Source organism: Atractosteus spatula, chromosome 17 (genome assembly GCF_055471065.1).
Source record: "Atractosteus spatula isolate fAtrSpa1 chromosome 17, fAtrSpa1.hap1, whole genome shotgun sequence".
NCBI classification, from domain to species: Eukaryota; Metazoa; Chordata; class Actinopteri; order Semionotiformes; family Lepisosteidae; genus Atractosteus; species Atractosteus spatula.
This window is the reverse complement of record NC_142722.1, coordinates 3,548,189-3,652,829: the sequence shown is the minus strand read 5'-3', so window position 1 is coordinate 3,652,829 and position 104,641 is coordinate 3,548,189. Positions and strand designations below refer to the sequence as shown.

The 104,641-nt window shown below is 53.0% G+C and overlaps 6 protein-coding genes across 9 annotated transcripts; 4 read left to right on the top strand and 2 right to left on the bottom strand.

The window, feature by feature from the left end:
* Positions 1 to 231: 231 nt before the first annotated feature.
* Positions 232 to 29,708, bottom strand: cabp1a (calcium binding protein 1a). The gene is made up of 6 exons (XM_088935746.1): positions 28,981 to 29,708; positions 4,341 to 4,371; positions 2,874 to 3,017; positions 2,391 to 2,500; positions 1,985 to 2,132; positions 232 to 916 (listed from the first exon to the last, which is right to left on the bottom strand). The coding sequence occupies exons 1-6, from the start codon at positions 29,638 to 29,640 to the stop codon at positions 891 to 893; spliced, it is 1,119 nt and encodes a 372-aa protein (XP_088791872.1). The 5' UTR covers positions 29,641 to 29,708; the 3' UTR covers positions 232 to 890.
* Positions 29,709 to 39,151: 9,443 nt separating this feature from the next.
* On the top strand, positions 39,152 to 41,086 carry pop5 (POP5 homolog, ribonuclease P/MRP subunit). The gene is made up of 5 exons (XM_088936186.1): positions 39,152 to 39,212; positions 39,651 to 39,793; positions 39,886 to 40,035; positions 40,115 to 40,198; positions 40,362 to 41,086. The coding sequence occupies exons 1-5, from the start codon at positions 39,193 to 39,195 to the stop codon at positions 40,448 to 40,450; spliced, it is 486 nt and encodes a 161-aa protein (XP_088792312.1). The 5' UTR covers positions 39,152 to 39,192; the 3' UTR covers positions 40,451 to 41,086.
* Positions 41,087 to 41,106: 20 nt separating this feature from the next.
* Positions 41,107 to 51,085, bottom strand: rnf10 (ring finger protein 10). Its single transcript, XM_088936185.1, has 17 exons — positions 50,554 to 51,085; positions 48,733 to 48,923; positions 47,574 to 47,776; positions 47,285 to 47,375; positions 46,820 to 47,004; positions 45,932 to 46,068; positions 45,526 to 45,686; positions 45,148 to 45,282; positions 44,802 to 45,051; positions 44,575 to 44,708; positions 44,040 to 44,157; positions 43,855 to 43,956; positions 43,504 to 43,641; positions 43,256 to 43,353; positions 43,074 to 43,131; positions 42,732 to 42,896; positions 41,107 to 42,650 (listed from the first exon to the last, which is right to left on the bottom strand). Exons 1-17 carry the CDS (start codon positions 50,696 to 50,698, stop codon positions 42,577 to 42,579), a joined length of 2,385 nt encoding a protein of 794 aa, XP_088792311.1. The 5' UTR covers positions 50,699 to 51,085; the 3' UTR covers positions 41,107 to 42,576.
* A 2,043-nt stretch (positions 51,086 to 53,128) lies between these two features.
* On the top strand, positions 53,129 to 82,487 carry LOC148818832 (uncharacterized). Of its 3 annotated transcripts, none has more exons than XM_088935556.1 (14): positions 53,129 to 53,546; positions 57,259 to 57,316; positions 59,786 to 61,230; positions 61,315 to 61,396; positions 61,902 to 62,806; positions 63,911 to 65,279; positions 65,427 to 65,534; positions 77,820 to 77,938; positions 78,360 to 78,528; positions 78,615 to 78,780; positions 79,393 to 79,529; positions 79,604 to 79,737; positions 79,849 to 79,930; positions 80,414 to 82,487. In XM_088935556.1, exons 3-13 carry the CDS (start codon positions 59,816 to 59,818, stop codon positions 79,925 to 79,927), a joined length of 4,683 nt encoding a protein of 1,560 aa, XP_088791682.1. In that variant the 5' UTR covers positions 53,129 to 53,546; positions 57,259 to 57,316; positions 59,786 to 59,815; the 3' UTR covers positions 79,928 to 79,930; positions 80,414 to 82,487. The 3 variants fall into 3 exon arrangements, with proteins under 3 accessions (XP_088791682.1, XP_088791681.1, XP_088791680.1); XM_088935555.1 differs by adding an exon at positions 58,818 to 58,951 and having other exon boundaries at positions 61,902 to 65,279; XM_088935554.1 differs by having other exon boundaries at positions 61,902 to 65,279.
* A 4,042-nt stretch (positions 82,488 to 86,529) lies between these two features.
* Positions 86,530 to 90,942, top strand: crybb3 (crystallin, beta B3). The gene is made up of 5 exons (XM_088936157.1): positions 86,530 to 86,658; positions 87,234 to 87,352; positions 89,135 to 89,267; positions 89,803 to 89,945; positions 90,624 to 90,942. Exons 1-5 carry the CDS (start codon positions 86,584 to 86,586, stop codon positions 90,823 to 90,825), a joined length of 672 nt encoding a protein of 223 aa, XP_088792283.1. The 5' UTR covers positions 86,530 to 86,583; the 3' UTR covers positions 90,826 to 90,942.
* Positions 90,943 to 94,908: 3,966 nt separating this feature from the next.
* On the top strand, positions 94,909 to 98,499 carry crybb2 (crystallin, beta B2). 2 transcript variants are annotated; one of them, XM_088936159.1, is made up of 5 exons: positions 94,909 to 94,962; positions 95,631 to 95,749; positions 95,878 to 96,010; positions 96,106 to 96,248; positions 98,331 to 98,499. In XM_088936159.1, exons 1-5 carry the CDS (start codon positions 94,909 to 94,911, stop codon positions 98,497 to 98,499), a joined length of 618 nt encoding a protein of 205 aa, XP_088792285.1. The 2 variants fall into 2 exon arrangements, with proteins under 2 accessions (XP_088792285.1, XP_088792284.1); XM_088936158.1 differs by having other exon boundaries at positions 94,909 to 94,971.
* The last annotated feature ends 6,142 nt before the right edge of the window (positions 98,500 to 104,641 follow it).

The window sequence follows — 104,641 nt, the reverse complement described above, 5'->3', positions numbered from 1 at the left end:
ACTGACGGGAGACACCAGAGAACACCTCTCCTGAGAACAGGAGGCTGTGTCTCTCCAGACTGCGGAGCACCTCTTAATCGACCGCTTCTCCGGTACGGAGCTGTGCCAAGATCAATAAACCGATCGATATGCTAATTAATCCCCAGAACCCACACAGCAGCCCCCATCCCCAGGCAGCGACGGGCCATGCCGTCCCAGTCGAGGGAGAGAGCGACCAGAAGCACTCAGATCCTCACTTGCATTATTTATTAATCATTTCCTCTTGAATAAGAACAAGCCTCTTCATTCATTTGGTTGTGTGTTTTTGGCATGCATGCAGCCACAGGGATGAGGACAGACGCACACACAGAGACAACAGAGAGGCTTGGAAACACGCCTGCACACTCACGCCACGGCACACGCACAGCTGCACACGGAGCCTCGTGCACAGGCACACAGACACGCAGAAAAACACGGCAGACACAGGGTGGGGGGTCCCCGCCCCCAGCCAGGATATGAAACGGGGAGGGCAGGGGTGAGAAAGTGCTGAGAATGTCCATCTGTCTGACGACGTCTCTGTCTGGCGGTCGGTGCGCAGATCAGTCAGGGTGTCAGCTGGTCACTGTGGTTCAGTGTTCGGCTCAGACAGTCCTATCAAGGTGGCAGTGAAAGGAATATAGAGGTCATAGTGATTAGTGTCTCTCCAGGTCAGAGGTCAGAGGTACTTCAAACGTTTCCAGTTCTCTCAGGGCTGATGGCTCAGTCGGTCTCCTCTCTTTCCTCTTCCCTTTCTCTTTCCTCTCCCTCTTGTTCCCTTTCCCCATCTCTTCTCTCCCCTCTCACTCAGGGACAGGGTGGGGATAGCTGCTCTCCTCCAGTGAAAATCCACAGAGACGCCACACCTCCCGTCCTCAGCGCGACATCATCCTGACGAACTCTGCAGAGAGCAGGGAGGGACAGTGAGAGGGCAGATGAATCACAAGGCTGTTTGGGTCAACCCAGTTACAGCACCAGACGCTACCTTGCACACAAGCCCTAAACAGACAACACACACTAGCAGAATACCTGACCAGGGTGAGAGACAGTAAAGAGAAACAGACCCTGACAAATAACAGGCTTAGTAAGCACAGCCTGGCCATAGAAACTGGACACAGGCAGACCTGGCTGTCCAGAGAGCACAGGCAGAGTAAGATAAGATAAAATCACTTTATTGGCCATATACAATAATTAGGAATTAGTCTTATCACATATCCCAGCTTGCTCTCCATGAGACACAGACACACAGACAGGGAGAGAAGCTTGGGGTCAGAGCGCAGGGTCAGCCATTGTACAGCGCCCCTGGAGAAGTTGGGGTGAAGGGCCTTGCTCAGGGGCCCAACGGAGTAGGTTTCTCTGCCGCCGCAGGATTTGAACCAGCAACCTTCGAGCTACAGGTGCAGATCCTTAGCGACAGTGCCACTGCTCTGCCCCCAGAGTGACCACAGACTGGACATAGAAACTGGACACAGGCAGACCTGGCTGTCCAGAGAAGACAGGCTGTGCTCCCACTGCCAGCGGGGAGAAGCAGAGACAGAGATGCAGTTCCTGCTGCATTGTGAGAAATACTCCGGGATTAGATCAACATTCTTCTGTAAAATAAAGAATCTAATCCCAGAATTCCCAAAAGAATGAGATTAGTGGAAAAGAGAGGGAGCAAATCAGTGCAGGAAACTATCACGTTATCCGTATCTGACTCTCTCTCCTCCCTCGGAGAGGCGCTCTGATCCCCTGGGCAGCAGATAACCTGAGCATCGTCCCTCTCTCTGGGTTGCCCCCAGCCCCTCACTGTCTTTCTGGGTTGCCCCCAGTCCCTCACTGTCTCTCTGGGAGCCCCCAGTCTCTCACCATCTCTCTGGGGAGCCCCCAGTCCCTCATTGTCTCTCTGGGGAGCCCCCAGTCCCTCATTGTCTCTCTGGGGAGCCCCCAGTCCCTCCCTGTCTCTCTGGGGAGCCCCCAGGACCCTCACCCTCGAAGTCCACATGTCCGTCTCCATTCAGGTCGATGTCCCTCAGGATCTCCTCCAGGTCTCGGTGTCCCACCTGCTGCCCCAGCAGCTTCTTCATGGCCTCCCTGAGCTCCGCTGTGCTGATCTCCCCATCGCCATTCGTGTCAAACTGGGAGGAACAGAGAGAGGAGAGACAGTCAGGAGAGAGCAGAGAGCGACAGGGGAGAGGAGAGAGGAGAGGAGAGAGGGATAGGAGACAGGAGAGACAGTCAGGGGAGAGGAGAGGGAAGGGAGATGAGTGATAGCTCCACAAATCTGTGAGAAATGAAAGCACGGATACAAATGAAATGCTGGCTCCTTCTTCATCCCTCTTCCTCTCCTCTCCATCTGTCTCCTCCTCCATCTCCTGTCCCTCCACCTCTCTCACCTCTCTGAAGGCATCTCTCAGCTCCTTCACTCCGATCATGTCTGCCGTCTCCGCCAGCAGCTTGGGACCCATCAGCTCCACAAAGTCCTCAAAGTCCACATGGCCCCCCACTGCCGGACAGAAAGAGAGTCAGGGACACAGCCCTGGAGCCGGACTGGGGAGACACACTGACAGACTGGGTGGACTGACTGGGGGGAAACACTGACAGACTGGGGACATACTGAGAAAGACTGGGAGACAGACTGGGAAATTGATGGAACAGACTGGGGGACACACTGACAGACTGGAGACATACTGGGAAAGACTGGGGGACAGACAGGGAGAAAGACTGGGGGGACAGACTAAGGGACAGGGGGACAGACTGACAGACTGGGGACATACTGGGAAAGACTGGGAGACTGGGGTACGAGGGGAGCAGACTCGGGGACAGACCGGGGATCAGACAGACAGGGGACAGGAGCACAGGTGCTGGGTGTGACTCACAGTTCATGTTGATCTGCTGGCTTAGCTCGATCAGCTCCATCTCGGTGGGCATGTAGCCCATCGTCCGCATGCAGTTGCCCAGGTCCTTACAGCTGATGAAGCCATCTCGGTCCTTATCAAACTCCTTGAAGGCCTCTTTCAGCTCTGCAGACACATAGAGAGGCTGGGTGTGAGACAGAGAGACAGAGACAGACATCCAGCTACACATATCTCGGTCTCACCATCAGTTCATCTGGGAGTTTTGACCTGGCAGTGAAGGCACTGAGGGAGAAGGCACTCAGGGCTTTCTACACAATAAGAAGGAGGCTCTTCAACATCAACCCACCAACAAGAATCTGGCTCCAAATATTTCAAAGTGTAATCCAACCCATTGCCCTATATGGCAGTGAAGTGTGGGGTCCCCTCACAGACCAGGAGTACACTCAATGGGACAAACACCCCACAGAAACTCTGCAAATGGAGATCTGTAGAAACATCCTCCGTGTGCAGAGGAAAACACCTAACAACAGGTGCAGGGCCGAATTAGGCCAGTACCCACTACTGATAAACATACAGAAAAGAGTATTAAAGTATTGGCTACACCTAAAAAACAGCGACTAAAATTCCTACTACAAAGCCCTGCTGAGCCAAGAGCTGAGCCCAAAACAGAGCCCCCTGAGCCAGCTGGTCCTGAGGCTCACTGACCCGAGCCACACCAACACTAACCAGCATCAGGACAGCACTGCTACAGCACCACAACTCAGACTCCACCACATCACAGCACAGATCAAACAGCAATATCTCACACACTGGAACACACACACACAAACACAACATAAACTGGAATGCTACAGAACCTAAACAGACAATACACACTAGCTGAATATTTGACCAAGATAAGAAACAGCAAAAAGAAACAGACCCTGACGAAGTACAGGCTCAGTGGCCACAGCCTGGCCATAGAAACTGGGCGACACAGGCAGACCTGGGTGTCCAGAGAGGACAGGCTGCGCTCCCACTGCCAGTGGGGAAAAATAGAGACAGAGGTGCACTTCCTACTGCACTGTGACAGATACTCTGGGACTAGAGAAACATTCTTCCCTAAATGTACACATCCAATCCCAGAATTCCCACACCTGCCAGAATCATAACAACTCTAAGGCCTACTGGGAGAGGGAGGAGGAGGGAATTCAGTTGAACTGGCAGCCCAGTATGTGATCTCCTGTCACAGCCTGAGGAACAGTGAGTCTGTCTCTCAATAATGCTCCATATATTTATATGTAAATATCTTATGATTGTGTCTTTATTGTAAATATCTTTAGATTTTTGTTTTATGTTAACTGTATTTGTTTTGCTTTGGCAACATTGATTTTACTCATTGGTCATGCCAATAAAGCACCTTAAATTGAAAAATTGAATTGAATTGAGAGAGGCACACAGACAGTGAGACACACAGACAGGGAGAGAGAGGCAAACACGCAGACTCACCATCTATCTCCTCTGGCCTCAGCTCTCTATCCTGTGGAGAAAGACAACAGAGTAAAGACACAAGGCCTCATCATAGCAACCTGTCTGCCTGGCCACCCCTCTGGGACCTGCCTACCTCCATCACTCTGCCTCATTCACTACCTCCAACACTCTGCATCAGTCACTACCTCTACCCCTCTGCCTCAGTCACTACCTCATTCACTACCTCCACCACTCTGCCTCAATCACTGCCTCCACCACTCTGCCTCAGTCACTGTCTCATTCAATACCTCCATCACACTGCCTCAGTCACTACCTCCAACACTCTGCCTCAGTCACTGCCTCTACCCCTCTGCCTCAGTCACTACCTCCAACACTCTGCCTCAGTCACTGTCTCATTCAATACATCATCACACTACCTCAGTCACTGCCTCTACCTCAGTCACTGCCTCCAACACTCTTCCTCAGTCACTGCCTCTACCCCTCTGCCTCAGTCACTGTCTCATTCAATACCTTCACCACACTGCCTTAGTCACTGCCTCTACACCTCTGCCTCAGTCACTACCTCCAACACTCTGCCTCAGTCACTGTCTCATTCAATACCTCCATCACACTGCCTCAGTCACTGTCTCTACCCCTCTGCCTCAGTCACTGCCTCCAACACTCTGCCTCAGTCACTGCCTCCAACACTGTGTGCATCAGGGACGCTGCGAGGTTCCCCACATGGAGAGACGGGTGGAGCGGAGGGCGACTGGGGGAGCTGGAGCCCACAGGACAGCATAGGCCCCGCTGTGTCCTGATCTGCTTAAGGACATCAGTGCTGCTCATGTGGTTCAAACACCAGACTCTGACTATAAAAAAACACCAGGCACAACGAGGGCCCACCACTAACACACCAGAGCTCACAGCTGCAGCTCTGTGTGCTGCACAGGGCCTGAGGCAAAAGAGTGAGATTTAATGCTGCTTCCAATTTTATATTTCCACACAATGTAGTAACAAAACACATTAATCTGTGGTGGACTTAAACACATTACAAACCCATCTTGAACATTTCAAAACCAACAGTACAGTCATGATGACTGAAAATAGTGCAAATTAAATACTATCAGAAATTGCCAGCACTGAATTGAACAACTTCTACAGAGATGTCTCTTTTCTGTTGCGGCAAAATTAAGTTCCCAAGGAGATAAAGGATTAAAATAATTGAATATAGATAAACATGAATTCAGTGACAGTGCTAGTTTAACATTACATTTGTAATAGACACATGGCCAATTTAGTTAGTGCACTTAACATTTATAATAAATGTCTATACATACAGTATAGAACTGATATGTTAATTGTGTGCAGTACTTAAGCCATGTCATGTAACAAACAGGCTCTTAGATGCAAACCAAACATGTTATTCTTTCCATATGCTGGCTAGAAGCCTTTGTATATTGGAGAAAAACAGGCAGTAACAAGCAGTAATGGGCAGCAATAGGGAGTAAAGGGCAGTAACGGGTAGTAACAATCAGTAACACACAGTAACAGGCAATAATGGGCAGTAATGAACAGTAACAGGCAGTAATGGGCAGTAACGGGTAGTAATGAACAGTGATGGGCAGTAATGGGCAGTAACGGGCAGTAACGGGCAGTAATAGGGAGTAAAGGGCAGCAATAGGGAGTAAAGGGCAGTAATGGGTAGTAACAATCAGTAACACACAGTAACAGGCAATAACAGGCAGTAATGCACAGTAACAGGCAGTAATGAACAGTAATGAGCAGTAATAGGCAGTAATTAGCAGTACCAGGCAGTAACGGGTCGTAATGAACAGTAATGAGCAGTAATGGGCAGTAATGAGCAGTAATGAGCAGTAACGAGCAGTAACGAGCAGTAATGAACAGTAACAGGCAGTAATGGGCAGTAATGAGCAGTAATGAACATTAATTGGCAATAACAGGCAGTAATGAACAGTAACAGGCAGCAATAGGGAGTAAAGGGCAGTAATGGGTAGTAACAATCAGTAACACACAGTAACAGGCAATAATGGGCAGTAATGAACAGTAACGGGCAGTAACAGGCAGTAACGGGCAGTAACAGGCAGTAACAGGCAGTAATGAACAATAACGGGCAGTAACAGGCAGTAACAGGCAGTAATGAACAATAACGGGCAGTAATGAACAGTAACAAGCAGTAACGGGCAGTAATGCGCAGTAACGGGTAGTAATGAACAGTAATGAGCAGTAATGGGCAGTAATGGGCTGTAATGGGCAGTAACAGGCAGTAACAGGCAGTAATGAACAGTAACAGGCAGTAATGGGCAGTAATGAGCAGTAATGGGCAATAACAGGCAGTAATGAACAGTAGTTCAGGGGGTAATGGGTAGTAATGGGTACCTAATGGGTAGTAATGAACAGTAACAGGCAGTAATGAGCAGTAACAGGCAGCAATAGGGAGTAAAGAGCAGTAATGGGTAGTAACAATCAGTAACACACAGTAACAGGCAATAATGGGCAGTAATGAACAGTAATGGGCAGTAACGAGCAGTAACGGGCAGTAACGAGCAGTAATGAGCAGTTACAGGCAGTAACGGGCAGTAATGAACAGTAATGAGCAGTAATGGGCAGTAACAGGCAATAACGGGCAATAACGGGCAGTAATGAACAATAACGGGCAGTAATGGGCAGTAAGGAACAGTAACAGGCAGTAATGGACAGTAATGGACAGTAACGGGCAGTAATGGACAGTAAGGAACAGTAACAGGGAGTAATGGACAGTAATGGACAGTAACGGGCAGTAATGGGCAGTAAGGAACAGTAACAGGCAGTAATGGACAGTAACGCGCAGTAACGGGCAGTAACGGACAGTAACGGGCAGTAACGGGCAGTAATGGGCAGTAATGGGCAGTAACGGGCAGTAATGAACAGTAATGGACAGTAACGGACAGTAACGGACAGTAACGGGCAGTAAGGAACAGTAAAGGACAGTAATGGACAGTAACAGGCAGAAATGTTCAGTAACAGGCAGTAACGGGCAGTAATGGGCAGTAACAGGCAGTAATGAACAGTAACGGGCAGTAATGGACAGTAACGGGCAGTAATGGACAGTAACGGGTGGTAATGGACAGTAATGGACAGTAACAGGCAGTAATGAACAGTAACGGGTGGTAATGGACAGTAATGGGCAGTAATGAACAGTAACAGGCAGTAATGGACAGTAAGGAACAGTAACAGGCAGTAATGGACAGTAATGGACAGTAACGGGCAGTAATGGGCAGTAAGGAACAGTAACAGGCAGAAATGGACAGTAATGGACAGTAACAGGCAGTAACGGGCAGTAACGGACAGTAACAGGCAGAAATGAACAGTAACAGGCAGTAATGAACAGTAACGGACAGTAACGGACAGTAATGGACAGTAACGGGCAGTAAGGAACAGTAACGGACAGTAAGGAACAGTAACGGGCAGTAATGGGCAGTAACAGGCAGTAATGTTCAGTAACAGGCAGTAACGGGCAGTAATGGACAGTAACAGGCAGAAATGTTCAGTAACAGGCAGTAACGGGCAGTAATGGGCAGTAATGGGCAGTAATGAACAGTAATGAACAGTAACGGGCAGTAATGGACAGTAACAGGCAGTAATGGACAGTAACGGGCAGTAATGGGCAGTAACGGGCAGTAATGAACAGTAACGGGCAGTAATGGACAGTAATGGGCAGTAACGGGCAATAATGGATAGTAACGGACAGCACATTGAGGAGGTCAGTTTAAATCTGACCCAAGCGAGAGCAGTGTGGTATGATCCCGGAAGGTTGTTGGCTCAGATTCCAGGTGGGGTTTCAGGATTCTTGTCTCAAATCACCCTACTTTCCACGTGCCCACTGCACACGACTGCTTGCTCACTGTCACTGCATATCACAGCTCCCTCTTAGCGGACTCTCTGTATCTGTTTAACTACAGCATGAAAAAAGCAGCACTCATTGTATGGGGAGTCTATGGAAAGTGCTAGATTTTTCTTCTGAGAAGTAGTACGTTTGATTTGTTCCAAAGAAGGACAGGACCTCCTGTGGAAAGCAGTGAGCTGGACGCAGGGGAGAGCTGGCGTCTGGTCACTGGGGTGGGAGTGACAGAGCTGGCCCCCCCCCTTCCTGACTCACAGGCAGCCAATCAAGCCCTTCATGCACCACTAGTAACAAGCAAATCAACCAATCACACAGCAGCTTTGCAATGATGTCACACCGCAGCACAATCCAGGGCAGCGAGCACGTGACTGACAGCTCCCAAGGTCACAGCTGGGTCAAGCAGTCTGATTGGCTAGGCAGCATCCGGACACACACAAAGAAGAAGCTACTTCTGCAGCATGATGGCCCTGATGTTAAGGGCCCTCAGAGGAGCCCTGGAATGCCAGGACTCACCAGGACTCTGCAGTGCCTATCACAGCACTGCTGCAGGCTGATGTGCCTGTTACTGTGCCTTAACACTAGTGTTGACATTACCGGGCAATTACTACACAATTACACTGTTATTCCTCCTGCCACACTGAAGTACAGCAACAGTGTAGTTACAATGCCATTGCTGTGCTATTACCAAACTATTAGCATGTCACTACAGTGTCGTGACAACCCCCAGCGCGCCTGACCCGCACTGGGAGCAGGGCCGAGCCTGCTGTGTGTCCCATCGCAGCTCCCTCATTCACCGCCTTGTCTCTGGGGCAGCGAGGCGAGGGGCCAGCGGGGGCAGCGCAGTGACCCCCGTCCCACAGAGCAGCCGCTGCGCCCCCTGCTGGCTGCACAATGCTGCAAGAGCCTGGCCTTTCTGCCAGCACCTGGCGGGCCTGCAGGGGATGTTGTCCAAAATATCCTTCATGACACAGTAGCAGCCACCACCGCTCAGACGCTCCACAATCCCTGCACGACGGCTTCTGAAAGTGCAGTAGGAATCTCTTCGGTTCTTGTAGCAGTCCTGCAGTGCCTCCTGGGACAGAGCTGCACTCGTCCAGTAATGTACAGCATTCTGTGCAACACAACCCGACCAGAACCGCCAGCTGCATTTACACCTGTGGCCGACCCTTCTGCACCAGCTGGGCTCGGACACGAACAGAGATGTTCTTTTTTGCCATCATCATCATCATTAACACCAGAATCAGGAGTTTCTTGAGGAAGGCCTTTCGGGCTCAGGATAGTCCCAGCGCCCTGGACAAGAGGAGACAGACTGTAACATGTCCAGCAGTTGTTGTGTGGGACCTGCCAAGCAGAAGGCACTGAGCTCTGCCCCAGCAAACCATGGGGTCACAGGGTCACGGGGTCACGGGGTCCCTCTCCCTCTCCCTGGCTCAGTGCCCGGTGTCCGGCATGGAACCTCCCCTGCTCTAGAGGGGCGCAGCACAGGGGCCACCCCAAAACTTACACATGGCTGGGACTGCAGTGCGGTGTTGGATACTACAGTACTGTTGGGGGTCAGTACAGTATAGTGAGGGGCTCACTACAGTACAGTGGGGGGTCAGTACTTTACAGTGAGAGGCTCAGTACTTTACAGTGAGAGGGTCAGTACAGTACAGTGGGGGGCTGGTACTTTACAGTGAGGGATTCAGTACAGTACAGTGGGGGGTCAGTACAGTACAGGGAGGGGGTTCAGTACAGTACAGTACAGTGAGGGTGTCAGTACAGTACAGGGAGGTGGTCAGTATTGGGGTCGGTAAGCACTGAGGGAGAGTCAGTACAGTATAGTGAGGAGGGTCTGTACAGTGGGAGGTCAGTACAGTACAGGGAGGGGGTTCAGTACAGTACAGTGGAGGGTCAGTACAGTATAGTGAGGGAGGGTCAGTACAGTGGGTGTCAATACAGTATAGTGAGGGGGGTCAGTACAGTGGGTGTCAGTACAGTACACTGAGGGGGGGTCAGTACAGTGGAGGGTCAGTACAGTATAGTGAGGGGGGTCAGTACAGTGGAGGGTCAGTACAGTATAGTGAGGGGGGTCAGTACAGTGGGAGGTCAGTACAGTACAGTGGGGGCTCAGTACTTTACAGTGAGGGGCTCAGTACAGTACACTGAGGGAGGGTCAGTACAGTGGAGGGTCAGTACAGTATAGTGAGGGGGGTCAGTACAGTATAGTGAGGGAGGGTCAGTACAGTGGGAGGTCAGTACAGTGGAGGGTCAGTACAGTATAGTGAGGGAGGGTCAGTACAGTGGGAGGTCAGTACAGTATAGTGAGGGAGGGTCAGTACAGTATAGTGTGGGAGGGTCAGTACAGTGGGGGGTCAGTACAGTACACTGAGGGGGGGTCAGTACAGTGGAGGGTCAGTACAGTATAGTGAGGGAGGGTCAGTACAGTGGGTGTCAATACAGTATAGTGAGGGGGGTCAGTACAGTGGGTGTCAGTACAGTACACTGAGGGAGGGTCAGTACAGTACACTGAGGGGGGGTCAGTACAGTGGAGGGTCAGTACAGTATAGTGAGGGGGGTCAGTACAGTGGAGGGTCAGTACAGTATAGTGAGGGAGGGTCAGTACAGTGGGAGGGTCAGTACAGTATAGTGAGGGGGGTCAGTTCAGCGGGTGTCAGTACAGTACACTGAGGGAGGGTCAGTACAGTGGGAGGGTCAGTACAGTATAGTGAGGGGGGTCAGTACAGTATAGTGTTGGAGGGTCAGTACAGTATAGTGAGGGGGGTCAGTACAGTGGAGGGTCAGTACAGTATAGTGAGGGGGGTCAGCACAGTACAGTGGAGGGTCAGTACAGTATAGTGAGGGGGGTCAGTACAGTATAGTGTTGGAGGGTCAGTACAGTATAGTGAGGGGGGTCAGTACAGTGGAGGGTCAGTACAGTATAGTGAGGGGGGTCAGCACAGTACAGTGGAGGGTCAGTACAGTATAGTGAGGGAGGGTCAGTACAGTGGGTGTCAGTACAGTATAGTGAGGGAGGGTCAGTACAGTACACTGAGGGGGGGTCAGTACAGTGGGTGTCAGTACAGTATAGTGTGGGAGGGTCAGTACAGTGGGGTGTCAGTACAGTATAGTGAGGGAGGGTCAGTACAGTGGAGGGTCAGTACAGTACACTGAGGGAGGGTCAGTACAGTGGGTGTCAGTACAGTATAGTGAGGGGGGTCAGTACAGTGGGTGTCAGTACAGTATAGTGAGGGGGGTCAGTACGGGGGGGGTCAGTACAATGGGACACACAGACTCACGTACAGGCTGCCTGTTCTCGGCGAATCCCTTGCGCAGAAAGATGCAAGCAGGGCCCAGCAGGTTGTGCATCAAGGCGCAGTTCTGCGCCAGCGCCACTAGAGGCTCCTGGTAGGCGCTGGGCACCCCACCGGGCACAGCGTCGTCACATGACTGCACCGCCCTGTAACTCCGCTTCTCATCCTGGCGCAGCTTCGAGGAGGGGCCCAGGAGAGGGGGCAGAGATAGTGTTAGAGAGAGGACTGTACCATCTGCACCACAGTCTACACCAGAGCCTGCACCAGAGCCTGCACCAGAGCCTGCACCAGAGCCTACACCAGAGCCTACACCAGAGCCTACACCAGAGCCTGCACCAGAATCTACACCATGATTCTGCACCAGAGCCTGCACCACAGTCTGGTCCAGAGCCTACACCAGAGCCTGCACCAGAATCTACACCATGAGTCTGCACCAGAGCCTGCACCACAGTCTGGTCCAGAGCCTACACCAGAGCCTGCACCAGAATCTACACCATGAGTCTGCACCAGAGCCTGCACCACAGTCTGGTCCAGAGCCTACACCAGAGCCTGCACCAGAATCTACACCATGAGTCTGCACCAGAGCCTGCACCACAGTCTGGTCCAGAGCCTACACCAGAGCCAGCACCATAGCCTGCACCACAGTCTGCACCAGAATTGGCACCAAAGATAGAATACAAACTACTGGAAGAAACTGCCAGTCAGTGTGTCACACAGACAATGTTTCAGGTGGGGAGCTGCGTCAGCATTCAAAGGCTGTAAAGGAACAAGTAATAGGTTTATTCCATGCTGAAAAGAGAAGAAAGAAAATGCAACGTTTCGGCCATGGAGCCTTCTTCAGTGTGAGGGACCTCACACCCTTACACCTGAAGAAGGCTCCACAGCCGAAATTGTTGTGTTTTCCTTCTTCTCTTTTCAGCATGAAATAAACCTATTGTTCCTTTGCAGACAACGCGTCTTTCTGTCTGCTAGTTCATCTGGATTTGTTCAGCAAAAGCAAAATCTAACTATAATGTGTTTCTCTCTCAAGCATAAAGAAGCTGTTTAAGTTGGTAAAATCCAATTTAAATACCCATTAATGTCTCTCAGACAGATGGAGTAGAAAGGAATGGTTTTGGCAGGCTTGGTGTGTTGTCAATTGCCCTGTCTGTCTCTCTCAGGACCGCAGTGCTGCCACACGGTCCCATCCCAGAGCAGCATGGTGCTGCCTTCCTCTCTCAAGGCTTAAGAGCAGTTTCAGCATTTTCTTTTTGAATTCTGGTTTTACAGCAACGTGAGACTACAGCTCTGAGTCCCTGGCTGTCCCACCCCAGTGTGCCCCAGTGCTCCCTGCTCACAAGACCCCGTCTCTTCGTCTTCCTCTCCTGCCCCACTGGGCCTCTTCAGTTGGCTCACCACTGACAGGGAGCTGTGCAGGAGAGCTCCGCCCGTCCACGACAGACGAGTTATTTTCCATTCGTCACCACAGTGTCATAACAGTTTACTGTGCCGACTCTCCACAGTGGCTCAGCAGGGACTCAGACTGTCAGGCTCACATTAAGCAGGAGCTGAGGGAGGGAGAACAGAGGAGAGAGGGACACAGAGGATGGGAGACGGGAGACGGGAGAGAGAGGGAGCACTGAGGAAGAGGGAATGGGAGATGGGAGAGAGGAGAGGGAGAGAGGGAGAAGGAGCTCTGCTCATGTCTGGCCCCATGCAGGGAGAGAGAGGCTTATAAGGCCTTCATTAGTGAGCTCAGCAGCCTGTGCAGTTTGAAATGGGCTTATTTCTTCTTCCTACAACATTACAGCTGTAAGAATGGGCAATTTGGACAGTTTCACAGCACCATCCGGTGAGCTGCGCTACACTAGAGAACACAAGATCAGTGCAGTACATTTGAAAAAAAATCAACAAATGTATAATCCGATAATTAAACAAGCATTCTGACTACAATTACACCTTCCATCAGTCTGTTGTAAGTACCTTTTCAACTAATAATACAAAACAAAGTTTGCACCTACAGTGGGGAGATGAAATTGTCCTGATTCCTGATATATCGCCAGGAGACGCCTCACAGCTTTGAGCTGGAGAACCTGGCTGCAGACAGTCTGGCAAGCACCTTGACACAGATGTGGGCCCAGTTTGATCTGGGCTGGACCGAGCTGAGCCCAGTCTGTGTGTCAGGGGGACACAGAGGACAGGTTCTGCAGGGGTTCTGCTGTTCTGTTGTGAGTGCTGGCTGCCTGAGATGGGATTATTCTGAGTCTACAACCCACTCGGGCCCAGCTAGTGGATCACACTCCACACCACTCATTGTGCTCCTTTTCTTTACCTGCATCGTGGTGTTTTTGTCCATGTCATAGCTCTCAGTGTCTGAGTTGCAAGCACAGGTAAAAAAGGATATTTCATAAGGCTGACTGTGATGGAAAGAAATAGTGAGCACTTTTAACAGGCAACAGAAGTGACTGACATGCATAGTGCATGCAGCATGATGTATTTAGATTTACACATTGCCCAAGTTCCTCATAAAAGATTAATTCTCAAATTACAGACAGTAGGTTTTTGGGAAATGTGTGTGTTAGGATTGAGAAGAGAGTACAGATAAGAGGTCAGTGCTAAAATTGGAGTGATGGAGTTAGTGTAGTACCACAGGAGTCTGTACCTGGACCACTGTCCTTCCCAATTTAGACCAATGATCCCAGTTCTGGGACAGTTGGTAAACTAATCAAGTGTGCAAATGATATCAAACTGGGGAACTTAGCAAACACTGCAGAGTCTGCACAGACATTCAGAAAGACTGGGACCAGATTTAGGACTGAACAGTCTCCTGGTAGATAATATTTACAGCAGACAAGTGCGGAGTTTACTCGCAGGAGCGAAAACACACTACAGATACACGATGGGAAACACTGAGCTGAAGAGGCTCCTCGTGAGAAGACTACGAAGTTTATGTTAAAAGTGTAGGAAATCTAGGGGTGTAACTTTAGGATTGTACACTGCTACAGAATCTAGAAAAGAACAGTCTCTTTAGTCTGGAGGGAGTGTCAGTGTCCAACACTGACAGGCTGAAGGAACTGAGTCTCTTTAGCCTGAAGGGAGTGTCCCACACTGACAGTTTAAAAGAACTGAGTCTCTTGAGTCTGAAGGGAGTGTCCCACACTGACAGGCTGGAGGAACTGAGTATCTTTAGTCTGAAGGAATGTCCCACACTGACAGGCTGGAGGAACAGAGTCTCTTTAGTCTGAAGGGAGTGTCCCACACTGACAGGCTGGAGGAACTGAGTCTCTTTAGTCTGAAGGGAGTGTCCCACACTGACAGGCTGGAGGAACTGAGCCACTTTAGTCTGAAGGGATTGTCAGTGTCCCACACTGACAGGCTGGAGGAACTGAGTCGCTTAAGTCTGGAGGGAGTGTCCCACACTTACAGGCTGGAGGAACTGAGTCTCTTTAGTCTGAAGGGAGTGTCCCACACTGACAGGCTGGAGGAACTGAGTCTCTTTAGTCTGAAGGGAGTGTCAGTGTCCCACACTGACAGGCTGGAGGAATGGAGTTTCTTTAGTCTGAGGGGAGTGTCCCACACTGACAGGCGGGAGGAACTAAGTGTCTTTAGTCCGGAGGGAGTATCCCACACTGACAGGCTGGAGGAACTGAGTCTCTTTAGTCTGAAGGAATGTTCCACACTGACAGGCTGGAGGAACTGAGCCTCTTTAGTCTGGAGGGAGTGTCCCACACTGACAGGCTGAAGGAACTGAGTATCTTAAGTCTGAAGGAATGTCCCACACTGACAGGCTGGAGGAACTGAGTCTTTTTAGTCTGAAGGGAGTGTCCCACACTGACAGGCTAAAGGAATTGAGTCTCTTTAGCCTGAAGGAAGTGTCCCACACTTACATGCTGGAGGAACTGAGTCTCTTTAGTCTGAAGGGAGTGTCCCACACTGACAGGCTGGAGGAACTGAGCCACTTTAGTCTGAAGGGAGTGTCAGTGTCCCACACTGACAGGCTGGAGGAACGGAGTTTCTTTAGTCTGAAGGGAGTGTCCCACACTGACAGGCTGGAGGAACTGTCTCTTTAGTCTGAAGGGATTGTCAGTGTCCCACACTGACAGGCTGGAGGAACTGAGTCTCTTTAGTCTGAAGGGAGTGTCCCACACTGACAGGCTGGAGGAACTGAGTCGCTTAAGTCTGGAGGGAGTGTCCCACACTTACAGGCTGAAGGAACGGAGTCTCTTTAGTCTGAAGGGAGTGTCTCACACTGACAGGCAGGAGGAACTAAGTCTCTTTAGTCTGAAGGGAGTATCCCACACTGACAGGCTGGAGGAACAGTCTCTTTAGCCTGGAGGGAGTGTCCCACACTGACAGGCTAAAGGAACTGAGTCTCTTTAGCCTGAAGGGAGTGTCCCACACTGACAGGCTGGAGGAACTGAGCCTCTTTAGTCTGAAGGGAGTGTCCCACACTGACAGGCTGGAGGAACTGAGTCTCTTTAGTCTAGAGGGAGTGTCCCAAACTGACAGGCTGGAGGAACTGAGTCTCTTAAGTCTGGAGGGAGTGTCCCACACTTACAGGCTGGAGGAACTGAGTCTCTTTAGTCTGAAGGGAGTGTCCCACACTGACAGGCTGGAGGAACTGAGCCACTTTAGTCTGAAGAGCGTGTCAGTGTCCCACACTGACAGGCTGGAGGAACGGAGTTTCTTTAGTCTGGAGGGAGTGTCCCACACTTACAGGCTGGAGGAACTGAGTCTCTTTAGTCTGAAGGGAGTGTCCCACACTGACAGGCTGGAGGAACTGAGCCACTTTAGTCTGAAGAGCGTGTCAGTGTCCCACACTGACAGGCTGGAGGAACGGAGTTTCTTTAGTCTGGAGGGAGTATCCCACACTGACAGGCTGGAGGAACTGAGTCTCTTTAGTCTGGAGGGAGTGTCAGTATCCCACACTGACAGGCTGAAGGAAGTGTCCCACACTGACAAGATCAAGTCTTGAACTGAGAGGACTATGAGGTGGACCTGATCCAGGTATTCTGTATCCTCAAAGGCAGCGACAAAGTCAATCTAGCAGATCTCTTCCAATTGAATGGTGAAACATGAACCAGAGGGCACAGGAAGAAATGATAGAGACATGTATTTAAATTTGGGACTAGGAGGTTTCTCCAGACAAAGGCCTCTGGGACTCTGGAACAAGCTGCCCAGCCGTGTTGAAGAAGCCGATACTCTGGCATCCTTCCTGAATCAGCTGGATGAAGTCCTGGGATCAATCAGGTACTAACAAGCAAACGGCTCCTCTGGCCTGTAACCTGGCACAGGGTGTTGCTCTCCGAAGGTGAGGAGGTGCCGAGAGACTCCTCCACCACGCCCACCTTCCAGCCACTGGTCACAGTGGGGTCCCCCCACCAGCTCTCCCCAGCCTTGAACCCGCGACCCGGAGTCATAGAGCCCAGAGACAAGACTTCACAAGGGCAGGCAGCGGCCGAGGCTGCGGAGGAGTGAAGACTCTCAGCCAGCAGGTACCCCTCTCTTTTGGCCTCTGAGCAACAGCTCTCACTAGTTCTTTACATTTACATTCCATTTAAAAATTATTGTCATTTTGTTTCTTTTCGTAATGATGTACAATGTACATAACAAAACAAATCTCCATGGTGCCTCTCTACCTCTGATTCACTGTGCAGATTAGTTCCAACCACTGTAGCTGAAGAAGCTCAAAGACACGCAGATGAGAGAATTATTACTAAGGGCATGAGGCTGAGAAAGGTACCAAACGAGAGGAGGCCATTCAACTCACAGGGGTTAAGAGTTCGTAAACTACAAATCACCTTGATGTCAGGATCTCATCCAGCTGTTCATTGTAAGACGCCAGGTTATCAGCTTCAACAGCATGGCTGGGCAGCTTGCTCCCCACTCCCACAGCTCTTTGTGTAAAGATTTAATGGCTTTTTAACCATTAATGGCTTAGGCGTGCCCTGATGCCCAGGGACTACGGAGACTACTGGCACTGGGCTGGCACTCTGGGGTCGCTTGCTTCTGTATGCTGTGGGTTATCAGGTGTTATCTATTATCTATTGGCACACAGCTGGCTATTGACCTCTCACAGCCTCAGTACCCCACAGTAACCCACTGTACCCCGTGGTAATCCACTGTACCCCAAAATAGCCCACCCCACCGTAGTGCTGGTACAGATCCTGAAAGTGCCCCTCTCTCTCTTTTCCCCATCCCTCTCTCCTGCTCCTGCTGCCTCTCTCTCCTGCAGAGTATAAATAGCTCTCTCCCCTCCGGTGTTGTGGCAGCTCAGCGGTTAGCTAACGAAGCCTAGGCAAGCACTGTGCAGGGAGAGGAGTCACAGCGCAGATTCCGAGAGTGTAGGGGCAGAGGAGACACAGCACAGACTCCGAGCGTGTGGGGGAGTGGAGACACAGCACAGATTCTGGTGCAGGGGAAGAGTAGACACAGCACAGGCTCTGAGAGTGTGCAAGGAAAGGAGACACAGCACAGATCTGAGCGTGTTAGGGAGTGGAGACACAGCACAGATTCTGATGTAGGGGAAGAGTAGACACAACACAGGCTCTGAGAGTGTGGGGGGAGAGGAGACACAGTACAGACTCTGGGGGCATGCAGGGAAAGGAGACACACAGACTGAGGGTGTGCAACTGGAGGTGACACAGCACAGACTCTGGGGGTCTGTGGGGAGAGGAGACAGCACAAAGTCTGAGTGTGTGCAGTGAGAGGAGACACAGCACAGACTCCGACAGTGTAGAGGTAGAGGAGACAGAGCAGACTCTGAGGGTCTGTGGGGAGAGGAGACACAGCACAGACTCCAAAGGTGTGTGGGGAGAGGAGAAACGGCACAAAATCTGTTGGGTGTGCAGGGAGAGGAGACAGCGTAGACTCCGACAGCCTAGAGGTAGAGGAGACAGTGCAGACTCTGGGGCTGTGTGCGGAGAAGAGACACAGTGCAGACTCTGAGGGTGTGAGGGGGAGAGGAGACACAGCACAGAGTCTGGAGGTGTGCAGGGAGAGGAGACACAGCGCAGACTCCAAAGGTGTGTGGAGAGAGGAGACACAGTACAGACTGTGGGAGTGCGAGGGGGAGAGGAGACACAGCACAGAGTCTGGAGGTGTACAGGGAGAGGAGACACAGCGCAGACTCCGAAGGTGTGTGGAGAGAGGAGACACAGTACAGACTGTGGGAGTGCGAGGGGGAGAGGAGACACAGCACAGAGTCTGGAGGTGTACAGGGAGAGGAGACACAGCGCAGACTCCGAAGGTGTGTGGAGAGAGGAGACACAGTACAGACTGTAGGAGTGCGAGGGGGAGAAGAGACACAGCACAGATTCTGGGGGTGAGTGGAAAGAGGAGACACAGCTGCACACCCAACCAGAGCCAGACAGCCCCACACTGCGGACAACCGACTGACCAACACACTTACTGAAGAAAACACTGACTGGACTGCCTGACACACTGACTGTCAAAACTGTCAAACACTGACCAGACTCACTGTCCACAGGCTCCAGCTGAGCGACTCTAATAACTTTCTGGGCTTCTTCATCCTTGCCGCTCAGTGACCACACAGCCGCACTGTTTCCCTGCTGTCTTGAGAAAGGAGCTGGTAAGTGTGAGGACCTGGGGCAGTGCCGTGGACAGGGCAGTCAGAGACAGGCTGAATTCCCTGCAGCAGAGTGTAAGAGAGTGCACAACAGGGGTGTTTAACTCTTTCGGAGCTCTGAGCCCTGTTTCCTCTCCCATTGCCTCTGCCCTGCCCTGCGAGGTGGACAGGGGACAGCATCGGAGCTGAAGGGGTTAATCACAGGGCCTGGGGAGGGGGCATCAGAGAATCAGCCACTGAGCCTTGCACTGACATTAGAGACCACAGCATCTGTTTTCCTAAGTCTGTGTCAAAAATACTGATCCCAGGTACAGATGTGTAGTCACCTCTGCAGACTGGTGGGGGGACTGGTCAGTGTGGAGCGGCCAGCAATCTCAGTAGGTCCTGCAGCAGCAACACAATGTTACATGTGCAGCGCAGCTAAGTCTGGCAAATCACAGACACAAACACAAGTGCAGCACAGTTCAGCTCAACACAGCTCAGCACAGCACACCTCAGCTCCGCTCAATTTGGTGCAACTCAACACAGTTCAGTACAACACAGCTCAGCTCAACACAGCTCGGTGCAACTCAACAAAGCTCAGCTCAGTTTGGTGCAGCTCAGCACAGCTCGGCACGAGGCACAGACATACGGAGAAGTGCAGCGCAGGGTACCGTCTCTGAAGAGAGAAGACTGCCAGCACAAACTCATGCACAGACACACGGACACAAACACTGCTGACAGATGTTTAAAAACCCAACAGTCCGAGGACCGCTTACCTTCTTGGATAGATTTCTGAGTGGAGATTTCACACAGTTACCCATAGTGCAGCCTCTCTCTCTCTTTCACGCTCTCTCTGCCTTCCCCTTCCTCCTCCCTCGCTCTCTTTCTCCCTGTCCCTCAGCCTCTCCCTGTCTCTGTGTGTCAGCGTGGGGGGGGCGATCTAGTGCAGGGGCTCTCTGGGTCAGTCCAGGGGGCGCTCTGCAGCCTGCTTGAGGGACACCCAGATGTTGGGGTGCATGAGAGCCATGAACGAGCAGCAGGAGGTGGCTCCCCCAGAGGTGTGTGTGAGAGAGAGGAGTGCCGGGGCTCAGTCAGCGGGCTGGTGAGTTGTGGAGCGAGCTAGCCGAAGTGCTCAGCGAGAGTCAGTGACAAACAACAGCCGAGAGACAGCAGAGAGAGAGTGAGAGAGAGAGAGAGAGAGGAGAGTGAAGAGAGAGAGGAGAGAGGCACGCGTGTCTTCCTGCCGAGATGGAAATGCTCAGAGCACAATGTGGAAAATAAAGGATGCCAGAATCGTTTATTCGTTCTCTTGCTAAGTCACTCGTTTACTCAACCTCACAGCCCTGCACTGACTGGAGCCTCCTTACAGATACGCAGGGGGAGAGAGAGGGAGGGATGGAGGCAGGAGAGGGAGACTGAATTAGAGAGGAAAGAGGAGAGAGGAGGGGGAGGAGGAGGGAGATGGGGGAGGGGGGACTAACGAAGAAAGGAGAAAGGGAGGGGCTGGGGGAGACAGGTAGAGTGAGGGGGGGCTGCTAGGGAAGTGGAGGGGCTAAGTAAGAGAGGAGAATGATAGAGGGAGGGGCCTCTAGAGATGGGGAGGGGTTAGTGGGGAGGAGACAGGAGAGGGGGAGGAGCAATTAGAGAAGGGGAGGGGCTAAGGGAGAGTGGAGAAATGAGAGAGGGAAGAGAGAAGAAGAAACTGAAGGAGATAGGAGAGAGTACATAAGAAATGTGGGAGTCTGGAACAGGCTACACTGCCATGTTGGTGAAGATGACATCCAGACGTCTTTGGAAATGGCTGGGATGAGATTCTCAATGAGTACTAAAACATCCATCGAGCCAGATGGACAGAATGGCTCCTCTCGTCTGTAACCTGTCTCATGTTCTTTAGAGACAGTGTGAAAGAGGAAAACAGCTTTGGAAACACTGAGAATCACCAGTCATGCCATTAAAGATTTATGAATTTGAATTTGAAAATTTGAGAGGGAGAGAGAAGGAAACATCCTTCATTAAAATAACAAATCAGCTCTCAAAAGTCCCATACCTGCCAAAATCACAATTGCTTCCAATCTTACTGAGGCACAACACACAATGGAGCTGCAGCCTAGTGTGTGATCTCCTGTCCCAGCCTGAGGAACAGACAGTGAGCCTGTCTCTCAGTAATAATAATTTATCATTGTCCTGAATGTTAGTAAATGTTTACTAATTGTTATTGCTTTGGCAACACTAAAATTCATCAGTCATTCCAATAAAGCTCTTAGAATTTAAAAACATGAAAGAGCAGGAGAGAGAGGAAGAGAGTGAGAGAGAAATAAAAACAAACACCCTCTGGCAGGCATGTCTAGGCTGAGCACACTCCCCAAGCAGAGACACACTGATCCGCACTGGGCTTGTTCCCCTGGCTCACTACCCCACAGAGGACCCCCAACGCACACTAAAGTAATAACAATGAGCAAAATCATACCTTTACAAATTACTATTATTATTATTATTATTATTAGGGCACACTCAGTCTCCATCCCCAGTAAGACTGGAAGCTTTTCTGATTCTGGCAGCTGAAGAAATTCTGGGAATAGGTCTGTTATTTTGGGGAAGAGTGTTTGTCTTATCCCAGTGTGGTCACTGAGCCTATCCCCTCTGGGCAGCCAATGCTGTGTCCAGTTTCTATGGCCAGGCTGTGGTCACTGAGCCTGCACTTCATCAGGGCCCATTTCTCCCTGTTTCTTACCCTGTTCAAACACCCAGCTAGTGTGTGTTGTCTGTTTAGGGTTCAGAAAAATTCCAGTTTGTGTTGTGTGTCTTGTGTTGTGATTTGATTGACTGATTTGTGTTGTTTTAGCTGTGCTGTCCTGAGGCTGGTGCTGTCAGTGAGTTTCAGGACCAGCTGGCTAAGGGGGTTCATCTCTGGGGTCAGCGGGGCTTTGTGGTGGTATGAATTCTGGTCACTGTTTTTAGGCGTCGCCACTTAACTGTAGTATTTGATTGCTCTGTTCTGTACACTGATTAGCAATGGGTATTTTGGTCTAATTCGGTCATGCACGCGTTGTTAGGAGTTCTTCTCTGCACACGCAGAGTGGTTGTACAGAAGTCTGTGTGCAGGCCGTCTATGGGGTGTTTGTCCTATGTTGTGTCTCTCTGTGCTGAGGGGACAATGAAGATGATTCATTCTGATGAATAATACCCATGGTCCAGACCCCCCTTCCTACCCACCACAGCTCCCTCAGGCTTGTTCAGGGCGCTTCAGCACAGATCAGACTCACAAGCTGGACACACGTGCACGTGCACACACTTGCACACTCTCTCTCACACTCTTATACTTAAGGAAGACATGGAATTAATTTAGACACCGAGACTCCATACTCCCATTGGACAACAAGACACTCTGGGACAGGAGCCAGCGAGGGAGACAGAGGGAGTGAGGGAGAGGGCAATAAGGAGGAAAAATAAGAGGCAGGAGGCCGGGGAACTGTGGAAAGGGGAGACTAAGAGTGGTGCAGGGCAGGAGGAGAAGCAGGAAGAGTAATGAGATGGTGACAGACACACAGTGAGCCGTTTTGAGCAGAGCTGCTGTATGACCTTTGGAGAAGGTTGTGAAGAGCCCCAGGCACCAATCAGAGCTGGTGGCCGGGGCTAAACGCACCAATGAGATAAGAGAGGCAGCAGTAGTCGGGACCAATCATTGCAGGGGGTGAGTCTGCGTGTAGTGCCGTCACTCGGCGCTCTCCGCTGGCCAGAGGCGGGACAGAGGACAGCGCAGGTGTCAGCCTGCAGCTGCAGCTGCTGTGCTCGGAATTATGATGTGCTCAGCCCAGGAGCACCAGGAGGACAAGGTGCTCGCCACAGTGATGCCTGATAGACCCAAAGACCCGGCCGGGTCCTCGCTGGGGCCCGAACTGACACATTAGTTCAACTCGGTGAGAACAAGAGAGCATTACAGGCCAGTGGAGCCATTCTGCCCCATAGGACAGAGCGGTGGCTCTATGTCTAAGGATCTGTGCCTGTGGCTGGAAGGTTGCCAGTTCAAATCCAGCGGCTGGCAGAGGAATCCTACTCCGTTAGGCCCCTGAGCAAGGCCCTTCACCCCAACTGCTCCAGGGGCGCTGTACAATGGCTGACCCTGCGCTCTGACCCCAAGCTTCTCTCCCTGTCTGTGTGTCTCATGGAGAGCAAACTGGGATATGCAAAAAAAAATCCTAATGCAAGAATATGGCCAATAAAGTGATCTTATCTTATCTTATTCGGCAGGCCGGAGCCAACTTGTCCCAAGATCTCACCCAGCTACAATACAAGACTGAGTGACTGCACCCACACACAGCAGTATAGACTGCAGGCCAGTACAGGGAAGCAAGGTGTAGTGAAGAGAGTGCAGTAGAGTATGGTACAGCGCAGTAAAGGCAGTGTAGTAGAGGTAAGGAAAGTGTAGTAAAGGCAGTACAGTACAATGCAGTAGAGGACGGTACAGTGCAGTAGAGTGCAGTACAGTGTAGTAAAGGCAGTACAGTACAGTGCAGTAGAGTACAGTACAATGCAGTAAAGGCAGTGTAGTAGAGTGCAGTAAAGGCAGTGTAGTAGAGTGCAGTACAGTGTAGTAAAGGCAGTACAGTACAGTGTAATAAAGGCATTGCAGTAGAGTGCAGTAGAGTACGGTACAGTGCAGTAGAGTACAGTACAGTGCAGTAAAGGCTGTGTAGTAGAGTGCAGTAGAGGCAGTGTAGTGCAGTAGAGTACAGTACAGTGCAGTAAAGGCTGTGTAGTAGAGTGCAGTAGAGGCAGTGTAGTGCAGTAGAGTACAGTACAGTGCAGTGAAGGCAGTGCAGTAGAGTGCAGTACAGTGCAGTAAAGGCAGTGCAGTAGAGTGCAGTACATACCTGTCTGGGCTCAGGAGTGTGCTTGCGAGTGTGGGCTGCAGTGGGATGGGTGTAAGGGGGTGTCAGGGAGTCACGGTCTGCTGGCTCCCTGTCTCCATGGTTGTCTATTGTGAAAGCAGAGCTCTGCTCCTGGGATGCTGCAGCCACACTGCTGGAGCTGCTGCAATATTAATGGGAACCCAAGGCAGACAGCAGCTGGGCACCGAGAGACACAGCGAGGGGCAGCAGGGGGCAGAAGGGTGCAGAGAGGGGTAGAAGGGGGCAGGGAGGGGCAGCAGAGGGCAGTGTGGTCAGTCATGCCATCGGGCACCCTGCTGTCAGCAGGGTCAATGCAGAGCCGATGCCAGCTGGCAGCTGCCCTGCATCAGTACCCAGTGTGACAGGAGCAGGCCAGCAGAAAGACTCAGGGTCTCATTATACCCCAACAGAGGGGCCCAGTGTTCCCCTTTGACGAAGCAGGAGGACTCGGGGTTGTGTTTGATCCAGGCCTTCCCCCTCTGCACTTTCTCCCACCACTGAGGCATCCTGCAGCCCTTGTGACTGACACTCAGACTGCACACTGCTGCTCCCTTACAGAACCGCGCCTCTTCACTCTGACACTGGGGGGCACTGCTGCTGCTGCTCTCTCCTCCTTCACTGCGACACTGCGGGGGTGCTGCTGAGCTGTTGCTGAGCTCTCCGCCGCTGACCAACAGTGGTCATTTTGAACAGACGACACACTCCCCCCACTGACAGGAAAGGAGGCAGCTCTGTTGTACTGTGTTCTTAGGGGCTCAATGAGAGTCTGCACCTCGCCCCAGAACTGCTACCGCCCCACCCCACACCCCATCCTCGCCCCAGAACAGCTACCGCCCCACCCCACACCCCATCCTCGCCCCAGAACAGCTACCGCCCCACCCCACACCCCATCCTCGCCCCAGAACAGCTACCGCCCCACCCCACACCCCATCCTCGCCCCAGAACTGCTACCGCCTCACCCCACACCCCATCCTCGCCCCAGAACTTCTACCGCCCCACCCCACACCCCATCCTCGCCCCAGAACTGCTACCGCCCCACCCCACACCCCATCCTCGCCCCAGAACTGCTACCGCCCCACCCCACACCCCATCCTCGCCCCAGAACTTCTACCGCCCCACCCCACACCCCATCCTCGCCCCAGAACTGCTACCGCCCCACCCCACACCCCATCCTCGCCCCAGAACTGCTACCGCCCCAATCCACACCCCATCCTCGCCCCAGAACTGCTACCGCCTCACCCCACACCCCATCCTCGCCCCAGAACTTCTACCGCCTCACCCCACACCCCATCCTCGCCCCAGAACAGCTACCGCCCCACCCCACACCCCATCCTCGCCCCAGAACAGCTACCGCCCCACCCCACACCCCATCCTCGCCCCAGAACTGCTACCGCCCCACCCCACACCCCATCCTCGCCCCAGAACAGCTTCTGCCTCACCCCACACCCCATCCTCGCCCCAGAACAGCTTCTGCCTCACTCACTCAGTTTGCACCCAGTTGCTCCTGAGGCTGTGCTGTGGTCCCAGGTGGTCCCAGGTATGTTCTCGCTTCTCCAGCTTCTTAACTCCCTCTCAGATCATTTCACTAATCCGGACTTCAATAAAAGGGGCGAAAACCTACTTCTGCTGTTGCTACTGTTATCATTATTACTGCTGTTAAGGCTCCTGCTCCTATCACTGCTGCTACTATTACTACTGTACTATTTCTACTGCTATAACTGTTACTGCTGCTACTAATTACTGTTAATAATTTCAGACAGATAATCACAGATTGCAGAACACTTGTCTTTTACTGCCTGTAATGATAGCTGTGCTTTTTAATCTAAATCTCTGAACTGAGTTTCCCAGCTCCTAGGGATTAAGTTTCTGGTTATTTTAAGTAAAAAAACTCCTATTAGCCTGTGTTTGACATCCATTGCTGTATTATAATCTCAGCTCCTGCTCCTATATATAGCTGTGGCTGCACAGCCCTGATTTCAGCTGAGACCCAGACAGAGAAAACCAGAGCTGTGCACAGAAACACCAGCACCCAGGACCTGCAGGGCTGGGATTGGGATTCGGACAAGAGGAGCTCAAACAGGGATTGGGATTGGGTTTGGGATTCGGGACAGGAGGATCTGGAGCCAGGGGCTGGGATTGGGATTCGGGACAGGAGCTGGAGCCAGGGGCTGGGATTGGGATTCGGGACAGGAGGAGCTCGAGCCAGGGGCTGGGATTGGGATTCAGGACAGGAGGAGCTCGAGCTGGGGGCTGGGATTGGGATTTGGGGCAGGAGGAACTCAAGCAGGGACTGGGATTTGTATTCGGGACAGGAGGAACTCGAGCAGGGATTGGGATTGGGATTCGGGACAGGAGGAGCTCGAGCCAGGGGCTGGGATTGGGATTCGGAACAGGAGGAGCTTGAGCCAGGGGCTGGGACTGGGACTCGGGACAGGAGGAGCTCGAGCCAGGGGCTGGGATTGGGATTCGGGACAGGAGGAGCTCGAGCCAGGGGCTGGGATTGGGATTCGGGACAGGAGGAGCTCAAGCAGGGATTGGGACTGGGACTCGGGACAGGAGGAGCTCGAGCCAGGGGCTGGGACTGGGACTCGGGACAGGAGGAGCTCGAGCAGGGATTGGGATTGGGATTCGGGACAGGAGGAGCTCGAGCCAGGGGCTGGGACTGGGACTCGGGACAGGAGGAGCTCGAGCCAGCTGGCAGTAGGTGGGCGAGGGAAGGTGATCGCTCTGGCCCAGGTGTCGGCCAGTTGTGCCAGGGTGCAGCAGGGGACAGGTGTAAATGATTAATGGGGCTTCTGGGTATTACTGGAGCTCTGGGCGAGGATTGAATAACTGCCATGATACCGTAAATACAGCCTGCACATTCATCAAGAGGAGCAACTCCCCACACACAGCACAGCCCTCTGACTGTCTCTGACACACTGACAGATTCACTGCCTGACACACCACCTCACACACTGACACACTGACTAACACACCGCCTGACACACTGACACAATGACAGATTCACCACCTGACACACCACCTCACACACTAACACACTGACTAACACACTGCCTGACACACTGACTAACACACCGCCTGACACACTGACACAATGACAGATTCACCACCTGACACACCACCTCACACACTAACACACTGACTAACACACTGCCTGACACACTGACTAACACACCGCCTGACACACTGACACAATGACAGATTCACCACCTGACACACCACCTCACACACTAACACACTGACTAACACACTGCCTGACACACTGACTAACACACCGCCTGACACACTGACACAATGACAGATTCACCACCTGACACACCACCTCACACACTAACACACTGACTAACACACTGCCTGACACACTGACTAACACACCGCCTGACACACTGACACAATGACAGATTCACCACCTGACCACCACCTCACACACTAACACACTGACTAACACACTGCCTGACACACTGACTAACACACCGCCTGACACACTGACACAATGACAGATTCACCACCTGACACACCACCTCACACACTAACACACTGACTAACACACCGCCTGACACAATAACAGATTCACCGACTGACATACTGACACACTTACACATTGACTGACACACCAACACACCAACTGACACACCACTGACACACTGATACACTGATAGACACACTGACTGACACACACACTGACTAACACTCCGACACATTGAATGACACACTTTCTCACTGATTCACCAACTGACAAACAAACACACTGGCTGACACACCAATTGACAGACTGATTGATAAATAAACAGTAGAGGTTTTGATCATTTTTGGCCTGCAAGATATTAAAACTCTCCAATGCCTGCTGTCACTCCAGGAGGAAACTGAACTTCAGCCTCTTAAACAAAGACAATAGGCAGTCTGCGCCGTCAAAGCAGACACAGCAAGACCTGCCTGCCCTTGAGCACACTGCTCTGCACTGCAGCTTGACAGACACAACACACCCCCAGCACCGTCAACGCAGACACTGCAAGACCTGCCTGCCCTTGAGTGAGCACACTGCTCTGCACTGCAGGTAGACACCATTGACCACCAGGACACAGAGCAGGAGCCCGGCAGCTTACAGCTCCTTCCCAGAGAAACCTTCACCAGCTCCTCTTCAAACACCCTGCACACAGCACTGTCCATCACAGTGAGCTCACTGCTGCTACAGCTGGACACAGGAGCAAAGTGCCATTCTGTGGGTTGACTGAGACAGTGGGGACAGTCCAGTTGTGTAGGATGTCAGTGAGGACAGTGGGGACAGTCCAATTGTGTGGGACATCAGTGAGGACAGTCCAGCTGTGAGGGACATCAGTGGGGACAGTCTGGCTGTGTGGGAAGTCAGTGGGGACAGTGAGGGACAGTCCAGTTGTGTGGGATGTCAGTGAGCACAGTTCAGCTGTGTGGGACGTCAGTGGGGACAGTGAGGGACAGTCCAGCTCTGAGGGACGTCTCTCTGGTCTGTATCCAGGCAGGCACAGCTCTCCATTACTTAGTCAAAGCAATAACTTTCAGCTTTATTAGGACAGATCAACCAGACCTTCAGCGGCAGGCTGGACACCCCTGTAACTGTGCAGCAGGTCACTGCCTTCAGTCCTACTCTCAACAGCCCGTCAATCAAACATCATCAAGTCCAGGTGCACAGCAGTCTGATCCAAAGTTCAGAGCATGTTGATGAAGAAAAGCAAATCCTCTGAAGGATCATCTTACACGTCAGCTGTCACAGTACCGCCAGGACCTCACTGCACCCCGGGACCCTGGGGACCGCTCGTGGCCACTCTTCACAGCAGCGCAAAGCACGGGACCGGCAGGCGCGCGGACTCGGCGCACGGGACACTGCTGCTCACAGCACCAGGCAGGCTCGCGCTCCGCCGCTCCACACCTGTCGCGCGGACAGGTTCCCCTGTATCACACGCGTCAGCACAGCCACGCGGGCGCCTGCACCCGCCCCCTAATCACAACCGGCACCACCATCATCATTATCAGCATGATAACCACAACAATTATCAGCCCCCGGCCTTACCTGGCCGAACACGGAGCTCAGTATCGGGTGCAGCGTCTGCGCTAGGCTGCGGTCGGGCTCCGAGGACCCGGCGGTGTCGCTCCTGCCCGAGCGGCCGGACGAGCGGCTGGAAGACGGGGGAAACGGGGAGGCGGAGCCGGGGGACGAGTGGTCGGAGGCGAGGCTGAGAGACGAGCCCGCCCGGGTCCGGTCTCTGCCGCTGGGCTCGAAGAAAGACGCGGCATCGTCGGTGCCGGGGCGCCGGGAGGAGGACGGGGACTGGGACGGGGCCGGCGATGGGGCGCCGCAGTGTAGCGGGGAGACAGGCATCTCCGCCCGCGCGGGCTCGGGGCGGGTCCGGCGCTGGTGTCGGCTCGGCTTGTTGCGGTCCTTCTCTCCCCGCACGGCCGCACAGCCCCCCGCCCTGTCCGGCGGCTCCGGCGCCGCCCGCGCCCCGCTCTCCCTCTCCCGGCCGCGCACCAGGCGCGGGTGGCACAGCGGTCTCCGGCAGCTGCCGTCGCCCTCCGCCGGCCAGCAGGTCTCCTCTCCCCCGGAGGGGCTGCAGCCCGCAGCGGCGGGGCGAGGCTCCATCCTCCGGCCGCTGCCGGCGAGCTCGGAGTGGGGCGCCGACCTCCTGCTCGCCGAGGACGCTTTGAGCAGCAGAGCGGGTCTGGAGCTCATGGCGCTGCGTGTGAGCGCCTCAGATCGCCATCGCCGGCTCGCTGCCGCTCCGGCAGACGCTGCTGCTCGCGAATGAGCGCGTGGATGCCTGCATGCGGATCTTCAAGGCTGACAGCGGCGCTCGCACGCGCGCTCGCTGCCTCCCTCCCTCTGCCGGCTCCTCTCTCTCGCGCGCGCGTACGCGACGGACAGGAGCCCCTCGAGGAGCCACCTGCTCGGCCGCGCGACTGTCCGGGTTTCGGACTCTGTTGCTAAGGAAACGGGGCTGAACCGCCAGCGAGCCTGGCGACAGTCATCCAAACAGCCCCGCCCCCTGATACCCCCGTTATAACGCCTCCACCTGCCCCTGTACACCCCAATATCCGCGCATCCTCACCCCCCCACAGAAACCCCCCGTCTAGCTCAGGAGCACTGCCTTACTGCCAGTGACTCCTGCGCCAGAGTGGGTTAGTACTGATCACGCAGGGTACAGGTGTGGGAGTGAGTCCTCTGTGATACCTGCCGATCTCCCCTGCGCTGGTCCTCACTCAGCTCTGCTGCACCAATATACACCAGCAGAGCTGCAGCTGCTCAGCGCCTCAGCCAATCAGAGCGCAGCAGGCCCCTCAGCCCCGCCTGCAGGGCGCCCCCTGCTGTCCGGGGCGATCCCACAGCGCTGGCAGAAGAGGGCTCCCATCTCTGCACCGGGCTGAGCGGGCAGCCGGTCTGGAGCCACTCCACTTTCCCTGTCTGAACTCAAGTGAAGTGGAAACTCATCAGAGACCCCTCTCTCTGGGGGTGAGTCTCTCCGGGGTGTGTGTGTGCTGCAGGTGAGTCTCTCTCTGGGGGGGCTGGGGGGTGTGTGTGTGCTGCAGGTGAGTCTCTCTCTGGGGGGGCTGGGGGGTGTGTGTGTGCTGCAGGTGAGACTCTCTCTGGGGGGGCTGGGGGGTGTGTGTGTGCTGCAGGTGAGTCTCTCTCTGGGTGTGTGTGTGTGTGCTGCAGGTGAGTCTCTCTCTGGGGGTGTGTGTGTGTGCTGCAGGTGAGTCTCTCTCTTGGGGGGTGTGTGTGTGCTCCAGGTGAGTCTCTCTCTTGGGGGGTGTGTGTGTGCTGCAGGTGAGTCTCTCTCTTGGGGGGGCTGGGGGGTGTGTGTGTGCTGCAGGTGAGACTCTCTCTGGGGGGGCTGGGGGGTGTGTGTGTGCTGCAGGTGAGACTCTCTCTGGGGGGGCTGGGGGGTGTGTGTGTGCTGCAGGTGAGACTCTCTCTGGGGGGGCTGGGGGGTGTGTGTGTGCTGCAGGTGAGACTCTCTCTGGGGGGGCTGGGGGGTGTGTGTGTGCTGCAGGTGAGTCTCTCTGGGGGTGTGTGTGTGTGGTGCAGGTGAGTCTCTCTCTTGGGGTGTGTGTGTGCTGCAGGTGAGTCTCTCTCTTGGGGGGTGTGTGTGTGCTGCAGGTGAGTCTCTCTCTTGGGAGGTGTGTGTGTGCTGCAGGTGAGTCTCTTTCTGGGGGGGGGGGGGGGGGGGTGCTTCTCTGTCTCCCTCCTCCCTGTCTCGTCTCGTACCCGTTCCCCTCAGAGTCTCTCTCTCTGTCCTGCCTGCTGTCAAGAGGTGGGTGTATTCCTCTCACCTCTCTCTTTCTCCTTGCTGTCCTCTCTCTGCTCTCTCCTCTCTGTCTCCTCTCTCTGTTCTATATGCTCTCTCTCCAGCTGAATCCTGTGGCTGTGGGATTCAAGTGGAGTTGCCCCAGAAGCACTGTCCCGGAGACCCAGATTTCTTCAACTGGGACTGTGTCCTCCTGGGGCATGGGACTGAAACACTCACGCTGGTGAAGTAATCGAGGAGATCGTGATGACAGTAATCAACAGGAAGAGCACAGTAGCAGGGAACACAGCAGGTTTGTCCCACCACTGGGGTCCTGCTTTCTCCTTGGGGTGTCCCATGATCTCTTCCAAATATGTCTCACTAGGAAACGCCGGAGGGATATGGTCCTGGATGGCCTGGGACAGTCTGGAAATCTCCCGGGAGGAGATAATGTTGTCGTGCTGCAAGAGCTGTCTGCCTCCCTGCTGGACCTGCGTTCTGTACGCCACCCCCGCGGGCAGAGTGGATTGCTGGGTAATAATAACAGCTGTATTTATGGTGACAACACTAATGAAATTTGACATTTGCCCTGTACTCCAGTACTGCACTCAGTGCAGGATTCGAACCACTGGGTCCGCTCTGTCCAAGCCCTGCTTGTTTCAAAGCATTAGGGTGCATCTGCAAATATCAACCTTCTGAACGAACATCTGAGCAAGGTCCTGCGTGATGCAGGTACAGTGTTTGTGTCCCCTGTGCTTTGTGCCTGGTGTTGTGTAGTAGCAGTTTCTGCTCACTGGAAAGTGCCTTGGCTCTCTCTCTGTATACATTCACATACCTGAGACACACAAAACCTGGAGACAGCCAGGCCTGTATATGTCCAGTTTCTATGTCCAGGCTGTGGTCACTGAGCCTGTACTTCATCAGGGTCCATCTCTCTTTGTTGTTTCTTACCCTGTTCAGACACCCAGCCAGTGTGTGTTGTCTGTTTTGGGTTCAGTAAAATTCCAGTTTGTGTTGTTTTTGTGTGTGTGTCCCAGTGGGTAAGGTAATGTTGTGTGTCTTGTGTTGTGATTTGGTTGAGTGATTTATGTTTTTAGCTGTGCTGTCCTGAGGCTGGTTTGTGTCAGTGAGTTTCTGGACCAGCTGGCTGAAGGGGCTCATCTCTGGGCTCAGTTCACTCTCTCTCTCCTGTCTCCCTCCCCTCTCTCTCCTCTTTCTCCTCTCTCTCCTCTCTCTTCCTCCTTTGCTTCACTGAACAGCTGCACCCAGGACATCTAGGCTTCAGGGCAAAACATGTCCCATTTATTTTTTGAAAAAAAAAGTAAAAAAGCACAATAATTATCTAGATATACATCTCCATGTGATAAGTATCCATTTATAAATATCTTTATATATAATAATTATCTATAAATAATAAGCTCTCTATACATTTGTATTATAATTATCTATTTATAACAATCTATACACACATCTGTTATTTATAATAGTTATTTATATGGTGGTGGAGTGGTTAGTATTGTTGCCTTGCAGCACTGGGACCCTGGGTTCAGTGTGCTGTCTGTGTGGAGTTTGCATGTTCTCCCTGTGTTCACATAGGTTTCCTCTGTTCTCATAGTTTTCCCCCAGCAGTCCAAAGAATTACTGGTAGGTTAACCGGCTTCTGGGAAAATTGGCCCTGGTGTCAGTGTGTACAATTCTATACTGTATGCAGTCATTATCTGTATACATAGTAAGTTAGTAACATATATAAATGATACATTATATACAGTAATTGTGTGTATATATAGTAATTTATACATATATATATATTCTATATTACATAATTATCTGTATATATAGTGTTATAGGTATACAAATTGTATATAAATTCTATATCATATACCGTAAATATATACAGGTTGAAAATCCTTTATCTGAAATTCCAAAATCTGAAAAATTTGAATGCTGACATGACACGCCACACATGGGAAATTCCTCAAGTGCGGGATGGTTCCACCACGTACAGCTGTTGTGCGTCGCTTTCACCTCCACGTAAAACGCTATGTATGAGTGTAACATGACAAGCGTAATTGTTGCGTTACAAATATAATGCCGACGTTTTTAGTTTTCATTACATTTACCTGTAATCAAATTCCATGTTTTGTTTTTATACAAAAATCTTTATGTACTGTAACCTTCTAATCAAAACACGACTTCGTAGGTGGATACTGATAACTTACCGAACTTTCCAGCTCACAGTGATGCCATCGATGACGTACCCTCTCCCTCAAGTTTCTCGGACCTGATGTAGTTGTAATGTCTGGGGCTGCATTTATCTTCAAGTTTGTAAGCAGTGATCATCATGTTTTGTTTTTTTGTACAGTAAGTACAAAACGTTATTTTTACGTGAGATTTGAATTTCACTTCCATGTATGAGTGTAACTTGACTAGCGCCATGACTTGTACATTACTTTAAAAATAAAATGCTGACTTTTTTCAGTTTTCATTTTATTTACCTGTAGTCATATTCAGTGCTTAGTTTTTACACCTTACATAAAACTTAATACCTGTATAGTAAAAAATAAAATACAAATGGTGTACGTGTACTGTTACCTTTTAATCAAAACATGACATCGTAGGTGGAGACTGACTCACTAGACACTGTATCTCCTCTCTGTGACCCCCCAGACACTGTATCTCCTCTCCCTGACTCCCCAGACAGATGGTATTATGTTTAAAAATTTATATAAAACTACATTCAGGGTATATGTATAAGCTATATTAAGAAATGTAAATGGATATCGTGTTTAGACTAGGGTCCCATCCCCAAGCTGTCCCATTTTATAGATGCAAATATAAAAATATTCCAAAATCCGAAAAAATCCTGAATCCGCAACACTTTCGATCTCAGGAATTTCGGATAAGGGATTCTCAACCTGTATTACAATGTTTCCAGTATCTGACTCTCCAGACACTGAGTCTCCTCTCTCTGACCTCCCAGACACTGTATCTCCTCTCTCTGACTCCCCAGACACTGAGTGTCCTCTACCTGTCTCCCCAGACACTGTCTCCTCTCCCTGACTCACCAGACACTGTGTCTCCTCTCTGTGACCCCCCAGGCACTGTGTCTCCTCTCCCTGACTCACCAGACACTGTCTCCTCTCTGTGACCCCCCAGACACTGTATCTCCTCTCCCTGACTCCCCAGACACTGAGTCTCCTCTACCTGACTCCCCAGACACTGTGTCTCCTCTCTGTGACCCCCCAGACACTGTATCTCCTCTCCCTGACTCCCCAGACAGATGGTATTATGTTTAAAAATTTATATAAAACTACATTCAGGGTATACTGTATGTATAAGCTATTTTAAGAAATGTAAATGGATATCGTGTTTAGACTAGGGTCCCATCCCCAAGCTGTCCCATTTTATAGATGCAAATATAAAAATATTCCAAAATCCGAAAAAATCCTGAATCCGCAACACTTTCGATCTCAGGAATTTCGGATAAGGGATTCTCAACCTGTATTACAATGTTTCCAGTATCTGACTCTCCAGACACTGAGTCTCCTCTCTCTGACCTCCCAGATACTGTATCTCCTCTCTCTCTGACTCCCCAGACACTGAGAGTCCTCTACCTGTCTCCCCAGACACTGTCTCCTCTCCCTGACTCACCAGACACTGTGTCTCCTCTCTGTGACCCCCCAGACACTGTATCTCCTCTCCCTGACTCCCCAGACACTGAGCTTCCTCTACCCTACTCCCCAGACACTGAGTCTCCTCTCCCTGACTCCCCAGACACTGTCTCTCCTCTCCCTGACCCCCCAGACACTGTGTCTCCTCTATCTGTCTACCCAGACACTGTCTCCTCTCCCTGAATCACCAGACACTGTATCTCCTCTCTGTGACCCCCCAGACACTGCGTCTCCTCTCCCCGACTCCCCAGACACTGATTGTCCTCTACCTGTCTCCCCAGACACTGTCTCCTCTCTGTGACCCCCCAGACACTGTATCTCCTCTCCCTGACTCCCCAGACACTGATTCTCTTCTACCTATCTCTCCAGACACTGTCTCCTCTCCCTGACACTGTGTCTCCTCTACCTGACCCCCCAGACACTGTATCTCCTCTCCCCGACTCCCCAGACACTGTCTCCTCTCCCTGACACTGTGTCTCCTCTCCCTGTCTCCCCTGACACTGTGTCTCCTCTCCCTGACCCCAACCTTCCCCCTACATTAAGACACGACGGCTCTAGTGTCGCCGATAAAGAACTCATAGGCGACCTGTCAGGGCCTTGTAAGCGGGCAGCCGACACTCATTCAATTATTCAGGTGACAAATTAAAGTTTAATCCTGACCAAACAGTGGGGCTATTATCTGACAAAGGTGTCAGTGAGAGTGAGGAGGAGCAGTTAGCATGAGCTCTGTCCACCTCATCACCTGACCTGAGCCCCAGCCCTCTCAGTATCAGCACAGTAATGACCCTGCTGTCGGCCTCTGTGGGTCTGCGGTCCACTACACTTCATTATGTGTTACTGAGTTCTGTCTCTGAATTGCTTTCTATCACATGCATTAAACAGTATTCTATTGTACACTGTCTTCTACTGTGCAGGGGTCATTGTGCTGGATGGCCTGTATGCCTGTGTGTTGTGCTGTACTGCCAGGCTCTGCAGGACCGGTGGGGACTGACCGTCACAGTGCTATATTGCCTGTGTGCCTGGATATGTTATCACTCTGTATCCTCTCTGACTGTCTCTCAGCAGACACTCACGGAGGTGAAGCGTCTCTGGTATCAATCTGAACCTGCTGAGGAAATGAGTGTATCTGGGTGTGAGTGTGTCTGCGAGTCTGTGTGTTTATGAGTCTGTATGTGAGTGAGTCTGTGTGAGTGTCAGTGTGTGTCTGTGTGTGTTTGGAGACTGGGGGACAGACTGGGAGCTGACTGTGGACAGACTGGGAGCTGACTGGGGACTGACTGGGGGACAGACTGGGAACTGACTGGGAGCTGACTGGGGAAAGATTGGGGAACAGACTGGGAGCTGACTAGGGGACAAACTCACAGCTGACTGGGACAGACTGGGGGACAAACTGGGAGCCAGACGGATAAGAGTGTTTGAGCTGCACTGCGCTGTGGGAGAGCGAGGCTGAGCTTGTGACGGTGTCTCAGTGTGACTCAAGCCCTCATTAGAGGTAATGACACTGCTGTCATCCTGCACAGAGGCAATTAGCCTCTCGTTGGGATGTCATTACAATTAAGGCATTAGCGTAAATTGCAGAGTGGGATTAAACAGCGACATTGTCTCAGCTAATTCCAGTCACACTCCCTGTTCCCCGAGAGACTCAGTTACACACAGCAACCATTTACTGCAGAATCCGTCTGTATAAATACAGCAGAGTCGCGATTATCCGACCTTCGCTTATCCGACATGCCGTTTAATCCGACATAGCCCATCACCCGTGTACAGTATGTACTGTGCACTGTGCGTGCGCCTGCATAACATTTTGCCCAATCCGATGCTGCTCTGTCACGTGCTGCCGTTGACGTAGTTTAACTTGCTAACTTCGCGCTCGTGATTATTTTCCTGTTGTCTTTTGGAAGCGGCACTAGCTCACGCTGGACAGCAAGAGGAGGCCACTGCTACTGATGGCATGTTACTAAGACCTCGCCGCAAGGAAGAGAAGCACATCTGGGAAACAGATTCCAATCACTCATTTTTTAAAATAATAACTAACAATAGTTCTGTACTCTGTTATTTTAGTATTACAGTAGATTCATAAACCAGATTTCATTCATATACTGCGCTTCCATTAATCTATGATTTGTTTTTTTTTGTTTTTTTTTAAAGAATTTTTGATTAAATGTATAAAGAATTTACAAATACAAATACAATCAGAGGATCAAATTAGGTACAAGAGAACAAACATAAACAGAAAAATAAACAGTTAACCGCCAGAGGCAATAAGTAAGTTATGTGATTAAACTGTATTTCTTACATATATCATATGTTTTCCGTGCTTTATTATTTCTCACATTTTTAATAGAATTTAAATAGTGTTTCAGCTCCACCTCAAAAGAACTAAAAAGGGGAGTATTATTAGACCATTTGGATTTATGGATGTGAAATTTACCAAGAATGATTAATAAATTGACTATAAATAAATGCTCTTTTTCCAAATTTTCTATTAAACAATACAATAAAATATCAAAATCCTTCAATCTAAAAACACCTTTAACTGCCTGCAAACAAAACTCTGTAAATCCGTCCAAAACAGCTTCACAAACCTACACCTCACAAATACATGCACCAAAGATTCCTTTTCAGCCCGACAAAAAACACACAGATCATCCTGCTCAGGCTTAAATTTAAAGAGTACTAATTTAACTGGATAAAACTTATGAATAATTTCAAACGATATCTCTTTAACTTTATTTGTAATACAAAATCTATCAGGAGTTGTCCAAACTAACTTCCCGTTTATATTTTCAAACATTGCATTCCAAAAAGACAAACAACAAGGGATAAAATGGGGTTTACAAAGATTCCGAATATGAGAATTGTTACATTTCTTATCCTTTATTTCCACATTAATCTATGATTTGTCTACTCAGTTTCCGCATCATCCGAAATTTCCAATTATCCGACATACCATCGGTCCCGGTTAGGTAGGATAATCGCGAGTGTACTGTACTAACACCCACGGGTGACACAGCCTCCACAGCGAGCCCAGGAGCTCTTGTCGGTTTCCAGTGTCACAATATCCGCGGTCTGCCCGGTGCAGAGGGGTGGGGTAACAGAGACAGACGATACCGGGACGTGTGCGTGCACTTGCGCCGATTGAGAACGGAGACGTGGGGTACTAGCGCCACCTGGCGCATGAATCCTTCAAAATCCCCGCAAGCTCTTTAAGCACCAGCGAACCGCGGCAGACGCGAATAACCGGAATGCGAAATGACTGTCACGACAGGACGTTATTTTCTCCTGCGCTGACTCTGGAGTCCGCGGCGGTTCCTCTGCGCCCCGGCCGAGGGGGTGCATCAGAGGCGCACGCCTCGCACCCAGCGTCGGAGCTTCAGTGTTAAACCTCTCCTGCCTTTTCTCTGCCATATGTATTGGTAAAATATGAACAGCGTCAGACTAGCGTTCCTTTTTGCGAATTCTACTGGGAATTCATTTTACTCTGAGAACAGCCGATTTAATTAGACAAAGTGGTGGGAATTCTACACCAGCTTCGAGAGCGTCGTCCTGTTTGTTAGTTAAATAAATGCTCTAGATTTGTGTTGAACATAATAAGGTTCATTTTTATAACACGTTTTATACAGTATGTGAAGTAGGGAGCTGCGTCAGCACGCGTAGGCTGCAAAGGAACGAGGTTTATTCCTGAAGAAAAGCAACCTGAAGAAGCCTCCACAGCCGAAACGTTGTGGTTCTTTTCAGTGTGGAATAAATCTGTACTTGTTCCTTTATAATGCAATATGCTTATATGTACGGAGCCCGGGAAGGGCCATCAGTAAGAAAAAAAAAGTTATATCGAGTGAACGATTTACAATTCGTGCGCACGAAATAACGTTTTCTAACGTTATGTATATAAAGGAACAAGTAATAACAAGTAATGCTGAGAAGAGAGAGAAAACACAACGTTTCGGCCGTTTCGGTGTCCTGTGTATATATATATGTTGTATATGAAATGAGATAGTAATGAAGACGGTGCAGACACGCACAGCACACCCTCTAGCGGACACACATATAATTACACACATTCTCTCTGCATACGTCACAGTTCACGCCCCCTTCAGTCAGGAAGGGAAGTTGGAAGTCTATAGGCCAGCTCATCCATCAATTACAGGGAGTTCGGCACGTCATACACACGCACGTATACACGGCTAGGACTGCGACTTTATTGGCTCATTTTGTTGTCAATCTTCATTCACTGTGCCCGCCCTTTCCGTAATGCTCCGATATGATTGGCTCAGTTCGGAGCAGGAAGTCAGGCTACACTGAAACAGAAACGCGCGTGTGGGTTGCAGGATGGTGCGATTCAAGTCGAGGTGAGGCGAATTGAGTTAATGTTGTTAAATGAGAGTTGACGCTCATTATCCCAAAGCCGTTAAAGGTTTTCTATCATCTGAGAGTGTGACAAGTTGTCGTGTTTTCAATATTGGCAAAAATATCAAATAATGTATGAGAAGTATAACTGAATTTATATTATATATAGCTGAATTTCTATCATAATTTCTGAAAACTGCTGTCCCATTATTGTAGATTTCTTCAATATCCTGCAGGACCCCTGGTCACCTGATCCCAGCAGGAGCCCCGCTCCCGGACGCGTTAGTGCATTTTCAGATGTTTAAACATGTAGATGCGCTCGGTCTTCCGCTGCAACGCTGCGATTCCCTCGGCCGGGTCGGGCCTGTCGAGGAGAAAAGGACCCGGCGCGGACGCAGCTCGGCCTCCCCCAGCGCGTCACCCTGTCTCTGTCTCTACAGATACCTGCTGTGCGAGGTGCGGACGTCGGACCCGCGGTCCCTCCAGCTGCTGGACGATCGCTCCGTGTTCACGGCCTTGAGGAACGCGGTCTCCCGAGCTCATGGCGACTACGGAGCTGGGGTCTGCGGCCTCTCCTTCGCAGGTAGCGCCTCCCGCTGGACGCTGTACTGTACCGCTTGCCCTGTCCTTCCTCTGGGCTGTGCAGCTCATCTCTCTCCCCCTGGTCTCCCGCAGTGAAGTACCTGAACGCCCGGACAGGGGTGCTGTTCCTGCGCTGCCGCAAGAGCCACTACCGCCTGATCTGGTCGGCGCTGCCCTTCGTCAGCAGCCTGGAGAGCCGAGGCCAGCGCCTGCCCTGCGCCGTCGACTGCCTGCACGTGGGGGGTGAGGGCTGCGACCCCGAGACTCTGCACACGCCCCCGGGCTGCCGAGGCGCTCACCCCTGTCCCTTCGCTTTCTGCAGGAACCATCCGGACCTGCCAGAAGTTCCTGATCCGGTACAACGCGCGCCAGATCCAGCGCCTGCTGCCGCAGTGTCGCAGCGAGGGTGAGGGGCGCGGGCGAGCCGGGTTCGAAGGGAGGGGCCTGTCCCTGGTATCGAGGGACGCAGCGGTGGCAGTGGGGCAGTACTGTACCTCAAGCCCTGAGCAGACATGATGTCTGGGGGTGCTGGGGTTCAGACAGAGATGTGTGGGGTGCTGTCTTTGCAGAGGAGCGTGTGGAGGTGCGCAGGGCAGTGATGAGCTGCTCACTGAAGGAGCTGGAGGGAGAGGAGGAGGAGGATGAAGAGGTCTGCTGACTAAACCAGCTGCTGGCAGAACAACAGGAGGATGAACCCCGAGAGCTGCCTTGGCCTGGCCCTGCTCAGCTCACTCCTGGCACCAAGTCTCGTGAACTAGACTCCCTGCACTCGTCTGAGGAACCTCAGTCTGGCTGGGGTCAAGAGTCCCCCCCTTGTAACGACTGTTCACAGATGCTCCTGGATCAGTACTGTACAGTTACTGCTGTGGTGTCCAGCTGTAGGCCAGCAGGTTTCTGGCGGGAGGGTCTGTCAACAGCATCACAACCCCCTCCTGGCACATGTGTCTTGGTCTTTAAAGATTCCAGACTGAGGGGGTCAGGTAGCTTGTAAAAAAAGAAGCTGGAGTTGAAAACCCTGCCATGTAGTGCATGTGCTGAATGGTTCGTCAGTGTGTATGTTTCTGTAGAGGGGTGAGGTTTCTGCAGGGCAGGGTCCAGAGCCACTGGTTTTTAATGAAGAATCTCAACAGACTGCCCGTTGCTTCATGCATTAGATGAATACATTTATTGTAAAAAGGCAGCACTCTGCATTGATTGTATGTTCACTACCCATTGAATAACTACAACTCTAACCAGTTCACTACCTTTCCAAAAACCCTGAAAGTTCCACTTATTAAAGTGTACCCTCACTAAAGCTCAGAGAGTCAGAAGGCATTTCCTGATTGTGCACAACTTTATTACTTCAATAGACGTCTCTTGGCTCGCTAAACAAGTCCTCTCATCTTTTCCACTTCAAAAACACAAAACAAGGAATCCAACACAAAATACTTCGTTTTTAAATATCTTTTTTTGTCAACGCCCCAAAACAACTCAAACAATTGCAAAAATGCAGTCTCAAGCTTCCTAAGTGTTGAATAAATTTAGCAGCACTGGAGAGAGAAAGTAAGCAATGAGCAGACTGAGATGGGTGAACAGGTAACATTTGGTCACAGTGCACACCTGGAGAGTTGCAGGTAAGCAATGAGAACACTGTCAGGTGGGTAGCAGGGCTCACAATGCATACCTGGAGAGCTGCAGGTAAGCAATGAGAACACTCAGGTGGGTAGTGGGGCTCATAGTACAGACCTGGAGAGTTGCAGGTAAGCAATAAGAACACTGTCAGGTGGGTAGCATAGGTCATAGTGCACACCTGGGGAGAGTACAGTTCATACTTTGTTCTGTATAAGTAGTGGCAGCAATGTCTTAGTTATTTGGATACTTGTTGAGATTGGTATCTCAGTAACATCACTTAAGGGTTAAGCAATTAAGAATTTTATTAAGGGACAAACAATTGGCTGCTGCTGCCTACTGTTGTAAAAGGAGGTTTCCACACTAACAAGCTTGACTGCCTCACAGTGGTGGCCTGGCTCACTGACTTTACTGTCTGGGCCATGAAAAGAGATGACTGCTCACAGGGGCCTGTGCAGGTGCTCATAGTTAGCAGGCTGAGAGCTCTCTGCTTACAGAGGGCACACATAATGATCTGACCCTCACACTTACTGCAGATTCTAGGCCCCGCACTCAACTGCAGACTGCCAACAGAACACAGCCATCAGCCCAGGTTCCGATATGAAGCGGGTCCTTGTCGCACTGCCCAAGGCCTACTCCTCAAACAAAGGAAGAACAGAAGTGGGGGTCTGAAAGTCCTGTCCCCAAGAGGCAAGGGGTCCCCAGGATTCTGCACCTCCTCAAGATCTCCTTTAACTTGACTTGCCCAGTGACATTTGCCCCACACTCATCCGGAATTTGGAAATTTAGAAACTATCCTTAAGCCCAGGTGACGCAGAGCAGTTCCAGACTTAATAAACTAAATTGCTAGTTGATCTCACTTGTCTAAATGTGGTATTTTAAGATCCTCACTGATGCCTTCCTATTCCCCATAGGAGGGTTCAAGTTAGGTCCCTCAGGAACAAGAGGTGCCAATATAAAGCCAGGGACCCCAGTCCTGGGATCCGGGGGCCACAGTCCAGCAGGATTTCTAGTTAAGCAGGTCTTAAGCTGTTGACTGTGTCCCCCAAATCTGGCTTACTTAGTGTGACCCCAGGGTGCGTGGTGTGTAAGGAGCCTGGGGGCAGGTTGGTGAGGTGAATACAGGCTGCAGCAGGGGGTTGACAGCGCAGCAGCTCCAGTGCTGAGTGACGCCTCCTATTTAGTGTGAACCATCGAAGTGCTGAACAAGAGCTTCTGCTTCCTCTTCCTCCTCTTGCCACCCTTCTCCTCTGAAACACAGGAAGCGGAGATTAGCAAGCATACAGGTGCCCCACGAGTCGGCGCCGGACTGGGCTCACTGTGCAACTCACCTGCAAGCAGGACGGGCTCGGCTGGGGCCTGGGAGCCGTGGTCCAGCTGCAGCAGCGCTGCCTCGAAGGCCTGGCTGAAGGAGTTCTGGAAGCTGGGCACTGGGACCCGGTCCGAACCATCGCTCTCCCCGTCGCTGTCCGGTGCTGGGGGGACGAGGAGCACATCTGCAGAGTGAGGGATGGGAGGGGGAGGGTTAGTCAGGCTGTGCTGCCGAGGGTAGGACGGAGTGTACAGAGCGGACTGTGTGGAGAGACTTCAAAGGCCAAAAAGAAACAAGATGTGTGAGCTGAGCTCTGACTGTGAAGCCGAGCCGCATGCTTACAGATGGACAATCTGCTTACCGTTCTTCGGGGGGACCTTGGGCCAGCTTTCCGCCCGGGCCTTGCCATCACGCAGCATCTGCACACAGAGACACAGACGGCACCGTCAGCGCACAGCACTCGCCTGCGGAGCGACCGGCCAGCTGGACTCAATCACATCACCAGAACTGCCCCCCTGCTGCCCTTTTGTCCCCAACACTGACCTGCGCAAAGGAAGGGCAGTGGGAGTCATCCTCCAAGCTGCCCACACAGGCCGGGGGGCTGTGGCCCCTCAGGGAGGGAAACACTGGACTCACAATGTCTGTAATGCAGAGAGGAAGACGGCACATCGACATGAAGTACTGACAGGAGGATAGAGCTCTCGGAACACGAGCACAGCATCCAGGTGCCACACGGGCCAATCAGAACACAGTACAGTGTGCGCTGGGGTGACCCAGGCACTCCTACTCACCAGACGTAGGGCTGGAGCTCAGGGGGGAAGGTGGGGGCAATAGAAACTCTGAGTGCGCTGGAGGGCTGCTGTCAGCAGGGGGCAACCCAAACGCTGGGAACTGCTGCAGGTTCTCCAGCCCGATGTGCACTTCCGGGTCTGGAACACAGAAGACATCAGGGAGCTGGGGAACAGATCCTCAGCTATACAGTCTTCCTGCCCGTGTCTGTGTCCCAGTCACCCAGCAGACCACCAGTCCTGTCTCCCCCTTTCCAGCCCCCCAGCTCAGACCTACAGCTACACTGCCTCTCTCTCTCAGTCCCTCAGCTCAAAACCACTAGCCCACACTCCCTCCCTCTCTCCCTCACTCACATTTTCCTTGCTTCTTGTTCTCCTCAACCTCGATGCGTTTCTCTCTCCGCCTCTCGTCTCTTGCCTTCTTCTGGCGAAAGCGCCTCCTCTTTTCCAGGTCATCTGAAAGAGATGGGGGCACCTGTGTGAAACCGCACGCTGGACATAACTGCAGCAGCACCCACCTGCCCTGTGCAGTCACGTACCTGCAAAGGTGTCCAGAGTCACCTTGGACAGCAGGGGGGGCTGCAGAGCCAGCTCGCAGATACTGAACTCGCAGGTGAGGGGCAGGTGAGACAAGTAGCGGTGGCGTCGACGCAACTCCTGCAGACAGAGGTGAGAGTCCAGAACAACATTCGCTGACGTTGTGCCCCCAATGCGTCTCCCCTCGCTGAGGGTGAGTGCCCCCCGTGTGTCTCTCCTCGCTGACGGTGTGCCCCCCGTGTGTCTCCCTGCCTCACCTCACCGACGGTGTGCCCCCCGTGTGTCTCCCTGTCTCACCTCACCGACGGTGTGCCCCCCGTGTGTCTCCCTGTCTCACCTCACCGACGGTGTGCCCCCCGTGTGTCTCCCCCTGCCTCACCTTACCGACAGTGTGCCCCGTGTGTCTCCCTGCCTCACCTCACTGACGGTGTGCCCCCTGTGTGTCTCCCTGCCTCACCTCACTGACGGTGTGCCCCCTGTGTGTCTCCCTGCCTCACCTCACTGACGGTGTGCCCCCTGTGTGTCTCCCTGCCTCACCTCACTGACGGTGTGCCCGTCAATCTCCACCACGGATGCAGTGATGGTAGAGGGGCTGCACTCCAGGCTGCCGTACTCTCTCACGAGGCAGCGCACGTTCACTGGGTGCAGGAACATCTGCTGGCCGTCCTCCGCTGTGGGGACAGATGGACAGGAGTCAGTCAGGTGGACAGAGCGCCTTCCCACTCCAGTTCTTACAACAGACAACACACAGTGGCCATCCCTACCCTGGTAGAAGTAGTAGTAGGGTCTGTTTCCTGTAGTTTCGGGCACGGCCTCCTGTTTGCTGGCCGATTCTGGCACAGAGGGTTCCTGTTTCAGGTCTGGTTCTGCTTTCAGTTCTGGCACTGGCTCCAGCTCTGGTTCGGGTTCCAAGACCAGAGGGGCCTCTGAGGGGACCTGGGGAGGCTCCTCACACACAGAGTCAGGGAGGTCAACAACCTCGTCATCAAAGGCAGAGGAATACTGCAGTATGGGCTGACAGGGAGGGAGAGAGGGAGAAGGTGCTTATGGTATATATATTATGTTAATGCACAATCATCAACAACACACAGACGCTAGAGGGGTCAGTACCTTGCTGCTGCTTGTGGAGGAATGGGACTCCACCCCAGGGGAAGAAGGAGGCTCATTCAGGGTCAGGGCAGACAGACTGAGCTCAGCGCTGACCCCATCTCCTCGGGCTGCTTTCATTAACACTGCCTCCCTCTCCTATAGTGATGGCAACAGAAAGACACTGTGACAATGGGACACAGACAGTGTCTTCAGCCTGTGCAGAGCAGTGAGACCACGACATGAGGACAGAGCTTCCTGTATGAAGCAGCCTTAGAGACAGAGAGGGTACCTGCAGCTCGTGTAGGGCTGCCTGTATGAAGCAGCCTGAGGGACAGACGGGGTACCTGCAGCTCATGTAGGGCTGCCTGTATGAAGCAGCCTGAGGGACAGACGGGGTACCTGCAGCTCCTGTAGGGCTGCCTGTATGAAGCAGGCCTCAGCACGGTCCTGCTCTTCCTGCAGCTGTTTCTCCAGGGCAGCCCTCTCCTCCCACACCACCTGCTGCAGAACCTGCTCGTGAGAGGCCAACAGCAGCTTGGAGTACAGGCTGAAACTCTGGTCTGCAGACACACAGGGAACACAATCAGACTCCTCCTGCTCAGCACTCCAAGCCACCCTGGGTCTTATCACATGCACGTTTTTTCACAGATTACAAAGAAGAGAGGAAAATTCCGATTTAGGTTTTGTGGGCTTCTAATTCATCACCAGTGTAAGGTCCTGAGCTGTTGGTTTGACAGCCAAGTCGGACTGTGACCCTGTCACCCCAAGATTAAGCTGTCAGGCGTAGGAGTCCTTCCACACTCACCCCCAAGCCGGATCGGCTCCTCCACCTTGACCCACTGCGAGCTGGGCAGTGCCACTAGAACCCCCTTCTCCCGGCGCATCAGCTGCATGGTGATGGTGTCGCCCACCAGGTACTGGCGTGTCTCCATGGCAACCACGCTGCAGAGACAGGCATGTCACACTGCGCACTAGAGACAGCATGCCCAGCAGCCCATCCCTGTACTGCGTGCCATCAGCAGCACCGCGTTAGCAGACAGAGGTTAACACCAAGCTGAAGGAGAAGACTAAAACTCTGGAGACAAGACACAGGTAAAGGCATATTCCATGCTGAAAGGAAAATAAAAGAAGATGTAGAGAAGAAAGCCTGCAGAGGCTCCACCGCCATAGCATTGAATCTCTTTTCTTTTCCTTTCAGTATGAAATAAACCTTTACCTGTTCCTTGCAGCCTACGCATGCTGACAGCTCCCTACATGAACTCTGGAGCCGCCAGCTTGCTTGTATCCTGTGTGAGTCTCCTGGCAACCCAGACTTACCTCCTAACTACTTGAATTTAGATCACTTTAGTGGCCAATTTCTTGGATTAGTTTTGTCTTTTCGCAGACCCCAACTTGCTCTCCACAAGACACAGAGACAGGGAGAGAAGCTGGGGGTCAGAGCGCAGGGTCAGCCATTGTACGGCGCCTCTGGAGCAGTTGGGGTTAAGGGCCTTGCTCAGGGGCCCAACGGAGTAGGATTCCTCTGTCGGCCGCGGGATAGGAACCGGCAACCACAGGCAAAGATCCTCAGCCACCGCACTGCCCCAACTGTGACTTGACCAACAAGATTTATTACTCTTAACTGGACCCGTGCACCCCAGCTCTGAGGCGCAGCTCTGAGCGTGGCAGCGGCACCCCCTGTTGGCCGACTGACCTCTTGAGATCCTGGCTGTGCACTGCCTCGTAGCAGATGGGGCACTTGCTCCAGCTGCGCTCACTCAGGGACAGGAAGTGCAGAATGCAGGGCCAGCAGTAGATGTGGCCGCAGCGCGTTATCTGGGCGGCGAGCGGTGGGTACAGGCAGATCGGGCACGAGGGCACCTCGTGGCTGTAGATGCGCTGTTGATGCACACAACACAGAGGCGAAACGAAGAGAGGTCAGCCTTACTACACTGCCTAGCATTCTGCTGTGGTGCACTGAACTGCACTTCCCTGCTGATCTATAGTTCTTTGCGCTATACTACCCTACATGCACTGCGCTGGTCTATAGTTCTTTGCTCTGCGTTTTCCTGCACTGCGCTGGTCTATAGTTCTTTGCTCTGTGTTTCCCTAGACTGGGCTAGTCTATAGTTCTAAGCACAGGCCAGCACAGTGTCTACACTGCAACGGCTATACTCACCACCTGCTGGACACAGTCCCAGTTGACCAGTGTGTCCGGGTCGGTGAAGTGGGCAGTGTAGTCCTGATCATCCATCACCACAAACTGGCAGCTGGGAACAGACATGGGTCAAAATCCGGTCAGAGAAGAGAGGATAAATGGCGGAGATTTACCTGTTAGCAGCATTCTGCAGACGGGTGACTGTGTAAAGTTGGAATTATGCCAGGCTCTGCCTGAACCCTGCCCGTCCCCGACTCAGCCTCGGATCGACGTGGCTGCACCGGTCTTGACGGCCGGTCGCTGCACTCACTTGGCCTGGAGGAAGAGCTCCTTGTTGAAGGGCTTGTGCTTGTGGCCCCACTTGTTGCGGCGGCCCCAGCCGCTGTGGCCCTCGGAACCCTGTCCGCTGTGGCCCCGTGGCTCAAAGGTGAAGTTCAGCAGGTGGTTCAGGCTAATCTTCTTGGGTCCTGCAAACTGGGCCGGGCTGAACTCAGCCCGCTGAGCTTCTGCTACCTACGCAGGGGAGACAGAGAGAGGGAGAACGAGAGTCACAGTTGGTCACTTCAGACTCCGACGGCTTCAGCAGGCGAGTCTACAGAGTCACGGGCGGCAGGACCCCAGCAGGCGAGTCTACAGAGTCACGGGCGGCAGGACCCCAGCAGCCGAGTCTACAGAGTCACGGGCGGCAGGACCCCAGCAGCCGAGTCTACAGAGTCACGGGCGGCAGGACCCCAGCAGCCGAGTCTACAGAGTCACGGGCGGCAGGACCCCAGCAGCCGAGTCTACAGAGTCACGGGCGGCAGGACTCCAGCAGCCGAGTCTACAGAGTCACGGGCGGCAGGACCCCAGCAGCCGAGTCTACAGAGTCACGGGCGGCAGGACCCCAGCAGCCGAGTCTACAGAGTCACGGGCGGCAGGACTCCAGCAACTCACAATTGGCAGCCCACTGCTGCCAATAAGCCGGCCCTCGCTCTCTGGGGGCCCTGGGCAAGAGCTTGAAAAGGGTCCCCTCCAGATCATGGTTTGCACAGACTATTATCAGCTCCCAACATACACTTATTTTACAATTTAGAACAATCAAATCCAGAAAAGAGCTATATAAGTGTAATTATCATCAATTTCTGATGGACACCTTTGAAGCACAAGGAGGAGTCAGGGACGGAGCCTTTGGCAGTGCAATGGTTGCCCGTTTCCAAGACGAAATCCCTCAGAGGAGAAGTCAGAAGCGTTTTCCCAGAGGGCAGACATAAGGCAGCCCAGCACTGAACCCAGTGCCCCCCTGGGGGCACAACCTGGACCTGCTGCGTGGAACAGGGCTTTCTGAGCTGAATTCCTGAAGGGGAGCTCATTCCTCCGATGCACTCGAATAGGGAACAATAGGAGTCACAGCCAGGACTCTGGTGCCAGTTACAGTCTAGATACCGACATGAGCAGGTCTCCCCCAGAGTCCCCACGCCAACTCCACTCACCTCTTCTCTGCGTCCCCCTCCTGTGCCCCCATACTGCCGGCCTCCACCCCCTCTCTGGGGGGGCCGCTTGTCAAAGGCCTTGCCTTTCTGTGGGGGGGGGCGGCGCTGGCCGGAGAAACTCTCTGTCTTGGGGAAGGACGGCTCCCGTTTGCGGCTATAGCGCTGCTTCTGTCCGCTGCCATTCTTGCTGTCTGAGGGGGAGAAGAAAATCAGAACAGTGACCAGTAGGATCAAGCGAAGAAGGGCTCTGCACACACCAGCAGTGACTGCACACTAATTACATGCCATTCTGAGGAGAGAACCTCTCGACAGAAAGCACTCTGACCTGCCTGTAATGAAAGATGCGTAACATCAGTACAGATAACATCACCCTTTTCCACAGGAGTCATTTTAACCTGTTCCCACAGGTCTGGTGGCACATAGCCTCTGTCCAGTAGTTTCTCCTGGTCTCTAACTCAGCTACGCACTCTGGGAAACACTGGAGCCAATTTGGAGTTTCCAAACACTGGAGTTTGGAATCAAGCGCTCCTGAATCCCCAGGAACCCCGTCCCTGACTCCCCTGCAGCCCCTTAGTGGGTCAGGAGGTTTAAATTCAGCATTGGCCACCCCAAACACGCACAAACCAGCCACTACTTAAACTCCTAGAGCCTTGCCTGCTCTCCTAAAATGACCCCTTAACCCTAATCCAGCATGAGCCGCCAGCCGCCAGCGGATAAGGCTCTGAGCTCTCAGCCAGCTGGGATCAAGCATGCAACAGACTCCCACAGCACACCAGTCCACACCAGCAGAGCAACCACTGGCACCACAGCTACTGCAGACCACTACCACCCTGAGAAAACTGACACAGGCCGAGAGCGACAGACAGACACACCTGACACACAGGCCAAGAGGGACAGACACACACACACCTGACACACAGGCCGAGAGGGACAGACACACACACACCTGACACACAGGCCGAGAGGGACAGACACACACACACCAGCACAGGCTGAACTTTATCAGAGAGAAGCTGCAGTCAGCTGAGTCAGTCCTGCACTGTACAGATATCAGGAGGAATGAGTTATGTTGGCAGCAGAAGGAAAACAAGTGAGGAGGAGCTGCTGGCAGAATCAGCAGCACAACTGCACACAGCACAGTCAACCGGCCGGTACAATCAGCCGCACACAGCACAATCACAGTTTCACAGCCCAGTTATGAGTGGACCTGCAGCGGGGCATTTTCGCCCTTGAAGAGCACTGATAACTCGCACCGTTCTTGTCAAAACACTTCGCTTAATAGTGACATGAATCCCCTGCGTTACATTTCTTTCCTGTACTGCCCACCCCCGGGGCTCCACCGTGACGAACGGGACAGCGCCACAGAAAAGCTCTGGAAGGTGGATGTCCCACTCTCGCACAGTCCAGCACATCTGCAAAAAGCAGAGGGGGGTCGGAGGACGAGTCGAGACCCACGCCCACTGCCGTTTCCTGGCACAGCTCTCCAAAAGCCCACCTGAGTCCGCACTGTGTCAGTCAGCAGACCCGTGCGCACTGGGTCACCCAGGGCAGCAGTGAGACCAGAGATACCTCGTCTTTCTGTCCCTTTACAAGTCTGAGACCTTTACACGCGTCGCTGCAGTATATATACACGGGGGAAACGGACAAACTCGAACTCGGTTATTTACACAACAGCAGCGGATGACGTCACCGGTGCCGTAAACAAACACTCGGGCCCACGGGGTGGCGGGGAAGCCTCGGCCCACAGTGCGGCACCTCCCCGCCTGAGAGCGGCGCTGATCCGGGCTGGGATGGAACAGAGTGGCGCTGCTCTTATTTTACCTGCTTTGGGTTTAGAATCGCCCGAAGCCGGTCCGGCCGAACCGGATCTGGGCGGGACCTTGCTGCTGGCGTTGCTGGTGTTTTTCTCCATGTCTGTGCTCCTGATGCGGGTGTTGGTGTGGGCCAGCTCCGGCCAGTCGAGCATCAAACGGGGCGAAGGGTAGGGGAGAGAGGGAGGCAGTGCGAGAGCGGAGGATCAGGCCAGGGCCCAGGCTCATTGCGTTCAAACACGGATACTCCATCACGGCGACATCTTGACCACAGCGCACACAGAGAGAAACCGAAGAGTCGGGCGTCACAGAAAGACAGAGGGGCAGAGCTCCGAGAGACGCGGGATTAAACAGCGCAGCACGGCGGGGCCTGGACCCCTGAGGCTCCGCAGTTAGCTTTCCTTCCCAGGAGAGACGCCGAGCCCCTGAAGGGAGATAGCCGGTCTCCGATAGGAGGAGAACGGGCTAAAACAGAAAGACAGTTTCGCAGAAACACCAACGCGCCGTGATAATGGCGACGAGTCGCCAAGCAGGAACCCCCGGGACCCGGATGGGGCTCGCATTTATAGACTCTCGTGGGAAGTGAGGGATTGTGGGAAATGTAGTTAATTTCTACTACGTCCGCAGCAATGTTTTCCTCCACTCTTCGAAATATATAATCGCTTTATTTACATGTATAACAATACGTCACGATATTTATTAGCAATACTCAGAGTGTATTCTGCTGAGACTTCATATAGATTGTGAGTAAAATTCTTGCACTAAATATCTGTCTAGTTTTCCTTTAAATCACGAAGTTTAAAATTCTACAAATTAATCACTCTATTTGTAATAATTGGTAGCGTAAAACATGTTCAGGACAGTTTATACATCTACAAAATAGCTTCACTGGGATGAATTAAGATGTTCAGGATAAAGTCATTAGAGAAAGAGTTAGTCTGAGGCTGTCAGGATCAAATATTTCAGTCCCATTCACATTGCTCAAACTGGACTAGACAGAGGATCAGACGGACATATCTTTAATTGTAAATTTTTGATTGTCCATAACATTGGCATTGGCAGCATAGTCAATTAGTCTTTCAATTTAAATCCTTTTGCTGGATTGTGGTACAACCAACTCTTTAACAGGTTGATCAATTGACAATACATTTAAACTCATACCTGATGGATCTTTCTATCCCAGAGATCTTTACTGGAGTGCATTGAAGGGTCTTACTATTTGAGTATGTAACTGAAGAGGGTTTGCCTTTTGGACAAGAAATACGAGACACTGATTTACACAAAGAGTGGTGGGAGTCTGCACCAGCTGTCCAGCCAAGCTTTCCAAGGATTCTCCAAGAAAAAGCTGGATGAGAACCTCTGACCACTACGTCTCTGTAGAAGTCGGCCAAAGCCAGGACTGCCAGTCCACCCAGGAGAAGTCTTGGACACAGTCAGCTGTGTGAAAGACCTTGCTGCCCCAGCCAGTAAAGACCTGGACTGGACTGACCATGTGGGTGAGACGGGCACCACAGGCTCAGCTTCCTTCTTGCCTCCCAATGAAGCATAGGAAGAGCCCCAGTCTGAAGGGCTCCTGGGCTTGCAGGCCAGAGCTCATCTCTTCCTGTTAGTCACGTGGTTGAGGTGTTATGGTGGTGTGTGTGCAGACGTGTTTTTTGGGGGGAGGCAGGATTGTTAGATCTCGCAGCTGCTGATTCTGACCCTCCTGCTGTAACAGAATTGCTGACAGACTACAGAAACACCCCAGGCCATGGCAACATACAACAACTTCAATATTAAATCTGGAGACTTCTCCCTCAACATGGCTTTTGAGCTGTTCTGTCCAAGACCTTTAAACTCAGAGATTTGGTCACAGTCTGTCTGCTGTTCCTCACAGTCTCCCACTAAAGTATCAGCCACTAAATTGCAATTTCTTATTTAATAACTAATTTGCTTAATTATTTTCTTTGAATGATTGGGAAAATGTTGCAAGTAATATGACTTCTACAACATTTTAAAGTTTGTATTAATTCACTGGGGCACAGAGAGACAGTGTGGGATACAGACTGTGAGACACAGAGACATTGGGAGAGCTGGGCTGCTAGACTGTCAGCCAGACTCCCAGATCAGAGCTGTCTGATCCACTCCAGGTTTTCCTGCGAGCTGCAGGAGATGGAGTCCAGCACCGGGTCTGAACTGTTGGGAGTGAAGTTCGAGCAGTGGATTTACTGTAGAACAGCACGACTTTTCTGACCCATCAGTACAATGTGTTCAACAACCGGGAGTCCACAACAAGGGAGTAGCTATACAGCAGTGGTAGAGTAGTGTGATTCTCTCCCTGAAAACTTTTATTAAAAAAAACGTCAATTGAACGAGCGCGAAAAGGTTGCTGTCCCAGAGGTATCCGCCAGGAGGCGCTCTATGCCACCGATCCCTGTCCCGTGTCCTGCCCTCCCCTCCTCTCTCCCTCGCAGGTTGCTAGCTGAGGAATACCAAACAAAGCGCTCCCGGAGCCCCACCCCCGCGCTGGATTTCCTCCAGCAGGCTAGGTTGCTCCCTCTGTCCCTCGGCTGGGGTTGGCTGGACCGAGCCAAACAGAGCTGGGCGCAGCCCTCCCTCTCTCCGCCCGGATACCGCGGACGGCAAAACTTCTCACCCCTCCCTCCGCTCCCCCGTCGCGCTGCGGAGGAGCAGGGGATTCCTGATCGCGACGCGTTTACTCCGGTTGAACTCGCCCGTCCGGTTGGGCGCTCGCTGCCTCCTCCTCCTCCGTGCCTGGGATCCCTGCTCGGCGAGGTTTGGTTGAGGTGCCACGCAGCTCCAGATACGGGGAAGGTGAGGCGGACGGGCAGGTGGGAAGCGCTCCGCTGAAGTTGGCTGCGCTCTGGTCCTTTTCTCCCGGACCGCCAGCGGGAGAGGCGAGGCAAGGAGAGGGGAGAAGAGAGCAGGAAGGGCAGAAAAGTTTCCAGCTGCCTCTCGGGATAAAGCAGAAAGCGGAGGAAAAGCTGCCCGGATCCCAGTAAGGTAAAGGCGGTAGTAAACAGAGCTTCGCTGCTGCCGGGAAGCGGGGCTGTGCTCGGGGTTACAGTCGTGGCCGCGGGCCGTGGGTGATCCCGTCTCTGTCTGTCGTGGGAATGCGACTTCTTCCTACTGCTAGGATTTGCAGCCTAGAGGTTTATTAGTCACCGATTTGAGCCGCAGTATCGGAGAGTGTCAGTGTTCCCTCTATCACGCGTCTGGACGTCGAGATACTTTTCTCACACTCGCTCACTTCTGGCCAGAGCTGTGGGCACACTCCACTCCACTCCACTCCCACTCTCTTACTCCAGCAGGAGCTGTGGGCACACTCCACTCCCACTCTCTTACTCCAGCAGGAGCTGTGGGCACACTCCACTCCCACTCTCTTACTCCAGCAGGAGCTGTGGCCACACTCCACTCCCACTCTCTTACTCCAGCAGCAGCTGTGGGCACACTCCACTCCACTCCACTCCACTCCCACTCTCTTACTCCAGCAGCAGCTGTGGGCACACTCCACTCCACTCCACTCCCACTCTCTTACTCCAGCAGGAGCTGTGGGCACACTCCACTCCACTCCCACTCTCTTACTCCAGCAGGAGCTGTGGGCACACTCCACTCCCACTCTCTTACTCCAGCAGCAGCTGTGGGCACACTCCACTCCCACTCTCTTACTCCAGCAGCAGCTGTGGGCACACTCCACTCCCACTCTCTTACTCCAGCAGGAGCTGTGGCCACACTCCACTCCCACTCTCTTACTCCAGCAGGAGCTGTGGGCACACTCCACTCCCACTCTCTTACTCCAGCAGGAGCTGTGGCCACACTCCACTCCACTCCACTCCCACTCTCTTACTCCAGCAGGAGCTGTGGGCACACTCCACTCCACTCCACTCCCACTCTCTTACTCCAGCAGCAGCTATGGCCACACTCCACTCCACTCCACTCCCACTCTCTTACTCCAGCAGCAGCTGTGGGCACACTCCACTCCACTCCCACTCTCTTACTCCAGCAGGAGCTGTGGGCACACTCCACTCCCACTCTCTTACTCCAGCAGGAGCTGTGGGCACACTCCACTCCACTCCACTCCCACTCTCTTACTCCAGCAGGAGCTGTGGGCACACTCCACTCCCACTCTCTTACTCCAGCAGGAGCTGTGGGCACACTCCACTCCCACTCTCTTACTCCAGCAGGAGCTGTGGGCACACTCCACTCCCACTCTGTTACTCCAGCAGGAGCTGTGGGCACACTCCACTCCACTCCACTCCCACTCTCTTACTCCAGCAGCAGCTGTGGGCACACTCCACTCCACTCCACTCCCACTCTCTTACTCCAGCAGGAGCTGTGGGCACACTCCACTCCCACTCCACTCCCACTCTCTTACTCCAGCAGGAGCTGTGGGCACACTCCACTCCCACTCCACTCCCACTCTCTTACTCCAGCAGGAGCTGTGGGCACACTCCACTCCCACTCCACTCCCACTCTCTTACTCCAGCAGGAGCTGTGGGCACACTCCACTCCACTCCACTCCCACTCTCTTACTCCAGCAGCAGCTGTGGGCACACTCCACTCCCACTCTCTTACTCCAGCAGGAGCTGTGGGCACACTCCACTCCCACTCTCTTACTCCAGCAGGAGCTGTGGGCACACTCCACTCCCACTCTCTTACTCCAGCAGGAGCTGTGGGCACACTCCACTCCACTCCACTCCCTCTCGCGCTGCTCTGAGTCACTGCCTGTTATTCCTTCCTCTTCCTCCTGGAGGCTGGGGGCAGTTCTCCTCTGACCTGCTCCCAGGCTCTGGGGTTTGAGGGCACCTTCACAGTGAAAGTGTGGCCCCTTGCGCTGCCCTCAAGTGCCCCACAGTGGAGAGGGGACCCTGCTGGCCAGCGGGGCTGCTGTAGGGAGCTGCAGGATGAGCTCGGTCAGATGACTGTCGCTGAGAACTCGGCCCTCACGTGGCAGCCAGCTGGGGAATGCTAACTGGAAGACAGGAAGTGTCAGATTACAACAACAACGCACAGCTGGCAAAGACCACTGCAACGTATTCTACAGGAAGTGTCTGAAAAACAACAGCAGTATTTCTGAAGAGCCCAGTCTGTGTTGTACACTCCTGTGTCTGTGAGGTCAGGCTGACTGCTGTCCGGTCTGTGCTGTACACTCCTGTGTCTCTGAGGTCAGGCTGACTGCTGTCTGGTCTGTGCTGTACACTCCTGTGTCTGTGAGGTCAGGCTGACTGCTGTCCGGTCTGTGCTGTACACTCCTGTGTCTCTGAGGTCAGGCTGACTGCTGTCCGGTCTGTGCTGTACACTCCTGTGTCTGTGAGGTCAGGCTGACTGCTGTCCGGTCTGTGCTGTACACTCCTGTGTCTCTGAGGTCAGGCTGACTGCTGTCCGGTCTGTGCTGTACACTCCTGTCTCTCTGAGGTCAGGCTGACTGCTGTCCGGTCTGTGCTGTACACTCCTGTGTCTGTGAGGTCAGGCTGACTGCTGTCCGGTCTGTGCTGTACACTCCTGTGTATCTGAGGTCAGGCTGACTGCTGTCCGGTCTGTGCTGTACACTCCTGTGTATCTGAGGTCAGGCTGACTGCTGTCCGGTCTGTGCTGTACACTCCTGTGTATCTGAGGTCAGGCTGACTGCTGTCCGGTCTGTGCTGTACACTCCTGTGTCTGTGAGGTCAGGCTGACTGCTGTCCGGTCTGTGCTGTACACTCCTGTGTCTGTGAGGTCAGGCTGACTGGTGCCCTGCAGTATGAGAATTAGAGATCGAGATGCAAGTGGCTGAGCAGATTGAAGAGGCAGACAGGGAGAAAGTGTACATTTTGCAATGCAAAGGTGTGTGATGCATTAACTCTCTGCAGTGCTCCAGGCACGCAGTGGGGGGTGGGTGAGCGAGAAGGGCAGTGTGGCAGCCCTGTCAGCTCTGTCAGGCAGTAACATCTTGTGGAGCTGAGTGGGTTTGAACTGACCACTTCCTGCTCCCTCACTCGCTCGCTGGCGTTTGGCAGCATAATCCTGCCTGGGCATCCTTCCCAGTGACAGCTACACTCACAGGATTTCACCGGCTGTAATCCCTGGATTGTGGGTGTATTAATGCAAAATCTGCTGTGTGTTTCAGTGTAATCCAAGAGAGTTAACTCTCCTCTTCAACCCTATGTCCCTGCGCACCCCCACCCCAGAGATCGGGGGCGGGTATGCCACACATAGATTACACACACCCCCTGTGAAGATGAGACAGGTACAGAGCAGGAGAGTGGGGTCGAGCGCAGTCCCTGCGCAGGAGAGAGGGGTCCACAGGCAGTCTGTGCAGCAGAACAGGATCTCATCCACCAGCAGGTTCCAGGGGACAGCAGTCACAGCAACATGGGCCCCCATTTCAGGAATGGGGCGATTCGCTGTCCAGTTGGATATGTGTGGGAGACCCTGAGGTGTTCAGACTGAACCCCATTCCTGCAAGGGGAGAGTAACGTGTGTGAGACACAGGCCAGCGCTTCCTGTCGGCTGGCAGCAGCGTCACCGTGAAGTTTCTGTTACAACTCTGTTACTGGGAGAAAGTTATCAAGTGCAACGTTCCCTACGCTTCAATACTGAGAGCTGATAAAAAACAATTTCTTGCTGACTTGCATTAATCCGATGACGCCAGGTCTTGTCTCCACTTCGCCGGTCTTGATGGGTATCTGCACCCCTCACTGCCAACCTGTCTCACTGGCATCTCTCTCGCTCACAGGTGACGCTTCCTTCCTGTTTCCTGTGATGACATCACTGCGGCGTTGACTGCCAGGCAGGTAGGTGATTATGGGATGTTAGATGTGACACCATTGATGCTGACACTGCTGTTACTGACATCGCTGACATTGCCAATATTATTGATGACATTACTGTCCCTGCTGGTGCTACATTTAGAGCTAAGAACAGGTGGCGGTTCTTTACACAAAGGTTGGTGGTAGTCTGGAACAAGCTGCCCAGCGATGTTGTTAAAACTGACACTTTGGCTTCTTTCAAGAACTGGGACTGGTTGGGATCCTCAGATAGGTTAGTTGCTATATATCAAACAGTCTAGATGGGGTGAATGGCTCCTCTTGATTGTGCCTGTCTCTGCTGAGAATACCACTCTGTCTACTGTTGCCATTTTTACTCCTGTTGGTACAAATAGCACTGCTGCTACTCCCCCCCTCTCCCCCCTCTTTCCTTCTCTCTCTGCGATCTGCTGACTGCAGTCTGGGACTCGCGCAGGGCAGACTGTCTGCTGGATAATTTGGGATAATTTAGGAACTGCATGTGCAGCTGGCTTTGAGCACACTACAATGACAGGTTATCATGTGGCACCTGCCCAGCCTGTTGTTCTGAGCTACTGCAGTCAGGCACAGCTAGTGCTTGCGGTTGCAGCAGGGCCTGATGCAGAAGGGTGGTGTTTATTGCGGGCACCAGTGGGGGTGATGTTGTGGCTTAACTGGATAGTTCCACTGTCAATGTGTCTGGGGAATGAAGAAAACTAATTTTATGAGGCTACTGAGTGCTGTTCCTCTCCTCTCACACTCCCCATGAATTCACACACTGACACACTCCTGACTGGACTGGAGACACTGCTGTCCTTCTCCTCTCACACTCCCCTGAATTCACACACTGACCCACTCCTGACTGGACTGGAGACACTGCTGTCTCTCTCCTCTCACACTCCACCTGAATTCACACACTGAGACACTCCTGACTGGACTGGAGACACTGCTAGAGACACTGCTGTCCTCCTCTCACACTCCCCTGAATTCACACACTGACACACTCCTGACTGGACTGGAGACACTGCTGTCCCTCTCCTCTCACACCCCCTGAATTCACACACTGAGACACTCCTGACTGGACTGCTAGAGACACTGCTGTCCCTCTCCTCTCACACTCCCCCTGAATTCATATACTGACACACTCCTGACTGGACTGGAGACACTGCTGTCCCTCTCCTCTCACACTCCCCCTGAATTCACACACTGAGACACTCCTGACTGGACTGGAGACACTGCTAGAGACACTGCTGTCCCTCTCCTCTCACACTCCCCCTGAATTCAAACACTGACACACTCCTGACTGGAGTGGAGACACTGCTGTCCCTCTCCTCTCACACTCCCCCTGAATTCACACACTGACACACTCCTGACTGGACTAGAGACACTTCTAGAGACACTGCTGTCCCTCCCTCTTTCTGCTGACTCAGAGACAGAGAACAGGGACGTCACAGTAAGAGCCTGTGGAGTAAAGTCCAGGGTGTGCCTGGTCTGTTCTCATTGTGACAAGGAGGTCCCTGGGAGAGGAGAGCAGTGGAGGGACGAGTCAGATCAGCAGCTGTGAGTGAGAGCAGACGGCAGAGTCCTGTAGTGGGGCAGCAGATCGAGGGGAGAGGAGCCCCCTGCTCTGAGCTGCTTGGACAGGTGAGAGTGTCTAGCAACAAGCTCACCGTGGGGTGGGAAGTATCGGGAGGGGTAGGAGGGGTGCATGCTGTGTGTGTGTGTGCCCTGTGCTGTGAGTCAGTCTCAGCAGTCTAATGAGCAGAGTGTGAAGAGCTGCATGTGTGTGTTCCCTCCCCTCCCCGCATGCGTGTGTGTGTCTCATTCTCTCAGCTGCTCGGCAGCTTATCAACCTCAAATTCTCACCCAGACCCCCAGGCGGACCCATTGGTTTGTTCCAGACACCCTCTACTCTCTGTGTAAAGAAGCGCTTCTATCCTAGAGGCTTCTGCTCTTCATTCCACCTGTGACTTTACTTCATCTTACCAGCACAGCAAGGAGTTATTGTCTTCACATGGGGCTTCATCAGGGTGGTCAGGGATTAAATGGAGGTCAGACTCCCAGTGCATAGCACTCTGCTCCGCTCCAGGTTTTGCTGTGAGCTATGATGCTCTTGTACAAGCTGCACTGGTGAAGCAGATATACAACGTGTGCATCTTAACTTCTCACCTCTTAGGCTCTCTAATGCAAATTTACCCAAAATAAGGTAAAACGAGAGCGCTCTGCAGCAGCTTGCAGTAAGAGCTGGAGCGGATCAGACCACTGTGCAGCAGGAGTGTGGTCGGACTGTGTGAAGCTCACCCAGGCTCGGCACCGTTGCTGGTCCAGAGTAGTGCCCAGCTTTGGAGAAAGGCTGCGAAAGACTGGAATCAGTGCAGCCTGTTGCAAGCGATCCTGGAGAGGGAGGCCAGATCAGGCTGGGTCGGGAGATGCTGGAGATGCTGACTTGGTTTCTCTCTATTTTCTTGCTCTCTGCAGTTGCAGGGCTGTTGATGCCCCTGGGGGCCCATGGCAGCTGAGGTGGGAATGAAGTCGGGGCCCCCCTCTCTGGGGGAGCGTGCGGGGGGGGATGGGAGACCAGGAGTGGGGGCGGCACGTGCGCACCTGAGCCCCCTCACAGACTCCAGCAATAAGGTTCCCCCTGAACCCACACCCAGATCCCAGGGGAGCCTCATTCTCCCAGCCGAGCCCGCCAAACCCCTCCCGGGCCCCAAACCCCGGCTCACCCCGAAACCTTTCACTGTGGAGCGGCCCTCTGCCATCCGCCCCATCCTGGCCCCCAAACCGAGCGCCAAATCAGAGGCCCGCCCTGCTCCGGCTAACACCTCAAAACCCAGCCTGGGCAGCGTGCCGGGGCCCAGTGCCAAGCCAAGCCCCAGCACTCCAAACACCACCCCAGAAGTGCCCACTGGATCGCCATCCTTTAAACCGAGCCCCACCCCCAAGCCAGACCAGAGCCCTGGGAGCGCGGCGCCCTGCACCCCGCCAGCGAGCGTCCAGCCCCAGACGGTGACGGTGATCGGGACTGCAGACACCCCCGGGGCTGGGCAGGGCCTTCGGGGGTGCCAGTCAGCAGAGTGGGCGGGGCGGACGAGGGCAGAGGCGGAGCCAGAGGAGGGGGGCAGGGCCAGACGGGCAGGAAGTGGCATCACCAGGGCCAAATCCATGGGCTTCCTGATTCGGGCTGAGGCCAGGGGCGCAGAGGACAGGCAGCAGGAGGGGCAGGACCGGACCTCAGGCCTGGACACCCCCTCACAGCTCCGGTCCCGGGCCAAGCCCAGCAAGCCCAGGCCGGTTTCTGCCATGTACCCGTCCAGCTCGAACCGGCCTGATGCCTCCCCAACCAAGGACCCGGGGACGAGACCCTGGGTAGCGTCGCGCAGACCCCTGTCCTCTGACCTCACGGCGAAGTTTGAATCCATCGGGCTGTCTCTGCACAGCAAGGCCGGGAGAGCTGCGCACAGCAAGGAGAACAAGCCGGACAGCGCGAAGGAGGAAGAAGAGGAGGAGGAGGAGGAGGAGGAGGAGAATGCACCGGCCAGGAGGAGAGAGAGGGTGCTGGAGAGAGGAGCCGAGGGAGTGAGCCCGAGGGACCTGGAGAGAGAGAGGACTGCTGCTCCAGAGACTAAGCCCGTGCCTGAGGAAGCAGAGCCCAGCGGGGAGGGGAAGGAGGAGACACTGCCTCCTACAGGCGGAAGTATTAAACGCCGAATCAGCCAGTTGCTGGACTCCTCCTCCTCCCCCTCTTCTGGAGGTGGGGTCAACACACAGGGGTCAGCCCCACCCCTTGCGGATGTGGAGCCGACTGTGGGGGTGAAGCAGCGAATCAAGGAGCTGACAGGAGCAGATACGCCCCCCGGCAGGGCGGAGCCCCAGAGGAGATCCATCAAGCCCCGCCCACTGCCCGTGGACCTCACTAGAAGGTATTGAAGTCTGTCTGGAGTGTGTGTGTGTCCAGAGTGCGTGTGGGGAGTGTCTGTGGACTCAGCTCTGTCTCTGTGCCTCAGGTTTGTTCGGGAGAATCCGTCTCCCTCTGGGAATGAGGTGACGAGGAGCCGCTCGGAGAGCGACAGCGATGCCCACAGAAAGGTGGGTCCCCTGAAAATCTTCCACTTGGCCAAAAATACTCCAGTCAGTCTTTGGGAAGGTATTTGTCTGAAGCGTAGCTCTGCAAGCACGGAGCAGCACTCTCGCCCTGCAGCCTGTCCCTGTGCTGGCCATGCTGCGCGGAGAGCCGGATCTGCATGCGGAATGGGAGCGGGGTGCTCCGACACTCCGGCCTGCGCCTGTGGACTTGGCTGCGAGCACAAGGGAAGGACAGCAGCTCAAGCCTCTGATCTGCTCGCCAGTCGCTCCCCTCCTGCTTTTGTTCTCCTGACAAAGGCCTGCAGATCCTATTACTGCTCAGGCCTTGTCTGCTCACTTTGAGCCACTCTGCCCCGGTCGCTAACAATAAGGCTTTCAGAAAGACCTTTCTGCCTTTCTCCTTCTCTCCCCTCGCCGCCCCCTCCTTCCCCAGGCTCTTGCTCTGCGCTAGGACGATCGCAGGCCATCTCGCTCGCTCACTCTGTCCGCCTCTGTCTGCGCCCCACAGGTGGATGACCTGTCCCCCTCGCCCCTGGGGGACCCCGAGAGGGGATGGAAAGGAGAGGAGGGGACCGTGGCCGAGGGGGGTGCCCACGAGCCCTGCGCCCTCGCCGCCCTGCCCGCTGTCACGACACCGCGGAGGAGGGAAGACGAGGACGAGGAGAAGGTGACGGAAGGGCGGCGGGAGTCCGACGATGGTGGGGCCCCGAGCCCGAGTTGCCCCTCGTCCCCAGGCGTTCTGACCGTCCGCGCCTCCCTGTTCGATAACGTGGTGGAGAGGCACACCGTGGGCGAGGCGCGCCCGCTCGCCGAGGGAGGAAGAGGAGCAGAGCATGCCCAGCGGAGCCAGTCTGTCCGTTACGGAGCGCCGGCCCAGGACGGGGCACGGCAGAGGGGCATCCTGGCCACGGCTTCATTCCGGGAAACCCCCACCTTCACCACGGCCGTGGTCCCGGGGCCGCTGGCAGCGCTGACGAAGGTGGAGCACGTGTACGACGCTGTCGGCGCCGTGGGGGAGAGGAGGGCGGTGAGCGAGGAGCTGCCCGCGGCCCAGCACGAAGATAGAGCCCTGACCCTGCGCTCACGGAGGGCCGGCTCCGGAGAGCCAGCCACCCCGCCTGCGCAGGGCAGCAGGTGCCTCCGGGTGGGCGCCTTGCAGAAGTGGCGGACAGACGCCCCCCTGCAGGCGGGGGGTGTCCAGTCCTCTCCAGATTCCCCCGCAGCAGAGTGGCACAGCAGACGGGCACCAGGAGTCCCAGCAGAGCTGGAAAAGAAGGAGGGGGAATTGGAGAAAGAGAGGGAAGGTGAGCTGGAGCGAGAGAGGCAGAGGCAGTTGAAACAGGAGCAGGAGAGGCAGAGGCAGCTGGAGCAGGAGCAGGAGCAAGAGAGGCAGAGGCAGTTGGAGCAAGAGAGGCAGAAGCAGTTGGAACAGGAGCGAGAGAGGCAGAGGCAGCTGGAGCAGGAGCAAGAGAGGCAGAAGCAGTTGGAACAGGAGCGAGAGAGGCAGAGGCAGCTGGAGCAGGAGCAAGAGAGGCAGAGGCAGCTGGAGTTAGACCGAGAGAGGCAGAAGCAGTTGGAGATAGCACAGGAGAGGCAGAGGCAGTTGGAGCAGGAGAGGCAGAGGCAGCTGGAGTTAGAGCGAGAGAGGCAGAGGCAGTTGGAGATAGCACAGGAGAGGCAGAGGCAGTTGGAGCAGGAGCGAGAGAGGCAGAGGCAGCTGGAGCAGGAGAGGTGGAGGCAGCTGGAGTTAGAGCGAGAGAGGCAGAAGCAGTTGGAGATAGCACAGGAGAGGCAGCGGCAGCTGGAGCAGGAGCGAGAGAGGCAGAGGCAGAGGCAGTTGGAGCAGGAGAGGCAGAGGCAGCTGGAGCAGGAGCGAGAGAGGCAGAGGCAGCTGCAGTTAGAGCAAGAGAGGCAGTTGGAACAGGCGTTAGAGAGGCAGAGGCAGCTGGAGCAGGAGCGAGAGAGGCAGAGGCAGCTGGAGTTAGAGCAGGAGAGGCAGAGGCAGCTGGAGCAGGAGCGAGAGAGGCAGAGGCAGCTGGAGTTAGAGCAGGAGAGGCAGAGGCAGCTGGAGTTAGAGCAGGAGAGGCAGAGGCAGCTGGAGCAGGAGCAGGAGCAAGAGAGGCAGAAGCAGTTGGAGATAGCACAGGAGAGGCAGAGGCAGTTGGAGCAGGAGCGGGAGAGGCAGAGGCAGTTGGAGCAGGAGCGAGAGAGGCAGAAGCAGCTGGAGTTAGAGCAAGAGAGGCAGTTGGAACAGGCGTTAGAGAGGCAGAGGCAGCTGGAGTTAGACCGAGAGAGGCAGAAGCAGTTGGAGATAGCACAGGAGAGGCAGAGGCAGTTGGAGCAGGAGAGGCAGAGGCAGCTGGAGTTAGAGCGAGAGAGGCAGAGGCAGCTGGAGTTAGAGCGAGAGAGGCAGAGGCAGTTGGAGTTAGAGCAAGAGAGGCAGTTGGAACAGGTGTTAGAGAGGCAGAGGCAGCTGGAGCAGGAGAGGCAGAAGCAGTTGGAACAGGAGTTAGAGAGGCAGAGGCAGTTGGAGCAAGAGAGACAGAGGCAGATGGAGATAGCACAGGAGAGGCAGAGGCAGCTGGAGCAGGAGAGGCAGAGGCAGAGGCAGCTGGAGTTAGAGCGAGAGAGGCAGAAGCATTTGGAACAGGAGTTAGAGAGGCAGAGGCAGTTGGAGCGAGAGAGGCAGAGGCAGCTGGAGTTAGATGGGCAGAGGGAGTTGCAGTGGGAGAGGCAGAGACAGTTGGAATTAGAGTGGGAGAAGCAGAAGGAGTTACAGAAGGAGAGACAGGGCAATCCCACAATTACCACCACGATTGAACAAGGAAAAAGAGGTGAAGGAGAGCCCAGAGCAATGTACTTCGCCCTGACTGGCCAGACCAAGGATAGCCCTCCAGAGGTCCCGAAGAGCGTGACCAGTAGTGCAGGGATAGAGGTGCTCTACGATGATTTTTCTGTGAAGCAGCGTCAGTGGAGCATACCGAGGTTCTCCTTGCCCAGGAGCCCCTCTCTGGAGGCAGCCTTTGGAAAGGCCGAAGAGACAGTGCAGGACCAGGCGCACGCTCCGAGGCAACAGGAAGAGGACGAGTCGGAGGGTCCTGGGCGGGCTGTGCTCAAACCCAGTATGCTGGACCTGAACTCCCCCACTATCAGAGAGCAGAAGGACAGGAGCCCCAGGTGGGAAACACCCGCCCCCAAAGCAGGGGAGTCATACAGGCTGCCGGTATTGGACGTTGACTCCTTCCGGGGCAGCTCTGAAGGGGGACCCCAGCTCCTAGCTTCTAGCAGGAGATTCTGCAACCCTGAATCTCCCCACCACCAGCCTATTCAGGAGGTCTTGCCTGTTGCTGATATTCAGAAACCAGGAGGGCACAAACACCAGGAAGAAGGCTCTCTCAAACCTGGAACATACTCGATGGATCTGGACCCTAAAACATCCAGGCGACACATACTGGGGGCCTCCAACACTCCCCAAGAAGCCCTGATCACTGAGAATCCTCCACAGCAGTCTGGCATCACAGAACCCATATCGTCTCCCTCACAGAAGGCATTCTGGGAGACTGGAGGGAGGGAGGGGTCAGGATCCCGAGGAAGAGGAGCAGAGGAGCTTCCCGACCACTGGGGCACTGCACCATGGCCTTCTGTACTGGATCAGAAACAGAGCCAGAACTTGGCCCAGTTTCCAGAGCCTCTCTCTCAGAGTTCAGCAGCCTCAGTGCCTCAGGACTGGAAAAAGGGGGCAGATCAGAGAGGTTCCTCTCTCCTGCCCCCACTGCAACCCGAATCCCAGAGACAGGGGGACACTTTGGATTCCTGGAGTCTCCACCAGCGCCCCCTGGCCGGTGTGGAGCCCAGTGCCGAGCGCAGCACGCAGCCACACAGAAGGGTGAGTATTGAACTTCCATGAGCTTCAGTAGTGAGCACAGGCAGTTTCTGTATTGACGGCACCCGTCTGCCAGGAGCTGCCTGCTTGTCTGATAACAAGTCTGTGGACAGGCAGCCCACTGAATCAAAGCGCTTCCCTCTGCTTTAGGATTCGGCGCAGGCGAAGCCGGGCATCGTGTCGCGGAAGCCAGCGCCTCCGGAGAGCCCCCTGGAGGGGCCCTTGGCGAGGGCGAGGAGCCGCAGCCGGCACAAGGAGGTGAGTCACGGCTCTCGCAGTGACGGCACAGCTCCTCTGCAGGAGGATCTTTCCGGCAGATTTCAGATTTAACTTATTTTGAGCAAATTGACATAAGCCTTTTGGAATTACAGCCATATTATACAAGCACTGCTCTCAGCTTCACCACTGCGATCTGGACAAGCGCCTTGCAGCCAGTCCAGCCTGAAATGCGAGCGTGCCGGGTGTGGGCTGTCAGGAATGCCGTTCCCGTCTGCTGGAATCTGACCCGCCTCCTGGGTTTGAGCTGCTGCCATTACCCCTCTCCACCAGCAGGGGCGGTGTGGTGCCCAGTGACTACTCTAGGTGCAGTGAGGGTGTCAGTGGTGCGGCCGCTGTGCTGAGAGTGGGAGTGCAGCAGGCCGGGTCAGGGAGGGGTTTGCGTGAGTAAAGCAGATGGTATTCAAGCCCGTCCTGCCTCTCTGACATGGCTCAGTAGGCAGGAGTACATATATCCTGTATCGGATATTTCACCGAGTAACCAAGTGTAAGATGTGGGCTCTTGTCAAGACCCCTATGTTTTGGTACGCATATCCCTGCAGGACGTTGTAAAGAACCGCCTGATTTTAACAGCTCTGACCTGCTCTGAACACACGAGTTGCACAGCTCCAGCAGTGTTTCCTGCTTGGCCCCAAGTCCTGGACAGGTTCTGCAGGTGTGTGGAATTCAAGTGCTCCTGCCCCTCCCCTGGCCTGTGTCCTCTGCCTGCAGCATGACGTGTATCCAGCTCGGTACTCTGCCCCTTGCTATCTAACTCGGGGTGGCTTCTGCTTTAGGGATGGGGGTACCCCCAGTCTGTGGGGGAGTAGCAATGCAGACACTGTCCTGAAAGACTGTTGCTCGCCTGTCGTCCATCTCTCCTGTTTTCCTCCGAGATCTTCCCCTGTATCGGGTGGGTGTGTAAGCAGCGAATTCTGCTTCCGTTCTGCCCGGTTCTGCAGTCTCCGGGCTTGTTAGTGCCAGCTGCAGCGGTTTGCAGAACCTGGGGATTTACTGTTTTTGAGTCTTTCCTGCCACCTTGTGGCCCTTCTGCGGTATTACAGGCAGTCAGAAAATCTCCCCTGATTTTCCAGTGTTTGTGTTTCCTGTTCACGGGAGCTGGTGATGTCTGTGTGTTAATCTGGAGTCTGCCTGCCATTCCGAGCACAAAGTCAGAGTTTTGCTGGCGGGATCACTGAAGCAGGGAATTGACAGGCGGCCATTCAGACATCATCGCGCTTGCCTGGTCGCCCAGCAGCTCCGTCAGTCTGACATGTCCAGTTGCTGCTTTAGGGAGCCCAAAGTTTAGGCCTCAACCACCTGGCTCAGTAGCCTGTTCCAGGCTCTCACAACTCTTTGTGTAAAGAGGTTTCCTGCTCTCTGTCACAAATGAGTCAATCTTGTTTTCTAATCGGTGTTTGAATGTAATTTGCCACGTGGCTGCCCAGTGCCCAGTCCAGGATGGGTCAGGTCTCTGGAACACTCCCGCCTCTCTTTCCCTTTGCTCCTCCCCCTGTTTTTGTACCGACTCGGATCCGACAGGACAGGAGGTGTGGGCTAGGTGTCCTCGCCTATACACCTGCCTCCTCCTTATATAGGGGTCTGCTTCAGATGGGACTGGTGGCGGTCGGGGAATGGGGCCCCCAGTGCTGTTCCAGGAGCAAAGATGTATTTATTCAACCCCCCCGAAACTAAAGCTGTCTGCAGACACCCCTCCCTCACTTCCTGCGCAGAACCAGTCCTTCTGTGTGACTGTAATTGCAGAGTCAGATTGTGGTAGGAAGTCGGCAATCCAGCTCGGAGCAGATCGCCAGGGGAAGTTACCGTCGTGGTGGTAACCCAGACCTGTCTGCCGGCAGGGAGGCACCAGTCTGAGAGCCGTCGACCCCCCCTGCCCCCCGTCCTCCCTCCCCCACTGCAGGGTGCAAATTCAGAACCAACGGCGCTTTATTGACACGACTGTATTATACAGTGGCCCCGTGGTCAGCTGGGACCCGTGCAAACACATTGGTTAAATTGCTCTGTCTTCCAAATCCACAGCAGGAGTCAGTGTGTGTGTGGTCTCAGCTCAGAGGAAGCCTGTGCGTGTTTGAGTCAGATCACTAAATTATACATGTCTGCGCTGCTGGCGCGCGTCAGAGGCGACCTCTCTCTTGCTCTGGGGGCTGGACTGTGTACTGAGGAAGCTGCGAGCTCAAAGGGAAGGCAGGAAAGTTTGGGACTTGTTTCGCTCGCGTCTGTGAGGAGAGATGGAGTATTATTACTGCCCTGGCTGTCTGAAAGCTCTGCAGCTGCTGTGGGTGAGTGGAGAGATCAGTGTCCTGTCTGTCTGTCAAACACCGAGAGAGGGGAGGGAGAGGAAGGCTTCATCCCTTCATGAGTATTGATCTCGGCTCGGCTGTTGGTTCGGTGTTGATGTTGTGACAGTTCTGCAAGTCTCTGTGAGGGTTAGGGTGCTGGTCAGACAGCCAGAGAACATGTAGCAGCTCATTCCTACTCCTGTCTCTCTATTAAAACTCACTCACGTGCTTCAGACTTTACCTGAGAAATGGGGAAGGCATCTGAGGAGAGAGGGAGAGAGGGTGAGGGAAGAAAAGGGGCAGTGGTGAGGGGTGAGAGGTCAGGGGTTGAAGTGTGAGGGAGAGAGAAAGGTGAGAGGTCAGGGGTAATACAATGGGCAAACACGGGCGCCACAGAAATTTTAAACTCCACAGCCTGTTTATATTCGTGTGTTTTTATTTTCTGGGTATTGATTTCTGGTGTCACTTCATTTGCGAGCAGCTGGCTGGGCTCAGGTGACGGGCAAGAGGAGCCTGTTAACCGGCATGTGGCTCATTGACCCCAGGATCGCGTCCGGCTGTTTTCTGACACGGTAGCGTCTTCACCCACGTGGCTGGGCAGCTCGTCCCAGACTCCCACAGCAGGACTGCTGGCTGTCCAGTCTGGTGGAGATCAGGACAGAGCCGCAGACAGGAGCCAACCCGCACAGGGATCAGAACCCTCCTCTTCCTCACTCTTCCAGCTCGGGGACGCCTGTGTGTCCTGAGTGGGAGCTGTAGGCCAGCCCGACGGCTCTGTGTCCTGAGTGGGAGCTGTAGGCCAGCCCGACGGCTCTGTGTCCTGAGTGGGAGCTGTAGGCCAGCCCGACGGCTCTGTGTCCTGAGTGGGAGCTGTAGGCCAGCCCGCGGCTCTGTGTCCTGAGTGGGAGCTGTAGGCCAGCCCGCGGCTCTGTGTCCTGAGTGGGAGCTGTAGGCCAGCCCGCGGCTCTGTGTCCTGAGTGGGAGCTGTAGGCCAGCCTGTGGCTCTGTGTCCTGAGTGGGAGCTGGCAGCTACCCAGGTGAAAGAGTGAGGTGCTGACAGACAGAGCAGCACAGGTTGTGTTTCTTGTGTTGAACTAATTAGTGACCTCATTTCAGGCCTGGGGGGGGCTGGCCCGTGTGTGTGGAAGTGATACGCCTCTCTGAGCTCTGCCGGTCTTTTTTCGGCAGCCCTGCGGTCAAGCTGCTTCCTGCCTCTGCTGCAGCTTGCACACACGCACAGTGGTATGTGCCATAGCTGACCTTGTCTGTGTTGCGCAGGGCCTGATGCAAACGTGTGTGTGCAGGTTTGTGCACTGTCAGTCAGGATACTGTAAAACAGGAAGTCACAACTGCTTGTCTTAAATCTGCTAGACAGGTTTCCCTAGATTTTCTGTTGCTTGGCAACAGGAGGTAGGGAAGTCACCCAGCTCCCACCTGCTCTTGGCTCTGCTTTTGTTGGAGCTGCTCCTGCTCTCCATGTTGCTGCTGCTGCTGCTGCTGCTGCTGCTGCTGCTGCTGCTCTGTGTTGCTGCTGTTTCTGTTGTTGCTGCTGCTGCTGCTCTCTGGGCTGCTGCTGTTGCCAGCCTGGTCTCTCTGCAGGCAGCTTGACCAGCAGGGGGCATCAGGTGCACTTGTGTGCTGGGCCCCTGGAGCTCAATATGAGCTGTCGTGTGTGCAGGAGATACTCCGCTGTCCATGAGGAGTGTAGTTGAGCTGGTTGTACCTTGCTCTCGACCAGGTGTTTGGACGGGGCTCTAGCACTGACACCTCAAGGTGTGTCCTAGGTAGTACTGGGGTGTCAGGTGAGTGTTTCTTAGCCTTCTCAAGCTTTATTTGAGGGTTTCAGGATTTCAGGTCACTGGAGCCGTCTGCACCCTCACAGCAGGTCTGTCGAGCTGCACCTCTGCCTTTAGTATTAATCATGGTGATAATGAGCTGTTTTTGACAGTGGCAGGCGTCCTTCTGCGGCTGTTTACATGAACAGGGGGTCCTCAGTCTTTTCTAGTCTAGAGACCGTACACCAGCACAAGATCCTGCTGCTGGCTCTCTCTCCCCCCCCTCACTCTTCCTCTCTCCCCCCCTCTCACTCTTCCTCTCTCCCCCCCCCCCCACTCTTCCTCTCTCCCCCCCCCCACTCTTCCTCTCTCCCCCTCTCTCACTCTCCCTCTCACTCCCTTCCCCTCTCCCTCTCACTCCCTCTCCTTGTCTCTCTCAGTCTTTTGCACTCCCTTTCTCTCCCTCCCTCACTCTCTCCCTCTTTGTCTCTCTCCCTCCCTCCCTCTCTCTGCTCCTTCTGCTCTAACTTGTGTGTTTCACTTGGGAAATGCCTGTAATTGTTTTTTTTCCTGAAAATGGGATTCAGGAGAATGCTGATCCAGAAAAATGAAGGGAGTGAAAGAGACCAGGAACAGATGACAAACCGGGAGAGAGATGAGCAGAGTAAAACCCCGACCTGCCTGCTCTGTGTTTTGTTTAACAAAGTGTGTGATGCAGTGCAGTGACCTCCAGCTGCAGCAGGGCCAGGCTGGCCTGCAGGGATGTGTGTAACTGTGTGTGTAGTGAGGTGAACAGTGGAGTGTAGGGCAGTGGTGTGTCTGACACACACAGGCACTCCCTCTCTGCTGTGTGACCCACATGCACACACACTAGAGCTCTCTCTCCCAGCTCTGAGGAAACAGCCCAGGACTGTAAGCACATAGGGCCTGACTGAGCTCCCTAATTCCTCCGTATCACCTGCCCCCTCCCCCCTCCCCCCCCCACCTCGCTGGAGGGTTGGTACAGTCACAGCTTGAGGACGGAGAGAGACAGATGCACCTCCAGGCTCTCTCTTCCTCTCTCCTGCTCTCCTCCCCCTCTCTCTATCTGCTGGCGCTCGGCTCTGATATCCCGCTCGAGCAGAGAGCAGGAACAATACAGGAATCCGCTCTCTCCTCTGCAGTGCGGAGGCCAGCGGCGCTCTCCTTCCTCTCCGAGCCTGTGTGCAGGAAGGGCAGGATCCCTGCCTGCTTCCGAGGCCGGCTCCTCCCCTCTGCCTCCCTCCCCCAGGACTGTAGCGCGGGGAGCAGCCCGACGCAGCGCTCTCTGTACCTGCCTGTACCTGTGAGAGGGACAAACTTCTGCCGCTTCGTGCTCTAGTCCGGCTGCTCGGCTTTTTCTACAGAGCTGCTTTCTTCTCCGTCTGGCACAACCTGCTGAATGGGACTCCTGCTCTGCTGTCGTTCTGCTCCCTCTCTCTCGGGCGCTGCGAAGGGGACTGGAGCCTGGGTCTGATCCAGAGGAGCTGTGCGTCCCCGTCTCTGGCGTGTTTAACTGGCACCAGGATGGATCTAGGATGATTCTCTCTTGGATTTGATTATGTATCCAGTAGGAAAACGCCGCTGGACTTATAAGGAATAACTATTTGGAGTGGAGCCTCAGTCATGGCGCTGTTCTGCGCTCTCGAACCCGGGACCCGCCCCACCGCGGGGACACTCTTCAGGCCCGTGCCAGGATCGCTTTGCGCTGCTCCGTTTCCCTGCTGCGTGGTAACGTCCCGGTCAGTGTCTGCTCCCTGAAGACCAGCGAACGGGCCAGGAGCAGTCCAGCCTTATTGAATGTGTGGAGCTACTGTAAGCCTGAGCTCGTAGCCAGATACATTTTTGACATCTTCAGTGTATTTTTAGACATGCTTGCTGTTGACGACTGATTGTTTCCTGGGCTCTCAGCCGTCTGCTGCTGCTGCTGTTCGTGGCTGTTCCGGGCTGTGGGAGGCGAGGTGTTCAGTGATCTCTCTCTCGGGCCTGCTGGGTATTGCCCTCCCAGGCCTCCGGGATTCCGGCAGGACCAGAAGCAGTAATTAGCACCCTAGAAGGAAGGAAGGAAGGAAAGAGCTGGGGAGCAGTGAGTACGAGAGGAATCTGTTACCTCAACTGCCTGGGTTTCTCATCCGTCACCGTGGACAGTGTTGAGTGCTAAGCCTTGCCCTGGCGCTGCGGGCTCTCTGTCAGGAGTGCTCCTGACATGACCAGCTATATAGGAGATTGCAGACAGAGACAGGAGCGCAGCCCAGCTTAAGGAGGGAGACGGGGGAGAGACAGAGCCCAGGGACTGCTGCTGTTTCAAAAACCGTTCCAGCAGGATTCAGGAATCCTGGGAGGTGGTGTTAGGCTCTGGAGCGATCCCAGTGCGGTTCTGAAGAGGCTCCCCGGTGAATTCCAGGAAAACTCTCACTGAGGGGATCCGGGGTTTGCCTGAGCTGACGAGGTGTAGCTGTCTGCTGGCACTGATGGTCTGACCTGAGAGTTCTGCTGCTCTAAGCTGGGCCTTTGTGCTGCTGAAGACTCGACCCGGACCTGACCCAGCTCGCTGCCGCCGGGCGCCATGGACTACCTGGGCGACAAGCTGGCGGTGGCACAGACGCAGATGTCGCAGTGGGTGGGAACGGTCCGCCGCTCGCTGCACGGCGCCATCAGCCTGGTCTCCACGGCGATGGTCCCCGAGCGGGGAGCCGCGGGCGAGCGCTCGTCCTTCAAGCGTGCAGCGTCCCTGCGCAGCTTCGCGTCTCGCAGCCGCGAGTCCATCCGCAGGTTCTCCCTGCGCAGCCAGCAGCGCCTGTCGCTACGGAAACGCCACGCCAACCCCGACTCCCCCCTTGAAGTAAGAGTGCGACCCCTCGTCTGTCTGCTTGTCTCCGTCCTCTCTGTTTCACTGCTGTGCTCCTGCCCAAACACAGCAGTTTCTTGCACGTTTTCTATCTTGATTTTCTTAAATTACTCCAGTGTCATTTCCTTAAAGATACATGCTAAAGTGTTCTTTTGCAGGCAGAATGGAGATTTAGTGCAATTGCTTAGTAGGACTGTGAGTTCTTATTAGCAATACTCAATGGGGACAGGATCACCCCAAAATTCACTCATTCCTAGCAGATTGTTTTCTGTGTGGACCGTGGATGATAGAGGCCATACTGGTTTGCACTGGGATTGCTCTAAAAACTCCTAGTAGGTTATTGGTCAGGGATCATCTTGCTTCCTGTCAGCTGCCCACGTGGTGTTGGTGGTGGGATCTTGGTTGCTTTACTAGTCATTACTTTCAGTGCAGCATTTTAAAAGATAAAAACCCAACTGTGGAAAACAGCTGTGAGCATGCATAGTGCACAAAACAAATTTTATATAACAGTAGTGTGAATACAGGACGACTTGCTTTAAGATAGAAGATTGCCATTCTGTGTGTGCTGGCAGGGGATGCTACAGAGAACCAGTTAATCACGAGCAGAGAGGCGTCAGGGGGAGGGAGAGGAATCTGGGGGGCTAGGGTACTGTCCAGTGGATCCGAGTGATGTTTCGATATAGGTGAGGGAACAGTTTTAGCACTGGCCCAGCTCCCACACACTCCCTGCTCCGGACTCCGGATGCACTGATAGCGCCACTGCAGCATGCAGAATTGTGTAACACTCATGCCTGTGACTCATATCTGCAGGCCCTTCCCTGTTCATTCTCAGGATTAGACTTTGAAATCTGCCACTTTCTTCAATTTCTCCTGGCTTTCTGGGGGGACATCATTACTTCCTCAAAGGCAGTAGGCTTGAAACAGTTGTGTCTCTATAGCGCTCTGAGAGAGGCTGTCGACAAGGATCATGAGGAAAATGTGGAGAGGGCAGCTCATGGAAATGCTTTGGTCTGGAGCTGTGCTGCTCTGCGCTGGGCCGAGATGGGAATGGATAATTCAGTTCAAATTTTACTTTCTGCTGTTGTTTCCCTTTTCTCCTGTAAAGGCCATGTAAAGGAGGAAACAGGAGAAAAGTAAAGGTCTGAATTTCTAATCAAACGTAAATAAGAGGGTCTCTGGGAGCTGCACATGTCCTTGGGTGAGAGTGTCATGGGGGGAGGAGGATATTGAAGCAGCCTGTAGTGCATCTGTGCTGTGAGGGAGGATGGGAGAGAGGAGAGCAGGGTGGAAGAGGGGGAGGAGAGGGAAAGAAAGTAGCGGGGGAGGACAGAGGAGCTGCTGCCAGGTTGCTATGAGGAGCAGAGCAGTGGCTGGACGGGAACAGGCTGTCTGCCCTTGGGGGCCCCAGGGTGCAGCGCTAAGCGTAGCGCCGCTGACAGGCTCTGCGCTGAGCCCCCAGATTACCTCACAGGCTGCAGTGATGCCGTCGCCTGGAAGTGACTGATGCAGCTTCAGTGGATCATGACATCACCAGCCTTCCATTCTGGGTGCTTAATGCATTGCTGCCACATCCCAGCATACCCCTAACAGAGCACCAGCTCCCTTGACTGGGCACTGTGGGCCGATCCATCTGGTTTTGCCTGTGTTCTTTCTGAACGTTTGGGGTCAGGCAGGGGTGTGCATGTCTGTCCTGTGTCTGTATGAGGAGGGCTGCTGACTCTGAGTCCGGGGTCGGCCCTAATCCATCAGGATCCAGGAACATGGAAACATGCAGGTGAAGCAAAGGCCTGGGAAGATTGAGAAGGGGTGGTAGGGTCCTGTGGGCTCACAGAAGACTCCAAGGGACACTTTCTTATAAAGCTGAGGGCAGGAGGAACTTTGAGATATCAACAGGCCATGTGGTTATAGCAGGCGTGAATATGTCGCAGATACACAGGTGCTTTCGTGTGGAAAGATTTGTGGATGTGCTATAATGCAAACATATACTATGGGATTCCTCTGTCCTCCTGGTGGAAGAGGTGGGATAGCAGAAAATCAAGAGTCAATACTGTTCGTAGTAATGGTGATAAACACTCACAGGAGTCTGCTTCTTTTTCTGGAATGAGAAACCACAGTGGGGCAGTGAAGTCTCGAATCCCTCTTGCAGTCTTGCAGGGCACAGCCTGCAGAACGCCTGTGCTGTACGCAGCTGGGATGTGTTTTTGTGATCCTCTGAGATGAGGACCTGTGTTTGAAGCTGTGTTTTGCAGCAAGGCTGGAGGGTGGCTCTGAGTCTCGCCCCGCTGTGAGTGAACAGTAGGGCATTACCTACTGCTGTGAGGAATGCTGTCCTGCCCACACTGTCAGCAGCACCTCTGTCTTATCTAGCAGCTTTTTCCTTCCTCTCTGCCTTTTCATTACATCTCAGTGTGCTGTTTTCCTTGTAAAAGCAGAATCGTTCCCAGGCAAGTGAAGGAATATCTTCTGGTGTTGTTTCCCACTGCAGCTCTGCGCTGGGGCAGCGTGTGGGACGGCCAGGCTGTGTACAAGTAGGGAATGGCTTAGGCTGCCTGTGGTGGGTGAGACTTGTAGCTCAGCCTTTGCCACTCTGTCTTCCCTGTGCCTCGCTGAGCTCTCTGATGATGAGTGCCTCCTCAGAGCTGAGGAAGTCTAGAGTAGAGCAGGGTGTCCCTGACACACGCATGAGGGCTCCTGCAAATTAGACTTAATGGTTTCCCAGAACAGAAGAGTTTCCTGCTCCTCACTCTTTCTTCTGCATCTCACCGTCATGCAGAAGAGTGTGTTTGTGGGTGTTGTAGGGCTGTGTGGAAATACTGTACAGGGTCGGGGGTGCCCCAGGGCTGTGGGGCTGCAGGCAGCTCCTGTCGGCTGTGTCGGTCTCTCCTGTGAGTTACCTCGGAGGTGTGTGTGGAGGGGGGCTGTGGAATGTGAAGGCTGAGTCTCAGCTTGTTGCTGCTTTCTGCTGCCTCTCTCCTTGCTCTCCCCTCTCTCTCCATTCATCCGCTCATTGTTCACTCCACTTCCTCAGCAGCACGCCCAGCCCGCCACGGCGCTGTGGCTGCACAGCGAGCGGGTCTGCCCAGATCTCCCTCATATATCCCCTGCTCTGCCTTGCCCTCCGGCGTTCTGCACAGAAGGGAAATATTTGGTTGCCTGGTTACCTGGGTGCCGTGGAGACAGAGCGCAGCGTGTGTGTGTGACTTCATTCGGCAGCACTGCAGAGGCGCGCTGGAGCGCAGTGGCTGATGGGATGCTTTGAGACATGCAAAGAATCTGTCCTTCCCCCCCTCTTTCCTTCCCTTCTCTCTCTCACTCTGCTGTTTGTTTTCTGTCCTGCTAGGGACTCTGCAGGGAAGCTCTGCAATGAGGGTCATGAATTTTCACACTAGCACCCAGCAACACACCCTTCTCTTCCTCTATCCCTCCTGTCTCAGCTCCCCCCAGGCCTTTCCTGCCCCCCACTCTTCCTCCCTTGGGCTGGCTGGTCGGCTGGCCGGCCTCTTCCAGGAGAGGCTGGGCTGTGGGGGAGAGGAGCTGTGTGTCTCTGGAGGGGGTCGGGGCTGCAGTTTCAGATGCCCCAAACACGCTGATGTGAACAGGAAGACTCCCCACTGGAGCGCAGCTGTGCGGAGATCCTGCTCCGCGAGGACGAGTGTGTGAACGAGAGTTACACTGCACTTTCTTCGAGTGCGGACAGCAGTGCCAGGGCCTGGAGCCCGGGCAGGGGCCAGGGGCCGGGGGACAGGAGAGGAGAGGAGTGCTGCCCCTCCCCTGTGCAAGAGAGCTGTCTGCACAACAGGGCGTCACACTCCGCTGAAGATCGCGGGGAGCAGATCACACAAACCGAGGGCTGTGGACTCTTTTCTGTGGGGTTATTGTTTCCGCATCTTGCAGAGCGATCAGACTCCTCATTGTTTGCCACAGCCACTGTGTGCCAGGCTCATTAAAATGCCCATGCTTCAGCGGGCACATTGCATGCCAGTGACCAGAACCTGGCGACAGGGGCCAGGCGACAGTCCTCGTGGTCTGTGGCGTGTTTGATGCAGTAGTGTCCCTCTGACGCTGTCAGAGTGATTTCCCTAAACCCCCAGACTAATCATTGCAATCTCTGTCAGTCAGTCCATCCACCCAACTCTCTAGCCTCTATAGCTTGATAGACACACCGCCCAGACTCACACCGCCCAACCACACACCGCGCAACCACACACCTCCCAGACTCACACCGCGCAACCACACACCGCGCAACCACACACCGCCCAGACTCACACCGCGCAACCACACACCGCCCAGACTCACACCGCCCAGACTCACAGTGCGCAACCACACACCGCCCAGACTCACAGTGCGCAACCACACACCGACCAGACTCACACCGCCCAGACTCACAGTGCGCAACCACACACCGCCCAACCACAAACCGCCCAACCACATACCTCCCAGACTCACAGTGCGCAACCACACACCGCCCAACCACACACCGCCCAACCACACACCGCCCAGACTCACACCGCCCAGACTCACACCGCCCAGACTCACACCGCGCAACTACACACCGCCCAACTACACACCGCCCAACTACACACCGCCCAACCACACACCTCCCAGACTCACACCGCGCAACTACACACCGCGCAACTACACACCGCGCAGACACATACCGCCCAACCACATACCGCCCAGACTCACACCGCGCAACTACACACCGCGCAACTACACACCGCAAAGACGCACACCGCCCAACCACATACCGCCCAACCACATACCGCCCAGACTCACAGTGCGCAACCGCACACCGCGCAGACTCACACCGCCCAGACTCACAGTGCGCAACCACACACCCCCCAGACGCACACCGCCCAACCACACACTGCCCAGACTCGCACTGCGCAACCACACACCGCCCAGACTCACCCAGCCCAGACTCGCACTGCGCAACCCAACACCGCACAACTACACACCGTCCAGACTCGCACTCAGCCCAGACTCGCACTGCGCAACCACACACCACCCGTAATAATCACAGTGTACAGGTACACGCTGCGCAGACGCACTTAGTAATCACAGTGTACAGGCACACGCTGCGCAGACGCACTTAGTAATCACAGTGTACAGGCACACGCTGCGCAGACGCACTTAGTAATCACAGTGTACAGGTACACGCTGCGCAGACGCACTTAGTAATCACAGTGTACAGGTACACGCTGCGCAGACGCACTTAGTAATCGCAGTGTACAGGTACACGCTGCGCAGATCCACTTAGTAATCACAGTGTACAGGTACACGCTGTGCAGACGCACTGCAGCTCAGGAACTCTCTGACACTGACGCTGGCTCTTTCTGTCTCTCAGGAGCAGCTGAAGCAGTGTGTCAGCAGGGCACCGGAGGAGGGCAAGGACACGGACACTCTAGTGCCAGAGACGGACAGTCAGTACGGGACCTGGGACACCGGCCTGCGAACCGAGGACAGGTGAGCTCGTACCACTCGTCTCCTGAGACTCCAGAGAGCCCAAGAGCACCAGGAGACATCCTTTCTCATTTTAACATTATTTCAGGGAAGTAGTTCTAAACCAGATGGAGCTCTTGTAGGGATAAACTCTTTCTGTGAAAAACGGTGAGGTTTGACTTCCCTGCTGTGCAGCTGTCTGGCCACTGCCTAACTTGGACTGAGGGGCAGTGCTGCCCTCTGGTGTCCAGGGGCTGGAACAGCGCCTGCCGGGGATCCGAGTGCAGTGAAGCCCAGAGCTCAGAGTCCTAGCCTGTCTCTGTTTTGCCTCTTGTAGGATTGTTGAAGTCAGGCTGCCAAAGCACAGCAGTCTGGTTTGTCTCCATGTTTTACTGGGCGCTGCCAGAAACTTGTTTAACGGTGTGTTTCAATGCTCTTTCCCCAGCCTCACCCCCGCCTCCCCCACAGCTGACAGCGGCCTGAGTGCATCGCTGCGGAGACACACACCCTCCTCCCCCCTTGACCTCGCGACCCCCAGCGACCCTGACGTCACTGACGGCCTCTCTCTGTCCCTCAGCACTCCAGGCGAGCAGGAAGAGCTCTCGTTCCCCGAGGTCAGTCTCTCTCTCGCCTCTGTCTGTCCTCCCACTGCTGCCTCCTGTCCTGCCTCACTGTCGCTCTCACCCCTGGTCTTCCTCAGCCGGCTGCCTCTCTCCTGGACTGCAGTGCCATGAAGGCTCGCGCTCAGCTCAGCAGGAAGAGCCGCCGCTCCCTGCCCTCGCGCCCGGCACGCCGCTGTCCCCTGCCAGCTGGGGCCGAGCGCCTCGGCCCGCTGCCCGAGGACTGGCTCTACAGGGACTCCACAGGTATGAGGAAGAATAATCCCCTTCTCTAGTGCTCTTCTGGACTCTCACTGACAGCTCTTTACAGTAATGGGGGAATCCCACTACCGCCACCAGTGTGCAGCCCCACCCAGTCCACTCCCCACACACCAGGTCTCGGTGGGGAGGAGAGCAGAGTGATGGACCCAGTTCAGAGATGGGGATTATTAGGAGGCCATGATTGGTAAGGACCAATGGGAAATGGGGCCAGGACACTGGGGTAACACCCCTACTTTTTTCGAGAAAGACCCTGGGATTTTAAATGACCACAGAGATTCAGGACCTCGTTTTTTTGTCTCATCAGAAGGACGGCGCCTGTTTACATTATAGTGTCCCTGTCACTATACTGGGGCATTAGGACCCACACAGACAGCAGGGTGAGCGCCCCCTGCTGGCCCCACTAACACCTCTTCCAGCAACAGGCTTAGCTTTCCCAGGAGTCTCCATCCAGGTACTGATCACACTGCTGAGCTTCAGTGGGCTGCTGGTGGTGAGTTTCAGTGTGATATGGCTGCTGGCTATATCAACTAGGTGGCGCTGCTCCGCAAGACGTCTATGCCTCACGGTAACTGCTCCACCATCACACTTCCTCCTCAGAGCACAAGCCGGACCCCCCACAGGAGGACTCGGATGCGGAGGACCCAGTGAACGCAGACCGGCGCGTGGAGCGCTCTCCTGCCCTCCAGCCCCAGAGGGTCCCCCTCTTCCCTGGGATGGACCCCTCCGCCCTTAAGGTTAGGCTCCGCCTGGGTCCTGCAGTGCCCCTCGCCCCCTGAGCCTCGCTCACCTCTGCGCCTCTGCCCCTCAGGCCCAGCTGAGGAAGAGGACGGACTCGGATAGCCAGGCCGACGCCCCCTCCCCGACCCAGCTCTCCCGCTCTCCAAAGTCGCCCTTTGTCCCCGGAACCCGAGTGCGGCCCCCTTCAGGCAGGAAGGAAAACGGGTACGACCCAGGGAGAGTGCGTTTGTGTCCATGTCCATCTGCTTGTTGTCCTGGTTTGGGTCCGGTCAGAATCCGGGTCCTGCATGTGACTGACATCCAGTCTCTCTGCAGGTCAGAGGAGTCGTCCCCCCAGTGGCTGAAGGAGCTGAAGTCAAAGAAGCGGCTCAGTCAGTACGACAATGATGCCTAGCGGGTGAGTGGCCCTGCATCCAACAGAGCCTGCCTCCCCTGCCTCCTCTGCCTCTCCTGTCTCCTCTTTCTCACCCTCTTCCCCTGCCTCTCCTGCCTCCTCTTTCTCACCCTCTTCCCCTGCCTCCCCCACCCCCCGTCTCTCCTGCCTCACCCCAGCTCGGCTCCGATTCAGTATGAGCCCTGAGCCCTGCAGGCCGGAAGCGAACCTTGACAGGCTCAGCAGCACGAGTCAGCATTCTGTCAGCAGCTCATGGATGAGTCAGCGCCTTCACCAGTTTTTGATGAAGCCTTCAAAGGACTTGTATTAATCACGACATAACAATGACCCCATTTAAACTGATGCAGTCACAATAGGATTTCAGCACTTTGTGGATTTCATAAATGTCATGCGGACAGCTGCCTGGGTGGTGTTCGTGGATAGCAAAAGGAGCCTGTGGCTTAATTAACGCCAATTATTTTCAGTTTTATTGAATTTGTCTTGCAGGTGGCCTTAATGTGGAGCACAGGAGGAAGAAGCCTTAACTTTTGGACCTGGATATGACCTGTGTGTTCTGCTGCTGCTGATGCGACTCCTCACTTCCTGCCTGGGTCGCGAAGTGCATGGTGCCTTCTTGGAGAAAAAAATCTATATATATATATTTTTGTGTTCAAACGGGCTGAAAAAACTTGCTGCTGCTTATTGTTCTTACAGGCAGTTGTTAGAGAGATTTTAACAAAGAGCCACTTTACCCTCAGACACCTCAAGGATGGAGAGCAAGCAGAAGATGAGCTCACAGGGGAACCAATTCTTTCCTGTCCCTGTTGCACTTCAGGAAGGGTTAAACTGCCGGATCAAGGAGCTCCAAGCTTAAAAGTGCTTCTCTTAAGGTAGAAGGAAATAAAAGCAACTCAGAAGACCAGCGAAGAAAATGGATGTAGTTTTTTTATCATTATCATTTTAAAATTTTATAGATCAGTTTTGGAAGGGGATCATATTGTATCTTTTTTTAGTGTTTTTTATCATTGCGTCCTTCAGGTCCTGAGCCTTGTGTTGCCATAGAATGGGGACAGAACTAATCTCTTCTTTTTTCTTTTTACAATTCATAAATCTTAGAAAGAACAAAACAGTGTTGAAAGAACAAATACATAGCTATATATGATCTATATCGACAGTAATAACGACAGTAATGATTATAAGACAGGTAAAGGTTCTGATTTTCCTACAGTACCTGCCTCCTGCCTGTGTTGCCCACTGCTTTTAGGGGCGCCCCTGCTCAATGGGAGTCATTCGCTCCTAAACTCAAAGCAGAGTTCCCACACTTCCTGAAAAAACAAGAGAAAACAATTCCCTAACGGTGCAATTCCCGGGACAGGCCTTCTTCATCCATCTGAATAATTCGGTTTGGTCAAAATAAGTACAATGTCAGCTGAGTGTTTTAATTGTTTTCCCACTCCTGAAACAAGTCTCATTAATTAGTGAAAATGAAATTAATGAAAATTAATGAAAGGTCACTCGAGTCATCTCAAGCTCCAGGAGCGGCTGTTCTGTCGTCTGGCGAGTTGTTCTGCTCTGTCCCAGAGGAAGTGTGGGAATCCTGGGAGAAAGCACAGGTCTAGAAGGCATCGTTAGTGTTCGTCAGGCCCTGCTCCTGCTCTGACCGTGTCTGTACAAGTTGAGCTGCAGGTCTGAGCGAGAGAGCTGACACACGAGCAGGGGACTGCACTGCAGGCCGCGGGGCAGGGAGGATCTGCAGGGCCAATGAAAATATAAGAATTGAAATAAGCTTTCACTCTGAATTCGAACAAACATAACAGCAATAATCTGGTGATATTTTGTCTCTCTGTGCACAGAGACCTTACGTGAACATGTTTTTCCTTTTGTAAGTGCTGTTGGTGATGAGGCGGGGCAGGGAGACAAGGAGGTGTGTTCCTCAATTTGTCCAGACAGGCAACAATGTTCAGAAATAACAGTTCTCTTTGTGCAAAGGTTCCCAGGCTGACTGTGGGAACTACTTTTTCACTGTGATCAGTAGTTAATGTGTTCAGTGAACATCATGGAAGAAGGCCTCACAGTCCGTGTGTGACCACGCTGCTTTTCACAGCAGAGGCTCTCTGTGCTGGGAGCTACTGAGTCTGTCTTTGGCTCAAAGCAAGTCTCTGAGCCCAGGCCCTGCAGTTATCCAGGCGCTGGCTCTGCTGTTTCTGCATGTGTACAGCCCTTCTCTTACATCACAGGTCTGCAGCCAATCAGGTGGTGCTTCTCTCTGTAGCCCTGCCCTCCTCCTTAGTGGCTCTTTGAAATCCTGCCTCCCAGCAGGTGACTGTGGGTCGATGTTGGAATCATGATCAAATTGAATCTGATTGTAATTTTTATTTTTTAGTTTCCTTTGGCAGTGTATTTTAACACATTTATTCAAGAAACTGATTTATTTTTTATTTCTCTGTGTTCTGATGTTAGGGGTTCTATTAACTATCTTGGGGTCAATCTTTCTCTTTTCTGTAAACTGCAGTCCTGTTTTGCACTCTGGGTCTGTGCCAGTGGTGTCAGAATGTGGGCGTGTTAATAAAGTGGATATCGGACACCCCGACTCTGCATCTCTGACACTGAAAGCCAGGAGAGAGAGTGTGAGGCAGGCGGAGAGTGAGAGGAGCAGAGTGAGAGGAGGAGAGTGATGGGAGCAGTGTGAGAAGGGTGGAGAGTGATGGGAGCAGTGTGAGAAGGGTGGAGAGTGAGAGGAGGAGAGTGAGGGGAGCAGTGTGAGAAGGGTGGAGAGTGAGAGGAGGAGAGTGAGGGGAGCAGTGTGAGAAGGGTGGTGAGTGAGAGGAGGAGAGTGAGAGGAGCAGTGTGAGAAGGGTGGAGAGTGAGAGGAGCAGTGTGAGGCAGGTGGAGAGTGAGAGGAGTAGTGTGAGAAGCGCGGAGTGAGAGGAGAAGGGTAGAGAGTGAGAGGAGTGGTGTGAGAAGGGAGCAGAGTGAGAGGAGGAGAGTGATAGCAGCAGTGTGAGAAGGGTAGAGAGTGAGAGGAGGTGAGAGGCAGGTGGCGAATGAGAGGAGCAGTGTGAGAAGGGTAGAGAGTGAGAGGAGCAGTGTGAGGAGGAGAGTGATGGGAGCAGTGTGAGGCAGGTGGAGAGTGAGGAGCAGTGTGAGGCAAGTGGAGAGTGAGAGGAGTAGTGTGAGAAGCGTGGAGTGAGAGGAGCAGTGTGAGAAGGGTAGAGAGTGAGAGGAGGTGAGAGGCGGCTGGAGAGTGAGAGGAGCAGTGTGAGAAGGGAGCAGAATGAGAGGAGCAGTGTGAGAAGGGAGCAGAGTGAGAGGAGCATTGTGAGAGGAGGAGAGTGATAGGAGCAGTGTGAGAAGGGTAGAGAGTGAGAGGAGCAGTGTTAGAAGGGTAGAGTGAGGCAGGTGGAGAGTGAGAGGAGCAGTGTGAGAAGGGTAGAGAGTGAGAGGAGCGGTGTGAGAAGGGTAGAGTGAGGCAGGTGGAGAGTAAGAGGAGCAGTGTGAGAAGGGTAGAGAGTAAGAGGAGGTGAGAGGTGGCTGGAGAGTGAGAGGAGCAGTGTGAGGCAGGTGGAGAGTGAGGAGTAGTGTGAGAAGCGTGGAGTGAGAGGAGAAGGGTAGAGAGTGAGAGGAGCAGTGTGAAAAGGGTGGAGTGAGGAGAAGGGTAGAGAGTGAGAGGAGCAGTGTGAGAAGGGTGCAGAGTGAGAGGAGGTGAGAGGTGGCTGGAGAGTGAGAGGAGGAGAGTGATAGGAGGAGTGTGAGAAGGGTAGAGAGTGAGAGGAGGAGAGTGATGGGAGCAGTGTGAGAAGGGTGGAGAGTGAGAGGAGGAGAGTGATGGGAGCAGTGTGAGGCGGGTGGAGAGTGAGAGGAGTAGTGTGAGAAGGGTAGAGAGTGAGGAGCGGTGTGAGAAGGGAGCAGAGTGAGAGGAGCATTGTGAGAGGAGGAGAGTGATAGGAGCAGTGTGAGAAGGGTAGAGAGTGAGAGGAGCAGTGTTAGAAGGGTAGAGTGAGGCAGGTGGAGAGTGAGAGGAGCAGTGTGAGAAGGGTAGAGAGTGAGAGGAGCAGTGTTAGAAGGGTAGAGTGAGGCAGGTAGAGAGTGAGAGGAGCAGTGTGAGAAGGGTGCAGAGTGAGAGGAGGTGAGAGGTGGCTGGAGAGAGGAGCAGTGTGAGAGGAGGAGAGTGATGGGAGCAGTGTGAGGCAGGTGGAGAGTGAGAGGAGTAGTGTGAGAAGCGTGGAGTGAGAGGAGAAGGGTAGAGAGAGGAGTAGTGTGAAAAGGGTGGAGTGAGGAGAAGGGTAGAGAGTGAGAGGAGCAGTGTGAGAAGGGTGCAGAGTGAGAGGAGGTGAGAGGCGGCTGGAGAGTGAGAGGAGCAGTGTGAGAAGGGAGCAGTGTGAGAAGGATAGAGAGTGAGGAGGTGAGAGGCAGGTGGCGAATGAGAGGAGCAGTGTGAAGGGTAGAGAGTGAGAGGAGCAGTGTGAGAAGGGTAGAGAGTGAGAGGAGCAGTGTTAGAAGGGTAGAGTGAGGCAGGTGGAGAGTGAGAGGAGCAGTGTGAGAAGGGTGCAGAGTGAGAGGAGGTGAGAGGTGGCTGGAGAGAGAGGAGCAGTGTGAGAGGAGGAGAGTGATGGGAGCAGTGTGAGGCAGGTGGAGAGTGAGAGGAGTAGTGTGAGAAGCGTGGAGTGAGAGGAGAAGGGTGAGAAGGGTAGAGAGGAGTAGTGTGAAAAGGGTGGAGTGAGGAGAAGGGTAGAGAGTGAGAGGAGCAGTGTGAGAAGGGTGCAGAGTGAGAGGAGGTGAGAGGCGGCTGGAGAGTGAGAGGAGAAGTGTGAGAAGGGAGCAGTGTGAGAGGAGGAGAGTGATGGGAGCAGTGTGAGAAGGGTAGAGAGTGAGGAGGTGAGAGGCAGGTGGCGAATGAGAGGAGCAGTGTGAGAAGGGTGGAGAGTGAGAGGAGCAGTGTGAGAAGGGTAGAGAGTGAGGCAGGTGAAGAGTGAGAGGAGCAGTGTGAGAAGGGTGGAGAGTGAGAGGAGTAGTGTGAGAAGGGTAGAGAGTGAGAGGCAGGTGGAGAGTGAGAGGAGCAGTGTGAAAGGGTAGAGAGTGAGAGGAGCAGTGTGAGAAGGGTGGAGTGAGAGGAGAAGGGTAGAGAGTGAGAGGAGCAGTGTGAGAAGGGTGGAGTGAGAGGAGAAGGGTAGAGAGTGAGAGGAGCAGTGTGAGAAGGGTGGAGTGAGAGGAGAAGGGTAGAGAGTGAGAGGAGCAGAGTGATAGGAGAAGGGTAGAGGGTGAGAGGCAGGTGGTGAATGAGAGGAGCAATGTGAGAGGAGGAGCAGTGTGAGGCAGGTAGCGAATGAGGGGAGCAGTGTGAGAAGGGTGGAGAGTGAGAGGAGCAGTGTGAGGCAGGTGGAGAGTGAGAGGAGCAGTGTGAGAAGGGCAGAGAGTGAGAGGCAGGTGGAGAGTGAGCGGAGCAGTGTGAGAAGGGTAGAGAGTGAGAGGAGGTGAGAGGCAGGTGGAGAGTGAGAGGAGCAGTGGGAGATGACAGAGTGAGAGGAGGTGAGAGGCGATGTTGTTGGCAGGGCTGTGCATTAGCTGACTGTGCTGTTGCTCAATCCCTGCTTGGCACAGGTGCCAGTGTTCTGTCCGCTGGGCTGGGCATCGTGCCCTGCCTCGCTATTGAGAGCCACTCTCACGGACACAATGCGGGAGGCAGACTTGCTGCATCAACAGCTGGGCTTTTCTGCTGCTCTGGCCAGAAATAACCCATAAATACCCCCGCCTGCCCACGCCGAGAGACAGAGCAGCCTGGAGCCAGAGCGCAGGAGCACAGCCGAGACCAGAGACCAGGTACAGAGGCTCTCCCTGCAGGACTGCAGCCTTCTCTTCATCGCACACGGACCCATTCTGGGGGCGTCCTGCTCCCCTGTGACTGGGGAGCCTGCTGAGATGCTCTCTCAGCGAGTGGGCAGTGTGGCCTGTGTCCCCAGCGTGCTTGTGTCGTGCAGTCAGCAGGAAGCTGAGTGGAGGGAACAGGGTGGTGTGAAAGCAGGCCTGTCCTGTACACCTGCCCTCCGCTCGAGTGCCGGCCTGTTAGCTTGGCAGTTTGTCAGGTGTCCCCGACAGATCTTCGCTGGCGAGCTCCCCAGGGTCCTGCCGGCACAGAGATGAGCAGAATGAAGTGTGAAGTAGAACTAGATCTGGGCGCAAGACTGAACAGCTCTGAAAACAGCTAAACCCTCAAGAGCAGAAGCCTCCTCTTTTTTAGTTTTAGGCAGAAGCTCTGAAACACACTTCAGGCTATCAGTTCTGGGAGACAACCCTGGAATGTTTTGGGGAAGTCGGCCAGAGCTCTTTGACCAAAGGGGGCTGAGATTCGGACCATGGGCCAGACACTGGCAGGGAGGCCTGTACTGCTGTTGGGGAGGGTCATACTTGCCCGTGCTGTCCTGAGAAGGGGCTGATTCTCTGCTCAGAGGCCAGTATCTCAGCAGGACTGTGGAGTGTGAAGAGTCTGGCAGGTGGTTTACAGATCTTTCAGACTGCCTTCCAGCAGAGGGCGCTCTAGCCCACACCCTACACAGACACCTGCACCACCCCCTTTCCTAGACACTCGACAGAACACAGGTCTGGAAAGGAGAGAGAACGGGGGACCCCCACCCCCCAGGCTGTGTGTGACTGCTGTCCTACTGTTCCTGCCCCAGGTGAGGATGTCAGAGCAGCAGAGCGCCCCGGAGCAGCAGGCTGCTGAGAAGAGCCAGGGTGGCACTGGCGGCACCTACAAGGTGAGTCTGGAGTGACTGTCTGTGTGGAGTCTGCATGTTCTACCCTGTCTGTGTAGGTCGGCTACCAAACACCACACAGTTAGTTTGGCGCCATTGAATTGTCCTTGTGTGTCCTGGGATGGGCTGGTGTCCAGTCTGACCTGTGTGTGTGTGTCTGTCTGTCTGTTCTGGGCAGGTGTCCAGTCTGACCTGTGTGTCTATGTCCTTGGATGGACTGGTTTCCAGTCTGACCTGTGTGTGTGTCCTGGGCTGGGCAGGTGTCCAGTCTGACCTGTGTGTGTGTGTGTCCTGGGCTGGGCAGGTGTCCAGTATGAGCTGTTACTGGAAGTGGATGTCTGGATGTGCTGTATATACAGTACTGTCCTGTACAGCACTGTGTAATTAGATAAGTAGGGAGCTGCGTCAGCATGCGTAGGCTGCAAATAAACGAGTTAAAGGTTTATTCCCTGCTTAAAAGAGAAGAAAGGAAACACAACGTTTTGGCTTTGGAGCCTTCTTCAGGGGTGAGAGGAACTGATTAATTATACATCATATTTCATCTTTCCTTCTTCCTCTCTTCTTCACTTTCTTTCCAGGTGGTGCTGTTTGAACTGGAGAATTTCCAGGGCCGGAAAGCAGAGCTCACAGCAGAGTGTAAGGATCTGGGGAAGCTTGGGTTCGAGAAGGTGGGCTCTGTGCTGGTGGAGTCTGGCCCGTGAGTATGTCTGTGAGCATACCTGTCTATCTGACTGTCTGCCAATTAGGTGCCATTTAACGCATTTAAAGGTGGTTCCACTGTTGTCCACCAGAGGGCAATATATTCAATTCAATTTCAACTCAACTCAAGCTGCTTTATTGGCATGACTGATGGGTACAATCAGTGTTGCCAAAGCAAGAAAAAATAATAAAATTAACACGAAACAAAATAAAAGTAAAATAAAATCTATGGACATATTACAGACATTTACAACAAAGACATATCATAACATATTTACATATACTGTAAACATACTGAGCATTAATTATTGGGAGACAGACTCACTGTTCCTCAGGCTGCGACAGGAGATCACATACTGGGCTGCCTCCTGAGTTCCCTCCTCTATACTGTACCCCTCCTCAGGTTCCTCAGGTTGGTAAGGGTATCGTTGTCTCCTCTCTCCATGTCTCCCTGTCAATTATTATTGAGAGACAGGCTCACTGTTCCTCAGGCTGTGACAGGAGATCACACACTGCATTATTATTATGGAAAGACAGGCTCACTGTTCCTGAGGCTGTGACAGGAGATCACACACTGTATTATTATTATTGAGAGACAGGCTTACTGTCTGTTTCTCAGGCTGCGACAGGAGATTACACACTGGGCTGGCAATTCAACTGCGTTCCCTCCTCCCTCTCCCAGTAGGATTGGGACCCGTTGTGATTCTGGCAGGTGTGGGAACTCTGGGATTAGATTTAGGGAAGAATATTTGTCTAATCCCAGAATATCTGTCACAGTGCAGTGCACTTCTGTCTCTATTTCTCCCTGCTGGCAGTGGGAGTACAGCCTGTCCTTTCTGGGCAGCCAGGTCTGCCTGTGTCGCCCAGTTTCTATGGCCAGGCTGTGGTCACTGAGCCTGTACTTCGTCAGGGTCTATTTCTTTTGCTGTTTCTTATCTTGGTCAAATATTCGGCTGGTGTGTATTGTCTGTTTAGGGTTCTGTAGCATTCCAGTTTACGTTGTGTTTGTGTGTGTGTGTCCAAGTGTGTGAGATATTGCTGTTTGATCTGTGCTGTGATGTGGTTGAGTCTGAGTTGTGGTGCTCTAGCAGTGCTGTCCTGATGCTGGTTAGTGTCGGTGTGGCTCAGGTCAGTGAGCCTCAGGACCAGCTGGCTCAGGGGGCTCTGTTTTTGGCTCAGCTCTTGGCTCAGCAGGGCTTTTTGGCCGTAGGAATTTTGGTCGCTGTTTTTTAGGTGTAGCCAATACTTTAATACTCTTTTCTGTAAAACCATAACTCTGGTCTTGTCCAGATTGACTGTCAGCGCCCAGGTCTGACAGTACTGCTCCAGCAGTGCCAGGTTCTGCTGTAGCCCCTGTTCTGTGGGTGACAGCAGGACCAGGTCATCTGCATAGAGCAGGAACTTGATTTCTGTGTTGTGTAGTGTGAGACCAGGAGCTGCAGACTATTCCAACGTTCCTGCTAATTCATTGATATAGATATTGAACAGTGTTGAGCTCAGGCTGCAGCCCTGTCTCACCCCACGGCCTTGGGTGAAGAATTTGGTCCTTTTGTTTCCAATTTTCACTGCACATTTGCTCTCTGAATACATTGATTTGATCGTGATCATTGAAGTGTTGTACACTTTACCCACTATGCCACTTTGTGTTATGCTTCAGTGCACTGTGAATGTGCTGTAATGCTCAGTGTGCTGAAGGTCTCTCTCAAGCTCAGTGTTTTGTGCTGGGGCCATGTGTAATTTACCCCTTCTTTGCCACTCCCTGTGCCCCTCTCCCCCTCAGCTGGCTGGGCTTTGAGCGGCAGGGCTGCGCAGGCGAGCAGTTCATCCTGGAGAAGGGAGAGTATCCTCGCTGGGACACCTGGTCCAACAGCCAGGCCAGCTATAGCATCATGTCCCTTTGCCCACTCCAAGTTGTGAGTCCCGCCCCGCAGACAGACAGACACACAGGTAGAGACAGACAGACACACACACAGACACACAGGTAGAGACAGACAGGTACACACACAGACACACAGGTAGAGACAGACAGGTACACACAGAGACACACTCAGGTAGAGATAAACACACAGAGACACACATAGGTACAGACAGACACACACAGGCAGAGATATACACTAACAGATGCACACAGGTACAGACAGGCAGGTGCATAGAGACACACACACACGTAGAGACACACACACAGGTAGAGATACACACACAGACACACACAGGTAGAGATACACACACAGACAGACACACACAGGTAGAGATACATACACAGACAGACACACACAGGTAGAGATACACACACAGACACACAGGTAGAGATACACACACAGGTAGAGACACACAGACATACAGACACACACAGGTAGAGATACACACAGACACACACAGGTAAAGACAGGCAGGCGTGTAGAACAGGCAGTGAGTATTGAAGGATGCATGTGGGTGTCTCTCCGCCAGGACAGCGCAGAGCACAAGCTCCTCCTGTTCGAGAACGCTGGCTTCGCTGGGCGCAAGATGGAGATTGTGGACGATGACGTGCCCAGCCTGTGGGCGCACGGGTTCCAGGACCGCGTCGCCAGTGTGAAGGCACTCAATGGAACGTAAGGCCCACCCCACTGTACCCCCTGAGTCACCTGTCCGTCTGTCTCCATCCTGCTGCACCTCATCCTGTACCCCTGCTTATGAACCCTGTTCTCCCTTTGGGACCTCCCCAACTACACTGTACCTCACTGTACCCCTCTGCACTGTACTCCCCTGTACCCCACTGTAACCCTTTGTGCTGTACTCCACTGTACCCCCCCTGTACCCCTCTACACTGTACTCCCCTTTACCCCACTGTACCCCTCTACATTGCACTCCCTGTACTCCACTGTACCCCTCTACGCTGTACCCCACTGTACCCCACTGTACCTCTACACTGTACTCTCCTGTGCCCCACTGTACCTCTCTGCACTGCACTCCCTGTACCCTACTACCCCTCTGCACTGCACTCCCTGTACCCCACTGTACCCCTCTACACTGTACTCCCCTGTACCCCACTGTACCTCTCTACACTGCACTCCCTGTGTACCCTTCTATACTGTACCCCTCTATACTGCACTCCCTGTACCCCACAGTCTGGGTGAGTGTTGTGTTGGCCCCTTGACACTCGATGCTGCAGTGTCTTCGCTGGTCTCTCACTCTGCTCTCATGCTGTCTGACTGACCTCTTCGACTTCTGTCTTCTTTGATATCTACAAGGCCAAATAGGAGGTCTAATGAACCTTTTCATTCCTGCAGGTGGGTGGCCTACATGTACCCGGGCTACAGGGGGCGCCAGTTCGTATTCCAGCATGGTGAATACAAGCACTGGAACGATTGGGAGGCCGCGCTGCCGCAGATCCAGTCTGTGCGCCGTGTGCGTGACATGCAGTGGCACAAGAAGGGCTGCTTCACCCTGCCCGCCATGCCCGCCCCCCCCACGGCCCCCAGCAGCAGCTGAAGGAGACCAGAGCCCACCTCCCACGCCAGTCTCACCCCCACCCCCCTCCCTCGCTGCGCCAAGAAACGGCGCATGCACAGGTGACTGTGTGCGAGTGAGACAAACTGGCAATAAAGATACTCTTAACCCAGCATATGCCTCATGCCTGAGTTCATTCCAGCCGCCACATATATGTCTGGCCCTGCTCTGGCCTCCGAGTAAGGGGATACATTGTACAATCAACACAGCAACTATCTTTCAGCAAACACTGTGATTTACCGAGATTTCACTGGATACCGCTGCACTTAACTGTGATTTCACTGTGCCCCACTATAATCTCACTGGATTCCACTCGACTTTCCTGTGAATTCACTGTGCTTCACCATAAACTCACTGGATTTCACTGTGCCATACTGGGATTTCACTATGATTTCACTGTTGTTTCACTGTGATTTCACTGTTCCTCACCTACTGTGATGAAAGAGGGGCCATACTCCTTCAATTTTATAATTTATTTGACCAACCAAACAATAATCAGTTGAATTAATTAATTAAGCCATTAATAATAAAGGCCTTGGGGTTGGAGGAGAGCAGTGCTGTGCTTCTGAGAATGTTTCCTGCAGAGCAGAGGACAGCCACCCCAGCGGGATGCACCGTGAGGGCCGTCAACAGGGTCGAGGCCTAGCAGTCCTGCAGAGGTTCGAGCCTCCCCAGGGCTGTGTTCCCGGTGTGAAGTGGAGGGCGGAGGTCAGGGGTCAGAGGTCAAGGGTGTGTCTCACAGCTGGTTTAAGACAGAATCTTGCTGCCCTGCAGTGGCCCTTGCCCCACTCCTCCCCCCTGTGTGTCCACTGCTGGCTTTGTACTGTGAGCTCCTACCTGACCTCATAATTACCACGCCCTCTCTTGAGAGGACTTCCAGGACTTCCACACACTTCCACCACAGAGCCTTCACCCCGCCAGGCTCCCCCAGGGGAGCACTTCACTTTCGCTACTTGTCCTGGGACCCCCAAAGGACACCTCTAAAAGAGACACACTCTGTGATTCCTTTGTGACTTTAGCAGACGTACAGTGGTTGAAACCCTTCTGAAGGCAGGATATTAGTAGGACCAGGTCTTCCAGAATCACTGGACAACCTCCTCTGGTCAAACCTCAGGAGTAGCGTCAGGGTCAGGATCAGGGCTGGACCAGTCACTTCCAGGAGCTCAGTCGGACGGGACTGGGCAGTGCTGCGCCGGTCAGCTGTTCACACCGGTCAGACTGTGCAGGAGAGAACGGAAGCTGCGTTGTGTGCTGAAGTGTACGTAGACCAGTAGACCATTAGATGGCGGTCTCTCATCTTTTCACAGTATAAATTCCAAACCAATGACAGGATCAGACATCAACCTGTCTGTACATCTCCTACCTGAAGACATCATTTCTAGGCTTGATTTCTCCAAGAGAGAAACTGAGACTTGAGAGATTCCCTTTGTCTCCACTTAACAGGGACTTACTGGCCTGACTGATGAGATACAGTACCAATGAAGCACTAACAGTTAGCAGAACACCATTCATACATTCACGACAAAACATTGTTATTAGGCTTTAACAACATAAAACATTAATTCCAGACAGGCTCACTGTCTGTTCCTCAGGCTGTGACAGGAGATCACACACTGTATTATTATTATTGAGAGACAGGCTCACTGTCTGTTCCTCAGGCTGTGACAGGAGATCACACACTGTATTATTATTATTGAGAGACAGGCTCACTGTCTGTTCCTCAGGCTGGGACAGGAGATTGCACACTGTTTTATTATTGAGAGACAGGCTCACTATCTGTTCCTCAGGCTGGGACAGGAGATCGCACACTGTTTTATTATTGAGAGACAGGCTCACTGTTCCTCAGGCTGGGACAGGAGATCACACCCTGTATTATTATTATTATTAGATACAGGTTCGCTGTCTGTTCCTCAGGTTGGGACAGGAGATCACACACTGTTTTATTATTGAGAGACAGGCTCACTGTTCCTCAGGCTGTGACAGGAGATCACACTCTGTATTATTATTTTTATTATTGAGAGACATGCTCCCTGTCTATTCCTCAGGCTGTGACAGGAGATCACACACTGTATTATTATTATTGAGAGACAGGCTTACTGTCTGTTCCTCAGGCTGCGACAGGAGATTACACACTGGGCTGACAATTTAACTTGCGTTCCCTCCTCCCTCTCCCAATAGGATTGGGAGCTGTTGTGAATCTGGCAGGTGTGGGAACACTGGGATTAGATTTGTCAATTTGGGGAAGAATGTTTGTCTAATCCCAGAACATTTGTCACAGGTAGTGCATCTTTGTCTCTGTTTCTCCCTGCTGGTAGTGGGAGCACAGCCTGTGCTCTCTGGGCAGCCAGGTCTGCCTGTGTCGTCCAGTTTCTATGACCAGGCTGTGGTCACTGAGCCTGTACTTCGTCAGGGTCTGTTTCTTTTTGCTAAAAATTTGGCTAGTCTGTATTGTCTGTTTAGGGTTCTGTAGCATTCCAGTTTATGTTGTGTTTGTGTGTGTGTCCCAGTGTGTGAGATATTGCTGTTTGATCTGGGCTGTGCTTAAATCTGAGTTGTGGTGCTCTAGCAGTGCTGTCCTGATGCTGGTTAGTGTCGGTGTGGCTCAGGTCAGTGAGCCTCAGGACCAGCTGGCTCAGGGGGCTCTTTGTTGGACTCAGCTCTTGGCTCAGCAGGGCCTTGGGGTGGCAGGAATTTTGGTCACTGTTTTTTAGATGTGGCCAATCCTCTTCCCTCTCACCCCCTTCTCTATCCCCTCCCCATCGCCCTGCTGCCTCTGGTGCCAGTGCAGTGTGCTGTGCCCAGCGAGCCCTTTGTTCCTGGGTGCTGGCTGCGCTCTTGGCATGCCTCGGGCTGAATCATCCAAACATACAACAAAGCACAGCCCTGGCTGTCCTGCTGAGGACAGACAATGCTCCCCCAGGTCATCTGACCACCAGGCCCATTGAGTTTTAATCTGCCTCAATCCGGGTGTGACGGTGGGGGCAGTCAGGTAGGGAGGTTTCTGGCACAGCTCTCCTGCCCAGGGGTATAAAGGGGCTGTGTTCACTGTCCGCACTGCACTGGCTCACTCAAGTACTGGTAAGGGTATCGCTGTCTCCTCTCTCCATGTCTCCCTGTCTCCTGTCTATCCTTTCTGTGTATCCTCTCTCCCTGTCTCCTCTCTCCCTGACTTCTGCCTCCTCCCTGCCTGTTTTCTGTCTCCCCGACTCACTGTCTCCTGTCTCCTCTCACCCTGTCTCCTGTCTTCCTGTACCACTGTCTCCTGTCTCTTTCTCTGTGTCTCCTCTCTCCCTTGCTCTTGTCTCATATCTTCTGCTTACTGTAGTCTCGTTGCTTCTCAATCAGTTGATTTGTTAGGTGTACAGTAGATACTCTCCAGGTGTCAGTGTGTACAGTATATAGAATCCAGGTGTCAGTGTGTACAATAGATACACTCCAGGTGTGCAGTGTGTACAGTATATAGAATCCAGGTGTCAGTGTGTACAGTAGATACACTCCAGGTGTGCAGTGTGTCCAGTATATAGAATCCAGGTGTCAGTGTGTACAGTAGATGCTCTCCAGGTGTGCAGTGTGTACAGTATATAGAATCCAGGTGTCAGTGGGTACAGTAGATACTCTCCAGGTGTACAGTGTGTACAGTATATAGAATCCAGGTGTCAGTGTGTACAGTAGGTGCTCTCCAGGTGTGCAGTGTGTACAGTAGATACTCTCCAGGTGTACAGTGTGTACAGTATATAGAATCCAGGTGTCAGTGTGTACAGTAGGTGCTCTCCAGGTGTGCAGTGTGTACACTAGATACACTCCAGGTGTCAGTGTATACAGTAAATAGAATCCAGGTGTCAGTGTGTACAGTAGATACTTTCCAGGTTTCACTGTGTACAGTAAATAGAATCCAGGTGTCAGTGTGTACAGTAGATACTTTCCAGGTTTCACTGTGTACAGTAAATAGAATCCAGGTGTCAGTGTGTACAGTAGATACTTTCCAGGTGCCAGTGTGTACAGTAGATGATCTCTAGGTTTATTTCTCTCTGCTCACAGACATCACAGCTCCACATCACTGTAACCATGGCTACAGACCACCAGACTCCAGCATCCAAACAGCAACAGCCTGGCAGCACTGCCTTCAAGGTGAGCAGGGGTCAGTGTGGGCCGCAGGCTGCCCCAAGGCCATGTGGAGTCCACTCTGCAGTGTCCCTGGGCCTGAGAAAGGCAGTCCTCTGTGTGGAGCTGCCGTCTCAGGCAGGGGGTGTCATCTGCACAATGAGAAGAAACGATTCTCAGGCACCAGGGTGCCCCTGAGCCCCTGTCAGGCCTTTGTGAGGCTCTGAGTCTCTTTAGTCTGAAGGGAGTGTCCCACACTGACAGGCTGAAGGAATGGAGTCTCTTTAGTCTGAAGGGAGTGTCAGTGTCAAACACTGACAGGCTGGAGGAAGTGAATCTCTTCATTCTTGATGGAGACCTGAGCCAAATCTTCAAAGGCAGCAACAAAGTCAACCTAGTGAACTTCTTCCGAATAAACAGTGAAACATGAGCCAGAGGGCACCAGTGTAAATGACATGAAAGTGCATTTAAATCTGAGAACAGGAGCCACATCTTTACACAAAGGATTGTGGGAGTCTTGAACAAGTTACCTCCAATAACCTGGCTTCATTAAAGAGTGACATGGATGTGATCATAGGACTATTGAGATAGACAGACAGACTTCCCCTCTTGCTTGTACGTGTTTTTCTGCCCATTTGGTCAGGATGAGTCACAGTTTGTCTCTTTGCCTCTGTCCTCTTTCCCAGCTCGTCATCTTTGAGCAGGAGAACTTCCAGGGCCGCTGCCACGAGCTGACCGGCCCGTGCCCCAGCCTGAGGGAGGGAGGAGTGGAGAAAGTGGGGTCCATCCTTGTTCAGTCTGGACCGTGAGTGGGGGAAGGGGGAGGGACTGGCAGCTAAGGGGAGAGGGGGACCTGTTCCCTGTTCCCCTCTATCTCCCTCAGAGTATGAATGTGCATTAAGCTGCTCCTCTCCACTCTGTCTCTCTTCCCAGCTGGGTGGGCTATGAGCAGCCCAATTGCAAGGGGGAGCAGTTTGTGTTTGAGAAGGGGGAGTATCCTCGCTGGGACTCCTGGACCAACAGTCGCCGTAGCGACAGCATCGCAGCATTCCGGCCCATCAAAGTGGTACGCCGCCGCGTGCCTCTGTTTGCTGCTGCTCGGTCTGCCGCCATGCTTGTCTCTCCTCACTGCTTCCCTCTTTCCCTGCCTCCCCTTCTCAGGACAGCCAGGAGCACAAGATCGTTCTGTACGAGAACCCCAACTTCTCTGGGAAGAAAATCGAAATTGTAGATGACGACGTTCCCAGCTTCCATGCCCATGGATACCAAGAGAAGGTCTCCTCTGTCCGAGTGCAGAGCGGAACGTGAGTCTCAAACAAGCAGATGCACAAACACACAGAGAATCACAGAGACACAGAGACACAGAGACACAGACACAAAGAGACACAAAGACACATGGAGACACACAGACACACAGACACACAGACGCACAGAGACACACAGACACACAGAGACACAGACGCACAGACGCACAGACACACAGACACACAGAGACACACAGACACACAGAGACACAGAAATACAGACACAATGAGACACAGACGCACAGACACACAGAGACCACAGACGTATAGACACCACAGTTACACAGAGACACAGACACAGAGACACACAGAGACATAGACACACACAGACACACACACAGAGACACAGACACACAGAGACACAGAGACACAGAGACACAGAGACACAGACACAGACACACAGAGACTACCCACACACAGAGACACACAAGGACACACAGAGACACACAGAGACAGAGACACACAGACACACAGAGAGGCAGAAATACCCACACACAGAGACACACAAGGACACACAGAGACACACAGAGACACACTGACACACAGACACAAAGACACAGAGAGACAGAGACACAGAGACCACAGACATACAGAGACACAGAGACACATAGAGATACAGACACACAGAGACACACAGAGACACACACACACAGAGACACATAGACATACAGAGACCACAGACACATGGAGACACAGAGACACACAGACACACAGAGATACAAACAGAGACACACAGAGACATACAGAGACCACAGACACACAGATACACAGACACACAGATACACACAGACACCTGCAGACAAAATCTGTAGATTTTATTTTACTTTTATTTTTTGTTTTGTTTTGTGTTAATTTTATTATTTTTATTTGCTTTGGCAACATTGATTGTATCCATCGGTCATGCTAACAAAGCACCTTGAATTGAATTGAAATTGACACACAGAGACACAGACACACAGAGACATAGACATATAGAGACACAGACACACAGAGACACACAGACACACAGACACACAGAGACACAGAGGCACACACAGAGACACACAGAGACCACAGAGACAGACACACAGAGACAGAGACACACAGACACACAGAGACACAAAGACACACAGAGACACAGACATACAGAGACCACAGACACATGGACACGGAGACACACACACGGAGACACACAGAGACTACAGACACACAGAGACACGGAGTCACTTAGAGATACAAACACACAGAGACGCACAGACATACAGAGACACACAAACACAGACACACACTCACGCAGTCACACAGAGGCACAGGCACAGAGAGAGAGACCAGAGACTCACAGAGAGAAAAAGAGAAGACAGACAAACAGAAACAGTCACAACCTGATGTTTTGGAAAATCTGGGTTCAATTCTATTGCAAATACAATATCTATTACAAATACAAATAACTTTATTCTAGCCAGCAGCTATATCACTCTGCAACTCACAGCTGGCTCAGCAGTGTGAGCTTGGTCAGTACCTGGATGGGAGACTCCTGGGAAAACACTAAGGTTGCTGCTGGAAGAGGTGTTAGTGGGGCCAGCAGGGGGCGCTCACCCTGCGGTCCATGTGGGTCCTAATGCCCCAGTCTAGTGACGGGGACACTATACTGTAAACAGGCGCCGTCCTTTGGATGAGACGTAAAACCGAGGTCCTGATTCTCTGTGGTCATTAAAAATCCCAGGTTTTTCTCGAAAAGAGTTGGGGTGTAACCCTTGCGTCCTGGCCAGATTTCCCCCTGGCCTTTACCTGTCATGGTCTCCTAATAATCCCCGTCTCTGAACTGGTGTGTGGTGAGCATTCTGACGCACTCTGGCTGCCGTCACATCATCCAGGTGGGGCTGCACACTGGTGGTGGTGGAGGGGATCCCCATTACCTGTAAAGTGCTTTGAGTGGAGTGTCCAGAAAAGCACTATATAAGTGTGAGGATATTATTTAGTACCAACTAAGTCAGGGTAACTGAGTCTAGTCCAGTCCTGCACAGTAAAACACACCAGACCAGCGTTCTGAGATTTCAGTCCTTGACTTTCTGTTGTTCCCTCTTGTTTCCTGTCTGTGCGCAGCTGGGTGGGGTACCAGTACCCTGGCTATAGGGGCTACCAGTACCTGTTTGAGAAAGGGGAGTACAAGGACAGTGCGGAGTTTGGGGCCCAGCACCCCCAGATCCAATCCGTCAGACGCATTCGCGACATGCAGTGGCACCAGAGGGGGGCCTTCCACACCACTAACTGAGTCCTCTGACCTCTGACCTCTGACCCTGGCCTGACCCCTGGCCCTTGCCTCCACCCAAATGAGTGTCCATTCAAATTCAACTGCTAAAACGAACCAATAAAATGTTTGAGCTTCACCATCATGCCAGCCTGTGTTCACTGTGTTCACTGTGTTCCTGTTGTCCTTATCTCTGTTCTCGGTGTTTCTGTCCAGGACAGATCCACCCTCTCTGCTCCCTCTTCCCTTGTCCCCTGCCCCGCGGTCAGGCATTCTGTCAATGACCTACTGTCAGATTTATTAAACACAACAGCTTATGTTCATTTACAGGTTGTAACTCCACTGCTGCTACTGCAGCCGCTACTGGATATAACATTAATTGTAGCCACAGCTGCTCAGTATGTCCATAAACTTTTTTCTCAAATGGCTCTCAAATTCACTGAACGGAGGAGTTTGTGTGTGACTGAATCCGACCACCAGAGGGCAGCTTGCGGCCAGGAGTGCGGCGGAGCCCTTCAGCACTCAGCTGCTCAACATCACGAGCAGTTTTGTACTGCAGCAGTTCCATAAAACACAGTGCGGCTGTGTGTGCTGCTGTACTGCCTTGCCTGTTTTGTGCAGGCGGCACCAGGCTTTGTACCCGCTCCGGGGTCTGGTGAGCCTGTCTGGCCCCTGGGAGGGCCGGGCTGTCAGGAGCCTCCAGGATGTGGCTCTGGCTTGTCTGGCTGTCCAGGAAAGTGCTCAGGCACAGCAGAGGGACATGCAGATGCAGTCGCTGCTGTGCTTCTGGGCTCTCCCTCCTGCAGGCACCCGGGTGCAGGCAGAGGTGCAGTGCTGTCGCTGGGAGGGCAGGAGGCGCTGTGGAGCAGCACGATTCACACCGTGAGCACAGGAGAGAGGAAGCACACCTGCCAGACTGAGCCTGCAGCACTGAATCATGAGGGCTCTGATAGGAGCTGTCAGTCACTCACCTCCCACACTCACACACACTCTCACTCACCTCTCACACACACTCTCACCCACCACTCACACACACTCTCACTCACACACACTGACGTACACATCTCACCCACAACTCACACACACTCTCACTCACACACACTTATGTACACATCTCACTCACCTCTCACACACACTCTCACTCACACACACTGACGTACACACTCTCACTCACCTCTCACACACACTCTCACTCACACACACTTATGTACACATCTCACTCACCTCTCACACACACTCTCACTCACACACACTGACGTACACACTCTCACTCACCTCTCACACACACTCTCACCCACCACTCACACACACTACTCTCACACACCTCTCACACACACTCTCACCCACCACTCACATACACTCTCACTCACACACACTTATGTACACATCTCACTCACCTCTCACACACACTCTCACTCACACACACTTATGTACACATCTCACTCACCTCTCACACACACTCTCACTCACACACACTCTCACCCACCACTCACACACACTACTCTCACACACACTCTCACTCACCTCTCACACACACTCTCACTCACACACACTGACGTACACACTCTCACCCACCTCTCACACACACTCTCACCCACCACTCACACACACTCTCACTCACCTCTCACACACACTCTCACTCACACACACTGACGTACACACTCTCACTCACCTCTCACACACACTCTCACCCACCACTCACACACACTCTCACTCACCCTTCACACACACACTCACACACTACTTTCACACACACACACTCTCACTCACCTCTCACACACACTCTCACCCACCACTCACACACACTCTCACTCACCCTTCACACACACACTGTCACACACTACTCTCATTCACACACACTGTCGAACACACTCTCACTCACCTCCCACACTCACACACACTACTCTCACACACACTCTAGCTCACCTCCCACACACTACTCTCACTCACACACACTGACGTACACACTCTCACTCAACTCTCACACACACTCCCACTCACCACTCACACACACTCTCACTCACCTCTCACACACATTCATACACTCCCACTCACACACACTACTCTCACACACACTCTAGCTCATCTCTTACACACTACTCTCACTCACAAACACTGTCACAAACACTCTCACTCACCTCTCACACAATTACAATTACAACAAATACAATTCAAGGTGCTTTATTAGCATGACCGATGGGTACAATCAGTGTTGTGAAAGCAAGAAAAAATAATAAAATTAACACGAAACAAAATAAAAGTAAAATAAAATCTACAGACATTTACAACAAAGACATATCATAAATTATTTACAAATACTGTAAACATATTGAGCATTATTGGGAGACAGGCTCACTGTTCCTCAGGCTGTGACAGGAGATCACATACTGGGCTGCCAGTTCAACTGAGTTCTCTCCTCCCTCTCCCGGTAGGATTGGGACCCGTTGTGATTCTGGCAGGTGTGGTAACTCTGTGATTACACTTCTGAATTTAGGGAAGAATGTTTGTCTAATCCCAGAATATCTGTCACAGTGCAGTAGGAAGTGCACCTCTGTCTCTATTTTTCCCCACTGGCAGTGGGAGCACAGCCTGTCCTCTCTGGGCAGCCAGGTCTGCCTTTGTCGCCCAGTTTCTATGGCCATGCTATGGTCACTGAGCCTGTACTTCGACAGGGTCTGTTTCTTTTTGCTGTTTCTTATCTTGGTTAAATATTCTTCTAGTGTGTATTGTCTGTTTAGGGTTCTGTAGCTTTTGAGTTTATGTTGTGTTTGTGTGTGTGTGTCCAAGTGTGTGAGATATTGCTGTTTGATCTGTGCTGTGATGTGGTTGAGTCTGAGTTGTGGTGCTCTAGCAGTGCTGTCCTGAGACTGGCTGGTGTCGGTGTGGCTCAGGTCAGTGAGCCTCAGGACCAGCTGGCTCAGGGGGCTCTGTTTTTGGCTCAGCTCTTGGCTCAGCAGGGCTTTGTGGTGGTAGGAATGTTGGTCGCTGTTTTTTAGGTGTAGCCAATACTTTAATACTCTTTTCTGTATGTTTATCAATAGTGGGTACTGGCCTAATTCGGCCCTGCACCCGTTGTTAGGTGTTTTTCTCTGCACACGGAGGATGTTTCTACAGATCTCCATGTGCAGAGTTTCTGTGGGGTTTTGGCTCATTGAGTGTCTGGTCTATGAGGGGACCTCACACTTCACTGCCATATAGGACAATGGGTTGGATTACAATATTTGGAGCCAGATTCTTGTTGGTGGGTTGATGTTGAAGAGCCTCCTTCTTATTGCGTAGAAAGCCCTGAGTGGCTTCTCCCTCAGTGCCTTCACTGCCAGGTCAAAACTCCCAGATGAGCTGATGGTGAGCCTGAGATATGTGTAGCTGGATGTGTGGTTGAGTGTGAATTTGTACCTGTTTCCCTGAGGTCTGGCTTTCTTCTGGAAAACCATAACTCTGGTCTTGTCCAGATTGACTGTCAGCGCCCAGGTCTGACAGTACTGCTCCAGCAGTGCCAGGTTCTGCTGCAGCCCCTGTTCTGTGGGCGACAGCAGGACCAGGTCATCTGCATAGAGCAGGAACTTGATTTCTGTGTCGTGTAGTGTGAGACCAGGAGCTGCAGACTGTTCCAACATTCCTCCTAATTCGTTGATATAGATATTGAACAGTGTTGGACTCAGGCTGCAGCCCTGTCTCACCCCATGGCCTTGGGTGAAGAATTTGGTCCTTTTGTTTCCAATCAATTTTCACTGCACATTTGCTCTCTGAATACATTGATTTAATTATGTTGTACACTTTGCCCCTGTGCCACTTTGGAGTAGTTTATAAAACAATCTTTCATGCCAAATCGAGTCAAAAGCTTTTTTGAAATCGACAAAGCAGGCCAAAATTTTTCCTTTGTCTTTTTGGTGGACGTGTTTGGCTTCTTACCAGTTCACCGCACATCTGATCACATTTACACCCTACACACACTGATAGACAATCTGACTCTTGCTCAGGACATTGTGTTCGGTAAGGAAGGCCAGTATTCGTGTATTCAGGATACTGCAGAATACCTTCCCCAGGTTACTGTTCACACAGATGCCCCGGTAGTGGGACTTGGGATCAAGTCTATCTCTTATAGATGGGCGTGATCAGTCCTTGGTTCCAGGCCTCGGGGAAACATCCGGCTGTCATGATGAGATTGAGGAGTTTGAGCAGGGCTTGTTGTAACTTTGGGCTGATGTGTCTCAGCATCTCATTGTTGACTCCATCTTGGCCACAGGCTTTGCGTGGTCTGAGGGCCTGGAGTTTGTCCAGTAGCTCCTGCTCAGTGATTTTCAAAGTATGTTTGCCAGATTGTTCCATTTTGGATGGCCAATTCTTCTGGTTTTGATTTATTTAAATTGTTCCACTTCTCCCATTAACAGTTCTGATTTAGTGACTCCTCAATTACTACAAGTTGTTTGTTTATGTATGTGTTTCTTTTCTTTTACAGCGTGTGTTTGTAAAGTTTTACAGTATCACAGTAGCTGAGGCGCAGATCTGTGTTGTGTGGTTGTCTGTGTTTTTCATTTGAGACTTTTCATTTCTGATGTTTTTTATGGATAGTGCACTCCATATCAAACCACTTTTCTTTTGCTTTTGTTTTTTTGGTAGTTTTTTGATTTAGTTGTTTTTAGCTTAGATTTTGATTTTGATGTGAAATAGGTGATTTAGTTTTTGTGTGGCCAAGTTTATGCCTAATTTGTTGGTTTGATACAGAGTGTTTAGGAATGTGTCCAACAGTGTCTGAATTTCTTCATCGCCCAGTGCAGTTTGGTATCTGTCTAGGATGTCTCTGTCCCATTTGTACGCCTGGTTGAGGTCATACAGCAGGCTGGGCTGTGTCAGTGTATCTCTGTGCTGGTGTGCACTCTTTCCTGCCTGAGAGCTGCTCACAGTTCACACATAATGTCACGGACGTCCAAAGGGACTAACCGTGGGGAGCAGGAGAGCGGAAAAAGACCCATATGCGTAGCGGCGAGACGGGAAAAAGGCCCGGGCTCATAGTGCAAAGAGTTCAGGAATGCCGTATAGAAACCTATGCCCTCAGGGAGCGGACGTGGGGCGCCCTGGTGCTAGGCGGGTCTCAGGACATCCGAACGTCAATGCTGAGCGAGGATAGAGTGCAAGCCCCGGAAATATATAGCCCAAGGGAAGGAGAGGGACCGGAAGGACAGCAGACCGGAAACCAGGGACAGGACAGAGAAGGAGCGCCCTCTGGCTGCAGAGGGCGTGACACATAACTGGCGCACTCTGGCTGCTGTTGCATCATCCAGGGGGGGCTTCACACTGATGGAAGGGAATCCCCAGTACCTGTAAACAGCTGTCAGTGTGGAGTCCAGCAAAGTGCAATATAAGTGTAACCAATTATTATTATTACATTCATAAACTCTCACACACACAGTTAAATACTCACACTCATACACTTACATACTCACACTCTCTCCACGCTGTTCTCAAACAAACACTCACACAATATTATTATTATTATTACAGAAAACCAGAATTAGAAGAGTGAAGGTTGTGAGGTGGGGAGTAGGGTGATAGTAGCTCAGACAGGTATTGAGGTGCCAAGCCATGCAGAGCATTATAGGTGAGCAGGAGGATTTTGAAGTTGACACGAAACTTGACAGGAATCCAGTGCAAGGACTCCAGGATAGGAGTAATATGATCACTTGCACTAGACCTGGTCAGGATTCTGGCTGCCGAATTTTGGACATCCTGGAGTTTGTTCAATGTGGATTTAGAAACCCCAGCAAGTAGAGCATTACAGTAGTCAAATCGGGAGAAGACAAATGTGTTGGTCAGCTTTTCAGCCACAGTTAGTGATAACATAGGCCATAGTCTAGTGATATTTCTGAGGTGAAAGAAAGATGTTTTGACAATATGCAGCACATGTGGGTTGAATGTCATGCCTGAAACATGTATCACCCCCAACGTTTTTCAGTTTCGACTGAAGTTCAGAATGAGAATAGAAAGAGAACCAGAATCGGAAGCTATTCTGATTATTATTAGCTAAGATTATTAGATTATTGGAAGAAACTACAGTAGATACTACCCAGGTGTCAGTGTGTACAGTAAACAGAATCCAGGTGTCAGTGTGTACAGTAGATACTCTACAGGTGTGCAGTGTGTACAGTATAGGATCCAGGTGTGCAGT

Coding starts and splice junctions, on each gene's coding strand:
- pop5 (XM_088936186.1), top strand. CDS start 39,193: ATGGTGCGATTCAAGTCGAG. Junction 39,213..39,650: donor ATGGTGCGATTCAAGTCGAG/GTGAGGCGAATT, acceptor CTGTCTCTACAG/ATACCTGCTGTGCGAGGTGC. Junction 39,794..39,885: donor CTGCGGCCTCTCCTTCGCAG/GTAGCGCCTCCC, acceptor GGTCTCCCGCAG/TGAAGTACCTGAACGCCCGG.
- crybb3 (XM_088936157.1), top strand. CDS start 86,584: ATGTCAGAGCAGCAGAGCGCCCCGGAGCAGCAGGCTGCTGAGAAGAGC. Junction 86,659..87,233: donor GCACTGGCGGCACCTACAAG/GTGAGTCTGGAG, acceptor CTTTCTTTCCAG/GTGGTGCTGTTTGAACTGGA. Junction 89,946..90,623: donor GTGAAGGCACTCAATGGAAC/GTAAGGCCCACC, acceptor TCATTCCTGCAG/GTGGGTGGCCTACATGTACC.
- cabp1a (XM_088935746.1), bottom strand. CDS start 29,640: ATGAGCTCCAGACCCGCTCTGCTGCTCAAAGCGTCCTCGGCGAGCAGG. Junction 2,501..2,873: donor CCAGCAGATCAACATGAACT/GTGAGTCACACC, acceptor TCTGTCCGGCAG/TGGGGGGCCATGTGGACTTT. Junction 917..1,984: donor CGGACATGTGGACTTCGAGG/GTGAGGGTCCTG, acceptor TGCTCTCTGCAG/AGTTCGTCAGGATGATGTCG.
- LOC148818832 (XM_088935554.1), top strand. CDS start 59,816: ATGGCAGCTGAGGTGGGAATGAAGTCGGGGCCCCCCTCTCTGGGGGAG. Junction 61,397..61,901: donor ACAGCGATGCCCACAGAAAG/GTGGGTCCCCTG, acceptor TGCGCCCCACAG/GTGGATGACCTGTCCCCCTC. Junction 65,535..77,819: donor GCCGCAGCCGGCACAAGGAG/GTGAGTCACGGC, acceptor TCTGTCTCTCAG/GAGCAGCTGAAGCAGTGTGT.
- crybb2 (XM_088936158.1), top strand. CDS start 94,909: ATGGCTACAGACCACCAGACTCCAGCATCCAAACAGCAACAGCCTGGC. Junction 95,750..95,877: donor ATCCTTGTTCAGTCTGGACC/GTGAGTGGGGGA, acceptor CTCTCTTCCCAG/CTGGGTGGGCTATGAGCAGC. Junction 96,011..96,105: donor CATTCCGGCCCATCAAAGTG/GTACGCCGCCGC, acceptor TCCCCTTCTCAG/GACAGCCAGGAGCACAAGAT.
- rnf10 (XM_088936185.1), bottom strand. CDS start 50,698: ATGCTCGACTGGCCGGAGCTGGCCCACACCAACACCCGCATCAGGAGC. Junction 47,005..47,284: donor GGGACTGTGTCCAGCAGGTG/GTGAGTATAGCC, acceptor GTGCATCAACAG/CGCATCTACAGCCACGAGGT. Junction 43,132..43,255: donor ACTGCCCTTCCTTTGCGCAG/GTCAGTGTTGGG, acceptor CTCTGTGTGCAG/ATGCTGCGTGATGGCAAGGC.